This window comes from Lampris incognitus, chromosome 1 (genome assembly GCF_029633865.1).
Source record: "Lampris incognitus isolate fLamInc1 chromosome 1, fLamInc1.hap2, whole genome shotgun sequence".
Taxonomy (NCBI): domain Eukaryota; kingdom Metazoa; phylum Chordata; class Actinopteri; order Lampriformes; family Lampridae; genus Lampris; species Lampris incognitus.
The window spans coordinates 140,761,894-140,903,089 of NC_079211.1; the positions used below are offsets into that span (position 1 = coordinate 140,761,894).

Sequence of the window (141,196 nt, forward strand, 5' to 3'; positions counted from 1 at the left end):
GCTGACACCCAGCCCAAGCAAATCAGTCTCACTGGCGAGGCAGGTCTTCGGCGAGCGTTATAAAGCGTCGTGTCTGCTTCCCTTGATTTCGTTGAATATTCCTGGACGGATTTATCCTCGGCACTTGGAATCGGACAAGTGGTAATGGTTATGAGATTTATTTACAACAACACCTGTCGGAGCGGTACCGAGCCAGCCATTTCCGAGTTTCGAGCCCATTGGCTCGTGGGGTAATTCCTCTAATAGCTGAGTAACGTGACACTGTCTCGGTACGACAGAAATTACTTGTACCCTCCGGTTTATTTAACAAATCGCTCAATTGCTCTGAAGGCCGGTCTCGGTTTTCTTTCCTGGCGTTGGGCGTCCTTGGCTCGGGACGTTTTCGGCTGTGTTTGAAGCGCGGCATTACAAAACAACTATCGTTATTTTGACAAGACTTTGGAAATCTTGATCACAATTTTGCCATTTCTTTCCAAACCGGAAATACTCGCGAGGGCTGAGGCGAGCCGTCTCGCGCCTCGGGCCAGTTTCGCGAGAGGCCGTGCGCTGCAAGTCGACGCGTCAGATTCAGACACAACACGAAGAAGAAGAAGAAGCGGAAGACGGACCCTGACCAGAACGAAAGGCCGCAGTAAATTATACTTGTAAATGCATAGAGGAAGATGGGGGGGGGGCAGCGAGACAAAACCACCAAACCAGGGAAGGTTATAATTCTGTCATCTGCTCAAACAATCCTCTTGTCCTGTGTGTGCTCTCCCACAGCCCCGTAACCCACCATAAGTTTTTCAACATATGGGGGAAAGCTAGCAGGGCAACATCCTAAGGAAAGAATGACAAAGCACCACTCGGTTATATAGACGGCAAGGATCTATTCCCAGCCAAAACAAGTACTGCAGCACACACACACACACACACACAAAAGGAATTTCTGTTCTTTTGCTCCTGATTGTTTTGATTTTGTTGGAATTCCACTCTGGTGATTGGCTGAGTTTGCTATCGTTAGCAAATACACACGCACTTACACACACACATATGCACACAATATGCTTGCACTCTCCCCCATACCCCCTTCTCCTCCCTCCCCCGCATCTCTTCCTCTGGAATTCAGTGTCCTGGGAGTCAGTCCATTCCTGCTGTTTAGCTTGGTCTGAGTGTGTCTGCAGGGTGAAGTTGTGTGTGTGTGTGTGTGCGCGCGGAGGAATTCAACAGGAGCCGAGGGGAGCGCTGAACTGAAGAACCCTCTCCTTTCTGTCTCCCTCTCTCTCCTCGCTCTGTCTCTCTCTCTCTTTTCAAGCGCTTAGTCCGTTCACATCGGAGCCTCACCTGCTTCTGCAGCTACCCTCCCTCTCCCTCCCTCTGTCTCCCTCAGTCGTCTGATCCCTGCACCTGTTCTGACTCGTCAGCCAGGTGAGGGGGAATCCTCTGGTCTGTGGTGTTTTTTCAGGTGACCATAGCTGCAGGAGAATTAGAGACACTGTCTTTTCATTTGGCAGTATTACTGGTTTGCTCTCTCTCTCTGTCTGTCTGTCTGTCTGTCTGTCTGTCTGTCTGTCTCTTACTCTTGCTCTCTCTCTCTCCCACCTCCCTCCCTGTCCATCCCTACCCCCCTCTCACTCTCTGTTTAGCCCCGTCTCTTGCCTGGAGTTTCAGCCCAGCCGTCGCTGTGGCTTAACAGTACTTGTGGAGGTCCAGGAAGTCGCCCGTTGGATTTAAGGTGTGGAACACACGGCAAGGGCACCGGGGAAGGACAGGCGGGAAAGGAAGGGTTAAACCTGAATACTCCTTGCAGGATATTGGTCCAGAGCACCGCCACAGAATACTCAACCGGATTGTATATTGGATAACTAAGCTGCAGCTGATTTAAAGCACCAGAGAAAACCCAAGGTTGGAACGCAGGACAAAAAGAAAAACAAAACAAAAAAACCTGAGGCTGGCACTCTGTGGTTGGAAGAGTAGCGAGTATGAGGGGCCAGACTGTGGTTGTGTCGGTGGCTCTGCTGGCCCTGTGCTGCGTGCTGTTCCCGAGAGGAGGGGATACCGCAGGGGGAATAGTCTCTCTCGGGCACCGTGGAGGAGAGGGAAATGCAGGGGTCCATCCAGGAGAGGGGTCCCTGGATGATCCAGAGAGAGGACTCTTGGTGGACCCCGACACACAGGAGAGCACTAGGAGGGCCAAACGAGACACACAGGAGGCTGCACTAACAGGTAAGAGGAGGCCATGTCAAGGACTAGAAGAACGATACAGTGCGTTATTGATTATATGTAAGTTTCCCTGTTACCTGATAATGAGAAATACTTTTGATTCTAAACTCAAAAAACTTGCAAGTGAAGTAGAAATACACACAGAAACACAATTTGGAATCAAATTACCTTGAGTTACTCATGCTGTGCTCACACACACAGGAATGTATGACACAGAGGAATGAATGTATGTGCGCGCGCACACACACACCCACCCCACAACTTTTTGGCAAGTCCAGCAGGGATGAAAAAATCCAGATGCTCACCTGTCTACTAGTGCTTCCCCACATGTGGGACTAAACAGAAGATATGAGTGTGTTTGGCTTAAATCACAGGACTGGGCAAGTTTCCCTGTCCTAGGGCAGATTCTGTGAGAGGAGCATCCTTTGGCCAGACTTTTATCGTAGTGTTTTTTCCTCCGCTGAATCTATTACTGTTATGGAACAATGGATTATAAGAGTCCTGCTGAAAGAAGGCCGTAGGTTATTGTGACAGCTTGTCGCTGACTTGCAATCGAGGCTGAGATCTAGTAAACACAATTACATCAGGCGAGTGTTCAATAAATCCCAGCAAAGGTTATATCTTTTACTGGCGTTATTTTTTTTTTTTGTGAGGCAATTTAGTCTGTCTGGGACGATGCTCCGTCATTAAAAATTGAAGTGTGGCTAATAGAGGCACTAATGGAAAGAGAGAGGAGTGTTTTCCATATGAACCCATTCATGACACCAGTATTTGAGCTCAGACAACCTCAAAGGAAAATACCGTTGGAGCTCAATCAACCACTAAAGTCTAACTGGCTGCCTGCATTTCCACTGGTCATGCTAACTTTTGACTGAGCGGCACAGAATCGGAAACATAACCCGACATCTCATCACTGCACCGAAACTGAAGGTGCGCCAACCAATCGGGTCGATCACTGGCTGATCGGCATCTTTCTTTTCGAATAATCCAATCATTTCAATATTTGTCGCCATCTGCGGTACTGCTTTTACTACCACCTACAGATACAGGTACACGACCCACATACATTTCAAGCGAGTATTTTTCCAAAATTTTACAATGCATTCACCAACTAAGTCTGTACTTTCTGCAGAACATTGGCTGAATTTCACTGGGAAAACAAAAATACTTGGTTAGAAGAAAAAAAATAACAGCCAGACTACTCGTGCTTCTCTCATTCCCACCCTTTTCAGGCAGGGTTAGGAGAGCGCCAGAGGAGGGCAAAAAGAAGAAGAAGGACAAGAAGAAAAACAAAGAGCCGAAGGACCCCAAAGCGACCAAGAAGCCCAAAAGTGACAAGAAGGGGAAGAAGGGCAAGGACAAGAAAACCACGACCCTACCACCCACCACTACAGGTGATGACTTGAACGTTTACAGACCCGCACCAATGCTGTACCATGTGTGTCTCTGATAACCCTCTAGTTCCCTCTCCAAACCGCAGCCTTTTCTTTGCTTGACTCTCGGTTTGTCTCGTCCTCCTCATGTCTTTAGCGGTCCCCACTGAACCACCAACAGAACCACCCACAGAACCCGAGCCCTACCCAGACTACCCATATACTGACGGGGGTATGTGATGCACAAACACAAATGTGCACAAAATAACAAACAAATGCATGCACAAATATTCATGCACACACACACACACACACACACACACACACACACACACACACACACACACACACACACACACACACACACACACACACACACTACTCAGCAGCTAGTGTCAGGGTGCCTTTGAGCAAGCCTCTTAATTCCTAGTAGCCAACACAAGATGATGGATGTAATACTGGGTAGTTTTCAAGCATGTAAGTGAAACCCTTCCCTGAATGAATAAAGGTAGCAAAGGAACATTGGTTCAGCTTCAGTATGGTATGATGCAGTTTGGTTATCTATGGCAACGTATCAACAGTTGCTAGGTAGCTGGTATATTAACAAGTTCTCACACACAAACATAAATAACACCACACACCACTTGTCCAACTGTATTTCTGATAGAGGATGACTATTGGCTACCGGAGGAAGAGGAGGAGCCAGTGGACCCGGTGGACCAAGTGGACCCAGAGGACTCAGTGGACCAAGTGGATCCAGTGGACGAAGTGGACCCACTGGACTCGGTGACCCTCCCAGAGGCTGACTACTGGGATGAGAACAAGTCCACACCGCCTTCATCACAGCCTGAGACCGCGGTCATAGACTCTCCATACGATGAATACTGGCAGCCAGAGGAGGTCGACCCCGCTGCTCCTGTGACTGATATCTATGACGATTACTGGAAAGGAGAGGACCAGACGCTCCCTACCCCTCAGGTGGATGGGAAGGCTGATACAGATGACGGCGACTACTGGGATGCTACGTGTATGTTTGACTTTGAGTAATTTCCTCTCTGCTTTGTTTGAATAAGGACATTTGTGAGGTTGTAGTTTTGATGTAGGAGTCTGCATTATGCTATGCATATGGTACAGTGTGCTGATATTTGTACACAGCCAACATCCTGCCGCTTTTAAACTTCCATCTACCGGAAGTCTGCGGTGGCTGAACTACTTTTTCCATCCTATCAGATGATGGAAATGTTTTCTCATCCGTGGCCCTGTAACATTCAGTGCAAGCCACCGGCCCATCTGGCTGGACGGCTCGCTAAAGATGACACATTCTCATCACATCGTGTTTCCACGGTACCTTTGCCCCTATCTCATTCCCACTTGCTCGAACCTTGTCCGTCAATTCTACCATTTCTCGGTCTTACCGCTCTGCATTCTCCAATATCTCTTCTCCACCACCCCGGTCTCGGTTTTCAGTTTTTTGTTGTTGTTTTTTTTCCCCCTCAATTCCTGCAGACGAGGTGCCAGAGAACCTCCCATTCCCTGATGGCAAAGAGGTCAGCCCTGAAATACAAGTCGAAATCGTAACAGGTAACAGATGTCACTCTGCAATTCAGCGACCATCCATCAGTCAAACTATCCACCAGCTTCTCAGTCAGCTGGTGTGCGAGTTATTATTCTAAGAGATGCTTGAGGAGAGTATCTGCTTGTGTAGGAGGTTAAATCTCCGTCACATCCCTTTGCCTTTACTGCGGGAGTAGATGAGTTGTCCCGAGTAAGTTAAACACATGGGAATGACTTTACAGTTCATCTGTGAGCTAACCCACTTTTTAAGTGAATGTGGGTGGGTGGCTACGTGCTTGGCTGTATGCAGTCGACAGAAGCCTTCATACTTTCGTTTGCGAGCAAAAGGCCGTCATTCAAATGGAAAGTCTATAATAATCCTTGTAAATGTAAATTAAACATTTAACTGATGTAGAGTTTAACAGCACAGTGGGTGTTGCAGCAGGCATTTGTGTACCTCCGAACGGAGAACATTTGTTGTGGTCCACAGAATGCTTAACTTGCTGGTGTGTTGGAGTATTAGTGTGCAATTTAAAAATCCAAAACTGTATAATTCGGTAAAATGTCTGTATAAATTCTAACGTGTCTCCTAACAGCACTGTTGAGGGCGTGCATGAGTCATCGGCATGGTCAATGGCTGCTTTCTTTCTCTTTTCTGCAGACGAGCCAACAGCCCCACCTCCCTATGAAGGAACCTGGTATGATGAGTACGACTATGGACCGAGTAAGTTTATGTGCACACGTAAATAGACACCTACCAACACGCACACACACATGCACACACACGCATGCACACACACATAAACACAAGTAATGTCATTTTACAGGTATGAAAACCATTGAATAATAATTGAATAATACCCACGTCCAGGTGTTTTAAAGTACACTTGTGTGAGCCTCTCTGTTAACAAAGCTGAAAAGCAAGAGTGGATGAACAACGCTCGGCTCAGCGACTCTCCAGATCTGCAGCTTATCCTCTGTGTAAAATTCTGCGAGCTTTTCGGTGTTTATAACTTTGGAAGGTTTATAAAACACTCAGACGGGACATTCAGATCCAACCACACAATGGCTTTGATGAATCGACGGGACATCTCAACAACAAAATTACCTTTGGTTTGCTCGCACAGGGAGGAAAGAAGACGAGGACGGCGACTGGGAAGAGAAAGAGAGGGAGCGGGCAGCAAAGGAGAGAGAGCAGGAAGAGAGAGGTAAGGCTATCCAGATGTTTCCTAGATCTCTTCCTTACACCATGTAATCATACCTCCACGACAGAATGCATATAAGCCAGAGCACCATAACCTGTGATTGCACAGCACTAATTGCTAACAGCATTGTGCTCACATGATGTTGCATGGCTCACATTTCCAATGCAAAAAAAAAGTGAGGTTGTGATCCCTCACCAAGAAGAGATCATGCAATGGGGCCTTTGGTGCAAATATGCTTGTTTAAACTTGCACAGCAGGGACAAACGTTTAACTTCCTGAGTCAGAACACATCCGAGTGTTGAGATACGGCCATGTAAAAACAATCACTAAGTTCTGAAATCTCTTGAGTGAGCTGTGCTGGAGCAAGGGGAGGGAAATGAGGAGGTCAGCTGAGAACATTGTACATTAATTGAGGGTGTTGAAGGAAGAGGAAGAAAGGAAAGCTGGATGGCGTGGGGCGGGCGGAGGGGGACATGATACTATAGGAGAGACTCTGAGTTCAGACCTTAACTATTCAGATTACACCTTCCAGTTCTTGTCATGTTTTCTGCACTGTGAGCTGTTGTAGCAAGTTTAGCTGGTGACTTTAAGCCAGGCCAGACCCGATGATAGACAACATTGTCAGGTCTAGTGTCAATAGGGCACATCCTGTGTATATGGTTCACCAATTGCTGGGTTTAAGGCAAGCAGCTTTCTTTCTTTTTTTTTTTTTGTATCCGGCCAATTACCCCACTCTTCTGAGCCGTCCTGGTCACGGCTCCACCCCCTCTGCCGATCCGGGGACGGCTGAAGACTACCACATGCCTCCTCTGATACATGTGGAGTCGCCAGCTGCTTCTTTTCACCTGACAGTGAGGAGCTTCGCCAGGGGGACGTAGCGCGTGGGAGGATCATTCCCCCCAGTTCTCCCTCCCTGCTGAACAGGTTCCCCAACCTACCAGAGGAGGCACTAGTGCAGCAACCAGGACACATACCCACATCCGGCTTCCCACCCGCAGACACAGCCAATTGTGTCTGTAGGGACACACAACCAAGCCGGAGGTAACATGGGGATTCAAACCGCCAATCTCCATGTTGGTAAGCAACAGAATAGACCGTCATGCCACCCGGACGCCCCCCGGCAGGCAGCATTTTAAGCTGCCAAGGTTACATACATTATAATGTTAACTCTCCACAAGCACTCAACTGTGGCACTACAATACCAAAAAAAACAAAAAAACAAAAAAAACATGTTTTTGCATGTGTGCATGCTGCAAATATGAGCATGTTTCAATTTATGCATGTATGTGTGTGAGGAGGTTATACATTTAACATGTTTTACATTCCATGTGTCAGCGAGACACTTTCTGCTTCAGGCAGCTTCACTTTTACCAGGGGACAACGTGTCAGACAGTTTGGATATAACCGTAAACTAGCCCCAAATGGAATTTCATATAGCCTGTCTTACATTTAACTGCTCTAAAACAATCTGAGTTTCATTATCGCATACTTGAACCGAGAGACAAAACCCATCTCGACTCTTTTGAAGTCCGTACTCCTGGGTCCCCCTCAGGCATTTTGGCCTGTAGTCTGTACATATGTAGATATCGGGTTAGAATTCCCATGCATGTTTTGTTTTCTACATAGAAAAGGATAGATAGTGCAGCCACTCCAAAACAACTGGTTTAGCCCTAAGATGTGTGGTTTTTTTGGTCTCACAGAGAGAGCACAGAAACTGAAGGAGGCAGAGGAGCGTGCTAGGAACAGACCGCGTATCTTCAAAGAGCCGAAGAGTAAGCCAACCTCTCTTTATACCAAAGAAGGTTGAACCAGTTCCTCTGGATACAATGTTTATTGAAACGTATCTGTCAATAAACATTGTATCCAGATGAACTGATTCAACCTTCTTTGATGTTCTTACCTGGATTATTGAGCATGCATCACGACAACCTCTCTGTATATTTAATAGAAACTTGCTGGGACGGTTAATGAAATATGTATGTCATGTAATTTTTTTTCTGTGTGTGTGTGTGTGTGTACGTGTACACGTGGCAGAATGTCCTCCCCTGGGGATGGAGTCCCATAAGATTGAGCCGGACCAGCTCCTGGCCTCCTCCATAGCCCAGTATCATTTTGCTCCTCAGAGAGCGCGCCTCAACATGCAGGTAAACAAAAAAACCTACAGCAAGTCACTCCTGCCCCTACATACCTGACATACACCACAGCCATCACGTCCATATTGTACAGGACTGAAATCAGTGCTAGCTATCACCCAAGGCCTGGAAAAAATAATTGCTTTAACGGCTCTGTCTGTCACTTCCTTTTTGCCACTTTGGCATCTTGCCTTTTGTCAGTCATTAACAATCACGCCAAAATTAATTCAGAAGTGAGATATTAAACGAGCAGATGAAATTTCTGGACCCGCTGCAGAGCTAGTTTCCCACCCTGCACAACTTACTTCGAGACACATGCAGCTAGCTATTTATTTATAACAAAATCTTCAAATAAACCATAGGTTGATGGCCTTTACTTGATGATGGAGCTGGGATTTGGCTGGAAACTGTTGATGCTGATCAAGCTCATAGAAAACCCTGATCAACAGGCATCACATCAAGAGTTCAAACACAGGCTCAGGTTTGGTGGCTCGGTGGCCCAGTGGTTAACGCTGTCGCCTCAAAGCAAGCAGGTCCTGGGTTCGAACCCCAGGGTTGTCATACCTTGGGGGTCATCCCAGGTCCTTCCTGTGTGAAGTCTGCATGTTTTCCCCATGTCTGCGGTGGGTTTTCTCCGGGTGCTCCAGTTTCCCCCACCATCAAAAAGACATGCATGTTAGGGTTAATACTCTGTCTGTGCCCCTGAGCAAGGCAATGGAAAGACAAACTGGAGTTGCTCCCCGGGTGCTGCACGGCGGCTTCCCACTGCCCCTGGCTACATAGCTAGGATGGGTTAAATGCTGAAAAATCAACCATATTTATTTTTGCTCAAACTGGGGTAGAGGTGCTGACACAACAGTATTGATGACTGTTTTATTTCATATTAATCCCTGAGATTTGGAGAGCTCATACACCACTGCAATTGCCAGTATTACCACGGTTAATTCAAAACATACATTTTCAGGAGTTAGTCACTTTAAGCAAACTTCTGCAGGGCTGATCTCACACTGCTGTCTCTAAACTGTCGCTTGTGCCGTTACTCGTGCAAACGGCCCAACATAATGCATTCTGGTTTCCTTGGTTCACAGGGCTCTGATGATGAGGAGAGTACGAGAGGTGGGGCATGGTGTGCCAACGTCGAAGACAAGATTCATTGGTTTGAGGTAGACCTACGTAAGGCGGTAGAGTTCACCGGCATTATCACCCAGGGACGAGACTCTCAGAATGTGTAAGACCGTGATAATACTCTGTCTCTCTCTCTCTTTCTTTCTCATTCATAGACACACAAATTCAGTCGTCAATACCTCGAGGTTACTTATGCGCCACGGTTTTCCTCTTTTTCAGGAGTGATTATGTGATGTCCTACTTCCTGGCTTTCAGCAATGACAGCAGGGAGTGGAACACCATTCATGATGGATACTCAGACTGGGTGAGTTTATCGACTACTGTGCTTCCTCAAAGGCCGGGTTAAATAATATGACAAATTAGTAGAGAAAACATTGTTGTTGTTGTTGTTTTGTATCCAGTGACTTCATACATGTTAAGCATTTCTGGCTGATGAACATTATGCCTGCTACCTCTTCTCACGCTGTTCTTTATTTCCATCAACGCTTCTTTTCGTTCTCTGACTTATTTCCCCTACACCTTCTCTGCCCAGCTGTTCTTTGGCAACAGTGATAAGGACACTCCAGTGATGAACCAGTTGGCTGAACCTGTGGTTGCACGCTACATAAGGATCATCCCTCAGAGCTGGAATGGCAGCTTGTGTATGAGGCTAGAGTTGTTAGGCTGCCCCCTGCCTGGTAAGTCTGACACTCGTTCTTGTCTTTTTCTCGCATGTACAATACACACATGCATACACAGTCAACTTTTTCCATGTTCTCCTTGCCAGATCCAGACAACGTTCAACACAGGCAAAATGAAGTGACTCCAGTGGACTACCTGGAATTCAAACATCACAGCTACTCCGAGATGGTTGCAGTAAGGATCCCTGCAATACAGACCCCCAGTACTCACGCTGGTCTATTGCAGATAAAATACCCCCCCCCCTTTTTTTTAACCACTTACAAATACAGAATAATAATAACCATGTACAGAAATTTAGAAAGTAATACGTCATACTTTACTTTATAATGTAGTGCAAACTGGTCTTTTTCATCTTTAGCTTATCAGTATCTCCATTAATTCCCATACAGCTGATGAAGTCTGTGAATGACGAATGCCCCAACATCACAAGCATCTACAGCCTGGGTCGCAGCTACAACGGACTGGATATCATGGCCATGGTCATCTCAAGCGACCCCACAAACCATGAAATAGGTGGGAATATGCTCATTTGACCAGGACACAGGCTATCACTCACTTTTGTTAGTCAGGTTGTTGTCGCATTGCTCAGGTAAATTTCAATACCAGAGGAAAATCAAATGTGATGGCTCCATGTCAAGCATTCACTATAATATCAATCTTGCATGCCTTTTCCTTCAGGCGAGCCAGAGTTTCGCTTCACGGCAGGCCTCCATGGAAATGAGGCGGTGGGTCGTGAGATGCTTCTGCTTCTTATGCAGTACCTGTGTAAAGAGTACAAAGACAGAAACCCTAGAGCCCAACGGCTGGTGGAAGGAATACGCATCCACCTGGTTCCCTCACTCAACCCCGATGGACATGAAAAAGCTTTTGAAGTGGTCAGTAAACTGTGAAACCAGTAAAAACCCATTTCTCCTATGTTGAGGATATATTCATGACACTGCAAAAGAGGAATGATGAATGTTTGTAAATTGTTGATGTAATAAAGTGAATTGGGATCATTTGGTGTTGTTACTTGAAGTTGATTTTCTTCTTTTCTATGGCCGTTTTTGGGGCTCGTTACCAATCTCCTCCCTGTAGGGGTCGGAGCTGAGCGGATGGACTACTGGCCACTTTACCGAGAATGGCTACGACATATTCCAGAATTTCCCAGACCTGAACGACATCTTGTGGGATGCTGAAGATAGGGGCTTGGTACCTAAACTCACTCCAAACCACCACATACCCCTTCCCGAGAACTTTGAGGCCAACAGCTCGGTAAAGTGTGTTTTTGTCTCACAAACCAACCAGCCGTTAACATGTGTGAAACGTGTGGCCATCCTGATCCTGGCTTGTTTTCTGTTTCCTTCCAGATTGCTGTGGAAACCAGAGCTATTATCTCCTGGATGGAGAGCCATCCATTTGTGCTGGGTGCAAACCTCCAGGGTGGAGAGAGGATTGTGGCCTACCCTTACGACAGCTTACGCCTCAACAAGGCCGCCGACAGCGAGAGGCCCCACAGCCGCAAGAAGAGACAGTACAAATTTCTCTCTCCATCTCCAAATTTTCTGTGACCACCTCCCTACTTCATACTCACTTTCTGTGGTGAAAATATTCCTCTTCAGAAGTTGTTTAGAATGGAAAAATTAACACATTTTGTGTGAAATCTTTAAACCAAACCCACCCCTTCTCACAGGTATGAAGGGGAAGGTTTTGATATAGTGGAATGGGGGAGAGGCTACATCGAGGAGCCAGAGGAGGACTGGAGGAACAGGGGATATGCTGAGCCGGAGGAGGAGTGGCGAGGACACGGTTATGAACACGGCTACCAGCATGGTTACGAGCAAGAGCACGAACACGAGCATGGCTACGACCACGGCTATAGACAGGGAGGGGAGGAGGAGGATGAGGATCACAGAGGGAGAGAAGGTGGCTACCAGCACTCTGAGCCTGAGGATGAGGCAAGGGTGACACCAGATGAGTCCCTGTTCAGGTGGCTAGCTATCTCCTACGCCTCCACACACCTGAGCTTGACACATAACTACCACGGCTCCTGCCATGGAGACGATGCTGCAGGAGGGCTGGGAATCATCAACCGCGCCAAATGGAAGCCAGTCAAAGGCAGTAAGTAGTGTCCTGTGACACCATAAAACGTACAAAGATTATATTCGCCTCTATGGAGATATTTACAGCACACCCTAGTGGATCATTGTATGCAGTGCAAGCTATGAGGTCTTTTTCTTTTTTTCCCCCTAGGTATGAATGATTTCAGCTACTTGCACACTAATTGCCTAGAGTTGTCCATGTTCCTGGGCTGTGACAAGTTTCCTCACCAGAGTGAGCTTGCATACGAGTGGGAAAAGAACAGAGAAGCATTGCTCACTTTCATGGAGCAGGTCAGTCACACACAGGCGCAGCACATGATCCACATGTGAACTGCTGTTCATAGGTCAAGGCCCTAAACTTTTTTCCCAACCTATACAGGTGAATCGTGGCATTCGAGGCATTGTGAAAGACCAAGAGGGGAACCCCATTAGAAATGCCACCATATCAGTAGAGGGGGTCAACCATGATGTCACCACAGGTAAGTGTGGCCTTACTGGTTGTGACAAGACAATGGGAGAGTAATCGCAGACCATGATTTCCTTCTTTGGAGTGGTGGCTCACTGGCATAGAGGCTAGTTTTCGTCACTTAAGTTTATCCATTCCTTTTTTCCCCACGTGTAGCTGCGACAGGGGACTACTGGCGTCTGCTGAACCCGGGGGAATACCGTGTAACAGCGCGAGCAGAGGGCTTCTCCTCCATGACCAAGCTTTGTGTGGTGGGTTACGAGGCAGGAGCTACTGCCTGCAGCTTCAACCTGGCCAAGTCCAACTGGGATCGCATCAAACAGGTTAGTCAGCTACTGTTTTCTCTCTCCGTCCTCCTTAAACACAGTTCCTTAAATCGTCATAATCACAACATACCCAATTTGCTGGAATTTATTTATCCAAACTACCTTTGAAAAGTAGGAGCGCAGAAATTCCTGGCAGGGATGACTGCAGAAGGAATCAAACCTCATTCCAGCTGTGTAACCTGAACCACAACTTCATCTTGTTTTTCCTCTGCCTTTCTGGTCCTTTGCTCCTAGATTATCAATAGTTTTTTTTTGTTTTTTTGTCAACCAATTCACTCAGATCATGGCCCTGCATGGCAACAAACCAATCCGCCTGATCAGCCACGGGAACAGCAGAATACGTTACACCTCAGTGGCCAATGGCAACAGTCGTGTGGTCGCTGGCAACAGTGTCAATTCTGTAGATCCACAAGTCCGCCGTCAGCGGCTGAGAAGGCTGAGGATAGCCCGTCTCCGTCGCCTAAGGCAACAGAGACTGATGAGGTCGACGACCACATTACCACCACCACCGACGACCACAACAGTTCCTACAACAACCACGTCCTGGTATGACTCATGGTTTATAGGCGAGGGACAGTCTTCAACACCTGGTGGCTTCACAGACTCCATCCTGGACTATAATTATGAGTACAAGATTGATGACTATTAAACCACACACATGCACACAACTCAGTCTGATTCAGCACACTACGTGCATCCACCCCCTCTTGTTGTTCTTACTATTTTCCACCAGATGAGAAACCCTGTCCTTGTACAAAGGACGTAGGCAATTAACAGTTCTCCCCAACTTGACTATAATCAAGTTAAGCTCTCACACATACATGAAAATACCTCTTCAAAGAAATGTTACCATTCAAAAACATGGCACCATTTTCATTTGACAGTCCCTGCTGCATTCTTCTGACTTCTGTGTATCTGTACTTGAATAAGAGGTGTACGCTGGTTGCATACTACAAAACAATCAGTCATCTATTTCTTACTTCACAAATCAAGAACAAGCACCACTGTTCTTATAAGAGTTATTATTTACATTATTATCATCCGTGACAGCAAAGCTTTTTTACGGTGTAAACAAAGTCATTACAAAGGTTTAGAGAGCCTTTTCCTTATGTTGATAAGAGCCAATCCAGAGAGAGATCTTGTCGTGTCCCTCAGAACTAGCAGGGATAGAAGAAAACTATATTGAACTTAATAAAGGCTTGTTAATATAGAATGTGTCCTTTCTTCTTTATCAACAGGTTCCATAACCGATAATAAAAATCTTGGATTAGGCTGCATGGTGGTGCAGTGGTTAGCGCGGTTGCCTCACAGCAAGAAGGTCCCCCGGGGTATTCCAACCTTGGGTCATCCCGGGTCGTCCTCTGTGTGGAGTTTGCATGTTCTCCCCGTGTCTGCGTGGGTTTCCTCCCACAGTCCAAAGACATGTAGGTCAGGTGAATCGGCCATATTAAATTGTCCCTAGGTATGAATGTGTGTCGGCCCTGTGATGGCCAGGTGGCCTGTCCAGTGTCTCCCCGCCTGCCGCCCAAAGACTGCTGGGATAGGCGCAAGCATCCCTGCGACCCTGACAGCAGGATAAGCGGTTCAGATAATGGATGGATGGATTTTTATTATCAGTTATGGAATATACCTCTATGTTGGTATACCTCTTCAGATTGTAAAAAAAAAAAAACATTCAGAAAAATATGTGGAAAAATAACTATAGTGGCAATAAAATAAATTTTCATACACTTAGAATAGGTGATATAGCCAGTGCAGCAAATGTTTTAAGATTCTTAGCAGTGTTCACTTCATGACTCCACTTCAGGCTTTAGAAAAACAACAACTCTGGATATGTAGGATTACAGGCAGATGTGATGTTGAGCTTGAAAACAAGGTCTCAGTGGCTGATGTTCATCTCACTGTCATCGTCATCGGTGGTGGAGAATGCAGAGAAGCTGACTGGCTCACAGTCAAGTGTGCGCAAGTTAACCAGACATGCTGTTTGGGTGCTGCTGAACTCCGGGATAGTTACCAAGCGCACTTCCTGACCGTTGGGACCTAGGAAAGGGAACAAAGAATAGAAGAAAGGAAACATACACCTAAGTAGCACAATTAGATGTCATTACACAAAGAAAAAAAAATCTGAGGAGTACAGGAGATGACAGGAACTCAAAGGCACAAGTCAAATTTGGCTTAAAATACTTTGTAGATATTGCTAATCAGATAGATGTCTGCCAGCTGTTTTCTGACTCAAAGGAATAAAAATTCTGAATCAGAAGAATAAAAAAACAAAGACTAGGTTGGATATATTACCTTTGTGTAGCCTCCAATCCTCTTAGGTGTCAAGAAATTGTATCAAGAGGAAATTCTAATCTATTAATTTCCCATTTGGCTTTTGTCTCCAGCATTCAGTTTAGTTCTAACTTGTATTGTGAATTACAGTAGAAGAACAGCCAGTTTTAGCATAGACACTTAGCTGCAGCATATCCCCATGGCTGACAGTAAAGGTAGACAATATACATTCATTTATGCTTGGTGTTAAACTAAGACCAGATGTCCACTTTAAACAGACATTGTTTATGAAATGCTCACATAGTACACCTTCAATTGATCATGCAGTCAGTAGTAGATTACAAAGAAGCAGACTGACCTGTGATGAGCTTGGACTCAAAGGAAGGTGCATTGCCGCTGAAGTAGACATGGGGACACTCTTCCAGGATGAAAGGGTCTCTTTGGTAAAACGGGTAGCAACCTGATGGGAAGTGACAAACAATTTTATTATACGGTTTAGTCGGTGAGGGTTAACAGATGAAGCTGTCTCACTTACCCAATGTATCAGGTGCTGTAGGTGCCAAGTGTCTCAGGCGAAGTGTGCTCTCCAAAATATCCAGGTGAGAGTTCATGCTACTGTACTTCTGGATGTCAGAAATATTCTGGCCCGATGTGCCAAGGAACCTTTAAAAAATATAAATTGAAAAAAAACTGCACAATAGGAAAGCATCTACACGGTAGTGAGAGTAGTATCACTTACCTTACACCATCATGGTTAGCCTGGTATGGATTGGTGGTCAGTTGCAAGGTGGGATAAACTGAGGACAGGGGGAACATACAGCGGTGGAGGGGCTGCTGTGGAATGGTGTAATTGGTGGGATCATACTGGCCTGGCATAACATCCACTGGCACAGAGGCCTAGAGGAGAAACATGCTGCATTAAAATATGTCTGGTGATCAACTATCATTGAGTCACTAAAGTTTCTGCTTTTGACTGGAAACTCATCTCTTGACAAAATCCATTTTCCTCTACTCACTTTTGCCTCTGAAGCCATTATTGCCTCTCCTTGCCATTCTCTTACAAACATGTACTTTTACCTGAAAACGGTAATAATGTCTGTCTGTGAATGTTCTCATTCATCCAGGTCATGGTTATCCAAAGGAGTTGAATCAAGTGCAACAGGTAATAATGTCAATTTCATATACTTGTACTCCTTGCTATTGCTTCTTTTAGGAATGCAGATTTAAGACCAAACTGGACAGCCTCTGTATTACCAGGGGAAGTCTGGAGATTTGAGATTATTACCTCAGATCACAAACAGTTTGTTTGGGTCAACACACAAGTGTCAGAGAAAGGTGCATCAGTTCATGTTGACACAACGTTCATAGAGAAATGTTTCATCACTCAGATCTAAGTGACCTCTTCAGTCTCAACTGACTGCAGGTATCCCCACCCTTTTAAAAAATAGTGGCATAATGACCGAAAACAATGATCGGTTTCATATGCAAACTGCCGTGAGCATTAACCAGAGTTTCAATGGCAATGTGTACTATTCACAGAGGATTTGAGAGTGGCTGCAACCACAGCGTTATAACATGGCGACAGATGTACTTTCAGCTCCGCCTCCTTCGGTTCAGGGATGGTTGTTTCCCCTTCGCATAGATGGCCTTTGACTTACCGTTCAAACCAGCGTTCCTCCTTATCAAGGATGTGCACAACCTCATCCTTGAAAGAGTGGGCACTGGCCTGTAGGTGGGTGTAGACTGCGGAATCCCAGCCTTACGTGTTAGTTCTTCTGTGTTGTGCCATCCTCTTGGCCAGCGTCTGTTTGGTTTCCCCGATGTACAAGTCACAGCAATCCTCCCAGCACTTAACAGGGTACACTATATTACTCTGTTTTTGCCAGGGGACCCGATCCTTGAAGCGTATTTTCCAAACATCGCATCTCAGTTGCTTTCAAACCCCAAAACACACTGCGCCAGAAATTGGTCCACCCCAAGCATCGGGTCCCCCAGCACAAACAGAGCAATACAGTGTACCCTGTTAAGTGCCGGGAGGATTGCTGTGACTTGTACGTTGGGGAAACCAAACAGACGCTGGCCAAGAGGATGGCACAACACAGAAGAGCTAACACATGAGGCCAGGACTCCGCATTCTAGGAATGCTAGTTTGAACAGGGAGTCAAAGTGACCATCTATGTGAAGAGGGAACGACCATCCCTGAACCGGAGGGGGGGGTGCCTTAGAGTACATCTATTGCCATCTTACAATGCTGTGATTGCAACCATTCCCAAATCTTCTGTGAATAGTACACATGGCCATTGAAACTCTAGTTAATGCTCACAGAAATTTGCATATGAAACTGATCATTGTTTTCGGTCGTTATGCCACTGTATTGTTTATTCTGATTCTGATACCTGCAGTCAGTTGAGACTGAAGAGGTCACTTAGATGAGTGATGACACATTTCTTTCTATAAACGTTGTGTCCAGATGAACTGATTCAACATTCTTTGATTTTCTAGCCTGAATTATTGAGCATGCATAAAAACACACATAACAGTGGTGTTGGGGACATAGACTCACCACCAGCTGAAGGAGCAGCTCATCAAGCAGACGAATGGCCTCCACACTACCAGCCTGAGTCTTCTTTGTAAGATACTTTGCCTGGAGACCATGGTTAAAACATCATTGTAGTTATTTGTTGGATGAACAAGTACATTGTGTTCCGTATTCTTGCCCTTATGTTAGGGGCTAAAGCATGTGCAAGAATAAGCCCTTACCCTTACTTTAGGGGCTGTGCACTAGGGGTGGGACGATACTGGAACGAATTCTGAATCATTCGATACAGTCTTCACGGCTCGAGACGCTCATTTCGTGAGATTGTGTTATTAAAGAACGACCGGGATTTCACTCCTACCTAAAATGGCCATGGGCGACCGCCAGTTTTTAAACTCTATATTCTGTCAAGATAAATAACCAATTGAGATATTGATACATTGCATATGCTAGTATGGTTAGTTAGGAAACGACTGACACCAAAATTAACATTCTAACAACTTTAATACTGTAGTGAATTCAGGGGGCAGCCGGGAACCGCCGCAGCCGGGACGCAAACCCAAGGCTCCCTCACCATGGGCGACTACGTTAAGTAGTCAACTAAAGGGTCCAACCTGTTCGCCAACAGGGTAGTGAGTCCACACATTGTTACAATATTATTTTTCAGACAATTTAAATCGCCGCTGTCCAACGCCTGTAAATACTGCAATGCCTTGGTAGTAGTGATGGTACATCTGAAACGGCAGTGGTACCCAGACATGTTGGAAATAATACCTGAAAAACAAAATCGAAAACACATATTGCTAATCTAACAAACATATCAAGGCCTATAAAACGTGAAATGTAAAAGAACTGAATGTTGCAAAGGAAACGACGCAAACAACACACATCATAAATAGTGACATGACACGCATGATGACGCAGAAATTACACACGGTCATTGTGACCACTCATGGTCATTTTAGGTAGATCTTACAATTTTTTCTTTGCAATTGATCTAAAACTCATTTTAATGCAAATACATGCAATTTTAGGAGCATTCAGGCAGGAGCAGGTCTGTATCTCTTTTTTTTTTCCAGAAAGTTATTAAACTTTGATAATCCAAAATGGTCAAAATGACCACCTTGGTCATTCTAGTAGTTTTTAAAGTTTTAAAGTAAAGCAGTTGTGTTAACACAACAAGAAAAGATGGCACAAAATTTTGTTAGAACTTCTGCACTTGCGTTACATTTGAATACATGCCTTGATAATGCCAAAATGTTGGGCCTAATTCTTAAAATAAATGAAAAATAGAGAACTGCAATGGTGTTTTGTCTCTTGCTTACCAAGGCATCCACTGTATCGTACCGAATCGAAATCATGAGCCCTGAATCGTGAGACGTATCGAATGGTGAGATTTGTGAATCGTCCCACCCCTACTGTGCACAGACTGACCATTTTTAATCATCCGCCATAGTTAAGGTCAGAATCAGAATCGTGTTTATTGGCCATGTGGGTTTGCACTACATGTAATTTGACTCTGGTTTCGTGGCTCCCAGTGTACTTAACATAAAATAACACTACAACACAAAAATCTTTAGATATATACACAAGGATTGACTTATGCAGGTGAAATAAGAGGTGATAAAGTGCAATGGTGCAGAGAATATATCAGAGATGTTGAAATCGATGTTAGCAGGTTACTTACATATATGCCTGAGGCAGATGGACATGACAGAGCATACCAGTATACGTACAGTACAGTATATACAAAATGGCTGGATTTATTTGACAATATTAAGTGTTCATTTGAATGACAGCCCACAGGAAGAAACTGTCTGGTTGTTTTGGGGTACAGTGCTCTGTAGCGCCTGCCAGAGGGGAGGAGTTGGAACAAGTTGTGACCAGGGTGTGATGGCTCTGCAGTGATGTTGCGTGTGTCTTTTTTTTTTTCTAAATTTATTTCTGATTTTTCCCTTTTTCTCCCAACTTAGTGTCCAATCGCTCCCTATTTTAGTTCAAACACCCACCCTCGTACTGCATGCGTTCGCCAACTGCATCTCTTCGGCCGGCAGTCTCGAAGGAGACGCCTCGCCGCTTTTGTGACAAGGTGAATCCACGCGAACCACTGCTTTTTCCGACACACCCAGAGACGCATTCATGTGACGAACACAAGCCGACTCCACCCCCCTCCTGAAGACAGCGTTGCCAATTATTGCTACTTCATCGAATCCGGTCTAAGACCGCTACACCACCGCGGACCCAGCGTGTGTCTTCTAAACTAGTATTTCTTGTAGTAAATGTGTGTGTCAGAGAGATTAATATGCTAATCACCTTAGTGGATGCTTCTTTGTCCTGGGTGCTGTGGCTCAAGAGATTTCCAGCTAGCAGGACCCTGGAGATACTTGCCGCCCCACTCTGCTCCCCTTGGTCACCTAACTGTCCGGTTACCATGTCAACTAACAGCTGCAGACCAAGCATGCTGTCAGCATGACTACTTCCAAGACCAAATCCTGAGGCCAGGAGCACAAACCTATTAAAACAAAACAGATGGACAACACACATCCAGTTCAATATCAGAACCAAAGAAGCTGAAGAAAACTGTGTGTGTGTGTGTGTGTGTGTATATACACCTGTCGGAGCTAAGAGGAATTCTTGGTGTCTGCAAAGGAAGATCAGCAGTGCAGTAGTCCTCCACTGTGAACTTCCCAGCATTCTTCTCTGCCCCATAAATAGCAATCACACTACCTGACACATGTAAAAAAAAAAAAAAGAAGAGGACTTGAGAAATAAAATGAGCAAGAGCAGGTTCAAAGCTGTATTTAAGTGAATGAAAGCCTCACACGATTACAGACATGAGGGGGCAGACTGACCTGTGACACATTTATCTTTGTCAATTTTCCCCTCCAACTTGATCCTCTGTAGCTCATCCTCCATGATAAGCTCATCTGTTTCACTGATGTATTTGGCACGTGCTGGCTGGGGCAAGAGGTTATGCTGAACAATAGAGGACAAAAGACACAAAAAAGAAAGAGTGAATATCAGTGGGGGATGTATATCATCATAACTCAGAAGTGAAGGTAAGTGTTGAAGGTTGATTTCATTCTACTTGGAGTGTAGGTGGAAAAGTGGTGGCAGAGCATCACTGCTGACCTCCTCACTGATCTCCTTCAGAATGGATGGCTGTAACTCCATGTGCTTGAAGAGGGTTCCTACGATGCAACACTGCTCCCCTGCCTCGAGATCGCATAGTTTCCTAATCTGTAAATCTGCCCCTGTGAGTCACAGAATGAAAGACTCATGCTGGGATATGGGACAGATTAATAAAATGATAAATAAATAAAAAAAATCTAAACTATCAGTGTGGTTGGAAAGCGTCTTCTGCACTTGTCCAAAACTCACCCCATTTCTGCTGGGCTTTTTCTGTTAAAATGGGTCTCATCTGCATAAGTCTTATCGAATAAATATGAGCATACTGGCGATTGAAGCTTCGCTCGCCCAGTCTGAAACGTTCAATGCTGGGAGTGTAGGTGGGCAGCATCCTTTCAAAAACTGGCCCTTGGTCCTCTGAGCCTGGCCGACACAACAGAGTCGAACCATCCTTCTGCGCACTCAAGTCAGAAAACATGGCTGGACGGAGGAAAAATACCATTAGTGGATACGTTATATTATTAACACATCACTTATATGTTATACGCTCTCTGGCTACCATAAGGGTTTGCGTAGAGGTTACATTTGCTGGTATAAGACCAAGGAGGTAACTAGTTTTCACGTAGCTAGCCAAACTAATGACATTCTTCGCAAGCAAATCGCAATTGTAAAACTGCTTCTCAGCATGACGGCTGCCGAATAAAACCCTCGGACACAGATTTGACCAGTTTACCTTAAAATGCAGTGCTCGCGTTTCAATCCTGCAAAGAATCCTGCTTGATAAACTATAATATATATTATCAATCCAACCTCTTACGTCCGAGGCAGGAAATTGTAACAACATCGAGAAATCCCGCGAAATCAACTGAGCAGCCTCGTCCTGTCGCACAATGATTGCGTCATATGCTTGACGGGTCGCCATTGATTTGTCGTAACAACCTGCGCTACGCCCCTACTCTGCCTCTGATTGGCCAATCCTAACCGTACCAACGAAAGCAACGAGTACTAGCCAATCAGATGCAGACAAGAGCGGGTCTTTGCGAAGTCCTGGTGGGGGGGAAAAAACAAGGCTAACAATAGCGCTACAACACGAGCTGCGGCCATTTTTTAGCTCTTTGTGTGTAGCTCGTCGTCCGTCGTGGAACTGAATTATTTTTAATCCAGTGACCTATCGACGCCGCGAATTCACCTTTTTTGCAAAAATGCAAGGAAATAGAGGCCCCCAGCAGAACCACGGCCCTCCCCGACATCCCGGGCCGGGTGATGAGAAGAAGGCCGGAGGAAGCAACGCCAACGGCCAGCACCCGGCGCACGGCGAGCAGTTAAACCCTAACGAGGCCTTAACCATAGATCTGCAGAACTTCAGGAAACCAGGCGAGAAAGCGTACTCCCAGCGCAGCAGGCTCTTCGTTGGAAACCTACCGACCGGGGTCACCGAGCAGGAGGTGGAGAAGCTGTTCTCTAAATACGGCAAGCCATCGGAGATTTTCATCAACAAGGACAGGGGTTTCGGATTCATTCGTCTGGAGACGAGGATCCTTGCAGAAATTGCCCGAGCCGAACTCGACGACACCTCATTTCGGGGCAGGCAAATACGGGTGCGCTTTGCAACACACGGTGCGGCTTTATCTGTGAAGAATTTGCCAGAGTTTGTTTCCAACGAGCTCCTGGAAGAGGCCTTCTCCAGCTTCGGTCAGATAGAAAGGGCCATAGTCATAGTGGATGATAGAGGACGCCCCACGGGCAAAGGAATTGTGGAGTACACGTCAAAGCCAGCTGCAAGGAAGGCTTTGGACAAATGTGGTGATGGTGCATTTCTCCTCACCGCGTTCCCTAGACCCATAACAGTTGAGCCTATGGAGCAGTTTGACGACGATGAAGGACTCCCAGAAAAGATTATCAGTAAAAATCAGCAGTTTCACAAAGAGCGTGAGCAGCCACCACGATTTGCTCAGCCAGGGTCGTTTGAGTACGAATATGCCATGCGCTGGAAGGCCCTGATGGAGATGGAGAAGCAGCAGTATGAAATGGTTGACAGGAACATGAAGGATGCTCAAGAAAAGCTAGAAGCAGAGATGGAGGCAGCGAGACATGAGCATCAGGTGATGCTAATGAGGCAGGATCTACTGAGGCGTCAAGAAGAGCTGCGCAGGATGGAGGAGCTCCATAGCCAAGAGGTACAGAAGAGGAAGCAAGCAGAACTCCGTCAGGAGGAGGAACGTCGTCGGAGAGAAGAAGACATGAGGATGCGCAATGAAGAAATGATGAAGAGGCAGCAGGAGGGATTTCGGAGTAATTTCTCGGAAAATAGGGAGCAAGATATGAGGATGCATATGGGAGGGCATGGCATGCCCATGAACAGAAACTCAATGGGTGGGAATCCGGGGGCTGGTGGAGCTCCAGGTATGTCCACTGAGAATGCACCCCTGATGCCAGGGCCGGGGAACAACAACATGCCTGGTGGTGGAGGCCAGGGAAATTTCGCCAGAGGTCTTCCAGGTGCTGGTGATTATGGGCCCAATAAGCAACGCAGATTTTAATGATGGATCCAGTTTTCTTTCCTGTATTTTAAAGTTCAGATAGTGAACCTAACTCCTCAACTTTGATAAATGATGCATGTTTTTTTTTTCTTTTTGTTTTGTACTTTTGAGCAAGATTTGTGTAGTATAACTTCAAAATCACAAAAAATAACCATGTCTACTTAATTTCTTAAATTGATGTACTTTTCATAGGAATAAGTCTTTGTCATGCATATGTCAGCTTTCCTGAATAAATTGTTGATGCTCAAAAAAGCTATTTCATTCTGAGTAAAATGCACCTTAACTCGTACATAAAACCACTGAGTGGTGTGATGCACCAGTTTATGAGGCTGTGTATTAAGGATAAACATAAAAGCCAACCAGGTATTTATTTAAACAACCAGGTATTTATGAAAACTTATGTAAGCGAGTGTGATTTTGATCTGTAGTGTAGTCTGAATCTTTAAGGGCTGCAAAAGAATTGTTAGGAGATGGTGTTCTCAGTGAAAATTGATAAATCAGTGCAGTCATTCATGTATTCACAGATTTGCTTAAGGGACATCGGGGACAATGACACACCTGCATAGCTGCAGAGTGACTAAAGAAATGATTCAGTATGAATAGATCCATCCTAACTAACTCACAGGGCGGAAGCAGACTAGATGGCAAAGGAGGAGATGACGGCAAACTGTGATTGATTTCACTAAGGAAATGGGCCGTCTTATTCTAAAGTCTTTACCTCTTGAAAAAAGCTTTAAGATGAACAATGGTATTGTTGTAATGTACAACATTTGCAGCGATCTGATCATTGCAGTTTACCTTAAGCTAGTCATTTTGTAAGGGTTTCTGCCGTAGTGGTATTGTAACCAGATCTTTGACAAACGTGTGTTTCAACCTGGTTGATACACAACATCAAGACAATTTAAGTAGTGTTGAGTGAATTAATCACAGAAAAAAAAATCAATGTACTGAACTGAGTACAGGCCTCCTATTGTTTAAACTGCCCTGCTCTTATTTTCTTAGGCATTCGAACACCCTCTCACGGAAACCTCGGCAGTGTCCATCATCATAAGTATAAAATGTATTTGCAACTCCATTTTACCCAGATGTCATCAACAGTCCATGCCAGGGGTTTGTCGTGTACTCAACTATGATAGTTTCACAAAGAAACTTCATCTAGTGTCCTGTCAGGGTTCAGATTGCTATATTGCACAGTAAGTCCTGTTTCTAATTAAGGGAATATATAGTAAATATCGGATTTGTTTAATTATTTAAGGTTTTGTTTGTGCATAGGATACATAGGCCCTTGTTTCCTGCAAATGTGGTTGTCAGTGTGCCCTGCAAAAAGCTAAGCTGCATTTTCAAAATTTGTGGAAGCACAGGACAAGTGCAAGTATTCAGTTTCAAAATTTGAGCGATAAAAATTAATCGCTCAAATTTGATTTGTGTGTTAGAACAGGGATACTTTGAGATTAGGTTTAATCGGAAAGAACATTGCAGTGGTCTATAGAGCATTTACAACCAGCTAACATGGCTATAGTGCAGCACTAATGAAAAAAATGCATACAGAGAAACAGGGTGCGTGTGCACACTGATTTATGTACGTATAAGTTAACCAAAAAGATCATCCATCTGCTAAGGATCCAGGTTGGTGAACTGAAACACTGATCTTGGTAATGTGTTAATAAAAACCCCTCTAGGAGCAGAGCACACAAGTGTGTGTGGACTGTTTTTCTTTTGTGATGCGAGAAACGGCCTGAAGGACATGTTTTGTCTCTCTTGCCAAATCAACATCACTGTTTTAACTTCATAAATATGGATAAGGCCACCCGATATCATGTTGGGTCATTTTTACCCTTGCCAACACCAGCAAGACCTCGGTGGTCTTTGAAGATAGTCAAGGTACCCTCCTATCTTCATAACAGGTAGATTTGATATCTGATCAGACAGTTTTTCCCAGGCAGGCCCTTCCCATGCCATGCTGTCCATGTGGCCCGTGGAGATTATCACCTGCTCGGGCAGATTGCCGAGTAAGGGATCCATAAATAAGGATAGATAAGGGCTCGATCAGAAGATGGGGGCCCGAAGTGGATCGCTGTCTGGATTTCAGATCAGAAGTGTGGTGTGGTATGGTGTCTGCCGTGGGCCAAACTCGGTGTTTTGAACGGCAGGTACTGGTTTAAGGAAATCGGCTGTAACGTTGCGCAGAATGATGCAGCAGTTTTAGCGACCGGTTGTGTCTTTGTTTTTTTCCCCCACATCATTTTATGTGGGTATTATTAGGACGTTTCATTTTTTATCAATAACAGCTGTGTGTGCGTGCGTGTGTGTGTGTGTGTGTGTGTGACCTGAAATATTAATGGCGAGGTCGCGGTATTGGTTCTGAAAACACACGTTTTATCATCTAAAATATGTTAGAAATATGTTAAGACCACACAAACTAAAACACTGACCTGGTATAGGACAGTAGCGTTGTTCAATCAGTGCGGCTAATTTCTATTTGGAGGGCATCTGCGTGGCGCTTGTTAGTCGCACGGGGCGAAACGTGTGTTCGGCAGGGCCTCATTACTGTGCAGTGTTGGCACGCTTGCATAATATAATGGCTGCTCTCCCTTTGATGACGGTCAACTTGTTGAAATGTGCTTAGAAAGACCTTTCCCCCTTTATGTTTATTTAGAGAGAGAGAGGGTGCTTTTTAACTGTTTACACGGGGATTGGCAATCGTTTTAGGAGCGAGTACGATTACAATTTCATTTAGCAGACGAACACCTGAGACGTGCGTTTGCTTGCATAGCATTAGCAGTCTGAACCACACAGTATGGAGACTCGACCCAACCGGGGCCCGAGTCGAGCCCCCCCCCCCCCACGGACCTCCGGGGTGACGGGGGGGGGCGTTCTTATTCTTTTTTTCTCCTACCGACTTCTTCTTCGGTTCTTACCTACTGAGCTACCCAGCTGTGTGAGGCGGCGTTTGATTATTCGTGTTTTAATATTGGCACCGTTTGACCATTTATTCTTGGTCAATTGATACAACGTCTTAAAAGAAAGGACACCTGTTCTCAAGTAGAAACCACGAGGATGCGCAGAGGGAGGTTTGTGAGAGTATCTGGCCGGCGCTAGGATGTCTTGACGCATGCGCGGTAGTGCAGGTAAGAGAGAACCGTGAATCACTCATCTGAGTTGACCTCCTCAGTCTCAGCTGACTGCAGGGATCCCCACCCTTACAAACGATACCGTTGCATAACGACCGAAAACAACTATCAGTTTCATATGGAAATGACCGTGGCCATTAACCAGAGTTCCCATGGCCATGTGTGCTATTCACAGAGGATCTGGGAATGTTTGCACGTGAAACTGTGGCTTTCATTTCCTTTCTTTCATTTCTTTTTTGGGAATACTTTTCGTGTGTGATTTGATTCGTGCAGACACGAGGCCGGGCTATTACAGCTCCAAGGCTATAAACCTACCTACCCCCCCCCCCCACCCAACAGCGATATCCAACTCTACACTGCTGTTTTTTTTTTTTGTTTTTTTTAAGTTTGTGTATCCATTAATCCTTTTTTTAAATTAGCACGTAATTCCAAACGTCCCCCTGACATCAAGGCTCAGGAAGAAAGAAAACTCATATAACTCAGTGAATGCCAGATCTCAAATTGCCTTAAAATATGAACGAACAAGTAAGAAGATAACGTCTAAACGAAATTAAAGACAAATATTACAGTGTGAAAAATCAGTTAAGGTAAATAAGGTTGGTCATAACTCATTTGAACAATGCTCTTCAGAGTAACGTTTTTTTGTTCGTTTGTTTGTATGTCTTTATATCGTGTTTGTCAATAAATATATGAAATAAAATGAATGGGCGCAGTATCAAGCATGTGTGACGACATGCCCCCATAAAACCATGAACGCCAGCCACGGTGCACCATGCCCAGCTCAAGGTCCTATTGCAGATTAAACCGTGAAAACAGTTAAATGATACATGAATAAACAGAATATCAGTAAATACGTTGTTTCTCTAAAGACTGACGGGGTAAAATAAAATAAAAAATGTTGAGGCAATTTTGCATCAAAATTGTGTGAATGGTGTCAATTCCGTCCCCACATAATTTGTCACGTCACACGTTTAAATGATCAATTTTCCGTGCTATCGATGGATCGATATCATGGTATCGATATCATCGATGGTACAATGATATCCATGATTTTACATTTTAAATCTGCAGGCTGTGCTCCAGCATGTGCCACTTCCGGTACGAGGTGCACTTTATGGCAAACTGTGTCTGCTTTACCGCCACTCTTAATGTGGTGGGGTGAACTGTTATCCCCTGTAACTCTGCAGGAAGCATGACCCGATCTGGGGGATCCCTTCTACCTGTCTTCTTGACCATCTGTGGTTATTACACACACACACACACACACACACACACACACACACACACACACACACACACACACACACTATACTTAAGTAACTTGGCCTTGATGCTTGCGAGATCGCCATGACACAACAACAGAACTTCGGTTGTCTGTTCACCTCGGGAACGACCTTGAAGAAGCGATAACAGATTTGGGCAATAGTAATCAAACCGTTAATCTCATATTGAAGGATGCCATCAAGGAAATAACCACTCTTTTCATACAGACCATGACTTAACAACTGCTACTGTCCTAAAGCCACTATCTGGGTTTAATTTGTGTACGTAGACTTTTCGTGCCAAAAGCATTATTAAGATATACAAACACTGCCATTTACCATTCAAACAGGAAGATATGTCATAACTTATAACTTGAACCTATAGCAAACACTTTTGTGCTACATCATTTGCACACCTTGGAGTAATGAGTAATAAGTGAATTTCCCTTATCAGAAAATTATTATGTGTAAATGAATGTGTAACTTGAGTTGTGTCTGATCATGAACTGCTTGCTTCTGTCTGGAGCTGTGCATTACCCTGAGTGGAAAAAATAATAATGAAATGAAATTATAATCAAATGTCAATAGAGTTTTATTTCACTCCAAATGATGTGCCTGCAAGATGTGAGGGGTCCTGAGATGGATGTCTCTGCTTATGCCTTTATCATGACTACATAATTACAATGGGATAAAATAATCAGGGTTAAGTATGTCAAGGACTTGAACGTTCACGCCACGGGTTTCTGATCCAAAGGGCTAGCCATTCTCCCCTATCTTCAACCAGCATAAAGCAGATGGCCTGCAAACGAGAAAGCGATCCCTCGACTCATTCACACGATTGTGTAAGGTTCATGCAGCCCGAGTTATACGTACACATTCCATATGCTCTGATAAGGTTCTTGAAGAATGGCCTATGCTTTGCTCATAGGCAATGAGCCCCTGGGCACGGACGTGTAAAAGCCCGCCCACCCGGCAGGGCGGGAACACCTAACCCTGACTTGCAGTCAACAGCACAATAACTAAGTTCACCTGTACCTCAACAGGATTTACAGCACACGTACACACAGTTAACGCCAACAGCATATTAACTAAGACATACATTCACCTGCGGTTTCCCTCAGTTTTGCCGTAGGGCTTTTGGGGCTCTGTTATTGACATGAATGACTACGCTCTCTGACTATGCAACAAGAAATTCAAAGATTCACGCAGAGGCTCTGGCTTAGGGGCCCCCTGAGCCCTTGGGCCCCTGGGGCCTGGGCCTAGTAGGCCCATTCGGTAATCCACCCATGGCTTAGCAGTGCACATTTGGTATGCATTTGATTAACCAATACTGCGGCAAGAATTGCTGGCTGTCGGCTGTGAGCGGTTTTACAAATGCGTGGGGTAGCACACGGAGGAGCACCTGCTAGAGGCGCTAACCGAGAAACTGAACCACAAAAAACAATGTGCCAAACCTGTCACCCCTCTCAAAGATGTGTTTACATTGAATGACGAGAGCACATCAACACTGTAATGCCATGTACTGCCGAAGGTGAAGTCAATCAGATTAACATGGATAGAAAAAAAATGGAAATTGGCGCTGCCGTTATAAATATTCCCGAGGGTCTACGGCGATGAGGTGTTAAGCCGGAGAATGGAATGAGGGCTGGAGTTTGTTATTTTGAAATCTCCTTTAGCCCAGTTTCTTTGTCTCTCCCTCGCAACGCCATCATCACCACTCTGCACTGTTAATGATCAGACAGAGGAATTGATTGTAGGGAGTTTTGATTGGTAAACGCAACATCAGGCCAGATAAGACAGGTGTGATGTCACAGGAGCGGGGGTGCCAGCCGTGTCGTGATGCCTACCCCTACGCCTCAAAGCTGGGACAGACAGCAGGGGAGAGAGCAGAGCCAACGTCTCTCTTTGTGTGTTCTGGTAACAGGGCCGCAGTAACTTCTATACACTCCGCCATTTTATACTTGAGAGTCCTGACTGTTTCGTGGCTGGGACACACTCGTAGATTGGGATCATGGCTCGCACCGCTGCCCTGGGGTTTCTCCTGGCGTGTCTGGTAAGATCGGCCAGCTCATCCAACAGTGTTCGCCTCTGTTACAGAGGCGGCACCTGACGTATTTGTTGTGGGTTTTTCTCCGAAATCAACGCTAACGGAGTAAACCACACCTGTAACCCTGTGGTTTCGCCTGTACACTCTTTGTAAAGAGGGATGGCAAAGTTTATTCACCGGTCAGAGTTCATTTAACTTTTTCTCTGTTTATGGTTCTTGCCAAGGCCCTGAAAAACAGAGACACAAGGTAACTGAAAGTAAAATTTGTTTATTAGAACTGGTCAGTTGACAAAACACCTCTCGGCAAAGCCTGTTCACATTTGACCATTTAATTGGCTTACAATTTCAACCAGTGGTTATGACCATTTGATTTACAGACCCTTTTTTTACTCATTGTTTCACTGATATAATCATTTTCAACCATTTGTTCACCACAAAACGTGAAAATATAGGCACTTTGGAAAATTGTTATCTGTGATTGTAAAGCAACCTTGAACAGAAAGTAGCAATCTCCTCCCTTTTATTGTTGCTGCAAAGGTGACTCTCCCTCGCTGACATGGCAAAACTCATTGCTCAGCGCCAAACTCGTAATGAGTCTGATAAGACACACATGATTAATGTTGTCAAAGAAAATTAAAATGTGTTGAATACGGCGAGACATTTTTTTGCTGTAAAAGATTGCGGGCTCGAATGTGACATTGAACTATGCGATACCGAGAAGAAGGGGAATTTCACAAATGTCAGGGTGTTGTTGTCATATTCCACATATTTTAATGTTAAATCTGTTGTAAAGCAAATTCTGTGAAATATAAGATGATCTAAGATGTACAACAATATACGCATTGCTGGGACAAAAAAAATCCATGAGAGCCTATTAAGATGCTGACATACGTCCATAGCAGCTCAGGTGCGGAGACAAAATATCACATTGCTTTAAGTGTCTTTGGGACGTACACCGAAACTGTAGGTGGGAAAGACACAAGTCTGTCTTATCACCTGGATTTCTCCCTTTACTTCCTGTACCCATAATTAAGTGTTTATTTTCCTCCATCTGTATTTCCGTCGTTGATACCGTCTGCTCGTTTTTAATTCCGTGGCTGTTGTATATGTCTGTGTCCTACCCAGGCCCTGTCGGTTGCCCAACATGAGCCAGGATACTGTGCCTTCTATGAAGAGTGCGGCCGCAACCCCTCCCTCGGGGACACCCTCATCCCTCCTATTGTCCCCTGTCTCAACTACAGCCCTGCACGAGCAATGAGGGGAGAACACTACCAGAAGCTCAGACAGGTTAGTGCGCCTCGCTTTGTCTTGTCGAGGAAGTAGAGGGGGGGAAAAAAAGGAGGAAATGGGACAGAAGGAAGGGTGAGGATCGATAGAAAGCCCCCAGAACAACAGAAAGAAAAGCAATAATGAAGTTTAGGTCAAGTTTCCAATCAAAAATTTTTCAGGCCAAGACCCACCTTGTAAAAAAGACACTTCTTGGCCCAGGATCCACCAAGTATTTAGTACAGTAAAAGAAGTAATAAATTCTCATTGTCTGGCAAAAAGTGAAATAATTAATATTTCCTGTGTCGTTCATCAACGCAGTATTCCCATTCTCAGTCTTGCTAACGATCAAATGAAACAGACTTATCGACCTCAAACAGTTTTTTCAGTGTTATTATGGAATACAATTAATTCTCTGCATTGTTTTCTTTGAATCAAAAAGTATGATAAAATAAATGTTTCCCCTTCTTTTTCATCCGAGGGAAAACACAGATTTGATCCCCCCAAAAAAAGAAAATAAATGTGCATATTATTTTTTTTTTGTCTCTGTCCAGAACATTTAGCTAAAAATACAACTTGTAAAACCGAGATAACTGCTGAACAACCTCTTAAACCAACACTCAGCTGTTGTGAGTCAGCCGAGTCATGGCATAAAACATGTTCTTCTCGCTGCAGGTGTGTCCCATGTTGGACCAGGGAGCGAACAACACTTACGCCTGCTGCTCCATAAAGCAGCTGAGGTCCCTGGAAAAGAGCCTCAGCCTGTCTAAGGCTGTGCTGGTCCGCTGCCCGTCTTGCGCTGAAAACTTTGCCCACCTGCACTGCATCAACACCTGCAGTCCAAACCAGAGCCAGACAGTCAGTGTCACAAGGACCATGAACGTCACTCACTTGGGTGTAAAGAAGGAGGTTGTGGTGGGCTACCAGGCATTCCTCTCCGCCACCTTTGCAGACGCCTCATTCCAGTCCTGTCAAAATGTCAGGATCCCGGCCACTGGAGGCTTTGCTATTTCCACCATGTGTGGGCGCTACGGAGCCAAATTGTGCACCCCTCAGCGCTGGTACGACTTCCAGGGAGACTCCAGCAACGGCTTGGCCCCACTGGACATCGACTTCATGCTGATACCCGAGGGTGTGACCGAGGGTTTGCCCGAAGGTGTAATCCCTTACAGTGGGCGGGCTTTGAGGTGCAATGAGACCACACCGTCTGGAGGGGAGGTCTGCTCTTGCCAGGACTGCCAGGATTCATGCCCGGTGATGCCGCCTCCACCCCTCCCCGCCAAACCCTTCAGACTGATGGGCACAGACGGTTTCCTGGTGCTCTCCATCCTCTTCCTCTGCCTCCTCCTCCTCACTTTCCTGCTCTACCTCTCTGTCTCTTGCTGGGTTAAGGTGCAGGAAAGAAAAGAGGTAGAGAAAGGAAAAAGAAAGAGAAAGGGCAAGGGCAAGGGCAAGGACCAGAATGGGAATGACTTGAATCAGCTGCTGGTTGATCCTTCTGAGGTGACATATATGGAGGAGAACATCCTGGCTGCTCAAGAGTATTTGAGCTCTGTATTTTGTATCTGGGGAACCCTGATGGCTTCACACCCCCTCAAGGTTGGTTCCCTTGGTATTTATAGTTTGCTATTGAGAAATATGCTACCACAGATTAATGTGTGAATAGAGAAATCACATGTTCCCCTCTTCAAGGTAAGTGCAGTAATTTGAAATATATTGTCAGTCACTGAGATACAACCCTGATGAGTATCAGTGTGTTTCTTGCATGTGGTCTTTCATTATTTGGTGCATTTGTTCATTTATTCGTTTTAATTCAAGGTGCTCTTGGTATCTGCCATTGTTGTGGCTGCCTTTGCCACAGGCCTCATGAACATTGAGCTCACCACTGACCCAGTCCAACTGTGGTCCGCTCCCAGTAGCCGGGCCCGCAGGGAGAAAGACTTCCACGACAAATACTTTGATCCGTTCTTCAGAACTAACCAGCTGATCTTGACGGCGCCAAACAGGAAAGGTCAAGTCTATGACTCTTTGCTGTTCGGAAAGCAGAACTTTAGTGGCATCGTCTCCAAAGATCTCATCACTGAGCTGTTGGAGCTCCAAACACGGATACAGGTAAAGTCCATAGGACCAGAGTCATGTCTTTATGTTATCTACCTGTATTGTATGCTTTGTAAGAGTTACAGCTATGTCAACTGAAAATGTTAGGAAATAAAAAACTGGCCAAAGTTTATATGAAAGTGCTGACATATTGTTATTCAAGAGACACATCCATATTATCAACATTGTCTTGTCTGTTTATAGAATATAGAGTTCTGGTCTGAGGATTTGAACCGCAGCGCAAGTTTGAAAGATGTGTGTTTTGCTCCTCTGAACCCATCCAACCCCTCTTTGACGGACTGTGCCGTCAACAGCTTGCCCCAGTACTTCCAGAACAGTCTGGACAACCTCAATGCTAAGGTCAACATGACAGAGTTGGGGGTTACCAAAGAGGTTGATTGGAGGGACCACTTCATTTACTGTGTCAAGTAAGGGTTGAGGGAATTAAATAAAAGTGGAGCACTTCACAAATTGATTTCATCAAAATGAACTTTTTCTGCAATTTTCAAAATGACCTTAAAATAAATAAGTGGTTAACTTTAACGCTCTTCTCTCTGCTTCCATCCCTCCCCAGCTCTCCTTTGTCTTTCAAGGACATTACTGATTTAGGAATGAGCTGCATGGCTGACTATGGAGCGCCAGTATTTCCCTTTCTCGCTGTGGGAGGCTATGTTGGTGAGGGACTCTATACCTACACATCACTACATACATGATATGCCACATGCTAACCACTGGGCGGCGTGGTCAGTGGCCCAGTGGTTAGCACTGTGGCCTCACTGCAAGAAGGTCCTGGGTTTGAACCCCAGGGTTGTCCAACCTTGGAGGTCATCCCAGGTCGTCCTCTGTGTGGAGTTTGCATGTTCTCCCCGTGTCTGCGGTGGGGTTTCCCCGGGTGCTCCGGTTTCCCCCACCATCAAAAAGAAGCATACATGTTAGGGTTAATACTCCTGTCTGTGCCCCTGAGCAAGGCAATGGGAAAAGAACTGGAGTTGGTCCCCTGGAGTTGGTCCACTTCTCCTAGCTACACAGATCACAGCTAGCATGGGTTAATTTGCAGTAATTGAATTTCCTCAAGGGGATTAATAAAGGAAGCGTAACTTAACATCAGACCACACTACTTGAAGTACACTAACTGAGGTTGACAGATCTTGCTTTGGTGCTCACCTCTTTCAGATGAGGCATACACCAACGCAGAGGCTCTCATCATGACCTTCTCCCTGAACAACTATGCTCGAGACGATGTGAAGTTCAACGTGGCCCTGCAGTGGGAGAAGAAGTTTCTGGATATTGTCCAAGAGTACCAGAGAAACCCCAAAACCAATTTCACCTTTGCATACATGGCAGAGGTACTGAAACAGATTACATGTCCTGATTGCAGAGACAAATTATCTTTCGTTAAAGATGGACAAAGGAGCGTCCGGGTAGCATAGTGGCCTATTCCATTGCCTACCAACACGGGGATCGCCGGTTGGAATCCCCGTGTTACCGCCGGCTTGGTCGGGCATCCCTACAGACACAATTGGCCGTGTCTGCGGGTGGGAAGCCGGATGTGGGTATGTGTCCTGATCACAGCACTAGCACCTCCTCTGGTCGGTTGGGGCGACTGTTCAGGGGGGAAGGGGGAACTGGGGGGAATAGCAGCATCCTCCCACGTGCTACGTCCCCCTGGTGAAACTCCTCACTGTAAGGTGAGAAGAAGAGGCTGGTGACTCCACATGTATTGGGGGAAGCATGTGGTAGTCTGTGGAGAAGGAACCGGGATGGCTCAGAGAGCGGGGTGATTAGCCAAGTACAACTGGGGGGGGGGGGGGATGCACAGAATTCAAATGTCATCTGGAAAGAAGTTCCTAATGAAGTGAGGATGAGTAAAATTTAGCGGGTCTCAACAGACACATTTACACCCTGTCCCATTGAATCAGTGCTTGTGCTGATAAAGAGCTGCTGCTTCGGCTTTTCCAAAGACGTTTTAAGTATCAGCGCTACACAGTCTCCCTCCCCTCTTCACTTTCGTTACTAATTCTGCCTCATCTTCTTTGTTTTCCCGTCGCCTCGCTGACCTTCTGACTCCCCACCCCCTGCCTTCGTTTTCTGTCTGTGTCCTCAGAGGTCTCTGGAAGATGAGATCAACAGGACAACAACAGAAGACATCCCCATCTTCATGATCAGCTACGCTGTCATCTTCCTCTACATCGCTGTTGCTCTGGGCGAGTACTCTTCTTGCAAACGCATACTGGTAAGACCCTCCCAAGATCACGCCCTGATAACGCAACCACTGTCTGATTTCACAGTGCTCAGCAGTCATTTCATAGCAGCACTGTCATTTGAACGGTACATATTTGATGTCGGAGAGGGGCGCACCTATAGACCCATACAGTACGGCATGTACAGTAAATTCACAAGTGTTATGTGTACACATATCTCGGTGAAGATAACCCCCAGCCCAGAAAGTCAAACTGGCGAGATAATGCTTATGACATATGATAAGAGGAAGCAATCAGATGACACTGCCGATAGCACGTCTACGCCAGCAGGGCAGCCGGAGCTCAGTACTTACCTTGTCACTTTAATGCATCTTGGTTTGCAGCCCTTATAGCGACTGTACATTACACAAGATATGATCATGTTAAAATGTCAAGCAAAAATTAAAGGCTTTATATATGTGTGTGTGTGTGTGTGTGTGTGTGTGTGTGTATGTGTGTATGTGTGTATGTATGTATGTATGTATATATACACATACACATATATACATATATACATACATATATACATACATATATATACACACACATATATATATATACATACACACACACACACACACACACACACACACACACACACACACACACACACACATATACACTCACCGGCCACTTTATTAGGCACACCTGTCCAACTGCTCGGTAACGCAAATTTCTAATCAGCCAATCACATGACAGCAACTCAATGCATTTAGGCATGTAGACATGGTCAAGACGATCTGCTGCAGTTCAAACCGAGCATCAGAATGGGGAAGAAAGGTGATTTAAGTGACTTTGAACGTGGCATGGTTGTTGGTGCTAGACGGGCTGGTCTGAGTATTTCAGAAACTGCTGATCTACTGGGATTTTCACACACAACCATCTCTAGGGTTTACAGAGAATGGTCCAAAAAAGAGAAAATATCCAGTGAGCAGCAGTTCTGTGGGCGAAAATGCCTTGTTGATGCCAGAGGTCAGAGGAGAATGGCCAGACTGGTTCGAGCTGACAGAAAGGCAACAGTAACTCAAATAACCACTCATTACAACCGAGGTATGCAGAAGAGCATCTCTGAACGCACAACACGTCGAACCTTGAGGCAGATGGGCTACAGCAGCAGAAGACCACACCGGGTGCCACTCCTGTCAGCTAAGAACAGGAAACTGAGGCTACAATTCGCACAGGCTCACCAAAATTGGACAATAGAAGATTGGAAAAACGTTGCCTGGTCTGATGAGTCTCGATTTCTGCTGCGACATTCGGATGGTAGGGTCAGAATTTGGCGTCAACAACATGAAAGCATGGATCCATCCTGCCTTGTATCAACGGTTCAGGCTGGTGGTGGTGGTGTAATGGTGTGGCGGATATTTTCTTGGCACACTTTGGGCCCCTTAGTACCAATTGAACATCGTGTCAACGCCACAGCCTACCTGAGTATTGTTGCTGACCATGTCCATCCCTTTATGACCACAGTGTTCCCATCTTCTGATGGCTACTTCCAGCAGGATAACGCGCCATGTCATAAAGCTCGAATCATCTCAGACTGGTTTCTTGAACATGACAATGAGTTCACTGTACTCAAATGGCCTCCACAGTCACCAGATCTCAATCCAATAGAGCACCTTTGGGATGTGGTGGACCGGGAGATTCGCATCATGGATGTGCAGCCGACAAATCTGCAGCAACTGCGTGATGCTATCATGTCAATATGGACCAAACTCTCTGAGGAATGTTTCCAGTACCTTGTTGAATCTATGCCATGAAGGATTAAGGCAGTTCTGAAGGCAAAAGGGGGTCCAACCCGGTACTAGCAAGGTGTACCTAATAAAGTGGCCAGTGAGTGTATATATATATACACACACATATATATATATATGCATATGAGTCCCACCCTTATATGGAAGGCAACTTTCATAGACTTCAGTTTCAATGATTTACCTCCTTCCGTTCCTTATGTGTAGAAACTGTTGTGTCTTGCAGGTAGACTCCAAGTTCCTGGTTGGTCTGGGTGGTATTCTGGTGGTTGGATGCTCAGTCCTGTCTTCCATGGGCTTCTATGCCTGGATAGGAATTCCCTCCTCCCTGGTCATTCTCCAGGTTGTCCCCTTCCTGGTGCTGGCTGTCGGCGCAGACAACATCTTCATCTTTGTGCTAGAGTACCAGGTGTGTGTTTGTATGTTGTGTCGATTTGTCCCCATATGGAAATTTGTTCTCTGGATTTGAACCCTCCCTGTGACTTAAGAGCAGTGACGCCATTGTGTGTGTGTGTGTATATGTTTGTGTGTTTGTGTGTGTGTGAGAGAGAGAAAGCGAGAGAGAGACAGACAGACAGACAGACAGACAGACAGACAGACAGACAGACAGACAGACAGACAGACAGACAGACAGACAGACAGACAGACAGACAGACAGAGTTGTCATCAGGTAACAGTGTTGTGTGTCCCCTTAAACACAGAGAGACATGCGTAGATCGGGTGAGAAGAGAGAAGAACATATTGGTCGTGTACTTGGAAACGTCGCTCCCAGCATGCTCCTCTGCAGTCTTTCAGAGTCTGTTTGCTTCTTCCTTGGTAAGAATGTTGTTTACTTGAACTTGAATGTTTTACGTCTTGTGAATTTCGAAATTTTATTAAATCTTCCTGATAACAACGGTCGATGGGTGCATCACTGATATGCCTATTTCGCTGGCAAACGTAGTTGCCAATTCACTGACATCATTCTAGTCAGCTTGCTCAAAATATATCTGCACATGGGCCATCCGGGTAGCGTGGCGGTCTATTCCGTTGCCTACCGACACGGGGATTGCTGGTTCAAACCCCCGTGTTACCTCCGTTTTGGTCAGGTGTCCCTACAGACACAATTGGCCATGTCTGCGGGTGGGGAGCCGGATGTGGGTTTGTGTCTTGGTCGATGCACTAGCGCCTCCTCTGGTCGGTCGAGGCGCCTGTTCGGGGGGGAAGGGGAACTGGGGGGGAATAGCGTGATCCTCCCATGCTCTATGTCCCCCTGGTGCAACTCCTCACTGTCAGGTGAAAAGAAGCGGCTGGTGACTCCACGTGTATCGGAGGAGGCATGGGGTAGTCTGCAGCCCTCCCCGGATTGGCAGAGGGGGTGGAGCAGCGACCGGGACAGCTTGGAAAATAGGGTAATTGGCCAAGTACAATTGGGGAGAAAAAAGGGGACAAAAAAATTCTGCACACACCCCAGCCATACCAAAGGGCCAGGGTTCTCTTTTATTATTCATTTATTTATTTTATTTTGTCATTATTATTATGGTTATTAACTGATATCTAACCATGTCTATCTTCCGCCATCCCAGGGGCCCTGTCCACCATGCCGGCAGTGAGGTCCTTTGCTCTGTATGCCGCTCTGGCAATACTCATGGACTTTATCCTCCAGATGACTGCCTTTGTGGCATTGTTTTCTCTGGATGCCCGGCGGCAAGACAACAACCGCTGTGAGCTGGTCTGTTGTGTAACTGTCTCAAAGCAGCATCCCACCACGTCGAATGAAGGTTTCCTGCTGCCCTTAATGAGGAAATACTACGCCCCTGCCCTCCTCCATCCAGTCTCCAGGATCATAGTGGTAAAGCCACAGCTTTTCACACACAAAAATCCTTCCCTGGCATATAACCTGAGCGGATTAGGTTATAATGAATAGATTCATGATGCTTTTCCATCAGTGCCCAGGCCTTTTGGTTTGGAACAACCTCGATTACACCTTGACATCATGCTCATGTGTTATGTAATTCAAATGATGGGTAAATATGCTATGCTAACATCATGATGAGAGGGTAAAGAGCTTTTTTAGACCCATTGGGGTAGAGGATGCTCCCGGTTAAATCTATTCTGGAGAAGATCGATCTCTGCCAGGTGACGAATATCCTGCAATTTTTGTGTCATATATTCTCTGTCCAGATGGTGGTGTTCATCTTCATGTTCTGCGGTTCCATATTCCTGATGTTCCATGTGACAGTGGGCCTCGATCAGGAGCTGGCTATGCCTACGGTGAGTTCTTACTGCTGTATGGTTCAGACAGTTCATAAGTTGTCTGACTGTATGTTAGGGTTAATACTCCTGTCTGTGCCCCTGACTGAGGCATGGCAAGACAAACAAGTCGGTCCCCAGGTGCTGCACGACGGCTGCCCGCTACTCCTAGCTACACAGTTAGGATGAGTTAAATGCAGAGTGTAATTTCCCTTCGGGGATCAATAATGTATATTAACATCATGTATGCATGCATACATACATGTGAACAAATGGTTACCCATTCCTCTGGTCTTGTCATAATCCTGAGATGCTCTTTTTTTGTGCAGGATTCCTACATGCTGGAATATTTCAAATACCTGTACAAGTATTTTGAAGTGGGCGTGCCAACGTACTTTGTGACAACAAAGGGCTTCAACTTCTCCACTACTGCCGGCATGAACGCAGTTTGCTCCAGTGTGGGTTGTGATCAGTTCTCGCTCACACAGAAGATCCAGTATGCCACGGACTACCCTGAACTGTAAGTGAAGTCATATTGACGGTGTGGTATAAGGTGAAATGTAGGGGCCTGAGTGGAATGGGTTGTATAAGTCATATCACATCTTGCTATAAAATTGCCATCTGAAGTAGCTTGTTTGCACGGTCCTGTAAAGCAAAGTGCATTTCCATATATCATGGGAACAGCAGCTTATTCATTTTCATTTATAGCAAGGCCAAGGCTTTCAGGGGGGCTCAATAGTGCAAATTTAGGTGTTTAGTGCTATAGCATCACTTCCAGAGATAAAAGTGCACAGTCCTAAGTAGGGTGTAGTAAAGATAAGCGTCAACAATTCCCATATAGAAATCACATTGTATACACTGCAGTGGATGTAAACAGTGCATAAGACGAGCAAAGTGCAGTGCAAAAAAACAAAACAAAAACGAGACATGCAAATTACCACATACACTATACAACGGAAAAGTGAAGTCAGTAATAGCCTAATAACTGCAAAAAAAAAAAGTTACAAGCCTAGTGCTTTCGGAGGTTTATATTAACCAATGATAATGCTATCAGGGCTTAAAAACAAAACCTGGTCCTGGTGCAGAATTCTGGGAACTATCGATTGTTAGAGCTGACTCTGACCTGCAATGTAAACGGAGAACAAGTCAACTTCTCACGGGCGCTGGTGCAATATCTAGCGATTATAAGTCAGTTATAGCAGTGTTATAGAGGAGAGGGGATAAGAAGAGGTGTTCTTCTTGCATATGAAGGCCACTGAGACATGTATGGAGACATGCCACTGACTACAGACGATAAGGAGGAATAGTGTCCAGGGCTGCTCGCTCAATCACTGGCTCATTACGTTCATGTAATGCCTTGCTTATCATCACTATCAGCCACTGAAAGGCCAAGGGCAGAGCAATGCTGACAAGCGGGAATTTAGGAGAGGTATAAAATGGAAGTAAGATGACATTGCAGAAAAAAATAAGGCTTAATTAATATAAAGCCACAGTAATTAATCTGAATCTAAATAGAATAATAACTACATGCTTGCTCTGTAATATTTCAAATGGTCACTCGGGACAATTCAATAATGTATTGATGAGTTCTTCAGTAATCTTAGGGAGATGATTTTAGTTGGCACAGATTTATGGTACATGTTCAAGGTTTTTGATCATCAGCCATTGTTAACATGAAGAGCCTGTTTTGAATGTGTGTTGCATTCTGTTTTCAACCCACTTACAATGTGACTCATGTGTAGCTCCTACATGGCTATTCCTGCTAACTCCTGGGTGGACGATTTCATCGACTGGCTGAACCCGGGATCGAGATGCTGTCGCCTGTACAGCTTTGGTCCTAATGCTGGGGAGTTCTGCCCTGCTAGTGAATGTAAGCATTAGTTTTTAGCACAAAAAAAAAAAATCCTACATGGGGGCATCCGGCTGGCATGGTGGTCTATTCTGTTGCCTACCAACACGGGGCTCGCTGGTTCAAATCCCTGTGTTACCTCCGGCTTGACCGGGCGTCCCTACAGACACAATTGGCTGTGTCTGAAGCCGGACGTGGGGTATGTGTCCTGGTCGCTGCACTAACGCCTCATCTGGTCAGTCAGGGCGCCTGTTCGGAGGGGAGGGGGAACTGGGGGGAATAATGTGATCCTCCCACGTGCTACGTCCCCCTGGCAAAACTCCTCACTGTCAGGTGAAAAGAAGTGGCTGGCAACTCCATATGTATTGGAGGAGGCATGTGGTAGTCTGTGGCCCTCCCCGGATCGGCAGAGGGGGTGGAGCAGTGACCGGGATGGCTCGGAAGAATGAGATAATTGGCTGGCTGGGTACAATTGGGGAGAAAAGGGGGGGGGGGTCCCACATGAAGTCAAAAATACCTCCATGACACGCCACCTAAGCAGTAAAATGCTTCCCAGACATGATGTAATTCTTCATGTGAACGAAGACACTGACTCTCCCAGGTTATCACTAACCATTTCTCCATGTCTGCAGCTCCTCTACTCTGTCTAAAAAAGTGTATGTCAACTCCTCCTAACGGGGTCCTCAGGCCCAGTGTTGAAAAATTCAACCGTTTCCTCCCGGACTTCCTGGGCAATAGACCAGACCTACAGTGTCCTAAAGGGTGAGTATCACCGTGACAGACGGTTTACCCATAACACAAACGCAAAAATGTTCACGCAAGTAAATATGACCCCTGACCTCTTACTATGCCTTTTAAAACAGTGGTCTAGGAGCTTATGACAAGGCTGTGGTGAGAGATGAAAACGGAGAAATAATAGGTAAGGAATCACTGCATGAATACAGTCAAAGATGACGTAGAGACAGACACTCTGGGAGTAACTGAACACCAACTCAGCCCCTGTCTGCCTCTGCTCCCAGCGTCCCGCTTCATGGCTTACCATACGCCGCTGACCAACTCGCGGGAGTTCACTGCTGCCCTGCAGAAGGTCAGAGAGCTGGCACACAACATCACCATGGGCATGAGACAGATACCGGGCACCTCACCGGACTTCGAGGTCTTCCCTTACACGTACGTTAAACTCCTCCTTCCGATGGCAGTCTCTTTTATTCTCTGTCGTCTTCAAAACTCTCCACAACTTGTCCCGCTTCTACAGCTCGGTGAACGAGTGCTCTCTCGCCTCTGTTTCTACTGAGTTCTCTATCAATCGGCAAAAAATTAATAAAATAAAACAAGTTATCGGGCATCTGGGTAGCGTAGTGGTCTATTCCGTTGCCTACCAACACAGGGATCGCTGGTTCAAATCCCCGTGTTACCTCTGGCTTGGTCGGGCGTCCCTACAGACACAATTGTCCGTGTCTGCGGGTGGGAAGCCAGATGTGGGTATGTGTCCTGGTCGCTGCACTAGCGCCTCCTCTGGTCGGTCGGGGCACCTGTTTGGGGGGAGGGGGAACTGGGGGGAATAGCGTGATCCTCCCATGTGCTACGTCCCCCTGGCGAAACTCCTCACTGTCAGGTGAAAAGAAGCGGCTGGTTACTCCACATGTATCGGAGGAGGCATGTGGTAGTCTGTGGCCCTCCCTTGATTGGCAAAGGGGGTGGAGAAGCGACCAGGATGGCTCGGAAGAGTGGGGTAATTGGCCAAGTACAACTGGGGAGAAAAAGGCCAAAAATGCCCCAAAAAAAAAGTTATACAACTGTTCTTGTCTGACAAATTGTAATTTCTGAACATCTCTGGCGTCTCATGCTCATCCTCTTCCTCTCCCTCTTCCCATTTAGGGTGACTTATGTTTTCTATGAGCAGTACCTAACCATTGTGCCAGAAGGGCTGTTTAATATCTCGCTGTGCCTGCTGCCAACCTTTGTTGTGTGCTGTCTGCTGCTGGGTATGGACCTGTGCTCCGGCCTGCTCAACCTCCTCACAATAGTCATGATCGTTGTGGATACCCTGGGTGTCATGACACTGTGGGGCATAGACTACAACGCGGTGGCCCTCATCAATCTAGTCACGGTAAGAGCAGTTCAGCTATGTTGTGAGATTTTAATCTGGATTCTAAATTCAGATTGGTGGTAGGATTTACTAATATTGCTGGATGATGTAAGATGATATTGGGCAGCACGCTGGTCCAGTGGTTAGCACTGTGGCCTCACAGCAAGATGGTCCTGGGTTCGAACCCCAGGTCGTCCTCTGTGTGGAGTTTGCATGTTCTCCCCATGTCTGCGTGGGTTTCCTCCGGGCACTCCGGTTTCCTCCCACCATCAAAAAGACATGCATGTTAGGGTGAATACTCCTGTCTGTGCCCCTGAGCAAGGCAATGGAAAGAAGGACTGGAGCTGGTCCCTGGGCAACTGCAGTGCCCAGGAGCTGGTCCCCCATCCTACAGTATAGGAGACCAGCTCCTGGGCATTGCAGTGCCCAGGAGCTGGTCTCCTATACTGTAGGATGGGTTAAATGCAGGGAACAAATATAATTTGTATGTATGTACAAAATGACTAATAAAGAGTATTCTATTCTATTCTATTCTGTTCTGTTCTATTCTATAATATGATAGGATACACTGGTTAATCTTGAAAAACAACACAGTGACAGATATAAATCCATTTTTAGGGTACTGTAGTATGCCAAGTTTGTAAAACATTATTTACTTCCACACCTTTCTCACTGTGCCTTACGTTCTTACACAGAAATGCACGCCGCCACTCCCACATGGCTGTCTCATCATAACACGAGAACGTTTACAACACGCACAAGTCGGTTTTGTTCATGGCAACTGCAAATGTTCAAGTCAGGTTTTGGAGAAAAAAAAAACGAGGATGTTTGTGGTTTGGTCTCATTCTTCACCTCAGTGAGAATTATACTCCGGAGGACGTCAGAGAATAAAATAAACCCACTAACGAACCTATTCTTGTCTCGTCGTCTTCAGGCGGTGGGAATCTCTGTGGAGTTTGTGTCCCACCTGACGAGATCCTTCGCTCTCAGCGTCAAGCCCACACACGTGGAAAGGGCAATGGAGGCCACCACCAACATGGGTAGCGCGGTCAGTAGATCTGCTCTGTCTTACAGCAAAGTCAATGAGTAATGATTACATTATTATTCGTTTATGCAAACCCGCCACAAATATTTCACAGGAAACGGCGCGTATGGCGATCATTAGAGATGTTTGTGCTTAGTGCGGTGTTTTTTCTCTGTCTTGAAAAAGGTGTTTGCCGGCGTGGCCATGACCAACCTCCCAGGTATCATCGTGCTTGCTTTCGCTAAAGCCCAGCTCATCCAGATCTTCTTCTTCCGTTTGAATCTGGTCATTACACTGCTAGGGATGGTTCATGGACTCATCTTCCTCCCTGTACTGCTCAGCTTCTTTGGTATGTGTGTGTGTGTGTGTGTGTGTGTGTGTGTGTGTGTGTGTGTGTGTGTGTGTGTGTGTGTGTGTGTGTGTGTGTGTGTGTGTGTGTGTGTGTGTGTGTGAGCATATGGATATGTGAGTAACAGACAGAACAAAGAAAAGAAATACAGAGATGGGTCGTCCGGGTGGCGTGGTGGTCTATTCCGTTGCCTACCAACACGGCGATCGCCGGATCAAATCCCCATATTACCTCTGGCTTGGTCGGGCGTCCCTACAGACACAATTGGCCGTGTCTGCGGGTGGGAAGCCGGATGTGTGTGTGTGTCCTGGTCCCTGCACTAGCGCCTCCTCTGGTCAGTCTGGGTACCTGTTCGGGGGGGGGACTGGGGGGAATAGCGTGATCCTCCCACGCGCTACGTCCCCCTGGCGAAACTCCTCACTGTCAGGTGAAAAGAAGCAGCTGGCGACCCCACATGTATCGGAGGATGCATGTGGTAGTCTGCAGCCCTCCCCTGAATCAGCAGAGGGGGTGGAGCAGCAACCGGGACAGCTCAGAAGAGTAGGGTAATTGGCCGGATACAATTGACCTTTCGCAAAGTACCGCCCCAGAACGGTGCTTGTCCAATCCTACCTTAGCAACGGTCCGTCAAGCTTTCAAACACACAGCAAAATGCTGAAACGGTGTGCCTATGGGATCTGCAAATCGGATACTAGATATGTGAAAAGTTTGGAGGGGGTGTAATTTTCTTTCCCTTCCCGAAACCCAGAACGCAAGAAGCGCAATGTCGGCAATAGATTTGGCAGTATAGCAGACCCCATGGCCAGCTTAATCTATCTAAAATCAACAAAAATACCCGTCTGCTCCAAGCTAATGCTACTAGCTATTATTGATAGCTAATGCAGCTAACGTATTATTACTGTTACTTTTACCCACACAATGCGCTGATTTCTTCCTTCATGTTTTGGTGTTTTCCGGCTACTTCCTGGATAGTTCTGAAATGCTTGACGGGCATAGCAACAGTAACTAAGGGGGCGGGACTTTGCGAAAGGTCAATTGGGGAGAAAAAAAGTGTTGTAGAGATGATAGCTATGGAGAGAGAGAAGAAAAATAAACAAAGAAAGGATATGCGGCAATCAAAAAATGTCTTTAAGGTGGAGTCTTTTCTCACTGTTGAATTTTCTCTTTCCTCAGGTCCTAGTGTGAATAAAGCAGCGCTGCTGAAGGTGCAGCAGGCGGAGGCAAAGGCCAAACAGGAAATGGAACTGAGCAGCAACATCAGTCAGATCTACGACAACCTGAGCTACGAAGACCACGAGAAAACTCAGGAACTGGGCCCGCGCGCCTCCCGGCTCACCTCAGATGCCAGCAAATCTTCATCAGCTAGAGCAGAAGTACAAGAAGAGGAAGGGTGCAGAATTAACTATTTCTGAGCGGCAACGACGGGGGCGGTGTTATTCTGTTTTCAAACCCTTGACAAATACGTCCATGACGAAAGAAACAAGGATGGACAAAGGAAGGACAGATATGGTGAACCCAGGGCCATATGACATTTGCTATGTACCTCAATCTGGAATGGATTGGTGGGCATGTGGCCCACCACACACAGCTGTGCAATATTTCTGAACATGTCGAGAGTGTATTTGAGTGGGGACAACGAAATGCGTAAAGGTCTGTTTTGCTCTATATGTAGGAAACAGTCAGCCAAGACGTAATAAAGTTCAGCTCCGAGTGTTTTGACAATGACATTACTCGCTTCACTTGACAGCGAGCCCCGCTAGGCAGGAAATATCTAATCGTAGGATTGTAAGAAAGGATAGAAAGGGGTCTATTTATAGATGAAACAAAAATATGTCAGAATGAGTCATTTTGTCTTTTTTTAATGGGTGGATGTGTAAGTTAAAGATGTTTATTTAATGTAATTTTATCTTATGTTCACATTATTCATATTAGCACTGTGTTTAAGGCGTTATAAATGAACGGAAACACTCCAGCAGTTCACATTTTTACTTCTTTTTTTTTTTTAGTAGCGGTATTGTGAGTGTCCTTCTTGTGTTTTCAACAAAAAATATTAAATGTTTTGAGTATTTGCCTGGAATCGTTATTTGTAACATACTGGCGTGATTGGTTTCGCTACTTGTTACCTCACATGGGTGGCAGTCCTACTGCAGAAGGGTCTCCTTAAGTACAGAAGGTGACTTCAGGTCCCAGGGGGAGAGAGTAGATTCCTCATTTGGGAGCCCTTTTTTCTTTTTTTCATGAAGGGAACATGATTATCACGGAGGGAAAAACGGCAGTGAAGACAACTGGCTCAAACTAGTTAAATAGCCTTAATGAAAAAGGTAGTTTTCAGATGCCTTTGTACACCTTTTGGCAGGTGTGGAGGAGGAATAAAGTGATGAAGAAGAGACCGTCACTGCACATTACCAGATAGGAACTGGCCGGCACAAATCACGGCACCATGATTGTAGTTCTTCAGTGGCTTCCCTTGGGGGAAAAAAAAGAATTTTACATAAGTGCACTTTTTAATGTACCTCTTTTAAACTAAGAGAAAGGGAACTTTTACTTTTGTGGTACTTTCAACAAGTAAACTTCAGAATTGCATAATCAAACTTTACTTGCCCGTTTAGACTTGTTGAAATCTTTGCTGAATACACTTTTAGTATTTGGGTAAGTCCACTTTCAGTCCCAACAGCATATACAAGGGTACTTTTACTTAGCTTTAAGTACACACAATACACAACTACACAAACTACCTCTTTAAACAAGAAAGGTGGGTCAATATAGTCCCAAAGAGTTAACAGTATATTTATACAGATACAGGTTAGTTCCCCAAACATGGTATAATTTTTATACTTGAATAACAGGGAGTGCAGAAGAGAGGTGAAGAAGAGAGTGCAGGCAGGGTGGAGAAGAGTGTCAGTGATTTGTGACAGAAGGGTACCAGCAAGAGTTAAAGGGAAGGTTTACAAGATGGTTGTGAGACCAGCTATGTTATATGGTCTGGAGACGGTGGCACTGATGAAAAGACAGGAGGCAGAGCTGGAGGTGGCAGAGATGAAGATGATAAGATTTTCACTGGGAGTGACGAAGAAGGACAGGATTAGGAACCAGTATATTAGAGGGACCGCTCAGGTTGGACGGTTTGGAGACAAAGCAAGAGAGACAAGATTGAGATGGCTTGGACATGTGTGGAGGAGAGATGCTGGGTATATTGGGAGAAGGATGCTGAATACGGAGCTGCCAGGGAAGAGGAGAAGAGGAAGGCCAAAGAGGAGGTTTATGGATGTGGTGAGGGAAGACATGCTGGTGACTGATGTGACAGAAGAAGATGCAGAGGACCAGTATACCGGTTTTTGGCAAAGGTAGAGATAAATTGTGGTGCACTATTATGTTTTTGCATGTGGTTATTGTAATGACATTCACAGTACATATGGTGAAGTGTGCATAGTCAAGGTTTAAAAAGTTCATCGAAAATGTTTAACGCCTATGGGTAAAATGAACGGAGACGTCGTTTTCCGTGAAGGCAACCAGCAGGTGGCGTAGGTTGACGTTTGTTGGAGGGGCTGCGAAATGATGCAGGTGTCCATTACAACTTGGGTGGCACGTCCAAAGTCCAACAGAACCTGACAAAATCCGCCCTGCTGCCCTGTGGTGAATGGACTCTTAGTTAAGTGAAACGAAATTATTACATTAAAAGGATATCAACTTATTGATATCTTTAAAGGTTTTCCAATCTTTATAAATAAACATCCATTCCGAATGAGTCCCCGTCTCGACACCCGCTTCAGGTGTTGCGTCGAACTCTGTTTCCCCGCCAAAATCTGTTTCCCGCTGGCCAGGCGAAAGCGTTCGCATGGAAACAGGTTAGCTAGGTTAAGGTAAACGGTAGGGTTGGGTTGAGGCTGACGTTAGGTTGAGGTTGAGGTTAAGGTTAGGGTACATTTGAGGTTAGGTTGAGGTTAATCAAGCGTCCCGGTGTTGCGTCGAACTCTGGCTTAGGGGGAAACAGATCTCGACGGGGAAACAGAGTTGCATGCAACACGGAAATACAGCTCGTTGAAAGTCCACTTTGGGTGTCAGTCGAACAGAGCCGCAGCAAATTACCGCTTCAGACGATGTATTCGCCCGCGTTTTCGGCATACAACTCTGTCGTGGAGACCATGGCTTCTCTTGACTTGAGTGTTCTTGTGCTTTTTATTTTAGCTTTCTTTGTAATTGCTGATATTTGTAAGAACGCAAACCCGCGCAACTACCCGCCCGGGCCGGTGGCGCTTCCTTTCGTTGGGAACCTGTTTAGTCTCGACTTCAGCAGGCCGCATAGTTACCTGACCAAGGTAAGGCATAGCCTGCCTTTTAATCTGCTCACCCCCCCCCCATTTGTTTTACCATGAAGTGACTTATTACTGGACATGAATCTTGATTCCTATGTTACTCTGTTTGGCCTTATTTACATTATTAAGGACTGTATTATCTGCCCTTGGTGGGGTGGGGGTGGGGTGGGGGGGTGCATTTTAAGAAAATGTTGCCAAGTTGACGTTTCTTGTTGAGAGTGGCCTTGAGGATATCAGGTGTATAATTAAACTTTGTGTTTAATTGTGTTAAACTTTGTGTTTTCAGACTTGGTGTATATTTTTTGAGTATACTTTTGACATTTGTGTCAGTCAGCTAAGAGCATACGTTTCAGTTCCAGGAATACTTTTAGTTAACTTTGAGTACAGAGTAACATATTAGTAGGATTATGAACACACCCAAAGTATACTTTAAAAATATATGTAAAGTATACCTCTTTTGTTTGTTCATGAGGGTGTGCCCACCCACACCTGGCACAAAGCTTTTTCCACACAGCCTACTTGACGACCTATCGGATTCCCTGTTAAAACGAAAAGGTTTCGTCCTCGCAATCTGCACCTGCAGTGGTTCTGAAACAAAGAAACACTCTCTTCACCTCTGTGTTGTGTCCACAGCTGTCGGAGGTGTATGGGGACGTGTTCAGTTTCAGAATCGGCAGAGACAAAACAGTTTATGTGAATGGCTTTAGGATGGTCAAGGAAGCTCTTGTGGCCCAGGGGGAGAACTTTGTCGATCGGCCAGCCAGTCCTATGGTTCACAAAATCTACAAAGGGAACAGTGAGTTGCGAAGAAAAACGCAAAACATGACCTCACTTGACATTGCATCTGATTTGAGTGTATTAATTTCCACATGCTATGGCGATTGATGCTAAAGGTGTCCATTCTACTGTGTTCTATTCTTTACCCTCTTCTGCCTGTCCTTAACAGATGGCATCTTCTTCAGCAATGGTCAAATGTGGAAACAACAGCGGCGTTTTGCCTTGACCACCCTCCGCAACTTGGGTTTGGGGAAAAGCACTTTAGAGAAGGCCATCGTTCAGGAAAGTAGCTACCTTCAGGAGGAGATAGGGAAAGAGAGAGGTACGCTACTGCAAGATGGGATGGATGACAAGTCTATGGCGGCACGGTGGCCCAGTGGTTAGCGCTGTTGCCTCACAGCAAGAAGGTCCTGGGTTTGAACTCTGGGGTTGTCCAACCTTGGGGGGGGGGGGGGTCATCCTCTGTGTGGAGTTTGCATGTTCTCCCTGTGTCTGCAGTGGGTTTTCTCTGGGTGGTCTGGTTTCTCCCACCGTTAAAAAGACATGCATGTTAGGGTTAATACTCTTGTCTATGCCCCTGATCGAAGCATGGCAAGATGAACTGGAGTTGATCCCCGGGTGCTGCACGGCAGCTGCCTACTGCTCCAAGCTACACAGCTAGGATGGGTTAAATGCAGAGAAAGAATTGCCCCATGGGGATTATTAATAAAAGTAGTAAAAAATAGATTGGAGTCATGTGTCACGGGATGGATTGATGGACTAGAGAAAGCCAGAATGGAAAACTTGGACAGCTAGGGGAGATGAGGATTGACAAGGGAAAGTGTGGAATAATGAAATACAATTGATAGAACAGAGCAGAATCGTTTGATTAACAAATCGTTAAATCTATAGTTGAAAATTGCCAAAATTTACAAAGTTGTCTCACCTTCCTTGTTAATGTTCCCAAGGTGAGCCCTTTGACCCTGCTGTGATTCTGAACAACGCTGTGTCCAACATCATCTGCCAGCTGGTGTTTGGTAGGCGGTTTGTCTACACTGACCAGAGTTTCCAAACGCTGCTGCAAGCCCTGTCTGAGGCAATGAAGCTAGAAGGCTCGATGTGGGCTCAGGTTAGGATTGTAAATGATACGTTATAATATTTTAGACTCCTACAAATGATAATCTTGATTTGAGTGGGTGATTAAGTCCACTTACACCTAAATTTTCAGTTTGTAGTTAAGTACATTTCAGTTATGTTGAATTTGTTTTTTGTTTTTCTATTTCAGCAAGAAGGAAGTCTATTGTGAAAAATTAAAACGCACCTAAGCAAGGCATAAGTACTGAAATGCATAGCTGTGTTTTTCCATATTACTGCAGCGAATTCGGGGGCAACCGCAGGAACCGCCGCAGCCGGGACGCGAACCCGTGTCTTCTGCACCGCGGGTGACATTGCCAACCACTCGACTAAAGGGTCCAACCCGTTGGCCAAGAGCTAACGTGTCTACTTATCCATGCACGTCACACTACCCCCGTCCTTCAGGAAGCACGTTTGCGCGCATCCCACTTCTGACACCAATGTAGTGTCTGACAACAGTGTAACGTGCATGGATAAGTAGGCACGGTAGCCCTTAGCTAACGGGTCGAACCCTTTAGTCGACTGGTTAACGTTGTCACCCGTGGTGCGGGAGATACGGGTTCGCATCCCGGCTGTGGCGGTTCCTGCGGTTGCCCCCCGTATGCTATAGCCAGATAAATTGGCTTTTTAATTTCACGAGAGCACTTTGGATTCTTTCTTGTTGAAACTATGAAATACTGGAGCCCCATATCTAATGAGCACCTCTTCTGATATAGACATGATCAGCCAACACAGTGACCTCACCCAAGCACCAGTTTGTTGATTTTTTTTGGGGGTTTTTTTCCCCCTCCATCCTGTAGCTCTATGAGGCATTTCCTGCCGTGATGAAACATCTCCCAGGGCCTCACAATGTTCTGTTCCGCCACTACCAAGCCTTTGAGGCCTTCATCAGAGCAGAGGTGGAGAAGCACAAGCAAAACCTAGACCATGGATCTCCTGGAGACTACATCAATGCCTTCCTAATAGAGATGGAAAATGTAAGACTGAATTTTCTAATTCATTTGTAATTTATCCACTGTAATTTCATTTGCTGCTTTATTCTTCACTAGAAATTGAGTCATTTATGCAAAGTGCTTTAGTTTTAGGCAGTGTTCTGACTTAAAGTACTTGTCAGGTCATAATATGAAACCCGTAGATCTTTTGTATTTGAACCTTGGCTAGCCCAAACAGTTACAACATGAATTCACCAGCTGCCAACCCCCTCCCTTCCTCTTGATAGCACAAATACGACCCTGTTTTAGGGTTTGACGAGCTCAATATGGTGATGTGCTCTCTGGACCTGTTCTTGGCTGGGACAGAGACAACCTCGACCAGCCTGCACTGGGGCCTGCTTTACATGATCATACACACCGACATCCAGGGTGAGTAGAGAAACATGGAAGAGGTCAATCAGTTTGGCTCAATCAAGCACTGGTGACTTGGTTAAAGAAAAGGGTTATTTCTTGTTGTTTGGTTTCATTCACCTCCATTTTACCTCATCCTCAATGATGGCCCCCAGAGAAGGTCCAGGCTGAGATAGATGATGTGATTGGACACGGCCGTCAGCCCAGTATGGCCGACAGACCAAATATGCCCTACACTGATGCTGTTATCCATGAGATCCAGCGGATGGGCAACATCGTCCCTCTCAATCCTCCTAGGATGGCCAACAAAGATACAACACTTGGAGGATTCCTCATACCAAAGGTATGTATCAGATGTCATGCATGGTATAGAATGGGATGAAACTAGTAATGTCGCTTGCTCTTTCTTGTTTTGTAGGGCACCACTTTGATGGCAAACCTTAATTCCGTGCTTTTTGATATCACCGAGTGGGAAACCCCATACACATTTAACCCCGCACACTTCCTTGATAGGGATGGCAAGTTTGTGAGGCGTGAGGCATTCATGCCCTTTTCTGCAGGTAATCCTAATAGTGGAACATGACCAAATGAGTGCGTGCAAGAGTGTTTTTTAACCTCTGAATAAAAACAGTTGCTTGTCTGCAAATGGGTATTTGTCTTTTCCCCAGGTAAGCGTTTGTGCCCGGGGGAGGGTTTAGCCAGGATGGAGTTGTTTCTCTTTTTTGTCAGCTTACTCCAGAAGTTCAGTTTCTCTTCATCGGAAGGACCAGAACTTGATCTGGATGGCCAGTATGGTGTCACACGCATGCCACACCCATTCAAGATTCATGCCAGACCAAGGTAGCATGGCATCTCTCCCAACTTTCTCCATGACGGAGCTGTGTTATAATGTAATTGCTCTACCACAATAAACAGTTGGGCCCTGAACACAAGTCTCAGACCATGTCCTGACTCTCATGTATGTTTAGGAGGTGCTTCACTCTTGCTTGTGCTCTGCTTTTGCTGAATGTTAAGAAAATGAGGTGGAAAGAGAAGACAGATAGTGTATACACTGATGAGCCAAAACATTACTATGACCACTCTCGGGTGAACTGAATAACGTTGATCATCTCCAAACAAGGGCACATGTCAAGGTCTGGGTAGATAAGATGGTAAGCAAACAATTCGTTCTCATAGTCAGCATGTTGGATGCAGGAGAAATGGGCAGCGGCTTTGGCAAGGGTCAAATTGTTATGGTCAGACGACTGGTCAGAGCATCTCTGAAACGGCAAGCCCTGTGGGTACTCCCTGTCAGCAATGGTGAGTACCTACCTACAGTGGTCCGAGGAGGGACAAACCAGCAACAGAGTGTTGGGAACCCAAGGCTCATTGGTGCGCGAGGGCAACGAAGGCTGTCCCATTTGGTCTGATCCTACATAAAATCTACGGTAGCACAAGTCACAGAAAAAAGAAAAAAAAAGTCCCCCCTTTTCCTCCCCAATTGTATCCGGCCAATTACCCCACTCTTCTGAGCCATCCGAATTGGGATGGCCCGATTGGGATGGGCTGCTCCACCCCCTCTGCCAATCCGGGGAGGGCTGCAGACAACCACACGCCTCCGATACATGTGGCGTCGCCAGCCGCTTCTTTTCACCTGACAGTGAAGAGTTTTGCCAGGGGGACGTGTAACCAATAGGATTGTTATTCCTAGTTTGTGGTTCCGGGGAGCAATTAGAGTGTGACACAGACCGCGAGTGACGCTGGCTACATATGAAGGTAACTGAACTGTATGACTTAAGGGTTTCTGTTGATAAAGTGATAAGTAAGCAAGTAAAGCTTTAACCGTCCACTCCGCAGGGTTGAGTCAAGAACGGAACAGAATGAAACATGGCGGCAGCGGTGTCAAGCGGTTTAGTTGCCGTTTGATGTGGACGAGTGTAGCAGTGCCGCTAGCTAGCTAGTGTAACCGGTTATTTTCTTGCTCGGTGCGGGATTCGATACGTGGTGTACTGTACCACAAGGCGACATCGCTAACCGCTCGGCTAAAGGGTCAGACCCGTTACCTAGGGACTAACGTGTCTTATTAGTAGTTTGCACTAGTTAGCTTCGAGGAGTCGACTGGCTAGCCACCCGACGCAACGGCGGAACGACAAAAAAGGGAGAAAAAGAAACAGCTGGCGTCGCGATGGACGGACTGAAACCTCCAGCAACGCTGGCTTTGGACTCCAACAACCTAGCGAAGGCGTGGAAGAGTTGGAAGGAGGAGTTTACATTGTACACGGACCCTCGCCCTGCCCGATGCCGAGGAAAGTACAAGAGTCAAGCTACTCTACCATCTCACAGGAGAGCGCGGGAGAGCGCTGGTGAACACGCTGGCGGGTGGCAGGGCGTCCGCGAGGGGAACAGTGAGCCCAATGGTGGCGCTGTTTGGCGGACACTGTAACCCAAAGGTAAACGAGACTGTTGAGAGATACAGGTTTTGTTTTTTATTTATGAGAAACCAAGGATTAACAGAAAACGTTGACAAATACGCCACAGACTCGAGAATGCTAGCCAGTAGTTGTAATTTTGGAGACATTAAAGACTCGCTAATAAGAGACCGGATTGTGTGAGGCACAAATAGCTCTGCAATGAGGGAGAGGTTACTCAGGGAAGAGAATCTGACGCTTGAAAAATGTCTGCAAATATGCAGAGCTACAGAGCTGTCAAAAGGGAACAGCAAAACACTACAAGGACAGATAGTTGAGGGAGTGCATGCCCCCGAAACAGACAGCCATGAAAAGCAAAGAAAACGAGATCTGCTGTAAGTTTTGTGGTAAAACGCATGAGAGAAGCAAAAACAAATGCCCAGCTTTTGGAAAAAAAAGTGCAAGAAGTGTGGGAAAGAAAATCACTTTGCTTTACAATGCAAACCAAGAGCAGAGAACAGCAGGAAATATAAGCCAATGCATGTTGTCTCAGAGCAGGACAGTGACACATATGAGGACATTATGACCATAACAGAGGAGACTTTAAACCAAGTAGAACGGAGTCACAGCAAAGGCCAACAACTCTATGCAGGAATGATGGTAGGCAACAAACTAGTTAACTTCCAGATAGACTGTGGTGCTACCTGCAATGTGATTCCAGTACATCTCCTAAACACAGACACACAGCTGGAGCACACAGAGAAAGTGCTTGTGATGTATAATAAAACCAAGCTTAGTCCACTGGGTAAATGTAAGATCAAGGCCAGAAACCCCAGAAACAATAAATTGTACAGACTGGAGTTTCAAGTGGTGGACCAGAAAGGCAGAATTCCTTTACTGGGCAGGAAGGCCAGTGAAGCCATTAAGTTAATAAAGGTACAGTACGAAAATATCCTGGCCATTGACAGCATAGTGAAAAAGGAACTTAGTCATGTAACATGTGAGGAGAGATGTGGCAGACACATGACGATGGAGAAAATCAAAACAGAGTTCAAAGATGTGTTCACTGGGGATGGCTGTTTGGAGGGTGAATATCGCATTGAAATAGACAACAGTGTACCACCAGTGAAACTGCCAAAACGCAGAGTGCCAGTTGCTATCATGGCACCTCTTAAAGAGGAACTCAAGGATCTGGAGAAAAGAGGGCTCATCACACCAGTAGAATGGAGCACAGACTGGATAAGTAGTATGGTCTCAGTGACAAAACTGAATGGGAAGACAAGAATCTGTATAGACCCAAAGCCACTGAATAGAGCACTTAAAAGGAGCCATTTTCCCCTACCTACGATAGAGGACATCCTCCCAGAGATGTCAAAGGCAAGAGTATTCACAGTTTGTGATGTAAAGCACGGCTTCTGGCACGTCAAATTAGAGGAAGAGTCAAGCTACCTAACCACATTCTCCACCCCATTTGGCTGGTACCATTGGCTGAGAATGCCGATGGGTATAAGTCCAGCACCAGAAGTCTTCCAAAGGAAGCTCATGCAGGTGCTTGAGGGCTTACCTGGAGTATACATCATAGCGGATGATGTGTTGATCACAGGTGAAGGGGCGACACAGGAGGAGGCAAACCAGAACCACAATGAGAAACTCAGATGCTTTCTGACCAGGTGCAGGGAGCGAAACATCAAACTGAACATAGACAAATTCAAGCTACGACGACCGGAAGTACTCTACATTGGACACCTGCTGATGACTGAGGGACTGCGGATTGACCCAGGAAAAGTACGTGCAGTCAGGGAGATGCCGAGGTTGACAGATGTAAGGGGGCTACAGAGACTGGTGGGTATGGTAAACTACCTGTCAAAATTCTATGATCACCTGTCAGATGACTGTGAGATTTTGAGACATCTCACACACAAAGTGAACATGTGGAAATGGACAGATGTACAGGAAGAAGCATTTCAGAGGCTGAAAGACAAAATAGCCAATGCACCAGTTCTGAAATACTACAACCAGGACAACGAGTTGACGCTACAGTGTGATGCATCAGAAACAGGACTGGGAGCAGCCCTGACACAGAGAGGTAACCCAGTAGCATACGGTAGTAGGGCACTCACACCTACTGAGAGGGGATATGCCAAATCGAGAATGAATGCTTGGCAATAGGGTTTGGGATGGAAAAGTTTCACCAATATACCTATGGCAGACAGGTGACTGTACAGCGTGACCATAAGCCGCTGGAGAATATTCACAGTAAGCCACTTCTCAGTGCACCAAAGAGACTGCAGCAGATGCTACTGAGGCTGCAAAAGTATGACATCAGAGTGATCTACGTACCAGGCCGAGATATGTTGCTGGCAGATACGCTGAGTAGGGCATACTTACCAGAAAGCACTAAGGGAGAAATTGAGACAGAGTTCAAGACTGTGAACATGGTTAACTACCTTCCCATCTCTACAGAGAGACTGAGCTCAATTAGATCTGCTACAAAAGAGGACACAAAGTTACAGAGGGTGACAAACATGATTCTGACAGGGTGGCCACAGAACAAAAATGACATCCCAGCAGACATCCAGCACTACCACTCATTCCAGGATGAACTGAGTTTTCAGGATGGCATAGTAGTCAGGGGAAAGAGAGCAGTGATACCTGATGCACTCAGGGCTGATATCACTCATTGTATCCACTCCTCCCATCTTGGAGTAGAAGGATGTCTCAGGAGAGCGAGGGAAAGTGTATACTGGCAAGGAATGAATGAGCACATAAAGACTTTCATCTCCAAATGTGACATATGCAGGTCAGTAGACCCTAAGCAACAAAGAGAGACACTACACCCTCATGATATGGCATCCAGACCTTGGGCCAAGGTAGGGACAGACCTGTTTTCATTTAATAACAAAGACTACTTGATAACTGTAGACTACTACTCCAACTTTTGGGAGATGGATTATCTACCAGACACTAAGAGTAGCACAGTGATCAGAAAGCTAAAGGCCCACTTTGCACGACAGGGGATACCAGATGTTGTCATTTCGGACAACGGACCGCAATATGTGTGTCAGGAGTTTCAGCGATTCAGCCAAATGTGGGAGTTTGAACACAGGACATCCTCACCTGGATACGCCCAGAGCAACGGTAAAGCTGAGTCAGCTGTAAAAACAGCCAAGCGTCTCATGCTGAAAGCTATGGCTGCAAGACAAAATCCATACTTGGCTATACTGACAACACACAAGGACTGATGCACAACAGACAGACAGGAGAAGTACTACAACCGCACAGCAAAGGACTTGGATCCTCTTAAAAAAGGTGACAGTGTGAGAGTTCAACCTTTTGAACCACATAAGGTCTGGAGAGTGGCAAAAGTGATAAGCAGTGGGCCACGGATCGTATGAGGTGGAGCTGGAGTCAGGAGGTGTTCTGAGAAGGAATCGTCATCATCTCAGACGCAACCACTGCACATCTGCCATGTCTACACAGATTGGGACTGAGAGACACACACCAAGAGTGGAAGAGGTAGATCGGAGTCAAGTAGGGGACCAACACACTATCACTACAAGGTCGGATCATTAGATTATCAGACCTCGCTACCTGAAAGACTTTACTCGGTGATTGGAATATGGGTTTGGGACTCTTGCAAAGACTGAGAAAGGTTTGGTGGAGAGAAAAAAAGGAAAAAGAAAAGAAGGAAAGAGACGTGGAAGTGGAATGTTTATACAGTTTAAAATGTTTGATTATGGATATTTGAATACTGTCGTTAATAATTATAAGAATACAGTGTATAATGTTAGAGTATGAATTTAGTTATTTACAAGTGATATGTTGATTGATTTATTCACTGATGTGTTGATAACACAATTCTTTTGTTTATTGATAATATGGACCACTTAAAGTAAACGATGTGTTGACTAAGGGACTTTACTTCAAAGAAAAAAAAGAAAAGATGTAACAAATAGGATTGTTATTCCTAGTTTGTGGTTCCAGGGAGCAATTAGAGTGTGACACAGACCGCGAGTGACGCTGGCTAGAGAGGAAAGTAACTGAACTGTATGACTTAAGGATTTCTGTTAATAAAGTGATAAGTAAACAAGTAAAGCTTTAACCGTCCATTCTGTAGGGTTAAGTAAAGAACGGAACAGAATGAAACAGGACGTAGCATGTGAGAGGATCGGGCTATTTCCCCCAGTTCCCCCCAGTTCCCCCTACCCCCCTGAACAGGCGCCCAGACCAACCAGAGGAGGCGCCAGTGCAGCGACCAGGACACATACGTAACATAGGAATTCGATCCGGCGATCCCTGTGTTGGTAGGCAACGGAATAGCCCGCCACGCCACCCGGATGCCTGTCACAGAGAAGTTTAATGATGGTTACGGGAGGAATGTTTCACAACACACGGTGCATCCCACTCTGCTGTGTATGGGGATGCGTAGCCGCAGACCGTCAGAGTGCCCATGATGACCCCTCCACCATCAAAAGTGCCTACAATGGGCACGAGCGTTGGAATTGAACTTTGGAGCAGTGGAAGAAGGTTGCCTGGTCCGATGAGTCCCGTTTTCTTTTAGATCACGTGGCTGGCCGTTCACGTGCACGCCATTTACCTGGTGGTGATGGTACCATGATGCACTTTGGGAAGACGACAAGCCGGTGGAGGGAGTGTGATGCTCTGGGCAATGTTCTGCCGGGAAACCCTGGGTCCGGTCGTTCATGTGGCTATCAGTTTGACATGTGCCACCTACCTAAACATCGTTGCAGACCAGGTACACCCCTTCATGGTAATGGTATTCCCTGATGGCAGTGGCCTCTTTCAGCAGGATAATACACCTTACACACATTGTTCGGGAATGGTTTGAGGAACATGATGGTGTTCAAGGTGTTGCCCTGGCCTCCAAATTCTCCAGATCTCAATCTGAGCATCTGTGGGATGTGCTGGACCGACAAGTCCTATCTAAGGCGGCTCCACCTTCTAAGGATCTGCTGCTAATATTTTAGTGCCCTACACCACAGGACACCTTCAGAGGTCTGGTACAGTCCACGCCTCTGCGGGTCGGCACTATTTTGGCGGCACACGGAGGACCAACAGTATATTAGGCAGGTGGTCATAATGTTCTGGCTCATTAGTGTAATTCCAGAAACAGGACACAATGTCAGAAAGTTTGGGTATTTCAAAATTTTGTTTTATTAACAACGTATCCCTTTGAAAGGATTGTATGCTTCTTTAGGTCATCAATGCCCCCAAAACATACTGTACACATTATACAAGGGAAACCACGATTCAGGCAAGGGGAAAAAAAATCTTTTTAAATTATAATACAGTCTTGAGGAAAAAATATAAATAACTTTTTTCTTCTCTGGTTGAGATCACTCTATGATACAGACATATAATAAATAGATCGGATCTGATATCACTCAGTTGATCTATGAATCATCTCTCTACGAGTCCATTTGTGTAGCAGCATTATAGCAAAAACAAGCTAATGGAAACAGAGATCCCCCGTTTCCCATTTTAACAAATCCTTAAATCATTGCATTTCAACCCCCTCCATCTCAGCCAATGATAGACAGTGCTATTGCATTGTGAAAACATTTACGAGATAAGTATTTTTCTGCAATGTAATGGCAAAATGTAATGGCAACCAATCTACTAAGCCAAAAATGTATAACAAGCAATTAAATGACATTGTTAAGGTGACATTACAGCTTTGCCATGCTATTTGCACATGCAATGAAAGTGAAGCACAGAGGTAAGAAGGCATAGAATAGGTAGCTGCTGGGCCTATGCAAAAAAGATGTCTGACATTTCAATGAGCAAGGTAAATGGTGGTACTGTATCTGTAATGAAGCAGGATTTAAATCTTTAGAATAGACTGAAGGTAGTTTTTTCACCTATACCAAGGTTTAACCAACCTCCTGAGAATTTATAAACAGATGAGCTTACTCTTAATTGCAAGAGATGAAGGAAAAATATTGAAGGACCTCCAGCAAGTAAAGGATGGCATAGACTAGCTAAAACGAAGTGCTGAGAAATATATATATATATATATATATATATATATATATATATATATATATGGGACGGTGTGAATAGTACTTCAGAAGATACAACACAAGTGACGTTTGATTGTCTGAGATATAAGAGTAGAAAAGTGACTGGTTGACAGTGCTGATAGGAGGCCACAGGAAGTAAGAAGCAGTGATGCGAGAGAAAATCACAGCACAAACTTGGCTATAACAGACTGAAGGATGGGGTAGGGTATGATCCAGGAGACTCAGGAAATAGTGTAAAAACAGTAAGACCCTCTTGTAGTGTTTTGTTTCATTAGGGGAGAAGAATATAAGGTCCAGGGAATTACTGGGTAGACACAACAACATGCCTTATTCATTTCATTACAGAAAACACCACCTCTAGAAAGAGGTAAATTGTAGATTCAAAAAAAAACAAAAAAAACAAAAAAAAAACAAAACAGTGTGAGTCTTTGTCTTAATGATCCAGCGTGTCCTTCAGCAAACAATGTATTATTGAGTGTTGCTTGAGATTGCCAATCCATCGAAACAGTATTTGGTTAAACCGCCCCCCCCCTCTTCTTTTGTAAAATAAGTTTAAAACAGCATTAGATGTGTTGGGTAAAATTTTGTTAATAAACGTGAGGTCCTTTGTTTCCAGCTGTCATTTGCTAGAAAAAAGGGTGAGTCGTGGCCACCTCCAATCATGCTTGGCCACAATGCATCTGTTTTGGAGCGAAAGAAATATACCAAATGTCTCCCCTTTCGTTATAGCTTCATTTTTCTCAGTCTCACATACTCTGTTGTGTTGGTGGGGCAGAGGGACTAGGGCTGTGCAGAGAGGGTGGGGGGGCGGGGGGTGATCAGGATTCTGCAGGAAGGTCCACATCCTCTTCAACGTGTTTAGGTGGCTTGGCTAAGATCGCCTCTGCTTCCTCATACATCTAAGAAAAAAATACACACACACACAAAAAAAAGGATGTGACATAATGTATGGTACACCAGGCACAAAGACAGTCAAAACAGATAAAAGTAATCCCCATACTGGCATGAAGTGCACATCCTGGAAGAGTTCCTGTATGAAGCGTCTTGAGGCCAGGCGAAACATACAGTGGGCCAGGAGGTGAGAAACCTCTGAGTACAGGCAGATGTCATCAAACGCATAGGGGAACTTTTCCTTTATCCTGAAGGCACAGAAGGGAGAAACCAAAGTTACAATCTCTAAAGATCTACAATTTAGACTGAATATTTGTTTACTTGTCCTAAATTCCCAGATGCAACTTTCAGAAAACTGATACAGAATATGCAGGCTTGAATGTGAACACATATTGCACTCGAGTCTTTAGCTTGAAATGAGAGTTGAATGAAATGTACAAATTCAGATTCAATCTTGTTATATTCAGTTACAATTTGTGAAATATAAATTCAAATAACGTGGTTAAATTCAGTTTTTGAATACAATAATTCAATTTCAGCGTAAAAAAAACAAACAAACCCCAGACTATTGCAAATTAGGTCACATTGCTGATGCCACTCTATTCTTACTATATTTTACCAACACTACCACTACCAACAATACAACATCCACAGCTAAGACTCAGATTCAAATATGTTTTAAGGGGCTGACATAAAAGCCCTGGTGATCTGGTTTCATTCTGACTGAATCTCCCGGCATTTGGATTGCTCAAACACCACTGCACTTACCAAATAACACGCTAGGCGTTGGTAATTTACACAAATATGACAATCTTTGGGATCATGAATTTATTGGGTCTGTATATCTATTTGTAATGATTTTAATCACCTTAGCTATCGTGGATGTGTACGTATGGCTTCAAAGTATATGTGCGCTTACAAGAGACAGAGACTGACAAAGAGAGAGAACGAGAGAAACTTACGTCAATAGTCCTGTCTCATGGCCTTTGGTTCCTACAGAGGAGCTGAGGTTGACGATTAGGCGTAGCACCTCCTTCCTCAGCAGGACCCGGCATGCGGGGGCATCATCGGATATTGACTTGCTACCTAAAGAACACACCATGTTCAATGACTAAAGAAATCCCTTGACAATGAATGCTCACGTCCCAGAACAATTTTCCAACGGCCACATACAGGCACACACAAGTCTTACCTATAACAATGTCACTGGGGGTGGGCGTACAGCAGACGGAGCCCTGTGACACAGCAGCGTCACTGCAGCCTGACACCCCAGAAAACTTTGACTGAGGCATCACCTCCAGACGATGGCCGCCTTGGCCTCCCCACGATGCGAAGTCGACGTAGTCTGGCAGAGCAGAAGGTTGTTACTCTCTGTGAGGACACTGTCTTAATGTCTGCGAATGTAGTTGGGTGTGTCCACTCACCTGCGCGAGTGTGTGTGCTGTTGATCTGAAGCTGTGTAGGGTGTCCTAGTACAACTGCTCCCACACAGTAGAGGCAGTTCTCATCGGAGTGGTCCTGGAGGCCAGTCTCCTCCGAGCCCAGGATGTGGTTCTGGTTTTCTCCTCGCATGGCAATTAGTTCCGAGATGCTGAACTGCTGCCTTAGCACTGGGATAGGGGGCCGATCACCTACAAGGTCCACACACAAAGTGTGCAGTCAGTTTTCAGAGTCTCATTTACTCTCACACATACATAATAATCTGCACAACTTCTCTTTACTGCACTTTTTACTTAAAAAAAAATCTCCCCCTAAAACAGAAGACAGATCACCTCCCCCCCCCAGATATCTACATGTTATTTGGATGTAAAGAAACTTTTACCATCGCCATCACCAAAGAGGAAGTGTTTCCTCTCATCTGAGGGTGGACTAATCCTCTGCTGAAAATAGGGGGAGTCCCGAATATGAAACATCTCGTTTATATCCATTGGAAGTGCCAGGCCAATATAGTCATCGTTGCACCCATAGGTGGCGCTAGAGACCATGGATCGCACTGAGGAGCAGCGTTGCAAGGTGCTCTGGTTAATGGGACTGAGCAACTCTTCCTTATCCAGAGAGGCGAAGCTCAGCGCCTTCAGAAACCTTGGGAGGGCAAGAGGAGAGGTGTGTGAGAGGATCTGGGGGGACAGGCTGGAAATGGAACAGGGAATAAGGGAAAAAAATGGGTTGGGCAAAGGACAGAGATAGAGAGACTTGTTGAGAAGAGAAAGGGAAACAGGAAACGGAAAGAAAACAAACAGAAAGGCAAAAGCCTCTAAAACCATAGGAATCTCAAGTTCTACAGAGCAAACTATCATAGCACCGGCTGAAATTCACAAACTCTTCTAAAGTTTGATTGCCACTGCCTGGTAACAAAGTCTACCAAACCCATATAGAGCTACAGGGAGAACAATTCTGTCTGCACCAAGTCAAACAGCAGCAGAAGTTCATGTACAGGAACATTATCTGTGCATCTGCGAGTGGGTTGGCTACAGCTCTAAGAAGGAGAAACAACCAACAACAGGTCTTGTATATGAGGATGGGTCTACTAATATTAAGGGTCAACATGAGTCAAAGCAATACCACCACCACTACAGGCATTACAACTACAGCTGGTACCAAATAAAAAGCGTTAGGTATTCCGAGTCTGAAAGGAACCAGTGCTAGTGACTAGATCTGTATTGAGGTACAGGAGGACACTATGCTGGTCCACCCACCGTGGAACCAGTGTTCTGGACAGCCTGCGGTAGGGACTTAAGGTGCTTGGATCTGATGTGACGACCCTCCTATCAGATAACCTGAGAGACAACATATGCACAAAACACGAAACCCTGTCACTGCAGATGAAGACACAAATCAAAATCGTCACTGGGTAACCGTCTGGTAAAGCAGCACAACAACAACCACCTTGAGGGAATCACTATGATGATGGAGGCCCTCCTCCCCATCTTTGTGTCTGCAGCAGTCACAAAAGCAGGGGTTGAAATTTCATCTGTGGCAATTTCACACAGTTGGGATGCCAACAATTGGAGAGGAGTAGCAGAGAAAGTGAACAGCATGAATTGGCTAAAACTGGAATGAGACATCGAGTTATGTTTTGTCAGCGATGTCTACTCAATGTATTTACCTGCGCGGTGTCAGTCTAGAGTCTAGGCTGCCGGTCTTCATGGTGATGGTGTCAGTGAAGAGCACATCTTTAGCAGGTGACGCTAATGCTTCACTGTGGGACAGAGATGGGTGGATCCTCTGCTGCTGTAGCCGCTTAAGCGTAGCGTAGCCGAGCGCATCTCGGGGACTGGTGTACATAAAGCTACAGTCCGCTAAGCTCTTGATGGTAGTCACTGAGGGAGACTTGAGAGACTGAGCTCGGCGGGGGAGAGTGTGAGACGAGCCTGGGGGAACTAGCGAGACAGAGTTGGTCTTGGAGGTGGGCGTGTGGTTGGCCGGAGCCTGCGGGCTGAGAGAGGAGAGGGTTTTGACAGTCTTGGCTGACACCACAGTGTTGAGGCTCACGCAGTCAGAGGAGTCTGGCTCAGGGTCAGGATGCTCAGGGTTTCCTACCGTCTCCCTGGATGGGCTGGAGCTCATTGAACTGATGCCACTGGTCGTGGTGTCCGTATTAAAGCTCTGGCTGCGGCTCTTAAATTGAGTACCTCCACCACCGCCTCCACCTCCTCCGCCTCCTCCACCAGACGAGGAGCCCCCATCCCCTGCTAATCGCTCCCGGCTGCTCTGCTCCCTCTCCCGGCTCGGGGCCTCCACAACCCCGTGTCCGCTGAGTCCCAGTCCACCAGATCCTCCTGACACCAGTCCTAGCCCCGAGCCTCCACCCCGGGGCAGCCTACCCTCCACCAGCTGCTCCTCTGAGCCACCCCTGGTGCCCACAAAAGATGTCTCCAGGCTGACAGTGGGGCTCTTTGGTAGGCCGGTGCCATTGAGCACATGTGTGAAAACGTCCCCTTGGGTTGGGCAGACAAGAGACGGCTCAGTCACTGTCCTGTTCCGCCTCATTCCCCCCATCTTGAGTTCAGTAGGGGTGCGGGAGCCCGACGGAGCTTTGGGGTCACTGGTGGAGCGCAGTTTCTTACTGGGGAGGGACAAGGAGTTTAGCAGGCGGTTCCGTACAAAGCGGGTGGAGGCCAGGATGGTGAAGGGACTACGGTCCTTGATGGGTTTAGAGCGCAGATAATGGGGAGGGTCGCATGGCGAATCCAGCAGCTCACACTTGTCATCATCTAGGATGTACATGCCTAAGAATGCAGGGAGTGTGTCTGTTATAAAATATGCATTACTCAATACAGAAACAATTTCTTCTACTAGTTACCGATTTCAAAACACAAAAACAAGATTGGCCTTAAGGCAGGGTTTTTCCTTGCAATGTGAGAGCTTTCCTCAACATTTCCTCAATTTGTGCTACTCACTGGGTTGGGACTCGCTCTCGCTGTTGTGTCGGGAGCTAGTGGATTCAGAGTTTAGACTGAGTGTGCTTGGTACTGAGGACAATTCAGAGGTCGGCTGTGTTTCAACCTCATCAGGAGTGACAGGCCACAGCGTCCTGCGACTGTGTCTGACCGCATCCCACCCATTCTGCTTCAGCACCTCACAGCCTTGCCTGGTCTTGGAAATCACACCTAATACATACACACATGTCCTAAGGAGGGGAGAGTGGAGTGAGTGACACACTGAATACACAGAAAAGTATTGATGTGTTTTATAGGGCAAAATCCGCGATTCCTCTCTGATTAATCCACAACATAGATTTTGTCAAAGTCCCCTTTTTTTGGTATAGCTTGTTGAAATATTACAGTTCTTGATTTATCTCACTCAAATGATCACTTGAACACAAGTATGGGTTTGATTAGTAATAAATGGATCTACCAGACGACTAAGCTGACAAAGAGCTCTTGTTAGAATAGAAACCAATTTCAGTGACCTCAAGGCCCACAAAACACATTTTCTATGATGTCTTAGTCATCACAGGAGCCCTGACAGAAAGATACCATTCAGTCCACTGATAGGCTGAACTACAAGAAATCAGAAATGTCGAATTTTATTACATGTTGTCTGGAAGAATGCTGATAAAAGACTTGCATCTAGATCCAGTAGCTTAATCAAGGGTCCCCAATCTTTATTTGATAATAATACAGAGAAACCTGGCCACTTCCATATCAGATGTGAAAAATCTTCTGTCCTCACATCATTTTTACAGCACAGTGATATTCCAAAGTTTACTGGGGCAGCACTCGCATGCACGCACATACACAGAAAATTTGCAAGAGTATTTGTGAATTTACACCCATCGAGTTCATGGTCAGCATTTTGGAGTAAGGTGTTGTTGATGTTCCTGTGTATGGGGGAGAGTGCTTACCCTCGTACAGAAAGCACGTCACAGTGCTGGGCCAATTCAAGAATGTCAGGGATGACATTCTCTTCTTGCAGGAGATTCAAACCCCAGTTTGAAGAGCCAATGTTACCCTGTTTGGACATAAAGCGATATCATTGGATTATTCTAGAAACAAACTCAATGACAATGACTGATGTGACACTGAATGCAGCTGACAGCTAATGTTTCTGACCAGGGCCCAGAGCGCAGCTTTAAGCTGTTTAATGCCCTCCCACGTGTCCAGCATCGGGGAGCGAACTGTGTAGCTTAGGTCAGGTACCACACTCTGAAATACACAAGAGAGGACAGTAGGCCCAGTTAAGAACAGGGTAAAACAGCTATTTCTTGGTTGTTAGTCCAGCTTGTAGTATATACCCATGCGTCTCAGAGAAAAGATATGGAGATCAAATCCAAACGAAGAAAGAATCCTCTGCGCTGTAGCACATACTGTGGAATAAAGTCAAACAGTTACCTGGGTCTCCAGCAGATGGCAGCCTGTTTTGTCATGGACCAGCTGACCATACAAGTGCACAGGTAGATAGACATTTGGTCTTTGTAACCTGGACGTGGGACAAGGGGAGAAGTCAGAGAAACATTGTGCAGCATGTCCTGAAGCACATCAGTTAATGACAAACAATTTAACCTCACTATGTGACCAGAATCCTCTCACCTTTGGTTGCTGCGTCTGACATAGTTGTCTCCATCTACAGGTTTACGATAAGTTGTTAGTGCTTCGTTGAGCTGTTCCTCTATCAGGTCCACATACTTCAGGTTGTATTCCTGAAATCAAACTCACATTTAGAGCATGGTCTTCCTAGAAACAGGTCATTAAGATCATTATACAACAACCAGCAAGTTGAACATGAATTAGGGTAAATCTTGCTGGCTGCAAATGTGCTGTACCTTTTGCCATTTATCCAGCTGCTTGCTGACGTAGCCCCTCTCATTGAGGTAGGAGAAACCCTTAGGAATGGACAGGAACCTGAACAGAACAGACAAGAATTACAGTGGTACCAGCATGTTAAGGGTAATTACAGAAGGAATGTCAACATTAACACGACAGCTTTGTGATATACTGAAGGACTCCGTTGATTCCATACAAACGTTGAGGGAATTTTAAGTTATTCAGTCCTTTGTTAAAAAAAAAAAATTAATTGTGTTAATTTTCCATGAGCTGGTTTCAAGCGATTAAACAATCTCCATGTGTGCAAGATATCATCAAAAACATCGAAGATAAATCCAATAGCTGTACTTCTATTTCTATTGCCCCACAAAAAATAAGCTCCTTATCAGCACATCAGTCTTTCCACCTCAAACGAGCACACAAACTATTTTTGAGATATTTCAAAAGGGTTTTTCTTTCTATTTTGGTGTTCCCATTTGGCTTTTTTTAATCCCAACTTCAAATTCACTTAAAAGAAGATTGATGGAAGTGCCACTATTGTGCCATGTTCAGCAAACAATGTTGACAAAGACGTGGTGCAAACTGACCTAAGGAGCAACAGGAGGCCCTTGTCTCCAAGGTGGGACAGAGCTGGTTTGAGCTGGATCAGAGCGTGAAGGTTGGCCTGTGGAGCAAGACAACAAACCACGACAGAGATTGGGGAGACAAGAGACAAAACACCACCATCAACACAAAGCAAACCATGCTCTGGGCTCAATGAACCCACTGACTTGCATATCCTTCAACAAAGAGTTGGTTGTCCAGGTTGGCATGATTTGTATCCCCCTCAGTCTAATAAAATTGATTCACATCACTTCAATTTATTACAAAAAGTATTTTCTCCATTGTGAATGACAGTGAAAATTATGACATTTGCTGTGTGTTCAGATGTTAAGTGCCATGTATGTATATTCCTGTTCAAAGAGAAACCGGTCATCTCTTATGGCTTTCAGCAATAATTGAGTAATTGGGCTTTTTTTCTCCAGCAATCACCTTGTCTTCACAGGCCTCGTCCAATATGTCCAGAGCCTCCATAGAAACAGCCTTGCTGTGGTCATGAAGCTGAGTGGCCAGCAGCTCCATGCCCCAACTGCTGAAGAACTCAACACCGGCACGCAGCAAAACACGCAGGTGCTTCGTGGCGTAGAGCCTGCATATCTGCACAGCAACACATATAGAATGGACAAAGAAAGAGGATATGGTTACTATTAGAGAATGCCAGTAACTGAATGAATGAGGCAAACAGAAGATATATGGGTATGTATATGTGGATGTATGGTTAAGGTATTCCAGTCAGAGAGGCAGACTGACATCAGTAGCTGCAGTGAGGATCTTGGAGAGTATGACTCTGGCCAGGCCGTCCCTGCTGTAGTCCAGGGTAGACACAGCCAGCTTCAGCACTGCATCCTGGTTCTTGACTGAACACAGGTTCAGCAGGCTGCATAGACAGGAATAAAGAGTTAAACTCAGTTGTTATCGGGGGGGGGGGGGTGCAAGAAACCCCTACTGGTCACAAAGACATTTGTGTTCAGTCATTCTTTCAATAGGATTGTTCACTCTTACATCAACTAAGATAAATACCTCTGTGACAGTCTCATCCTGTAGCTGAAGCCTTGAAATGCTTTGAGGCTTTCCTATACCATTTTTCTAAACTCACCACTGAAACAGGCCACATTTCTCCAGCAGTTTAACTCCATGTGGGTGGGCGGAGAGTGTCCCCAAGAATAGGAAATAGTGTTGGCTGAGTGTGGTGAGAAGGCCGTTGCTCTGCAGGCAGCGCTCGGGCTTCAGCCCTGAGGAAGAGGACAGCCATGCCACCATGTCCCTCACCAAGTCCTCTAGGTAACCCTGGCCATCCTGCTGACGGGCGGAGAAAAGCAACCGCAGAGAGAGAGAATTAAAAAGGCAAAGAAAAGAAGGATTAGAACAAGTAGAAAGGTAACAGGATCTCTGAAATATGAGTGTGAGGGCATTTCCAAGTACAGACTGTTCTAACCTCGTCAGACTCCATCAAGAATTCAACAAATTGACAGCCAACCACAGTGAGCTGTCTGGCCTTGGGGTGGTCCAGGTCAAGCCCAGCATAGAGCTTACTGCTTGGCTTGTAGAAGTACAACAGCCTCCGCACAAACCTGCATTACATGCACAAACACAACAGGGTTAGTTGGGGAGGAACTTGACAATTCCTCAGATGTAGGCAAAGTGTTTCAAACAGTTTTGGGTTTAGATGAAACGAAGGCGCCTTACTTGTGCATGTGTTCATCTTTGTTGTTCCTGAGGTTAACATTGGGCCACTGAGAGAAAGACAACATTGAAACAAAAGAACCAAAAAATTATAGAGTATGTAGATCAAGCTGTGGTTGTAGCAAAAAAGGCCACAATATATGGCACACATCAGTGTGTGTCACATACGAAAGTTCAAGTTCATTTTGAAGTCTTCAGTCTTATCTGTGAATAAATCTCACCTTGAGAATAGTGGCAATGAGAAGCCAATTCCATTCCAGATTCTGCTTGTGGTTGAGAATATGACTGTCTCTAAGGTTCAACATCAATGCTTCCTCAGTGTCCTATACAACCCAAACACACACACACACACACACACACACACACATAAATCATGTAAACCGACGACAAAAAGTGCAGGTATTTACGCTGCCCTTCAACACCATTAAATTACAGTGTGCTTTAGTGTAAACTTAGAAAAGCACATTTCCAGTGTACCTTGATGGCGTAGATGTCCTTGTGACTGCGTGTGTGTGACTCTCGGCGGTTGTGTCCTGGCACAGATTTTCGGATGATGTGGTCTAGGTAGAGGCTGTGTGGTTTCAATCCTCGCTTCTTCTTCTCATGGAACCGCTTAAGGTTATTGACAGCTGCACTCGCACGACTGCAACATACAGTTTATGTAACAGTTTATGCATACAGTAGCCCTGAATGAATTTAGCGGTCGGTGTGTCGTTGGGTGAGGGAGGGAGTGTTATAGAATTCTACTCAGAAAACATGTTAGGCTCAGTTATAGGAATGCTACCTTTCTTTTTTTTCATCAAAGGGCCACAGCCCATTTGAGAAGGAAAACAAAAGGTTTTGCAGGAAAAACTGAATATACCAGGAAAGTGCACAAGTAAATGCAATATAGTTTTCGATGAGAACACACACACATACATATCTTTTCTAGTTTTCTCATTTGTATGTGTGTGTGTGTGTGTGTGTGTGTGTGTGTGTGTGTGTGTGCGTGTTGTACTCACAGTCGTTTCTCCTGGGGGATGTCGAAGGAGGCTGCCATGTTGATGAGTGTGGGAAGGCAGTGCAGGTGGTGACTGTGGGAATGAGGAAGGATGGTGTTTGCCTGAAAAGAAAAAGAGGAAGGTGGTAAAAGGAAAAGGCAAAGAGACACTCAAACATACACATACACATTCACATACACACACACACACACACACACACACACACACACAAACACACTTATGTCTGTGTTACCATGTGTAGTAATTCCCCCAAGAGAATGGTGGCTCTGATGGCAAGCTGGTCATCACTGCTGGTCACTACTTCAACAAGACCCTATAGTGGTAGGTTAACAGAGGGAGGAAAAAAACGACTTAATGGCAACATCCATAGCCTAAAGTCCAATGCAGTGTGGATACACTGTACAAAATATGTAAGATGAGAGAAGTGGCATAGACAGAACAATAGCTCCAACTCATAAAAAAAAAACAAAAAAGAAAACAAAAACAAATAAAAATCCAAATTCAAGCGATTTCTTTTGACACTCACTTGTGGACTACAAAATCTAGGCACAGAACAGGTACACAAAGCTATTGCTCGTCAGCTCACCTCTAAAAGCCCACTGGTGATGAAGGCAGACAGAACTAAAGCCAGATAGTTGTCCATCAAATCGGGTCTGATAAAAAAAAAAAGTGGATATTCCATTTACCCCAGCGTGTAAAAATATAAGAGCAATTTATGATGGGCAGCCACATTTAACTGTTATTGTTGTTTAATTTTCTCATCATCAAAGCCCGACACAGTCAATTACTAAGGTTGCATATCATCTCTCTTACCTTGATCGTGCCCGGTGGGGGAGGATGACTTTGGCCTCAGTAGCAACAAACCCGTCAGATAGTCTCCAGCTGTCCTGGAACCTACTGGGGTCTGAGGGAGGCAAGAGGGTGCAATTTATCAACTATTTCGATTCATTAGGACCAACAGAATTGGGGGGGGGGGTTGAGAGGGCTTTTTTTAATCTTGAAAAGCCAAGGAGGCAAATTGCAAGAAGCGACTGTTTTTTCGGTACAAATGTGCAAGTTACATGCGAAAATATTTCCGTAATATGGCACCCAAGTTCTCAAAATAAAGCAGTTGTTTTTTTTCTTACCAACACTAAGAAGAGCTTCGGTGAAGTCTTGAGTAACAATAGGCAGAGGAAGCCGGAATATTTCGTAAAGCACCTCCAACAAACCTTTCTGTAGGGGGAAATTTTAATATGATTATCAAATAACATGAGACAGAAAGCAAATTACACATTCTAAACCCTAAACACCTCATATCAACTGATTCGGGTAATAATTTCCCCAATGTGTGCGTTCATGAACCGTCCCTTTAAAAAAAAATACTACGTCGTGTTCAGTCACGTGCCTCCGCCCCATCCAACTAACGTTAGTCCGAGTTCACTCAAAGCGAGCTGCCGGCATGGACAACCCGAGCGCCAAGACAGAGCCAACAAATAGGCCTCAACCCGAGCAGCTTGTACCTGAAAAGAACGCCGTGTCCCTCGTTTGGACACGTTTCGGCTTCAGTGAAGACGACACAGAATAAAAAGAAGTCAAACCTAAACACTGCGGACAAACAATTTCAGTGAACCAAAGATAATGCCACCAACTTGTTGAATCACTTGGAACACAATCACATTACCGAATATGAAGAGTGCACGGTTCAAAAAAAGAGAGACAACAAATGCCAAAGTGCTTCCACAAAGCAGCTGTCGCTAACACAAGCGTTTACAAATGCCACACAATATGCAAAGGATTCAAGAAGACGGAAAGAAATAACTGATGCCATTGCATATTACATGTTGAAGGATATGGCTCCCATAGCTGCTGTGGATCATAGTGGGTTTAAACATGTCGCCAAAACCCTTGACAAAAGAAGCGCTGTGCCATCGCAAAAATGTTTTTCCCAAACAGCAGTGCCCAACATGTACAAAATATGTGGTGAGAAGGTAGCTGCTGAACTAAAATCTGTTCGGTACGCTGCAGCCACGTCTGATCTCTGGTCAGGTGGAACGATGGAGCCATACTCGAGCCTTATGTTGCACCACACTGATGATGAATGGAAGCTGCGGTTTCAACTGATTTTGTTCTGTTTGAAATATTCAACAAATAGCCATAAATACTTCATCCGTGTGTGTTTCCTTAAATTATTTAAAAATCACAAATATAAGATATGCTTCATGAGAAAAAAATATCCCAGCAGTTCAGCATAATTACAGTACAGACCTTGTCAGAGAACTATGAGGGCAGTGTAAAAAAAAAAACGTATAAAATAAATAACCGTTCATTAATCGTAATCGAGGTAAAAGTTTGAAATAATTGTGATATTAATTGGAAGTCATATCACCCAGCCCTAGTGTGTGTGTGTGTGTGTGTGTGTGTGTGTGTGTGTCTCTCTCTCTCTCTCTCTCTCTCTCACTCTCAATCACTTTCCCTGTCTGGATTGTCCCAGCTGCTCCTGGGATTCAAGGGGTGACCTAGCTCGCTTCTCTAAACATGACACTATGGCTACTCATCTACTATGGAGCACAACACAACACAACACAACACAACACAACACAACACTACACTACTGGTGTCATGAAGAAGCACTGGGACAAGCAAGACACCATAGAAAACAGTGGGAAAGATCTCACCAACACTTCTGCCATGCAATACCTGCCTTGAAATACCCCCACACACATACTGTGGCCTTAACTTTGCTCAAGAGAGTCTGCTTAGCAAGTGTTATGGTTACATGTGTCCTTTTGACATCATTTATGAAGTTATAAACTGGAATTTATATACAAGTGATGGCTGTATGTCCACACTTGGCTGTCACTCGTGACTGTATTTAATTCAATCTTTGCCTGCAATGCCCCGTGTTACTTTATTCCATGCATCTGCTCTATCTCTTAACATGGACTATAAGTATGCTGTAACTTGACTGCATCCACACTACTCCATAAATTATAATGCCAATAATAATAATAATAAACTTTATTTATATAACACTTTTCTTAACAATGTTACAAAGTGCTTTACAAAAGAAATAAAACCATCCATACATCCATCCATTATCATCATACATTTCCATGCAATTTCATATCTGGGTTTAAAAATGTGTTTCCACTCTGAGTAAAATAAATTTTTTTGTGAATCCTGACATGGCCTTGTTTGGTTGCAATATAAAAGTTGAACAGAAACATCCTCGTGAGTGTTCCTGTAGTCTTGGTTGCAGCTACTTTAAACACTGCATATGAATTAAGGAAATGGGTTAATTTTTTAATATATATATATATATATATATATATATATTGCTTATCTATATCATGGCCCATGCTGAGTATAGCAGACACCAAATGCCCCTGTCTGGATTCAAATGTTTCACCACATAGTCACAAGTCCAACTTTAAAAAGAACCGACAGTAACCCAGACTACAAGCAATGTCTTCCCCGCTAAGTTAAAATAACACCCATAACGTTATACAACACTTTTTGACTACTCACCCTTACTTCCATATTTGGTATGCAGAGTAAGCCAATTAAAGATTGGATTCCAGAATTTCCAGCCTTGCATAGGTTGATAATCCCTGGATACACAAAGAAGAAGAGGGGGTACATTTAGCTCATGATGTAATGTGTGTATCGAGCATCCATAATTGCATTGTCCAAATCAGCAAATACCGCTAAGCCTATGTGGAAATTGAGAGTGCTGGACACCCTTACCAGACCAGGAGCGAAAGGCTGCTACAATGGCCATCCTGCTGGACAAGAAACGGGCCTCTCGGTCCTCCCTGAGAAAACAAGAAAGCAGAAACACATCAACACATAGACATAAACCGTTTTGTTTCATACACACCGAAACAGCAATAATCTTTCCATAGCCATTTTCAAAATACAACAGCAAAGAATTTTACAGCCAACCGAAGTATGAAGAAGAGTTCAAAAAAAGAAGAAAAAAAGCATAACAGCAAAGCAAGAAGTGAAAAATAAAAACATTTATAAATAAAAATAAAGTAAAGGAAAAAAATTCAAAACTCTCTACCAAAGCTATTCTTTAAAAGGACGTTTTACAATTACACGATTTTAAAAGAGGATACTATATAAGCCGGCCTAAGCTCTTCAGGCTGATCATTCCAAAGTCTAGAAGCCCTGATGGCAAAGGGGCTATCACATAAACACAATACAAACTCTCAACTTGCTCGACACATGATGTGATTAAAATAGCGCACCACAGAAGAGTGAACAGATGGAAATGTCACAATGCTAACTGGCTGTTTGCTGTAAAACTGCCTACATTTTACATGAGCACGTTCGGTTTACAGGTGAGGGGCAGTCATTTTGCGGACATTCAAATGTCTAGCAGAGCAGTATGAGATACACAACCAACTGCATATGTGCAACTCAATCACACTCAGAAATGTGATCAATGTTTGTACATGTCCTGACTGGTCTCTATTAAATGGAAGTAAAATTGTAGTATTCCAGATATGTTACTACAATCATGCTTACTTCAATGAAGAGTGTGTTCACACTAACAGTTGGAGTAATGCAGGTTACACAAGCTCCTGCCATACTTCCATTATTATCCTAATTGCACGACAATCGTGTTTTTGTGCACTGTAAACATGGTCTTCACACACTCACTTGAGTTGCCCTTCAGCTATGTCTGCATTATGCCGGTAGTGAAAATCTGTGAAGGGCGCAAGGATTTGCTGGAAGACAGAATGTAGGCACGCGCGCGCACACACACACACACACACACACACACACACACACACACACACACACACACACACACACACACACACATGAATTGCTGAGGAATAGTAAATTACATTTCTTTAAAGTTTCATAATTATCAGTTATTCAAAAACAAGTTGCCAGATCTCTCAATCTCCCACACAGACACCTTAAAACAAATAATAAACCTGCTATGCATATCATATAACACCCGTGTGGCTATTACGATGGTGTGTTGAAATGGTTTGAGGTGCAGACCAGATACCTCCTGGCTATCTGTTTACAGGCACAATGTATTAGAGAGCGGGGTCCTTAGAGCGCTGATGTAACTGATCTCTGTAAGCTCCATGGGAAAGGGACAGCCAACCCAATACTGTTAATCCTGACTGGAAAAACTCCCAGTCCGCTGGCTCGATTACGAACAGGAGCTTCCTTTGAGTTCATATCGAGGTGTGTTTGTGTGTGTGTGTGTGTGTGTGTGTGCATGTGTGTCTTTACCTCCAGTTCAACATCAGTACGCACATACTGGCGGGTACGTGGGTGGTTAAGGAGATGGAGGATGGTGGTGATCAGAGCCTCATTAATGCGGCTCAGCTGACAGTCAATCACACTCTTCAGGATGGTGCTGAGACCGCCTCTTTTGGCCACCACCTCTGGGTTTTTCAGGGCTACACAGATGGAAGACGACATGTTAAAACTGATGACAGATTGTGACATTGATGACATAGCCGTGTTCTGTTGTCGTTTAGATTCTGTTATCCATCCAAGTTGAGTCTTCACTCACCATCTTGATTTAATTTCTGCTGTACTTTTTCTTTTGAGATATGTTTTGATGTTTTCATATGCCCACTGGAATTATTTTACAGTCACCAGCACCAATTTGTAATTTCCTTATGTACTCCTTGTGTTTTCTGATCGTCACCTAACCCAGGGGTCAGCAACCTTTTGGATGTCCCGTGCCACTTTACAGAGTAAAAAAAAAAAAAAAAAAAAAAAAAAAATCACAGACCCGAGCGCCAGCTATCTGTTTATTTATTTACTGTTGCTGCTTGTCTCTCTGTCTAGATTCTGCATTCCAGAAGATCTGTGCTCTACACGCACGCACGCATGCACGCACACACACACACTTTACTATTTGTACAACTAAACGCAGAATGCCGTTTACATCCACACTGGTCAAGAGCTACGCTGAATACCGATGCATCATTCAATGCAAGAGTTTACCGGTGCCTTACGTTTTCGGCCACGCGCCTTTTTACAGTTCTCCCAGAAACACGGATTTCTTTGACCCTGTTGATGATCTGTGTCTTTGTTTGGTAACCCATCAAATATGACCTCTGAACTGCTGAGGAAAGCCTCCTTTATATACTCTCCATCGGAGAATGGCTTCCCGTGTTAAGCAATGCGCTGCACGCCTTTATAGCTGCCCTCTGTAGCTTGGTATTTGGCAGCACATCGGGTTGTAAACATGCTGCTTTGCTTCCCGTACTGGGTCGCTGCCCTCTGGATTGATTCAGCTTTATCTTTAAAGTTTTTGTCCCGTCCTGTTTCAAAATGACATTTTACACTTGAAGTTCAACACACAACATTTTCGCAGCAGAGAGTGCACACGGCTCGGTTCTTTCGTGAAATAAATCTGAATTTGTCCACGATGGCTGAAAGAAGCAAATATTAGACAACCTACTTTCTTTTTTGCTTCTGCCATCGTCAGTTGTTCTTGACATGAAGCTAAAAAGAAAGCTAGCTAGCTAACCTACATCTTCACTATCACTGTAATACTGCGCTCGTCAGCAGATCAGATGGAGGGGGAGGAAGGGGTATGATAGACCACGTCAATTGTGTGCACTCTCTTGCTGTCAAAAACAATAGTGTAATTTCAGACTGATTTCAGTATTATTTTAAACCGAATTGTTAGTTTAGTGCACCATTAAGCTACATTTTATATTAAAATTCATTTTTTTAATCAAAAAATTATATTAAAAATATTTTTTATTGAATTGTTCCGCGTGCCCATGTTAATGGCCTTGCGTGCCACCGTGGGCACGCATGCCATAGGTTGCAGACCCCTGATTTAACCTGTTGAATAAACAATGGCTTCTCGACTCCACGCAGTTCACATTCTTTAAGTGTCACTTAGCCGATCGACTCCACTCAAATAATTAACCCCACATCTGCGTCACTTAAGCCAAGGCCCAGACATTCACCTAGCTCACAGATGATGGCGATGGCAGCGCGAACCATGCGGTCCCTCTCCTGTAGCCCATCCATTCCCACAGCAATGAGAGAATTGGTGATGGAGGTGGGGAAAAGCATTGCGTTGACTGTGATAATCTATAGAGAAGAGGGGAAAGGGGGTTTAGACAAACCATATCATCAAACCAGTCTGACCGATCTGGATAACGGCAGCAAAACATCAGGTCCCAACTGAGTTATGAATTACCTTTTCAAACATTCTGTTAAAAAAAAAAAACAAGGACACACACTGTCATAGATGCAAACCTGTAATGTTATTAAGCCCAAGCAATTAAGGGCCTCAGGATACTTTTGTATTCAATAAACTCATTCTAAATGTCCACCAGAGACTTGTTAAGAAAAAAAATTATAAAATAAATCACATCCTGTATTTTTCTATTGTTTTCCAAGGAAAGGTTATGCTTCCAAAATTGAAACAATTTCAACTTTTGCTGAATCGCAAAGATCAATGTCACTTCTAGAACCCCCAACCAATAAGAATGAAGGAGGGCTGGGTCAGGTGAGGAAATGAAAGTTAATTCTATTCTATCGAAGCAGATAGGAGCAAGTGAAAGAAAAAAATGAATCAATAGTGTTGATTACAGAAAACCTGTCTGAGTTGGTACATGTGTATTATTACAATATGAGCTGAGAGCAGGGGAATATTGCTTTTGTCGTGAGACACAATTTACATAACTAGTGAGCAGCTCCTGCCAGAACTCCGTAACGGGTTTTCGCACAGCACTATCCAAGCGCTCACCTCCAGTGTTAGTGCTAGAGATGCTTATTTGAAAGAGTTCTCCAGTGGACAGTTTTATTCTGTATGTAGTCAGAACACATATTTCACTTACGAGCTGCCAAGCAACTCATAGTAGCAGGAGAAATGGTATGAGCCATCTGAGCTGGACTTAACAACGAATTGTTCATTTTTACGTTGTATTTGAAATTGTTTTTCCAAATCTCTCGAAGCGGGGAGCACACATTTTAACTTTAGAGCCTTGCTATTATTTCTTTGTCCCCCCATAGAGATGGGATTAGCTCACCGTGAGTATGTGAAAGAGCGAGCAAGTGAACTCCTTTCAAGATCTGTGAGTTTTTCACAGCTAAAATGATGAATGCAAATAAAGTATTTGACAAACAGGATGAAATTTACACAGCTAAATTTAACTTTTAAAGAAATCTAACGCTGATTATAATCTAATGCTTATAAATAATACAAGGAACATACTTTTAATCCTAGTAGCTACGCTATATGACATATAAAATGGGGTAATATTACTTCATGTATGGCCAATGGTTATTTCCCTGAAATGAGAGCCCACCTCTGTGTATGCGTGTTAGTATTTGTGTTTGTGTGTGTGAGTGAGAGAGGGAGAAACTGAGGAATATTTACAGTAAACTACAGAGGGCTATAAATACCCTAGCCCGTAGCCTCATGCAAGCCACCCACACACTGACACTAACGCTGCTAAACTAGTGAACATACAGTGACACTATACTAGTATATGGCTGAACCGTCTTGACAGAAAGCAACTTCCTTTTGTGAGATGTCAGGGGTTTCTTTTTCAGATCAGTATAACCAGGATCCCCACCCTTTTGTCTATACATGCAATCCAGCCAACATGAAAAATAGGAAAAGGAGTAGGGCGAGTTTTCTTTTACCTACCTTTCTGACAAGTCTCAGAGCCTGAGTCCTCTCCCCCTCATTGCTCTGCTGGATGTCAATGCACCTGAAGAATACACAGGGGAACAATCAATTACATCAAGGGATGGAAAGTCAAATTGCCTCCTCACCACTCATGATTAAATCTTGTCTCAGGCAGGCTGAATTTTTGTTTTATGAGTCCTGGTAGCTGCCGAGTGTAACAATGTCATTTAGAGGTACTTAATGGATGAAAAAAAAAAGCTCTCTTTGGTTGTGTTGTGTATTGGAATTTTGACCTATAGTTTATGAGAACAGACTGTTGCATGTGTTAATAGGTGTGCATAATGCTTCATACAAACAGCTCAGAATGTCTTTGTTCTTACTAAAGAGTGACTGACTAATTTGAAAATGGAAAATACTACTACTTAGTGTCATGCTGCAGCAGGTAAATGAATTTCTCTCAAAGTTTACAACAAGTAGCGAGTGAGGGAGAAAAATCTTAATCTTGGCTAGTTTTGTTTATTAATCTGTTATCAATCTCTTCTCAAATTTGGATTGATTGTCAGTAGGGTGCCCTGTGATGGCCTGGTGGCCAGTACAGGGTGTCCCCTGCCTGCCGCCCAATGACCGCTGGAATAGGTTCCAGCATCCCCATGACCATGAGAGCAGGATAAGCGGTCAAGATAATGGATTGATGGATGGATTTTGGCAGGGTTTGTATGCCTAGCCATGTGTTCCCCTGTCTACTTCATGTATTTCAGTTTCATATACTGACAATCTATCAATCATTAACAGGTAGCAGGGTTAACAAATACTACTGAAACTTCCCAATGGAACAGACAAATGCGTGAATAAACAGTTAATTTGATAGTACATGCCCTGGACCATCAACTAATCAAATAGTGAGTCAGTACCTCTGACAAAGGTATCTTTTTTTTTGGATTTTTCCCCCCTTTTTCTTCCCAACTGTATCTGGCCAATTACCCCACCCTTCCAAGCCGTCCCGGTCGCTGCTCCACCCACTCTGCCGATCCAGGGAGGGCTGTAGACTACCACATGCTTCTTCAAATACACGTGGAGTCGCCAGCCGTGTCTTTTCCCCTGACAGTGAGGAGTTTCGCCAGAGGGATGCAGCGTGTGAGGATCACGATCCTCCCCCCAGTCCCCCCCCCCCGAACAGGCGCCCCGACCGACTAGAGGAGGTGCTAGTGCAGCAACCAGGACACACACCCACAACCGACTTCCCACCCACAGACATGGCCAATTGTGTCTGTGGGGATGCCCGACCAAGCCGGAGGTAACACGGGGATTCAAACCGGGATCCCCGTGTTGGTAGGCAACGGAACAGACTGCTACGCTACCCGGATGCCTCTGACGAAGCTATCTTACCTGGCTATTAGGTAGTCCACCTGTAGTCGGAGGACCTTCTGCAGCACGCTGGTGTCCCTGATGAGGTAGCGCAGCGCCCTTAAACCTGCAGCACGCACCTCCTTGGCCTCATTCAGCAGTGCTAGCCGCAGGCTAGGGAATACAAATAAGGCATAGATCAGTCAAGAAAAGGCCAGGATTTACAGCTTCACCTTGTGTTATATCAACGGAGACAATGAGTAGTCTCAGCCAAGTAATCTGATTAGTCAAAGACACATTCAAACCATGCTGATTTCTATTTCCATGAAGCACAGCTAGCAGTTTTCTACATCCTTCTAGCTAACTATTGCGGTAACTAAGGAGTTTGCGATTTTTCTTGTTTTGTCATTTTTTTTATATTAATCTCATGTTTTCCTATTCCTTTAAAAAAAACATTTCAGAGACAACATAATGACTGGTAACTATTATTTTAAAGTCATGATACCCTTTAGTATGTTCCCGTGATTAAAGGTACTTCAGCAATGCGGTTCTGTGCTCCAAGTTGTACAAATGTGATGGAGATTGCTACCATCTTGGAAACCACTGCAATTTCCTGGCTACTTCCCTTTCATCTGCGTTCTCTAATTTTTGTTCTCTTATAAGACTCAAATTAATGTTCTAATTGTTCAATGTCTATAGGCATATAGACAATTATGTGCCATGGAGTGCTAAGAGTATACAGGTTTTCCTTCCACAATCACAAGGTTTCCATAATAAAGTTTGTTGTCTTTGGTTTATAGTACGTCAATGAGTGAAATCACATGGCGTAGTGATTTAGATGGAAGGAAAACCTGCATTCTCTTGGAAGTCCATGGCACATAGTTGCCTATGTCTGGTCTACATGTTAAACAACTGAATTAATTTGACTAAAAGAGGTCTTAGCTGACCACTAGCATTATAACCATTTGAACATAACACATATTTCAATACACAAAGATTGGTATAATATCGCCTATGGTCAGTTGCTGAAACCACAGAACTTACCAAATGATAATTTCTTCGTATGTAAACCCAAACTTCTCCTCATGGTGGCCAATGCTGCATAGCAGCTGCAACACAGGGACAAGTCAACATGGAAAGTAAATCTGGGATACTTGCAATGCAGAACGATCACGCTGATACAGCATAAATCCCAAGTCAAAGATCCATGAGGATTTTTTCCTAAGATTCATTATGACGACAATGAGACCGTGTAAACAGTACATTTGGTCATGTGAAACATTAAGAAGAACCATCCTTTACAAAGTACAACATTATGAATGGGCCTTTATTGCTTTGATAACATAAAAAAGAGTGAATCTCAATATTTGGCTCTAGGGCTGAAATCATATCGCATCTCTTCTCTACTCTAAACCACAGAGTAATGTGGATGGGAGAGTAGAGCAGGATGAGTTAGGTCAGCGGTCGGGAACCTATGGCTCGCGAGCCATATATGGCTCTTCCGGTGACTGCATATGGCTCCCAGACAATTTTGAGTTGAAAAAAAATCAGTTTGGAACTGATTTTAAAATACTTGTGATATTTCTTAATAATACTGTGTCATTTAAAGTAAACAGAAATTAGTTTTGAAGATAAATTTCACGGGTCACGGGTCACCCGTGGGTCGGGTCGGGAACCAATGGCTCGCGAGCATGTCCGGGTCATTGTAAAGGTGAAAAAATCAATTTGATCAGATAGCCAACTAGTTTATCCGCTTCAACCCTTGTAACGGAAAAGATGGCGAAAAGAAAAAAAGACGATGATTACCGTGTATTCCAGGCTGCGTGGACAGAGGAATTTGCATTCGTGGAGAGAGCAGGATTTGCGGTATGTCTAATATGCAATGATAAAATTGCATCGATGAAACGGTCAAATATAAGCACATTTGCATGGAAATCTCCAGGGGGGGCCAGCAGGAAAAGGGCATGCGAGGAGCTACAGACGAGTCAGCAGTAACTACGTGTGTGGACCAAGCCAGGTGACAGGAATTCCGCTAGCTTTGCGGCTGCTTTGGCAATAGTAAGGAATGGAAAGCCATTCACAGATGGCGAGTATGCCAAAACATTCATGCTTGATGTGGCCAATGAACTGTTTGATGACTTCCCAAATAAAGACAAGCTAATCAAACGAATAAAAGACATGCCCCTGTCAGCAAGAACTGTGCACGATCGTAGCATCATGATGGCAAATCAAGTCGAGGAAACACAAATTAAGGACATAAACGCCGGGACATACTTTTCTCTCGCGTTAGATGAGTCAGCAGACGTTAACCATCTATCTCAGTGCAGTATCATTGCCAGGTATGCTGCAGGTGACACACTGCGTGAGGAAAGCTTGGCTGTTTTGCCAATGAAAGGGACAACAAGAGGAGAGGACTTATTCACGTCTTTCATGGAGTTTGCAAAAGAAAAAAAACTAGCGATGGATAAACTTATTTCTGTCTGTACTGATGGTGCACTCTGTATGTTGGGGAAGAACAAATGATTTGTAGCGCTTCTCCGTGAACATGAAAAGAGAGCCATCCTAAGTTTTCATTGCATCCTGCACCAGGAGGCGCTTTGCGCTCAGACGTGTGGCCAGGAGCTTGGTGAGGTGATGTCGCTGGTCATTCGAGTGGTCAACTGTATTGTTGCCCGAGCTTTAAATGATCGCCAGTTTAAAGCTCTGTTAGAAGAAGTTGGGGATCATTATCCCGGTCTGCTTTTACACAGCAACGTGCGTTGGTTGTCAAGGGGGAAGGTGCTCAGCCGTTTTGCAGCTTGCCTGAGTGAAATCCGGACTTTTCTTGAAATGAAAGGCGTCAAGCATCCTGAGCTAGACAACACTGACTGGCTCCTGCAGTTTCACTATCTCGTGGACATAACTGGCCATCTGAACCAGCTCAATGTGAAAATGCAAGGTATTGGAAATACAATCTCATCCCTTCAACAAGCAGTGTTTGCATTTGAAAGCAAGCTGGAAGTCTTTCTCAGGGACATTGAAACAGGTCGTCTTCTGCACTTTGAAAGACTGCAACAATTTAGAGATGCATGCTTAGCAAGTGACTCCACTCAACATCTGGATCTCCAGCAGCTAGCTGGCTTTACGTCCAATCTCCTGCAGTCATTCAAAGCACGTTTTGGAGAATTGCGTGCGCGCACTGGTCTTATCAAGTTCATCACTCATCCACATGAGTGTGCAGTGGACAAAATCGACCTGACATGCATCCCCGGGGTCTCTATCGGAGACTTTGAGCTGGAAGTTGCTGACCTGAAGGCATCAGACATGTGGATGAGTAAGTTCAAGTCACTTAATGGAGAGTTGGAAAGTCTTGCGCGACAGCGAGCAGAGCTGGCGAGGGAACGAACACAAGTGGACAGAAATGAAAAATCTTCAACCTGAAGACCAGCTGATTCTTAAAACTTGGAACGAGCTTCCTGTGACATACCACACAATGCAGCGTGTGAGTATTGCCGTATTGACCATGTTTGGCTCTACATATGCATGTGAGCAGTCATTCTCGCATATGAGGAACATTAAGACCAACCTACGCTCACGTTTAACTGATGGAAGCCTCAACGCCTGCATGAAGCTCAACCTCACCACGTATGAACCAGACTACAAGACCATCAGCAAAACCATGCAGCACCAGAAGTCGCATTAAAAGTAAGACATATTTAATTTATTATACGTTAAAAATACTATATGGCTCTCAATGAAATATATTTAGAAATATTTGGCTTTTATGGCTCTCCCAGTCAAAAAGGTTCCTGACCCCTGAGTTAGGTGGACAGAGGCAGGGTGAGGAAGGGGTTGTTTGGGACCAGCAGTGATGTCAGGGCCCAGGCAGGCAGGGGGGTGGGGGGTAGGGGTGGGGGCATGTGACACTCTTCAGGGGGATTAGGTCACACTCTCTGTCCTGGAATCCTTATAAGGTATCAGCAGGCTGGTGTTCTTACTCTCTTCCTCTATCAGTCAGTCAGTCAGTCAGTCAGTCAGTCAGTCAGTTACCCACACAAACACCCCACTCCGATGCAAACAAGAGGTGCACAAGCTAGAGGCATAAAACTACAACTTGGACTCGGCCTTAGGCCTGTTACACTGCCAGCTGCCTAGTTTTCTAAAGCCAACACATACTGGCAAGACTGACACCAATAACTATTCATAATTGTCAGCATCCAACAGTCAAAATAGGTTTGAAGCAGTCGACTTCAATTGGTCCCTCAGTGGAAGTCAGTGAGCTGATGCATGGTGTGCTATACCCACAGCGGACCGATCATCAAGATGTTTTTGATATTTCTAAATGGAATGTGAAATGCAGCAAAACTGATGTGGCCAGAGGGCTGCACAAATTACTGCAAATAATATCAGATAACAGAATTTTATGTTTTTGTAAGTAATAATCATATAATTCTGCAATACTGAAGTTTTTAAATTAGATCTTCAATCACTTCCATGATGCCTGACCAATCACAAACTTCGAGTGCACAATGTACACCGATCGGACCAAAGGAAAAGAAGTCAACAGTAACAGGTGAGATAGTAAGAAGCCGAACATAAGCATTTTTGGGAAAAGGTGGTAAAGAGTAAAGTGAATATGAATGATGCAGTGCCATGTTTTCATAAACTGGAAATGCAATGACATGATTGTCTTTAATGACAACCAAGAATAATTATTTGGATTAATAGTTGCGATCACAGTATTTAGCAAAATATTCAGGATTATCATTTCTGCCATAATCCTGCAGCCTTAGGGTCTACGTGCGGGGGATAGAAAGCCATTTCCCTTCATACACACCTACACATTCGCAATTTTCTTTTAAAAGTAGAATCTGTAATGTAGGGAATTAGCAACCTCTATGCAATTCCGCCCACCCTTTTGTTTTGGTTTGGTTTGTTGTGTGGGTTGGATTTGAGATGGGAGAAGGGAGGGCTAATGATAGTATGTGAAGGAGTGTGAGCTGTGAGGGACAAAGTTTGTTATGGTGGAGTCATGAAAGCACGAGTTCGCATGTTTGCTGTGTTCACATCAGACGTAACAACAAAATTCTGAAAAGTGCAAATCAGTGAAGAAAGAGGCGATATGGCGCAATAAAAAGTTTTGTATTGATCTGTTCTATTCTTGTAGTTGGCAAAACAACAGCAAGCCGACATCCTCAAAGTGAGCATATGGAGCTTAACAGGAACTCCAGCAGAGTCTCTCAGTCCCCAACTGACTTTGAGAGAGAGCTATGTTGATTGGTGCACTACAACCAAAATAGTCACTCAAGCTGAACATTTTTCGACTCGAGCGAACAAACATTCCCCTCAATTCGTGTATCTTGGGCCAAAACAATCAAGTGACTTTTTATTGATTCTTGCTGTGTCAAATTAGGTCCAAGTGAGCCCAAGGCCACTCACACCAACCAAGTAATATAGGCAATGCTTTTGAAAGATGGAGCGCTCTAAAATTGTAAAAATGATTTAGCAGTGACGCAGACCTTGCAAACTTTGTACTTGCAGGTATCAGTAGGTGGCAAATTGGGGATAGGAGGGGTATCGCCACCCCACAGCTAACCCGACAACATAATAACAACAGCAACATACAGTAAAACTCCAAAAATAGCATAAAGGTCACCAATTCCTGATGTTTACAGATCCTACTTTTAAGCTGCCTCTGATTTCATTTGAGATACATGAATGTGAGTGGCATTTTAAATATGATAAGCTTTGTTGTTTCATGTATTTGATCAGCTAGCAAGTTATTAGCTTTATTGATTTTTGCAACTGCCAAAATGCCATCACAGATTCAGGGCTTTGGGGGGAAAAAAGCTAGTGGCTAAATGTGATTGATACAAGACCATCACACCTTAAGAGAGATTTTGACCAACTGTTTTGAGCAATCCAATCAGACGAATAACCGCAAGTAGCCAGCCTAAATCTCTCAAGCTCAACTCAGTTCACTGCAAAATATTATTCCAATAATCAATTGAACCCAGCAGCTGGAAATTGGACCAATAAACAAACTATGAGAAAGGCTTAGATGACGATGACCAGTGAGCAGTGCAGAAACTGCTGATTTCCAAATATAGCACTGCTCACTGGTCATCATCATCTAAACCCTCCCTATAGTTTGCTGATTGAGGCCGCCCTTAACCCAACAAGTTCCTGTTGAATCCTGCCAGACCACAATGAGTGAAGCAAAATTTGTGGACTGGCTGTGTGCAACTTTCAGACTAATAGAACAACTTAAATTTACTGCAAGAAGAGAAAGCATAATCAAACTTCAAAAAAAGGCAAGGACATCACTTGTCAGCAAAAAACAAACAAACAAAAAAACAAAACACGGCCTTTCCTATCAGCACACTAACCATTTATTGTAACCTGTGGTGGGGACTAAAGAGTTGATGTGGGCCTGTTTACAGTGTGAACTATAAAAGATAATATAATTACATAGCATCTCTAGCAATAAAAAAAGCAATTTGAAAATCTGAGGTTTCAAAGTAAGAGTGGTGCTCTTGACACACATTAGGTCAGAGCACTTTCCCATCCCTAGAGCTCCCATTACACTCACTGTCAGCATCACAGTGACAGGCACAGCAAGACCTGCTGGCAGTAGCACCCAAGAGGAAAGGGCCAAGGAGAGGTCAGCAGCGATGCCACAGAGGAAGGGTATCGTAACAAGGCAGTCTCTACAGATCTCTGAACAGTGAGTCAGTCTTTCTATGGTAAGTTGTATCTGTGTAGTCAGTTTACTGCCCCAACTCCCCTATTCACTTACAGTGATCCAAAAAAACTGAAAAAAAGCAAGGTAAAGGAAATGTGAATTTAAAGCATTACCTTTATAAAGTTGTTCAGGTGGCCCAGTTTTCGCATATTACTGACTCCATGGGGTTTGGCCACATTTTGTAGTATTTCTCGGAAGTTGTCAGATGGCTCTGCACAAGAAAAAAAGAAAAAAGAAACACATTGTAACTAAGACATATTCAGCTATATTGCCATAATATCAATCAGTCAGTGAACCATAACTGATGTGTTTCAGGAAGGAAGCTGGTTAAGCCGGTTAAACAAATAACAATAACCTTAAGGTTTTGGTTTTTTAGTACTTCTACATTTTTAATCGCCATTTTTTATCTAAGTATCTTATCTGTGTTTCCTGGCACCTAGGATGTATGGTTTGTGTCTTTGCTGGGCTATATTGTAAATGAGGTCTCTACCTCAATATATTTCCGAGTCTAAATAAAGGTTGAATGAATAACGTGTACAGTAAAAACAAGGTCTGGACAGTAATGTTTATCAAAGCTGAAAGGAGGAAGTGTTTTACCGTTTTACATGCCTCTCAAAGTAATATGTAATTCCCGTGATGTCAAATGCTCTCGATTATGGCGGCAGAGATGGATTTTAAGAGAGTAAAGCAAGAACCTTACCAAGAATTAGCCTTTTTATTTCTACATTTAAAATAAATTCCACAACAGAGATGGCAACAAAACAAGTGAATGCTGTGGGAAACATTACAATAGCTTCAAGGATTTCATATGCTAATTTCTCCTCATTAAAAAAAAGAATCTCCCAATCATTGTGGATAAGCAGAGCTTAGTGTCAAAAGTGATACCTAGCATAGAATTAAATGAAATGAGAAGTCATTAAAAAGTATTACTATGATGCATATACCAAATTTAAAGAGATAAAACTAGCACTGTATTGGAAATTTCCAGCCGTAGCCATAGCTATTTATTTATAGGACCTTGAGGTCTGTTAACAGATCTGGGAAATGATGGAACTGTGGCTTTTCGACAATCTGTAGCAAATGAGTGTTCGGGCTTGGTTTGGGTTGTGTCTCAGAGAGAGAGAGAGAGAGAGAGAGAGAGAGAGAGAGAGAGAGAGAGAGAGAGAGAGAGACAGAGAGACAGAGAGAGAGAGACAGAGAGACAGAGCGAGACAGACAGACAGACAGAGCAAGAGACAGACAGACAGACAGACAGACAGAGGCAGACAGACAGACAATGGCAAACATGATTTTTATTTTTGTAATTTGAATGAGTAAAAATTAACTACAGACTGGGTACGCAGTCGGGGGAGCAGATTTAGCAGATGTGGGGCTCAGTTCAGGTAGGGTTTAACCACCTCAAGCACAGAGAGGTCTCAATTCCGACTGTTTTCAATTGAGGACTGGACCGTCCTGATGTAATGTATGTAAACCTATGGCCAATCATTGCTACGAATCGTGAATTTTGAACTACAATGTCCTTCGAACGATTTCTGAAAATCGTGAGTAAACAAAGCCTTGTCCCTCATTCCAGCAGCTGCTGCAAAGACGTTTGTAGGAATCATCCTATCTCTCATTAACCGATATGCACCCATATCGCTGGCTGTGATGGAGCAAATACTCCCGGATTGTGCAGCTACATGTCACTGTTATTTAAGGGAAACCAAAAGACAGCATAGCGCACACCAACCATCTTGACGTTATTCGGCTAATAGGCGTACAACATTATGTCTTATATAACCTGCAGTGACCATCGTGCAACTACAGCATCTATGACAGGTTGGCTAAATAACAGGCTATCGTGCCCTCTCGCCAAAGAAAACAACAGAGCGTCATCACGGCTGGTTAGCTGTGGCAACTAGCTAACGCTAACTTAGCTAACCACCGCAGTTAGTTAGCTTGCTAAAGCCTGGTATTATGAGATCACACGCGATGTTATTGAAAAGAACACTGAATGCATTTGGCAAGGCGCAATGACAACAGCCCCACCAGCGCACCGGCTAGGCGGATTTTCACTTCCCAGGGCCACTATTAGTAGAAATGATACTCATCCATTTTGAACAATAATCGCTTTCACTCTGATGTGATGAAGCGTCTGCTTACCTCTGGTCAGATCGAGCGGTACGTTCTCCTCCCCGCTGTCATTCCGACCTGTGAAAAAAGACACCACGGCGCAAAGCACCGACATCACCATGCGCCCTAAAACAACGGCTTTAACAACAACACAATAATTCAGATAACATCGACGCGAGTTTTTCATGCTTGCCTCGCATCCGAAGACTTCGGATAGGACGGCCGCGGAAGCTGGCCGCCATGTTTCCAGGAACATACACAACACCGGAAACTTCGTATCTTCTCGCGACAAAACGGGCATTGTCGCTGCAGCCGGCGTCTCAACGTAAAGATGCGGGCTCGCGACTGGAGGGGCCGAGCCGCCATCCCGTCCGCTCTACATGCATACATACATGCATACATACATACATGCATACATGCATGCATGTTATTTAGGAGTGTTGACCACTCTCTGCCCTTGCCAGGGTCGCCCCCTGACCCAATTCAGTCTCCATTAGGGAAAGTTTGTTTTTCTTTTAATAGAGATGTGGACTCCAGAATAAGGGCTTTGTTTCAGCACAGCGTGGTTTTCTAGTCCCGCAGCAGCATTTTATTGGAGCAACTTTGCTCGTGTGCTTGACTGGGGAAAAACAGGGTTGGTCCTCACCGCAAAGTTCCTTCTAACAAATAAGGTAAAGGAAGTTCAATCTAAGCTGATCCCTAGATGCTATCCGGTAAAGCATGTCTTACAAAAGTCAGAGAGTGGCATAGGTTGCTTTTTTTCTCTGACTCACATCCTGAAACTTGCTCCCATTTATTTTGGCCTTGAAATTGTGCATAATGTTCTGCGGCCTGTGGGAAGATGTTAATAATTATATAGTTGACAACATTTTCTCAGATTTTGCTTTTTACTCTAGAAATGTATTTGGCTGCAACGGTAATGCATTTTCCACATTATTCTAATTGTACTTCTCGCCAAATTCCGCATCGTTCACAAATGTAAATTCACAAACACACAATAAACTCGATTCTTTGTGTTTATGAAAGAAATGTAGCAATATGTGTGTAAACGATTTCCTCCTCACAAAACAAAAAAAGCTATCAAATCATGAATGATTGCAATATGTTTAATGATTTTAATTCATTTATTTGTTAGATTTGTTTCATTTTGGGGTTTTTTCTGTTTGACACTACTTTTCTTTTTGTTTTCTCAATGATTCATCTGTATGATTCTGATGTTTTGTTTTCTTTTGATACTATGTATTGTGTTTGAAATAAAGTTAATTTAAAAAAAACATTTGAAGGGGTCAAGGCCATGAGAAGAGAGGACATGTAAAGGTGACTTGCCGGGGACAGTTCAGAAAAACAGGGACAGGACAGCTATGAGTCAGTTTCAATGCATATAATTAGGGAAAAAAATTGGCCACATTAGATTTTTTTCTAACTGGTGATCACCTTTATTGGTCTTTTACAAGAATAATTCTGCTGACAACACTTTATTTTAACTTTTCTGCTTGTTTCAGATGCAAGGTGCTCAATAAGAAAAGATGGTAACACTATGGGGAACATATTCTAAGTAAAAAAAACTTAATTACTAGTGAATTAGTAATGATCAAGATGTCACTTTAGTATGGGGAACATATTCTAAGTAACAAAAACTTAATTTAGAGTAATTTAACACTATTAACACTTGTACTTCTGTGTTTTGTTATGTAAGAACAGACCATATTCATTACGTGTTAGTAAGGGAGAATAACTCTTCTTGTGGTACTACCACCTTATTAAGTCCATACTAAGCAAAGCATATTGAGATGGTACTACTGATAAGCAATAATTCTGAGGTTATAGAGGGAAAACTCATAGTTAATGGCTTACTGGTTGTATAATAAGGCCATGCAGAATACGGCATTAATAAGTGCTTAATAAAGACCAATGAAGAGCCAATATGTTGCTAATTTGCATGCTAATACGCACCTAATTAATGGTGTATATGTTCCCCATACTAAAGTGTTACCGAAAAGATTATTCATTATTTTTATTGTCATTATTACTATTATTTCCTGATTCTGCATTGAGTCATGAGGTCAATGAGTTATGACCTCTGAACTCCTCTTTGAATTGGAATTACTGTCAAATTTCAACTTACTTATTACTGTGCTGTGTTAGTGTTTTTTATTTTATAATTCAGGCGTGTTTCTAATACAACGAAGAATACATGCGAGAATGAGTGCGGTTTCACAGAATGGAGAAATTGTACAGGTGTAGTGGAAAAAAGTCTCAATAAAGTTGAAGTCTGACATGCGTCTGCAGAAAACGTGTGGTCATAAAGCCCAGTGAGCCTCTGGAGAGAAAGGGAAGGGAGTGGGTACGTGTGATAAGGATCAGAATCAGAATCGCTTTATTTGCTTAATGTGCAATACACAGGAATTTGACTTGGTGATACAGCGTAGTGAGACAAAAGAAAAAAAAGCAGAATAAGAATTAAGTAAAAGTGAGAGTAGAATGAGAAACACAATAGAATAAAATCACCATACATAAGAATATATGTACAAGTCAAGTCAAGTCAATTTTATTTGTATAGCCCATTGTCACAAATTACAAATTAAGTACAAATATATACACTAATGTATGCTGCATATTGTGCAGTCCTGACATGACGGTTGGGTCCATAATAGGGGTTGTACTGTCCCTACAGGGTTGGGTGGGTGGGTGGGTGGGTGGGTGTGTGTGGGGAGGGTGGTCGGGGGATGAAGTGGGAGCTAAGATGGGTTATTGAGGAGAGTGATGGCCTTAGGGAGACAACTGTTCAAGTGTCTGGTGGTCCTGGTCCTGATGGAGCAAAACCTGCGGCTGGATGGAAGTTTTCTGATGAGGCAGTGAGGTGGTTGTGATGGGTCCGCCACTATCCTATACTGGCCCGCTTCCTGGCTCTGTCATCGTGCAGAGCACTCACAGGCACGTGTTCCTGACCTGTGAGCCGCCTGGCTGTTTGCACGACACGTTCCAGTCTGTGTTTGATGTGGGTAGAGGATGCGGGGGTACCGCACACTGATGGAGGAGGTGAGGACACTCTCCATGGTGGCTCTGTAGAACTGGGTGTGAACTTTCCAGGAGATGATCATCTTCCGGAGCAGTCTGAGGAAGAATATCCTCTGGCGAGCTCGCTTGATGACATCAGTTGAGTGTGTCTCCCATTCCAGGTCGCTGGTGATGGGAGTACACAACTATCATATGAATAACAAAGTCTCACTCATCACTACTTGACCTTTGCAAATTCACTTTTTTTACCCCCCCCCCTTTTTCCCTCCCCAATTGTATCCAGCCAATTACCCCACTCTTCCGAGCCGTCCCAGTTGCTGCTCCACCCCCTCTGCCAATCCAGGGAGGGCTGCAGACTACCACATGCCTCCCCCGATACATGTGGAGTCGCCAGCCGCTTCTTTTCACCTGACAGTGAGGAGTTTCGCCACGGGGGACGTAACGCATGGGAGGTCCTTCCCCCTTTTTTCCCCCCACTACGACGCCGACCAAGCTGGAGGTAACACAGGGATTCGAACCGGCGATCCCCGTGTTGGTAGGCAACGGAATAGATCGCTACATTTGCCCGTAACTGAATTAGAGAGGAAGTATGATCAGTTAGATCAGTTATACAATCAAAAGCTATTCCCTGTCTCTTTAAATACGGCAAACAGAGGGAGTGACGACAGATATAAGCGTGAACAGCTGGGATGATGATTATATAGGGCACTTATTAAAGTTACAGTCCTGGAGTTGTTTTGTTGCTGACACCTATGCACACCATGGCAATTGCAGTGGTGTTTGAGGCCTAGAAATCCCAAAGGAAAAACCCCATTTGAAATGAAACGGTCAGTAGTGTTGTTGTGTCAACACCTTCCCCAGGGCTGAACTAAAAAAGTGTTGTTGACCCAGGGTTTTAGCTGTTGATGTTGTAGCGTGTGTTGGTAAAGGTCGTCCGTGAGTTTCATCTGCCATATCGGCTTGTTAGCCACGACATCACTTTTTCTGCAAACATGCTGCTATACTACTACCTGCCTGATTTATGTTCATTTATTTATTTATTTTGCATTTGGCTGCCGTATTGAAGGCAGTTATTTTCCCAAGAAAGTCCAACATGACAGCAACCATTAAAATGAGCAATTACAAAGCATTTAGGATTTGCATAATCATGGTCAACAAGGGCGATGTGCAGAACTGTAGCAACTACAGAGGTATAAAGTTGATCAGCCACAGCATGAAGTCATGGGAAAGAGTAATAGAAACTAGGTTAAGAGGAGAGGTGACGATTAGCGAGCAGCAGTATGGTTTCATGCCACGAAAGAGCACTACAGATGTGATGTTTGCTTTGAGAATGTTGATTGAGAAGTATAGAGAAGGTCAGAAGGAGTTACATTGTGTCTTTGTAGATTTAGAGAAAGCATATGACAGGGTGCCGAGAGAGGTGTGGTATTGTATGAGGAAGTCGGGAGTGGCAGAGAAGTATGTAGGAGTGGTGCAGGATAAGTATGAGGGAAGTGTGACAGTGGTGAGGTGCGTGGTTGGAATGACAGATGGGTTCAAGGTGGAGGTGGGAATACATCAAGGATCGGCTCTGAGCCCTTTCTTCTTTGCAATGGTGATGGACAGGTTGACGAATTAGATCAGGCAGGAATCTCCATGGACGATGATGTTCGTGGATGACATTGTGATCTGTAGCGAGAGTAGGCTGCAGGTTGAGGAGAGCCTGGGGAGTTGGAGGTATGCACTGGAGAGAAGAGGAATGAAAGTCAGTAGGAGCAAGACGGAATACCTATGTATGAATGAGAGGGAGGACAGTGGAATGGTGAGGATGCAAGGAGTGGAGGTGACGAAGGCGTATAAGTTTAAATACTTGGGGTCAACTGTCCAAAGTAACGGGGAGTGCAGTAGAGAGGTGAAGAAGAGAGTGCAGGCAGGGTGGAGTGGGTGGAGAAGAGTGTCAGGAGTGATTTGCGACAGAAGGGTACCAGCAAGAGTTAAAGGGAAGGTTTACAAGATGGTTGTGAGACCAGCTATGTTATATGGTTTGGAGAAAGTGGCACTGACGAAAAGACAGGAGGAAATAAGTTGTATCCTCAGATGGCATCTTTACAGTTTAAGATAAGAATGAGAGCAACACATACAATGTGATCACTAAACAAATAAGAACATATAAGGTATATACGGACCTTTTGTGTCATATGATGGATTAGACAGATTATCACGGAGCAGAGGTTCAGCGGTGCTTCTATTTCAAAGGCCACAAAACGATGATATTCTGCCCTAAAACGGGTGCAAGATAATGTCTTGTCGGGGGCATACGGGTAGCGGAGCGGTCTATTCTGTTTCCTAGCAACACGGGGATCGCTGGTTCGAATCCCCGTGTTACCTCCGGCTTGGACGGGCGTCCCTACAGACACAATTGGCCGTGTCTGCGGGTTGGAACTGGGAAGCCGGACGTGGGTATGTGTCCTGGTCGCTGTGTTAGCGCCTCCTCTGGTCGGTCGGGGCGCCTGTTCGGGGGGGAGGGGGAACTGGGGGGAATAGCGTGAGCCTCCCACGCGCTACATCTCCCTGGTAAAACTCCTCACTGTCAGGGGAAAAGAAGCGGCTGGCCACTCCACATGTATCGGAGGAGACATGTGGTACTAGCAGCCCTCCCCGGATCCGCATAGGGGGTGGAGTAGCGACCGGGAAAGCTCGAAAGAGAGGGATAATTGGCCGGATGAGAAAAACAGGGGAAAAAAATGCAGGCTCTTCCCCAAACTCTGTCTTAAAGTCACATAAGATTAAACATTATCATGTAATTATAAGTATCACCCATATCTCTATGCATAGCATTAAGAACATCCATAAGACATTATCAGCCAGACGTAGACACTACTTTGACTACATCCTACATTTATTTCTGTGTGTGTGTGTATGTGTGTGTGAGAGAAAGAATGTCCATTCATCCATTATCCAAGCCACTTATCCTGCTCACAGGGTCACAGGGATGTTGGAGCCTATCCCAGCAGCCATTGGGCGGCAGGCAGCGAGACACCCTGGACAGGCTGCCAGGCCATCACAGGGCCTGCCCCCCCACACACAATTTAGTAAGGCCGATTAACCTGACCTACATGTCTTTGGACTGTGGGAGGAAACCGGAGCCCCCGGAGGAAACCCACGCAGACACAGGGAGAACATGCAAACTCCACACAGAGGACGACCCAGGATGACCCCCAAGGTTGGACAAGCCCGGGGCTCGAACCCAGGACCTTCTTGCTGTGAGGCGACCGCGCTAACCTCTGCGCCACCGTGCCGCCCCTGAGAGAGATGTCATGAAAAATAAATTGATTTACAAACAAAATCAAAGGATTTTACTTCCTGGTTAACTGCCAACAATTTAGTGACAGTCGGTTTGACAATAGCATCAATCACTTGTCTTGGCTGTGGCTGATCATCTCTGTTCCCCACTATATGACTGGGAAAGGTGGTGTCAAGCCTACCGTGTTTGATACGGAAATATCATGCAGCACTTGAATATATTCAAACTTCAGTAAGGACAGCTGTTGAACCATCTTAGGGGAACAAAAACAAAACAAAACATAAGAACATTATCACGGTGGGCATATAGATACAGTATATCCAAGTGTCAATATCAAAATGGAGTCATTCAGTCATACAGGAAGCCCTAATATCAGATTTTGTCCAACACACACACACACATGCACACACCCTCCCCAAAGAAATGATGGGGTTATTTCTTATTTTGATAAACTGTGTGGTAGAAGAGAGACCACAGTTACTGTGGACACCTTATTTATATATTAAATTTATTCTCCCCAACATGGTACAGCCAATACATCCACCGGTCTCACACTTTGACCCTTGACCCCGCAGAAAAAGTTGGCTAGAATAAGACCTGGAAATGTTAAACGGCGTTTTGTAAGATGAACTGGATGTATGAAAAAGTTGTAGCGACCTCTATGACCTTTCCTCCAGCTTCAGCAGCACATTTTGTTGCCGCCTACCTACCTGGCAGGCATCATCAGCATCCTCATAAACCTCTGGCTCTGCCCCAGACCGGTTAGACAAAAGCCCTGGCTGTCATCTGTTATTTTAAACCACCGTTGTCTGGGTCAGCAGACGTGGTTCTCACACAGCCGTCTAAAATAGCATCTAAAGTACATTATATAACTCCAAACACAAGCACGGAGACATTCCGCGTCTAAATGAAACGCCTTTGTTAAGCCGGCTCCGTTCTCCGTACGAGCTAATCAGATGCCTCTGTGAGACGTAAGCGACACGCTTTCATCGGCGAGGGTGGCACTCCTGCAGCTTCATAAGATATTTCTGGAAAAGGGCATGTTTTTCAGATTATATTGGGAAAATAGCGTTAAACAAAGAACCCTTTCTCATCACCGCTTGGATGTTTTATCATTTGTATCGCAGTAGCACTCTTTCTTTATATATTCTTGTGTCTTTATTTACACATATATATATATTAAAAAAAGATACAATATCCATCCATCCATCCATCCATTGTCTGAGCCTCTTATCCTGCTCTCAGGGTCGCGGGGATGCTGGAGCCTATCCCAGCAGTCACTGGGCGGCAGGCGGGGAGACATGCTGGACAGGCCGCCAGGCCATCACAGGGCACACACACGCACACGCAAACGCACACCTAGGGACACTTTAGTATGGCTGATTCACCTGACCTACATGTCTTTGGACTGTGGGAGGAAACCCACGCAGCCACGAGGAGAACATGCAAACGCCACACAGACGACGACCCGGGATGACCCACTCAAGGTTGGACCACCCCGGGGTTCGAACCCAGGACCTTCTTGCTGTGAGGTGACCGCGCTAACCACTGCGCCACCGTGCCGCCTAAGATACGCTATATAATTGGAAAGAGAGTGTGAAGGAGAATTCCCTAAAAAGCCTAAAGGGGCTTGAAAAGTGGCATCCTCCAGGCAGCATACTACAGGAAACAATCACAGCAGTGCCATATGCACACGTTGTATGTGTCTATCAATAATTTTAGACATAGCAAGAGACGGAGACACAGTTCAGCACAGCACAGCACCGACAACATATTGTATACATATTGTTACATATTATAAGTTTCATAAATGTTTAACTGCCTGTTTGCTGTGTAAGATGGAAAAAGACAGATAAAGTGAGCATTACTGACACATTTACCTGCACATCCACACAGTACAAAATGCATGTGTACGGTTTCTTGTGAGGGAACTTTGTCCATATCATGCTACTACATGACAAATACTTCATCGGATGACGGAGTAGTTATGGATGGAGTCTCTTGCTGCTACGGAGGCAGGCCTGTCTTTCCTCCTACTCTGCATTGTTTAATTGGACTGGATTCATATATTATAAGAATCCCCCCCCTCCCTTCCTCTCCTCTCCTTTTCTCCCCAGTTGTACTTGGCCAATTACCCCACTCTTCCGAGCCGTCCCGGTCGCTGCTCCACCCCCCTCTGCCGATCCGGGGAGGGCTGCAGACTACCACATGCCTCCTCCGATACATGTGGAGTTAGTTGCCAGCTGCTTTTCACCTGACAGTGAGGAGTTTTGCCAGGGGGACGTAGCCCGTGGGAGGATCACGCTATTCCCTCCAGTTGCCCCTCCCACCCGAACAGGCACCTCAACCGACTGGAGGAGGCACTAATGCAGCGACCAGGACACATACCCACATCCGGCTTCCCACCCGCAGACATGGCCAATTGTGTCTGTAGGGACGCCCGACCAAGCCGGAGGTAATATGAGGATTCGAACCGGCGATCCCCGTGTTGGCAGGCAACGGAATAAAACGCCTGGCCACCCGGACGCCCGGCAAATACACTTTTGATTAAGAGGTCTGCTTTCGATCTGGTGTCCAACTCCCTACGATGTACACCACTATATAAAGCTATGGACAAATATCGGTTAACAAAAGGCACATATTTATTATTCACTTACACATAGTATCCAAAATAAGTACAACTCATACGTTCACAGGAACTTGACAACCTTTTAAACAGTTGTCTTCCTCTTAAGTCTCTCTCCAAAACAGAGGCACTTCACGTGATTTTGATCGCTGATATCAGATTGTCGATGTCCTGTATAGCTTTGGATGTTTTCTGGAGGGCTTCGGTGACACAGCTGTCACTCAAAGGATCAGTAACGGGCTCCTGTTGTGCAGAACTGCATCCTAGCTTTGGAGCATTTTCCTCCTTCCTAAGCAGACTCTTGCCGTCCAGCAGAACTGGATAAAGCATGTTAAGGAATACGTTCTCTCAGAAAGATTACCTACTGTAGTTGATCATTAGTCACCCGAGCGCCAGTTGGTATAGTGCTTTAAACGTGGCGAAAAAGTGGAACATTCAGTATCTGTGTCAACAGTCCAGTGTACTGTCCATAATAGTTTAGAAGTTCAAGGATACGACTGAATTGTCTTATCTTCTCCAGCTCTGCAGCAACAACGTTCGGCCTGGAACGAGAGAGAAAGTCAGCCAATATCACGAGTGTTAGATAAAAGATGTTCATCCACAGTTCGAATTCAAAATGAACAAAAAGTGACCACTGGTCAGTAAATGATAACTCACGAGATGTGTACCGTCTGTGTCACCATATTTTGATGGTCTTTAAGTGCTGAATCTGGTACTTGCTCTTCACAGGTGACTGACTCAGAGAAAAGGATGCCCTGTTCCAAGAAAGAAATTGTTCAAAAACTCCTACTTTATGTGAACAGATATAACCTTTAACAAGTGTGTGGACTGATTTTTTTTTTAACCTGTTCCAAACAGCTGGGTGTAACGGGCAGCTTTAATGAATGCCTGGCATTGTTGTAACAAGTAAGGAGCCTGTAAAACAATTATAATATAACAATCACCAAAATGAAGGTGCACCACTATTAAAGTCTTCAAAGAGTGTTATCACGTCTACCTGCTTGCACGACTCAGGACAGAACCCACAGACATGACCTGCCCGGGTACATCAGGTGGAAGGCTTTTCAGATGGTATGTGACCTCTTTCACCTGCGAGACAGTTCACCTTACACACATCATCAAACTTATTCCAATACCAATATCTAGCGTTTCCTATGTTAGCCTTTTGTCAGAATAGCCATCTCCAAAGTGCGGTAACAGGAAAAGACTTAAAAAAACAGACGAGTCTATATGCCATACAGTATACAGCAGGCTTAAGCTTACCTCCCCTAAACGGGGCTCATTTCTGTGGTGGGTGAAATAACTGTTCAGGGTACCATTTGACCGAATGACAGATCCATCTCCTGGGGACACCTCTACGACTGGCATGGCTCCATTGAGTATCCTACACAAGAGAGAGACAGACACATGCATACAAATACACAGATGCACACGCTTACACAGCATAGCTGCATGCTTTATGTATTGCTTCAAAGAGATGTAGTTTCAGTCATGAGGGTATCTTGCACAAACTTGAACGTAGGACAATATTTAATTTAAAAATGTAATTTAATTCCATTACTTCAAGTTTATTCTTTTACTAATTTTAGGATTAATTTACCTGACCTTGACCAAGCATATGTATGCTAATAGGTATCACTTAAATCGCTTTTACATTGTGTTATCTGAAATGCATATGATATCAAATCTATAGTAAAGGATAAGGTCATATAGCACTTGACAAATAAGAGCCATTAGCTTCAGAAAATCTTATTCAGCTGCCAACCTGTAAATGACTCCATCGCACCACATCACTTTTACCAGCTCTCTTGGAAGGTCTTGGTCTATATATTGTTCACCTTGGACCAGGGGGGTCACTGTCCTCCACCTTACACAGGAACAGATTCAACTGTTAAGTATTACATAAGTAAATCACTTCTGAATTTGAGTATCATTTGTGCTCAATTTATGACAATCGGTCATTCAGTGAACCTGTGGCGGTGAGGGGAGGTACATGTGAGAGGCAGCGCTTCGGGAAGACGAGACCTTCTTTCTTCACTGGATACCTCTGTTGTGTTTATCCCCCCATATGCATGACTAGGGTCTCTGGCTCCCTCTGCCTCGGTATCTCCAGGAGGCTTGGAGTGACGAATGGTCCAGTGGTGACGAGCCAGGGAGAGAGGATAAAGCCACATAGGGTCCACACAGGAGCACGAGTGATGCTGAACTACAATGGTGGACTGGTAGATTAAGTCGAACAATAATAAAGAAAAAGGAGGAAACAGGACTATTATGTGAACATTGTGACATAATACAATAGACACAAGATATATACCATGAGATACAAATAAGAAATATACATACGAGATATACTTTGGACTGGGCAGTGCTGGGGTTGTTATTTTGAGGAGAGCAAGATTGTGATCTGCTCAGGCCTCTCCTTCCTTTTCCTCTTACCACAGTCTGTTTACGTTCATCATCAGTTGTTTGCGGGCAGCCAGCCACGCTTCTTTGACGGGTTGCATTGCTCAACTGTTCACCAGTATCTCCGCTCAGACTATGTGCTCTTTGGTACCTATTCTGAGCTTGACTAAGGTCGCAGTTGAACTCTACCAAGAACTCTGCCCCAGAGGATGACAGCAATAGAGCGGCTTTTCCCTTTACTGACCTAATGATGGTCTCACCACTGGGCCCGAGTTCAGCATCAGAGGATGATAATTTGGGCCACTCCACCTGTGAGTCATTACTGTAAAAAGGCTGCAAGGGGACAAAAGATTTGATGGTGAAATAGTGGTGGTGGTGGTGGTGGGGTTATTTTGGCACAGCAAACACTGATATAACCAATACAACGTAGTCTAGGCATAATAGACCCTGTTACCTTTTTATGATCAGCAGCGATAATTTCCTCAGGCAGGTATGGGCGAGTGGCATACTTATTTCTGAATATCAGTGCATCCACCATCAATTCCTACAAAATCAAATCATCACCATAAACAGGTGTCTTATCAAGCAGTAGCTGAAGCAGGCAAGTCCTCTTTGTCTAACAAACCAATTTTTTTTCAGTCATGTTTTTCTTACAGTGTAGCCCAATAATGTGTCATGGAGGGCCGTGTCTATGCAGGTATGCAAGTTTTCATTCCAACCCAACACTACACCACCTGATTTTCCCATAACACACCTTCACTCAAAGAGGGGAGGACTAAACAGTGAAACCAACTGGTGTGGCGTTGGACTGGAATGAACACCTTCATACACACGACTCTCCATGGCACATGATGGGGCCCCAATATTCTACCATTTCACTCATCCAATGCAAACTACAGCTTTCAAGACAGCGCACTTTTTGCATCGGTGTGTGTGTGTGTGTGCATACACACATACACTTGCTCTATGTCGCAGGTCTGTGCCTCAGAAACAAATACGAAAACAACCATCACCTATGATGCAACGCGGCCAAATGAAAAGGAAAAGCTTTGTTATAGCGCCACCGCGTTTGGAAGGTCATTTTGGGAATAGCACGGCTGGACCTCATAATGAATAGTGATAGTGATAACGAGCAAGTGATGACTTACCGCCATTAAACTCACGAGTTTTTAATTCAAGAATGCATGTGCTACATAATTTAGTGCTGTAGGAAAGAATATAAAAAAGGACACGACGAAACTGTGGAGAAAATGAATTGATAATTCATATTTTAAAGACCGCCCCCCTCCAAAAATCAAAAACCATCTAGTTCGCACCCCGGACTCCTACCAAGCGTTATTGCGCATGCGTACGTCGGGGTCGGGAATATGGTCACAATACATTTTCGGTAATGTAGAACATTTAAACAAGGTAGAACAAATCGTTATAATACCCTTTTTCCCCCCTTCATTTATTCGTGCTTAGCGTTAGTACCTTGTAGGCGCTGACGGTGAATCTTGTCCTCTGTCGAACTCTCTCACAGGGCTGGAGAGGATGTGCGGAGGGGTCAGGGGGTTTCACCAGCACAAACTCGGACCCGCAAGGCGACAGAAATAACCGGGATCCATCTCCGTAACGTACATCCACCGACTCGTCCTCGTACATGATCATTAAACCGACATTAGCGTAGGCTGCCATATTAGAGCTCCAGAACGTTTGGACCTCGTTGCAGTTAACTTTGCGAATGTTTTGGAAAACATCAAAACCTTAGTGGGACCAGAGGCGCCCGATCGACGTCATCAACAGGAGACAACATCAGTTTACGGGTGGGGAACGCGACTCCGAGCAATATTGCGCTAAAAGGTGCGTTTAATCTCTATGTACTTCCTGATATACTGTGTAGAAATGTTTACATACTGTTCTCTTTGGCACTTTGGGTATATCTATGTATTTTTTGGATGGAATGTATATTTGCCATGTTTGTTTTATAATGAACTTTCTTCAGGAACCTGTACATGAATGTGAACAATGTTCAATAAAAATATTGTAAAAAATAAATAAATAAAAGGTGCGTTTAAATTTATTCACGGCTGGAACCGAAAACGATCGAAAATAGCCGACTGCAGTCTGAGGCGTGAAAGTCTTCTGCTCCGTTGCCGGCTTCGTCTTCTTCGTTAGTGTTGTTTTACGGTGGCTGGCAAACATCGACAGGGTGCCTTACTTACCGCCACCCACTGCTCTGCAGCATGAACTGAGGCGACAGACCACTTGAAACAAAAACAAACAAACAAACAAAGAAACAAACAACACAAATTCTATTTATTGGCCCTGTTGATCTTAAGCACTGTAATAAAACAAACCTGATACTCCTGTTTACTGATGATTTATTCAGAATCTTGGTTACATCAATTTCTTCCCCAATCTCTTGTAGCCTGTTCTTCTTATTTATCCATCACAATCATATTTTCTTCCATTTTTAATGAAATGATTTACAGTGTCCTCATTACCACAACTATCACACCTACAAGATTCATATTTATGAATGAGAAATAAAGTGCTATTTAGTCCTGTGTCAATAAGTCAAGCCCTCTATGGCTGGCATTAAACATAGGCATGGATGCACATCAATAGACGTAATGCATGTTTTAGTATAATTTTGAAGAGAAAAAATATATATATATACGTGTGTGTTACATCTATTACAAATAAAATTAAAACATGACAATATCTTTCAATATAACATTAGAATTATATGATATATGCCACATATACGATAAGCCTTGGTCAACTGGAGAAAGCAACATACGACAGGGGCATAGATGTACACACTCTTTAGTCAAAGACAGATTATATACAGTTTTGTGATATGTCAGTGATCGAAGAATGAGTTTTGAACCCCCACACAAGAGGGCAAATAAAAGACTGTCAAGATGGGTGTGTGTGTGTGTGGGTAGATATGGGTTACGGTTGTTATGAGGTCTGACAGTGTGTGATAACTTATTAAATAATCCAACACCAAGAGATTCACAGCATGCTCAATTGATAAGTTTCTTTCTCAGGGAAACACTTTTTGGAAAATAACAGGAAAAATTGGAAACTTTGTAGTTATAAAAGAAAATGGTATACAGGTATGAAATGGACAGCTATGTAAATGTGTGCAATGATGAGTATGAAGCCAGGTATCGCTGAAACATGCACACTCAGTCAGCTTTTTCTGGACACTTAAAGGCTGAAAAATGTCTCAGCTCTTTGAATTAAGAGGTGACTTACGAAGCGGTTATGTGCTTATAATCTTGCTGACATACAAGACATTTGGACAGAATGTTGCCATCCAATAAGCAAACAAAAATAACTTTGGACACAGTTTTGTATAATTTTTCTGAGAGTGACATTTAAACAACCAAGTTTTAGCACAATGAATGTTTTATGATTATGATGAATTGTTGATTCAGGCAGGGAAAAAACCCTACCATATGAGTATAATATGACATCTTCAAGACTGCATATTCACACCCACATTATCACAAAAACATATTTTCCACTGTTTACTTCTGAGGAACTAGGACATCCATGGTATATGATTTTCAGTATAGAGTGCCTCTTGAATCTAGTGCAGGGGAAGGTTTTTTCTACGACACCCACCCATTAGCATATCACCATTAAGGGAACAAGACTGGCCAATCCATTACATGATACATGATGATATGATTATGAGTAGCATTGATATCATTCTTTTGGACGTTAGTCCAAAGAAGGCCTTCTTTAATAACCTCGTGTATGTTGAAGAGCTCCAAGTTGGACAACTGTAGCTGATTATTTTTGTGACGGTCTGCAGCGTGCTCCTGTTTTCTTACTTTGCTACCATGAAATATGTGGTCCATCGAGCTAAGAGCAAAGCCCCAAACAACACCGTGTAGCTGAAAAGCATGAATTTCAGAACTTCCTTGAATGTCCGAAGAAAGCGGATTAACAATGGCTCCATGTCCACAGGCCTGTGCTGCTTCTGGTTGCGATCTGTGTGCTGGGTCAAGGTACCCATATTTCCTCCTCGTCCCATTGTCCTGTGTTCAAATACAAATAACCTATTTGTTCCTATACACCGGACCAACTCACTATATATACTGGCAGTTATTTTATGCATTAACCCAAATGCACATTTTCATAGACTACTATTTTGTTAAATTTTACTTTTTTTTCCCTCAAAAAGTTAATTGAAATTAAAATTGTGTAAAAACTAAAACATCAGGCGTGGGCTCCTCTAAATGGCTGGCCTTTTATATTACAGACTGACACCGAGGCTTTTTATCACGGAACCATTATTAATTATTTATTTGTAAATTGCACAAAATGGGTTCTGTATTGATCCGCTCCCCATTGGTTTACGCCCAGAAATAAAACGTAATAACAGTTGGGTGAAGAAGTTATTGGTATTTATATTTTCCCCTGCAAAGAGCAAGCAGTAATCGCATATTAGATGTCTTAAGCCAAGCTAGGTTTGCATCTTATTTTGAGTCTTTTTGAAGACATCTTTAAAATGCATGCTTGAAGACACCCAGTCACGTTATAAGATATGCCATATCCGTAATTACAACGCGCTATATTAGGGTAAAACTAAAATGAAGAAACAAACAAGTCTTGGCATGTTATCCTACAGCGGTTACTTGTATTATCTGCAGGGAAATTCTTTAATTTGACCTTTGACAGGCAAGTAAAACATTTGGTAAAAGTGATGACAATTTTTTACACGTTGTATGTGTGTCTGTCTAATAATAATAGTTCTCCTCCAAACCATTCAAACCAATATTTACAATTAGTTTATTAAATTGCTGCTTGTAAATAGATTATCTATGCATTTTACAATCTGAAGTTCCAACATATCGGTAAAAAAAAAACCCTCAAGGAATAAATAATCTATAAATGATACATTAAGCCTTTGTCATAATTTTGATAGTGTGGTAAATAAAACAAGCTTACCTTTTGGTTGTTGATGCAGAACAAGACCCGGTAAGTAAATGGGCTTCTGTTCTGTCAGTCCACAAATACAAGTTGGTGTCCGTGCCTTTGCCCGTTTCCAGTCCTTTTGGCAGAGGAGGAGCCAAAAACAATTAAACTGATTACAAGGGTCGGAAACCCTTGGGTTTTTCTTAATGGAAATTTAAGCCATACAGTGCACCTGCTCCTCAAAACAGGAAATTCAGAGAAAGCTTTTAAAGCAAGAATTTTTTTCCTAAGATAACTGGCAAGTGTATTCTCCTTAAGGAGAATTGTTTTCAAGCCTGTTGGTAATTAAAAAAAAAAAATTAAATAAGTCCCCCAATTATACTTAAATATCTGCCTGCTGTCACTGCGTGTTGCTCGGGAGCATCCCTGTTCATAGTGCGAGGTATGGACAAGCTATCGATCGGAGCAGAGATCAAACTCCGTCTTCCAGCGCAGTTATCCCCTACCGGAACACGGAGCAAATGGCTTCCTAATTCAATCAGTGTCCTGCACTGTCAAATCATGGGCTGCTACGGGGTAAGATCTCCAGACGGCAGAGGGCCATTATCGGCTGATCAGGAGGCCTGTTACTGGGCTAATTGCTCCTTCAGAGAGCCGGGCCACTACTGATGGATACACTCCCCGCCTCTCCTTTCATCCCCTCCTAGTTGTCCTACAAGTGGAAAAAAAAAAAGAAGCAACCCGGTAAACAAACTAATTTCAGTTAGCTGGGACCATTTTATTTACACATTTTCATCGTTCAGAGGCCTCACGCAAAACAGAAAACTGTTCCAAGAACAATAGACAGTACTTAAAAAAAAGTGTGAAAATTCAAATCAAAAGCATTAAACATATATTTCACATACTGCTATTATGTTCCTATACATGGAAAACATCACACAAAGCTTTAAATCCTTTATACATACACTTTCTGTAGAGGATTGTGGGACCAAGCCAGATGACAATTAACGTAGATAAGTATTTATGTACAATAAAAGGTAGTATTATGGCAACAGTGCATTATATTGTCAGGCAAAGAGAAAAGAGGTTGGAGACAGCTTACTCCTGCTTCACCACTGCAGACGTCAATGAGACACCTGCTGAACACTGATGTGGACATAAAAATAGCCGGCAAGGTCTTTTGGTCGATACAGTATTTGATGTCCCCAGGTGTGCTAGCGCCTCCCAACAGCTGGTGGTGACTCAAGGGTGCTTGGATTCGGGGCGTTCCATTAGGGATTTGATCCAGCTGGTACCATTTATGAGTTTTGTGGTGGCAATAATATATTCCATCCCACTGTCTTCCATTTGAGAGAGGAAGCGCAGAGCGGCAATCTCTGCATATGTCACCCCTCCGAGGAAAAACACCAGCGTCGTCCTGTTCTCCCCCTGCTGGCCTGTGTGGGGAGAAGAGGACAGCTGTTTAAACGCAGGACCTCTGAGCCGAACAGTTGACTTGAAACCATCGAGGCCATACCTCACACAAGACTAAGCATAATTTCCGAATAAAAAAGCCAAATCTGACCTGTTCAAGCACATTCTTCATAATCTGGAAACACACTTTTAACCATCCCCTTCAATCAGACAGTCTTCAATTAACGCCTTTGACTATCCAATATAGGCAAGACATGCAGAAACAAGCCTACTGTCTAATACCCAGACTCACAGTTCTGATTAGCACATTTCGCAGGGACTGTATAATCAAATCCATTACTCACGTCAGTGCAACACCTACTGCTGCAATGACCGACCGACATGAAAAGACTAGGGAGGTAAAAGGGAACCATGGTCACTGACAAATTCACGGCAGCACCTTTCATCCATCCTTCTCTTTAGCAAAGACACAAAACCCAATACAAACAGTCCTTTTGTCAAGTCCGTGCCATAAATCAGCTGTTGCTTTAAGGCTTGGCCATAACAGGAACAAAGCCATGTCTTATCTACATGCAACACACAGGAGGTCATTTGTTCATGTGAGCAGCAGGGCAAACTGTGCCCCATTTTCTTTTTCTCACCCCCCCCCCTTTTTCCCTAATTGTATTCAGCCAATCACCCCACTCTAATAATAATATTATAATAAATAATAAAGGAGAACCGTGGCCTTTTGGTATGGCTGGGGTGTGTGCAGATTTTTTTTTTCTCTCCCCTTTTTCTCCCCAATTGTATCCGGCCAATTACCACACTCCTCTGAGCCATCCCGGTCTCTGTTCCACTCCCTCTGCTGATCCAGGGAGGGCTGCAGACTACCACATGCCTCCTCTGATACATGTGGAGTCGCCAGCCACTTCTTTTCACCTGACAGTGAGGAGTTTCGGACGTCGCGCGTGGGAGGATCACGCTATTCCCCTTCAGTTCCCTCTTCACCCCCCCCCCAAACAGGTGCCCCCGACCGACCAGAGGAGGCGCTAGTGCAGCGACCAGGACACATACCTACATTCGGCTTCGCACCCGCAGACACGCTCGATTGTGTCTGTAGGGACTCCCGACCAACCCGGAGGCAACACAGGGATTCGAACTGCGATCCCCTTGTTTGTAGGCAATGGAATAGACTGCTACACCGTCCGGACGCCCTTCTTTAAAAAAAAGAAAAAGAAAATTGGTTCTTACGTTTCTTATGAAGCCCAGCGGGAAGCTGTTGTCTTTCCTCAAAATGTGGACCAGGGAGCATCTTCAGGACCTCCTCAATGCTACGCCATCCGGGTCTGGCCAAGACCTGGGTTAGCCGGATACTCAGGGGGGCATAGCCGCTGTACACGTACGAGATGTCATTGGGGTTCTGAAATGATCAGAGCACCATCAGTCAAGTGCACAGTCTGAGATCAGACACCCTTATCCACTTTACACGCTCTTTTCTGTAGCGGCTTAGACACCAAGCTAACAGGCTTTACCTGTTCATTTGCGTCCTCCATCCATAGTTTAAGCGTCTTCCTAATGGTTGGGTAGTTATTCCTGGAGGTTGTCTGTGGTTTCAAAAGGCCTGTTTTCTCTAGGTTGTTCAGGGTCAGTATGTGCTCATAACCGTAGGTCTTAACAAAACACAAAAGGCAGATTTTGGGTATGTAACATTAATGTCGCAGTATCAGTCACCAGCCACTTTCAACTACTCAGTCAAAGGAAAAGACACTTATAAGATACTAAAACAAGTTGTCTGCCCGTCTCTGCCTAAAACACATTTGAAAAAATAGGGTGTAGTGGGATATAGAGTGAGCGGGTAAGATGGGGGCTTTCTCTGATAGACAGACTCCTGTCCCGTTCTTGGTTGCTGACCCCACTTGTTTAGCCTATGCTGAGGAGAATGACACCGAGTCTCGTGGCATTTTTGTCACAGAGGGGTTCAGATTCTTGTCACTTTGAGCTGTTACTCCATCAGTGTAAACTCAAACCGAGGCAAGGCTAGGAATGTTCAAATGAGAATGGGACACGGGCGACAGAGCTACTACGTTTTGGCTTTATTATGGTCTTTGCAATGTCTAACTGCTGTTCAAACTAATCATGAAGCTATTTATTTGCCCACAGTTTGAATCATGACCACCTCATTTATATCAAGGCTGACACAATCCCAATCTGTGTTTTGGACCATGACTTGGTGAGTAACAGCACATGTTTTGCCAATTACATTATTATAAACACCCACGGAAAAGCCAGAGGTCTTGTGACAGGTGTAGGTGTGGGCATTACGGTACACTTTCCCCAATAGAAAATGTGTGCTGCAGGGTGAGATGGCCAGGGCATGTTGTCCATTACAAAGTTGCAGCCGCACTATTCTGTTCTTTTTTCTTTTTTTCAATTTCTCCTCAATTGTACCCAGCCAATTACACCACTCTTCCGAGGAGTCCCAGTCGCTGCTCCACCCCCCTCTGCCGATCCGGGGAGGGCTGCAGACTACCACATACTACATGTGGCGTCGCCAGCCGCTTCTTTTCACCTGACAGTGAGGAGTTTTGCCAGGGGGACGTAGCGCTGGGAGGATCACACTATTCCCCCCAGTTCCCCCTCCACCCCGAACAGGTGCCCCGACCAACCAGAGGAGGCGCTAGTGCAGCGACCAGGACATATACCCACATCCGGCTTCCCACCCGCAGACACGGCCAATTGTGTCGGTAGGGATGCCCGACCCAAGCCGGAGATAACACGGGGATTCGAACCAGCAGATTCGAACCGTGTTGATAGGCAACGGAATAGACCGCTATGCTACCTGGACGCCCCTGCACTATTCTATTCTAAACTATAAACCATCACCAAAATAGCAGTTGTAGCAGTTTTCTACTTGATGTAGTATTGCATTAAGTGTATTGAAATGTATTTCAAGATCTTATATATTAAATCATCAATCATCAAACAAAGAGGGTGTTTACTTTTAAATAAGGGACAGGAAAACGACGAATTTCTGTTTTTGACATGGCTATATGATATAATCTTAGAAATGTATGAACTCGTGCAGGACCGGTGAGTATTACCACATATAATGTATAGAACTAATTTCACAGCCCAACATGTGTTTAAAGATTTAATTTCAACTGAAATGAGACGAGGGACAGGGACATTATCACTTCACAGACAACAGATGTCCTGAAACAGTAACTGTGCAGGGAAATATATTGAATTCTACCTGTAAAATCTCCCTCTTGTAGTAGTCCAGCACCTTCTGCTTGAGGCCATTGTTGCAGACTGACTGCATGCACATCAGACGCAAAACCTTGATCAAGGGATCTTTCTGGGCGATGCAGTCTTCTATGTATGTGTTCAACTGGAAAATGGTGAAACACAAGTTTAACAATTCCCCTAAAAACAGTGTATCCATTCAGTTCAAAGATATATTCAACCTAATGGCTGATACGAACTATTGCTCTTTAGTCAGAGTTGCAGAGATCTTCACAACTGTCAATAAAATAATTGATTCCCTCATATCCCTTATAAGCCAGATTTTGCTTCATGTAAATGAGAATTTATAAACTGGGTCAACTTCTTTCATTTACCCAAGAGAGGTTCCTTGTTTTTATCTAGCCTTTAACTAAAATTTCACTTTTTGAATTCCCCAATTCAATCTGATTTTTCTACATTCCCATTAAGACTCCATCTTAAGAAGCTAACAAGGGTAATAGTGGATCACTTTACCATGACTTACTTACATAGAGGAACTGTGGGTTATCATGTGTTAATTGTGAGAGTATCTCCGTTGACATTTAGGAAAGAAATCATCTTATTATTTATAATGGACCAGATCAGATTTTTTCAGGTCCTTCATAAACACTGATTTAATGTATTTTTAACAAATACAGGTGTGAGTATATGGTATGAGTGCTAACTAAAGCTTGTGATGCATCCTCCAACATGCAAAATTTGAAATACGCTGGGGTTTAGGGAGGGCTGTACCTTGTCTGTGTCAACTCCTGTCATAAACTCCTGCTCCACTGTTAGGTTATCAAAGAAGGCCTCTGAAGCTGAAACAAGACACCCATTCAATGGCATTACGACAGTGTAACAAAGCATTATGTCACGCTAAAGCACATTATCATGAGTCAAGAGGTAGGGATTTATGAATGTAAAAACACGTCCTTTGGCAAACTGAGGCATGTAAAATGACATTCAGTCACAAAAAGGCAAATTTTAAGGAAAAGCTTTCCATCTTGCTGATTAACATCCATTTCACAAGACAATCTTCTGCATCTCAGTTACGATGGTGATTGGTGGATAACGGCTTCTATTTTTAGTTGTTTCAATTAGCCACTGATACTCTCCTATCACAGCATTCTACATATGAAATATAACGAAAGAGATATATAATATATATTGACTCCCCGTCTGCCGCCCAATGACTGCTGGGATAGGCTCCAGCATCCCCGCGACCCTGAGAACAGGATAAGCGGTTTGGATAATGGATGGATGGATATATAATATAATGAAATATATTATTATCATATAATGAAATAAGATTAGAATGAAAAGGGCTTTCTACGCACTGGTGATTTCCTTGATGAGCTCAGCTATAGACGTGTGGTTGGCCAAAGAGCTCCGTGCCGCCTGCATGTGAGGCAACTGGGACACAAACTGCTTTATTTCCCCCACTGTTTTGGCATTGTGGCGCTCCTGCAAGACAAGCAAAATATCATCTCCAGTGAAAAATATAATCTAAAAATATCATCTCCAGTATAAAAAAAAAAGAAGAAAAAAAAAGAAAGTTGGATGAAGAGCAAGTCTGTACAAGGCAGACAATTAATAAGTTGTCAATGCCTAAAAAGCTGAGGTTTGGAATTCAGAGGCACTTTTCTCTAATTATATCGGTAAACCAAAAGCGTAACCTCATCCTTAATAACTTCCACTAAATATCACAACACCTTTTTTCACTCTGCTGCAAAGCCAAACAAATCCCCCCCTTACTCAACAATGAGGAAACAAACACACGGCTATCTATTTAAAGAAGTATTCCTGAAAACAACTGTAATGGATAATTTGATTTCTTACACAATCGGGTTTAGAAAGCTTGCTGATGTCCGTTGCTTATCAGGGGCTAATGCCACAGATGATGTCAAAGATGCTTTGTTTACCGACAGCAACACGGGTTTTTACAAATGGTTTTATTATAATCAACATGTTCTGAGCTAATGAAACATTTAGAATTAGCAATTTGGAGAATAACTGCTAGAAATGAGGACACGAAAAAACGGTTTACCTAAAAACAAAATAGCAATCTAAATATCATAGCCTTGTTAAGTGTACAGATTAGGACTATCACATCTTCGGTGGGCTGTCATCAATTCCCATGTCTATTGATTTCTTGTGGTGACCTTTGTCATGGCTAACTGCCACAGGGATTAAGATAAAATCAGATAATGTGATGTGTCGCAGTGGCTAAGTGGTCTCGAGGGCTCGATGTAACAGAATGGGGGGGTTTATCACTAATGTTATAAAACACTGACACAAAAAAGCTTTAAACAGTTTGTAAATAGGGAGTGAGTTGAGATGAGTCCAACCTCAAAGGCGGCAGAAATTATTTTGGCCTTCTTGCTGAGTGCTGCTCCAACAGCGTTGAAATTCTTGTCTCGGATCTCTGCGTACAATTCCTCTGCTGAGTTCAGCTGCAGCTTCTTAGGCTCTGTGGGTAAATCTTTACCCCCCTCCCCTTGCTTCTTCTGAGCAAACTTCTCAGGAGGCAACTTGACATAACCTGTGTTTCAGAGAATGCATAAAAGCAGAAGAAAAATGGAGGTAAAAGTTAGCATTACATACCCTGGTACAGAGAAAGCAGAAAATATGCTACATTAAATAGGTTATATCTTTTAATTTGCATAATAAATGATGGCTTTAGATGAAACCTAAGGGTTCGTACTGACCATTGTTGATTCCATAGATCTCGTCAATTAGACCCTCATAGGTGAGTTGTGTTGCCAGAGGGGTGAGGAGATCAACATTGCGGTCTAGGAGAAGTAGAGTATCAAACACTGGAAGAATCTGACTCTGACTGCCAGCAAACTCCCTCTTCATCCTCAGCATCATATTAGCTACATGCTGCAAATCAAGAGAGAATGTGGTCTTTCAAAAACAACTCAAATATTTAACTTAAGTCTAGTTACATTTGGGAAGTTTCAATGTATAGGCCTACTTTGATGATATTTTTTTGCCTTGGGCAAAACTGTTCCATCTTGATCCAAACTCACCCTTGCACACTCTCCTTTCCCATAGATCTGTGGTATAGTACCATACAGTGCCTGCAAAGTCATGAGGCCTTTGGCAGTATGGTAAAGGCTTGTTTGGTCATTTTCCAAGTAGCATTCCTATAATAGATAGGAGGGAGTGAGATAAGTCATGAAAACACACAAAACCTATAAATCTTGATGGGAGGTGTAGAGTTTTAAGGTTTCTTTGGACAGAAATTTGGGTAACTGTGACACCCCAGCTTTTTACTCAACAAAATAAACAACTGTTTGAAGATCATTTTACCACCCTGATGAAAGTAACGTTGTTAAAGAGGTTTACTCTATATCAACTGATAGGACACACATGTTGCGTTTCTGTTGATATTAAAGCTAAACCCAATTAAAAGATCATGCAGTTTGCCATTGAGGAGCTGCTTGGTGGTGGATGTCTTTAATAGAGGTTAAACACACCCTGAAAGCGCTTTCACATTCCATCGAGAGCAAGTCCCCATCATAGGGAATCAGGTCCAGGATATACTCATCAATGTTGGTGAAGGCCCCCAGCACACTCTGCTCCTTCAGCCGCTGCTCACAAAGCATGCTTCGTCGTGGCACAAACAGGATATGGAAGTCGCGTGGTGAATGCATCTTGTCCTCGCTATGGGTGCATAATTTAGGGCAAGAGTATTATAATATTATAAACAGGTGATTGTTGTGTGTTGTATGGTTTGGAGACAGTGGCACTGACAAAAAGACAGGAGGCAGAGCTGGAGGTGGCAGAGTTGAAAATGCTACGATTTTCATTGGGAGTGACGAAGATGGACAGGATTAGGAACGAGTATATTAGAGGGACAGCTCAGGCTGGATGGTTTGGCAACAAAGCAAGAGAGGCAAGATTGAGATGGTTTGGACATATGCGCAGAAGGGCTGCTGGGAGAAGGATGCTGAATATGGAGCTGCAAAGGAAGAGGAAAACAGGAAAGCCAAAGAGGAGATTTATGGATGTGGTGAGGGAGGACATGCAGGTGGGCTGGCGCGACAGAGGAAGCTGCAGAAGACAGGAAGAGATGGAAACGGGTGATCCGCTGTGGTGACCCCTGATGGGAGCAGCCGAAAATAGTAGTATTATAAACAGGTGACTTTGTTAAGTAACAGGCAACACTTTCAAGTTTGTTTCTAATATGGATAAAATAGTTTGTCATGTTTAAGTTTAAACTTGGAAGTGAAATAAATGCAAACAAACCTAATGACATTCTCAACAATGATGTCCATCAGCTCCAGTTTGGGTCGGACAAAGAAGATAATATTTTTGACATCTGCAGCTGGCAGACGTCCCGCCTTGAGGGTGAACATCTTCTCAACTTCATGTTCCTGAAATACATGGCTATTGTGTGTTACACTGTTTATCTGTATAATATAGCTAGAGTGCGTTCAGATACCTGGAATAACTCTTCAGCTAACTTAAAGTCTGCTTCATGAGCATACATTACCTGTCTCTAAGACCACTCTTATCTAAAAAACAATGTTAACATGCAGTACATACCTTCAATAAGGAATATTGTGCTATCAGTCCAAAAGGACCTGTGAGATATTCATCCCAAACTATGGCCTAAGGAAACAAAGAGCAATAGCAAATGAGGTTAGGTTAAGCAGTTCATTCACAACAGCAGCAATAATATCAGTTCGGAAACACGAGGTCTGCAACCTCTTTTCAGCAACAAAATTGTGGTTTAGGTCAAAATTGAGAACGGCTGACAGCTGTCGCCTGTCGGCCGCAGTTAGCTCTATAACGGAGATACTGAGGGCTAAAGAACCGACAAAAGCGAACGCGTTTCGCCATGATTTGTAATTATCTTTTTTTAAACTTAACAAATGAACTACCTTGGTTCCCGCACATTTGTCTAAAAATTCTCGAAGATCCTTTCGGGCTGCCTCTCTCAGAATGTTTAGGTTCACTCTTCCGTAAGATAAGTGCGCAGCCATTTTTGGTCGAGTAGCCACAGAAATCAGGTGACTTCAGCGTGGGTGGGGGAAATCACGTGACCGAAGAACACAAAGGATGGGTCCAGCTGCAGTGTTGCAGAACTACGCGACACACCCGCTTTACTACACGACACCACCCACTTCACGACCCCTCCAACGCTGTTACCCTAAAGCCATGTTACACGACCCCCCCCCGACCTCTAACCCCAACCGTCTCACTCCACATGCCGAAACCTAGATGAGTGGGTGTGTCATGTAGTAAAGTAGGCGTGTCGTGCAGATCGCGCCGCTAGTATCCCTGACTGCAGCCCGCAGAATGAGGCGGGGTTTAACGGCAAGCGTTTAATCCCACCCACTTTTTTGTTTGATTGGGTTAACTGTCAAATTTGGGCGGAGTTAAATGTCGATTTCGTTGGTTTGGATTTGGGTTGGGCGGGGTTGAACAGAGTGAGGGATGGGGAGGGTGGGATTAAACGTTCGCCGTTGAACCACGCCCCATCCTACAGGCTGCTGCCGCGTTATTATGAAACCCACTGCTTTTCTGGGCACTCTGTATCTGATTGGCCAGTACTCGTACCCGTTTTCCGCGAACTCTGCCTCTGATTGGCTAGTATTCGTCGCCTCCGTTGGTTAAGGTTAAGGTTAGGGTGGGGTTAGGGATAGGGTTAGCCAATCACAGATAGAGTAGGGGCGGGTCTTCCTAGTCTTGCCCAGAAAAGCAGTGGGATCCATAATAACGCGCTGCTGCCAGGTACTCCTCTTTACGGCTGTATTACGCTGAAGTGCTACGGGAACGACTCTGTGGACGTTCTGTCGGAAACCATGTGATGAGACGGCGCTAGCGTAACCATTACTTACCCTTAATCATTAACTGCAGTTGCCGTCGCTAAACTGCGGGATGTGGGTTCCCAAGGAACAAGTTAAAGAATCGACTAAAATTGTATGGATTGCAGTGCTACACTTTCACGCCATTTGTACGCCGCGAAGCAGAAATGTAAATCGTGGGTCCTCGCTGGTCACACGGTTTTCGAGAGAATGTCTATAGAGAATCTCTCATAACGCCCTGCACATCCGTGGCTCTGTGTATATCACATCCACTGTTAGTATTTGCGTTGGAGTATCATGGTCAAAACTATGTATGTGCAAGAAATACGTTGAATAAAAATGAGCTTAACGTGAAATATTAAGGTTTTGGTGACGATTTTATCGTTTTTTTTTTTTGCAAGGGAAAACTGATCATGTTCACGCCAGTCTTTTAGGTGCAATAAATACTATATCCGGTAGATGGTGTCCTGCTTTCAAGATACGAAGAAAGAAGGGCCACGCAAAGCCCATTATCAATAAACTGCGACATTGACTGGGCCCGAAACTTAACGTTTAAACGTTAACCCATTTTGCAACAGCACAAATCGTCAAATGGAGAAAAGGAAAAATAAAAGTACCACCTCAGCTATTGCAAAAGCCAAACTGACTTGTCAGCGGCGTCCCCCGCCCATAAAATTTGTGTTTACGGTCTCAGTAACAACGTGGTGGTTGGAGAATGGCATTTAGAAGTAAGGCTGACTTAATAACGCCTAGAAAACGTTTCAAAGTGACTGTGGATGACAAGCTGATTATTTTACAAACATGCAAGTGCAACACAAATGATCCGTGGCAGCTGGAGCGAATGACGAGGGTCCACTTGTGCGTGGTGTCAATGATACAGGGGTTTCCTTCCCAGGGCACCAAGGGCTTGGCATTCTCTCCACGGGAGGAGAGGACCAGATCCCACGCAGAGTAGACAGTGTAGGGAGATCAGCTGTGCCTCTAGCGACAGCGCCGGGATACGTTTTACGGAGGTAAATCTGTAGGCAAAAAAAAAAAAAAAAAAAGCAAGATTCGATGACTGGCACCATGCGCAATGAATGACTTTGTGGCTGGATTCAAGTGCAGCACAAAAAATAGTCCGCATCATTCCCTGACAGCTTCCTGAGAGAAAGAGCGAGAGGGCGCTGGATTCTCAGGTAAGGTATCCGACTGCCTTCGAAGGGCTGATGAACATCGCATCTTCAGCCTGTAGGTCATTGTCTTTGGTGAGTGGCTCAATAGATAACCATTGTTCATTTACAATTGGAATTATTTTAACATTTCATTCACAAGAGGCAGGAGTCTAGCAAAGAAACACTGTGTAGCCTGCATATATGCTGGGAAAACATTCATGAAGTCTATTTGGGGGAAAAAGACAAAAGCATTTCTGAATATATCCATGACAATGGATTTGCTTGAAGCTGCACCTTGTCAACCTACGTGAAGTGTTGATCACGTAAATGAACATATTATAGATTTCTTTGTCATTTCTATGCTTTCTCCATCAAAGACATCTCATGTGCAATAGGATATTGTTGTCATTCATCTTCAGCCTTTGAAAAAAGCTGGTATTGCTCCAATATTTTGAAATAATTAGTTGTAATATGGCTTTGTTTTTACGATTATGTCATTGATTATTCAGTTTATTCGTGAATGATGATGATGATAAAAGTGTCTGATGTTGTGTGATAATACGCTACCGTCTTCGTTCCTGCACCCTTAAGCATAATTAAAATGTGACTGGTGGCTGGCTGCACGCCTGCAACGAGGGTGCTTCCTCGTTGCAGATCTGTTGTAAGAAAATAGACCTGGTAAGTCAGTTGGGGGATTCTTTGATTGCAGTCCCTGGGCGTTGCTGCAGGATTTTAAATGTACACACCGGGTCTAGATGTGCCTGCAGACTAAGAGGAGAACACCAAGGATGTCTGCTTCCTCAAATACATTTCTGGGCAGGGCTACTGAACTCCAGTTGTGCCATGGGACAGGCAATACTAGCCTACTTGTGATGTGATGTGATGATATGTCATTTCTGACCAACGGTTCATTGCACCTACTTGGTCAGAGAGGGCTGTATTTTGTGAATGGAGATGATGACCAAAGACCTATATTACCAAGCCAGTGCTTTGCTACTCGCCTTAGTATGGAAGGAGGATGGGAAAATGCAAGCAAGGAATCCGCCCCCTCTTCCACCATCTCCAACTCCTCACATAGACCTGAAGCATGGGGATTAAATGGGGGAGGGGAGGCAAGACTGAATGAATGGTTTGAGATATCTGCAGCTGCCTCCTCTCTCAGCCACCACAGTGTTTGGACGATACCCTTATGCTGCTACCTCTCTCTGTCTTTCTTTATCCCTCCCCCTTCTCTCTCTCTCTCTCTCTCTCTCTCTCTCTCTCTCTCTCTCTCTCTCTCTCTCTCTCTCTCTCTCTGTTATTTCTCTGTCTTAACCTATTACAGCACCCTTTACACAGAGAGTGAAAGGAATCTAGTAAGAAAGAGGGTAAGATATTTATGAAAAGAGAGATGGACACACAAAAGGAAGGAAATGATATAGTAAATGTATAGACATACAGGGGGATTGGAAGAGAGAGAGAGAGAGAGAAATAAAGAGAGACAATGGAAAAAGGAAAGATGGGTCTTTAGGGAAGAGTTAAAACAAGAGAGGTGGAGAAGGAACGAAGCAAAAGCCCTGCACACCAGCTGCATAATTTAAACCTTGAGGATTCAAGGCAGCTGTACCTAAAAACCCAGTGTCCCCGGCTTGTTTCGGGTTCTTTCCCCATGCTGTCTGCAAGGAAAGGCTCTCTGATATTTAATTGATACGATTTCTGGGACTAGCGAAAATCAATCAAGAAAGGTGCATCATTTGCGATTTTGCTGCAGCCGTACGATCCACTCACCTTGAACCCTGAAACACTGACTTTACGTGCATGGGCTCAGAGAAGTAAGGCACAAACATGTCTTTGTGCGAACACATGATAGTATAGTATACACAGGTATGTGCACGGGCACATGCATGCACACACACGTACACACACACACACACACACACACACACATATACAGTATTAAATCATTCTGATTCTCTCACTCTGATCTTACAGTTACCATGGCCACAGTTGGTAAAGGTACATGACTCCTCCATGTCCCTCTGTTTTTCAGAATCCACATTTGGAGCTGCAGGCCTGAATCCTATATCATGATATCTCCCCTAACAACACTCCATGCACATGCTTACATGTCCTTTTGATATGACTATAAATGTGAAGGTGTGCATGACAAAAAAAGCAAAAAGAAAAAAGGAGTCTGTTATTTGTGGCTCGGTTTCAAGTGGGAGCGGCTGTGCTCTCCCCCAGAATCTCATCAGCGGCTGAGAATCGATTCATTAGCAGAAATCCTAGCCTCTCTGACACTTTCGATTAGATCTACCTAAATGTCCTGCGCTATATATCGCAGGAGACGGGAGTAATTAATGCGGCCTTTAAGCCACACTCCCCCCAATAGAGAAAAGAGGTTCAAATGAAAAAAAAAATAGCCCGTCCACTATCTTGTCGCAGTTCTCGGGAGGTGGTTGAAGCTCTTTCAGTTTTATAAGATCACAGCGTGTCTATAAAGCACATCTTTTTATTCCCCCCCCCATTTTAAGCCATTTAATCGTTTAACCCCCCCTTTCCAGCAAGTACGTGTTATCATTTTCTCTGTGCATGATGCTCCCATCCGGGGGGGGGGGGGAGTCAGATGGTATTAAGAAATAATTCACCTTAAGTTGCACGGCCCAGCTGATCAGCATCCGCCACCCTGCGAGAGTGATTTCACACCGGAAAAGTCTCTTTGTTTGCAAACAGAGAGCTGGTAAAAACACTCAGGGGCAATGTACCGACTAGTTTACCGGTGCGACAAGAGGGTGGGTCGGATATCCAGTAGCTGAGCTGTGCCAGGTCCTCAAAGCAGGCTTCTTTTTTTCCCCTTTTTGTTGCAGCAGCACACCAAAGGGCAGAGTCATGGCCATCTTGCCGAGGGATTTAAAAACCATGGGAACGTGTTCCTTCTTCTTTCTATAACATGAGGCATGTACATGATGTGAACGGAGCACACGAGAGTTGCAAATGAATACATTACACGTCTGCAACAGACATTTAGCATGTTGATTTGATGGCCCCCTGCTTAATAATGCTGAAATGAGTGGCGGATGGAGGAGGGGGCTGCAAACCAGTGCATCAATCGCTAATTCTCAAAGTCCCATGCCTTACCCCGGGGGTATGGCGAGTATGAATCACCATAAGCCAAGGAAATTGGAAATTGACTCCGGGCTCGGGTCTCAGATGCAGTCAGGAGGAAGCTTCACATTCGACGGGTGGCGTTGTGAAATGCTTTTGAGCAGATTTGCAAGAATAAAGACGTGTCAAACATAAGACATTTGCACCACGGTGTTGCAGAAAATTCACTGCAGGGGCAGCAAATCTCTTTTTGCAGCGTTTGAGGATCGTATGATTAATGCGTCCCAGTGGTCTGATGATACAGTATATGTAATGTTTTGACATTTTTTTCAACATTTCAACGGAATCTTTCTTAAGTGCCCCCCACCCCCCACCCCCCACTCGGCACTGTTGGACCAGACAGCCCAGGAGCTTGTAGGTCAGTAGCTGGTCTTTCCTGTTTGTTGTTAAGCGATGCGGGACCTGGAACGGTGCCCGCCATAAGGATGTCGTTTGTGTGGCTTTGAGAGGGCGCAGCTCTCACACATTTTGGAGGTGAAGTGTCCTCACAGATGGCTTCGCAGATGGTCCCAGTCAACCAAGTCCACCCCCCCCAGCCCCCCCCCCCCAAAAAAATAGGATGATTTTTTTTCCTGATCTTGATTTTGATATACTCTATTAATCCCCATAGGGAAGTTGTGCTCTGCATTTAACCCATCCTAGCTGTGTCGCTAGGAGCAGTGGGCAGCCGCCGTGCAGCGCCCGGGGACCACCTCCAGTTCCTCTTGCCCTGCCTCCGTCAAGGGCACAGACAGGCGTACTAACCCTAACATGTATGCCTCTTCTTTTTTTTTTTGGTCCAGTCTCATAAGAATTTGACATTTCTTAGCCTACTCAGTCCAACACCAGAACAGTCTCCATTCTAGGCTTTCCTTTTTTGTTGTTGTCTGAGTTTCTATACGGTCCCTTTCTTCCACCTCGCGCCGCGAAGCCCACTGTGCGTGCCCCGACTCCAAATCTTGGAGATAAGAGTGCGAATGGCTCAGGAACACGCTAATGCTATAAAGACTGAACTTATAGCCAAAAAATGGGTTATATAGGAGTGAAGAGGAACGAGGGTGGGAGTTGTAAATAATTGAGTAATGCTGAGTGCAGTGGAGGTCTACTTGGTGCAGTGCTTTACAGCCCTGTCCACGTCCAAGCCTCGGTGTCTCTCCATCTTGGCAGATCACCTCCCTCTGCTGAAGAATGGAAAGGTGCCATGCAACTGGCAAGTGCCTGCCAATGTGTATATTCAGTCCTTTTGCACTCTGTCTCCCCACTTGGCCCTTCAGTCTATAGCACAGCAATATCTTCTGAAATTAGTGAGGTGGATAATTAGACCATTGGTCAAATGGAATAGGACGTGATTGATGGCAATATGATTCATCGGCCATTTGCGGAAGTAAGAAAATGGAGACGGTTTAATTAGTAACTGAATCAATCTGTGAGTCTAATGAAGAACGGTGGCACGGTGGCGCAGTGGTTAGTGTGGTTCCCTCACAGCAAAAAGGTCCTGGGTTCAAGTCCTGGGGTAGTCTAACCTTTGGGGGGGGTCGTCCTCTATGTGGAGTTCACATGTTCTCCCCGTGTCTGTGTGGGTTTCCTCCGGGGGCTCCAATTTCCTACCACAATCCAAAGACATGTAGGTCAGGTGAATCGGCCGTACTAAATTGTCCTTAGGTGTGTGTGTGTGTGTGTGTGTGTGTGTGTGTGTGTGTGTGTGTGTGTGTGTGTGTGTGTGTGTGTGTGTGTGTGTGTGTGTGTGTGTGTGTGTGTGTGTGTGTGTGTGTGTTTGTTGTCTCCCAACCTGCCACCCAATGACTGCTGGGATAGGCTCCAGCATCCCCATGACCCTGAGTAAGGATAATCGGTGTGGATGATGGATGGATGAATGAATGAATGAATGAGTCTGTCCTGATTCTGGAGTGGTCCCCATATTACTGTTAGTTTATAAATTCACAGTATGCCCAACATGTAGACTTGATCTGACGGCATACTGGTGCTCGCTGTAGTCGACAGAAATGGGATCTAAAGTAGTTTATCAAATCTTTTGTACCAACAACAACTTCAACAAGAAGGTTGAGTGTTTTGTTCACAGGACTTGACATGAAGGTGCGTTTGGGTTTGGCGCATGTCCCAGTTTTGTCTGGGAGGGTTTTCCCTGAAGGAGGGGAAACAAACGGGAGGAATTCCCAGCCTGTTGAGTGCAGTCTCATGAATCAGGAGGGAAACTTTGGGTACCGAGGCTCACCTTGGTCTCAGCTAATGGAGACATATTGCTTCTAATCGGGCCGTTGCTTAAAAAAAGTTTCCCTTGGCTGCTTCCCAGCATGTCTCCAAACAGACATATCATCGTGCACAACAGGGGGGACAACCTGAACATGCGCAATGAGACGGGTGAACCCAAAATAGACACTTTAAGATCATATATTTTGGACACCAAAAACAGCGAGTTCTCTTTTTCTTCTCCTAAGAAGGCAAATGTGTTGACCCCACCTTGGAAATGTCGCCTTAATTCATGTCCCCTTAACGAAATCCAAAATGTGAGCGGAGCCGGCGCTCCATCAGAACTGGTAGACATCACGTCATCTCGCTGGACGAACACGCTGCCCCATTTCTGCCTCCCTGTATAGACCAGTTTCCCTACAGCTTCCCTACATGTACCAGATCTGATGGCGTGTCTTCAAGGCCGAGCATCCTTCCGAGGTTTGGGAATTGCCCTTCTCTCTCATTTCTGGACTTAACGTCCCTTATCTAATTTTCAGTACATAGCTGATGAAGGAATACACCGTGGAAAATGCTCGGTTGAATGAAAGTAATCCTCATCTCTGATTTTGTCAGTCCTCAGTATTGACACAGCAACTGCTGCATTAGTTAGTTATGAAACCACTTCATGTGGACTGTCTACTACCACTACTACTACTAGTACTACCAGTACTACTAGTACTACCAGTACTTTTGGCTGCTCCTGTTAGGGGTCACCACAGCGAATCATCCGTTTCCATCTCTTCCTGTCCTCTGCGTCTTCTTCTGTCTCACAAGCCACCTGCATGTCCTCCCTCACCACATCCATAAACCTCCTCTTTGGCCTTCCTCTTTTCCTCTCCCCTGGCAGCTCCATATTCAGCATCCTTCTCCCAATATAACCAGCATCTCTCCTCCACACATGTCCAAGCCATCTCAATCTTGCCTCTCTTGCTTTGTCTCCAAACCGTCCAACCTGAGCTGTCCCTCTAATATACTCGTTCCTAATCCTGTCCTTCTTCGTCACTCCCAATGGAAATCTTAGCATCTTCAACTCTGCCACCTCCAGCTCCGCCTCCGGTCTTTGGTCAGTGCCACCGTCTCCACTGGTTTGTGCATCGTCGGTGGCCAGGTTTATGTGGATGGGGTATTCACTGTGCACCGCATAAAAGAAGCCACAGATCTATTAGTGTAAAGAAATGTTCTGTGGTAGAAGTTGAACCCTCTGTAATAACCAAAAGACAAAGAAACAACAGATCGGATTTTTATTTATTTAATTTGGGATGTTCCCGGCCAATGCAGGGGGGCCGTTGTTTGAGCGGCACAGTGGCCCAGTGGTTAGCACTGTTGTTTCACAGCAAGAAGGTCCTGGGTTCGAACCCCAGGCCGTCCCAAGTCCTTTCTGGATGGAATTTATATGTTCTCCCCGTGTCTGTGTGAGTTTCCTCAGGGTGCTCCGGTTTCCTCCCACCATCAAAAAGACATGCACGTCAGGGTTAATACTCCTGCCTGTGCCCCCGAGCAAGGCAATGGAAAGAAGAGCTGGAGTTGGCCCCCGGGCGCTGCAGCTGCCCACTGCTCCGATACCATAGGATGGGTTAAATGCAGAGAACACATTTCATTATAAGAATACAACGACAAAATAAAGTGGCTTTCGCTTTGCAAGGACCCCCCCCCATGACCCCCCACAGGTCAAATCACTGCTAACCTCACCTTCACAATGGCCAGGACGGCCTTCCAGGAAAATATAACAATAAATGCGGCTCACTTGTGGACAGTGGTCCATCAAAGGTTTATGCATCTTGATCATTGGCTAACAATACCCAGGGAAGCCCACATCATTATAGATAGGATTTCAAACAAGAGTCAAAATAGACCAGTCCTCTTCAGCTCTCTGAAAGCTCAGCAGGTTTATATGGTTGGCTTCTCTATAACCGTTATGACTAAGACATACCCTCAAAACAAGGGGTCGCTGTAATTCTCCCAGGGGCAGGCTAATGGAGATAAACAGCATGTAAACAACTTGACAGGAAAAAGAACAGACTGAATTACTCACATGCACAGCCACAGACGACCGTGTCCACCTCGGAAATGCTTGACAAAGTCCAAATTGTCAGTGCCCATTTGTCCATGTTGTCTGAGACAAAAGGTTTATTGTTGCACTATTGCTGTTGAGGTAGATAATAGATATTAGGTAATAGATAATAGATAATATGTAATAGGCAATAAATATTAGATAATAGGTGATAGGTAATAGGTAGTAGTTAATAGGTAATAGACAATGAGTAATATGTAAAAGGTAATAGATAATAGGTAATAGGAAATAGATAATAGGTAATGGGTAATAGATAATAGATAATGGGTAATGGGTAATAGGCAATACATAATAGGTAATAGATAATAGGCAATACATAATAGCTAATAGGTGATAGGTACTAGATAACAGATAATAGGTAATAAGTAGTAGGTACTGGGTAATGAGTAACAGGTAATAGATAATAGGAAATAGATAATAGATAACAGATAATAGATAATAGGTAATAGGTCATGAGTAACAGGTAATATGTAATAGATAATAGGTAATAGGAAATAGATAATAAATAATAGGTAATAGGTAATAGATAACAGATAATAGGTAATATGTAATAGGAAATAGATAATAGATAATATATAATAGGAAATAGATAATAGATAATAGGTAATAGATAATATATAATAGGAAATAGATAATAGATAATATATAATAGGAAATAGATAATAGGTAATAGATAATAAATAATAGGTAATAGGTAATAGATAACAGATAATAGGTAATAGGAAATAGATAATAGATAATAGATAATAGGTAATAGATAATATATAATAGGAAATAGATAATAGATAATAGGTAATATGTAACAGGTAATAGACAATAGGTAATAGGTAATGAATAATAGGTCATAGGTAATAGATTATTGGTAATAGGTAATAGGTCATAGGTAATGGGTAATAGGTAAAGGTAATGAGTAGGTAATTGACTGTAGTTAAAGTGGCAATCTCAGCCTTTGCAACACTTGGGCGTTTTGGACACGTGTTTGTATTTCTCCATATTACTGCAATTCCAAGCGGCCTACTAGCTGGACTGTCATTGTGTCACCTCATTCGGCGAAGGACTGTAACTTAATAAACATTACTTCTAGTGGGACTCTTCGAGACCGTTGCTTCGAGGAACCGAGGACAGTAACAGCACTGAAAAAAAACAAGTATTGCTTATTGGGGGACGATGGGCGGTGGCTGCACCAAGGCCCCAGAGACAGGCAAGGGCTCGAAGTCAACCTCTATACCAATACACCCTAATCCTAGGTATCGCGACGAGAACGATGGCGTTGATGAATGATTAATTAAAGTGAAACCAATTGTGAGGCTTTGCATTGATCTCGGAATCTCATTAACCCACTTTAGAAACGTCCTTCTCGGGGAGCAGCGAGGGAATTCATGCCCTGGAACTCCGAATGCAGCAACGCGAGGTTTCATTGCCAATATACTCAGAGGGGCTTACGAACAGGACTGCATATAACTACCTACCTTCAGAATGTCTAAAGAGTAGCCTCGCTATTACGGACCTAACGGGTCGCGAAGGCCAATTTGCTGCCCTTGTTGGGGATTCTAGGCTGGGAAGCACAAGTGAATGGCCCTTGTAGAGAACGCAGCAGGTAATATAATCATTCACCTGTCTTTAAAAGCTTCCCTCGAGGCGCCCGGGCGGCGTGGCGGTCTATTCCGTCGCCTACCAACACGGGATCACCGGTTCGAGTCTCCGTGTTACCTCCGACTTAGCCGGGCGTCCCTGCGGGTGGGAAGCCGGATGTGGGTATGTTTCTGGTCGCGTTATTATGCATCCTACGGCACTTCTAGGCAAGACACGCCCCGCGAAGCGTCCAGGCGCTAGGATTCTAGGAAGACCCGCCCCTACTCTGCCTCTGATTAGCTAACCTTAACCCTAACCCCGCCCTAACCGTAACCAACCCAACCAACGGAGGCAACGACTACTGGCCAATCTGGCCAATCCTAGCGCTCGAATGCTACGCGGGGCGTGTCTTGCCTAGAAACGCCGTGGGATTCATAATAACGCGTCTTGGTCGCCGCACTAGCGCCTCCTCTGGTCGGTCGGGGCGCCTGTTCAGAGGAGAGGGGGAACTGGGGGAATAGCGTTATGATGCTGGTCGCGTGGCTTGGGTCCTGGACGCATTATTATGGATCCCACTGCTTTTCTGGCCACTCTGTCTCTGATTGGCCAGTACTCGTTGCCTCCGTTGGTTGAGTTGGTTAAGGTTAGGGTTAGGGCGGGGTTAGGGTTAAGGTTAGCTAATCAGAGGCAGAGTGGGAGCGGGTCTCCCTAGAATCCTACCGCCTGGATGCTAGTGTAACGTGCATGGATAAGTAGACACGTTGGTCCTTGACTAACGGGTCTGACCCTTTAGTCTAGCGGTTAGCGATGCCTCCTGCGGTGCGGACGATACGGGTTCGCTTCCCGGCCGCGGCAGTTCCTGTGGTTGCGTTGTCCCCCGAATTCGCTACACTATGCAGGGCGTGTCTTGCCCAGAAAAGCAGTGGGATCCATAATAGCGCTGTTCCGGTGGCGTCTGGACACTGCTTGGGATCCTACGCGTCATATTCTTCGTGCATTTTATAAGTCAATTATAATTCTGTTTATCCTCTTTCGGTGTTGTATTCTGTAGGTTGTGTAACCGCAACATCCATTGCACACTGTCTGTCTGGGGAGAGAGCGCTTTGAGCGGCTGTCGCAGCTAGAAAAGCGCTATATAAAAAAAAGCAATTTGATTGATTGATTGATCCTCCCACGCGCTACGTTCCCCTGGCGAAACTCTTGACTGTCAGGTGAAAAGAAGCTGCTGGCGACTCCACATGTATCGGAGGAGGCATGTGGCGGTCTGCAGCCCTCCCCGGACCCGCAGAGGGGGTGGAGCAGAGATCGGGACGGCTCGGAGGAGTTGGGTAATGGGAATCTCTCACTTTTTCCCTCTGTCAGTCGAAAATCAGCTTGCCATCTGCATCCCATTGTCAGGAAAACAGAGATGACTCTCTTGTTGTTACCCCCCAACCCCTAGACCCCGGCGTGCTGTACCCTTAATGACCCGTAGTGGATCAATCCCCCAGAGCCTTTGCTCCACTGTCAATCCAAGCCTGAAAAATATTCGGGATTCACAGCTATCAAAAGACGGTCTCGTGTCAGACCGCCGCTATTCCAGTCATCCATCGTCGAGCTGTTGTTGAAAATTGTATTTCACTTCAAATGTGTCAACACAAATCATCACACACACACAAAAAGGACTAATAACCGCCTCGCTGTTTTCTAGCGGCGAGCGATGGTCTCGGGTATCCGAGGAGAACGCGTGGCTGCAAAATGGGAGGAAAATGTTTTTGTTTGGGGCTTCCGGCGGGAGTTGCTTCTGTTGTCCCTGAAGGTGCACCGCTGCAGATTTGCATCGACTGTGATCTGAGGCCCCTGAGTGAGCTGCAGGTTTCTAAACTGGTCTACTCCACCCCCGTATGAAACGCATAGGAAAGACACGTGGAAGAGACACCGCTGCGTGGAAGCGTTATGCCGATAGGAAGGTTGATAATTATTTTTAATCAATGCTCATCGTGCTGCTTCCAAAATCCCGCCGGTCCCCACCATTTCCTCCCACACGTAGCCTGTTACTATACGGTTATTTATATCAAACATAGCACGGCTGATTTGCCAGCTTGGAAAACGCATCGCCTAATTGAGTAATCTTCTTTATTTCCGAGCAAAGAAAGATGGTCAAGATCCCTGCCCCACCGGAGTCATGGATGATGCAGGGTAGTTATGTGTGCAAGTCAAACGGCATAGTCAGCATCGGGGAGAATCTTGCCCGGGACTCATAATGATGAGGTTTATACCCTCTAATTACTAAGCTGTGTGTCATTTTAGCCAAGGTATGTCCTTCCTTACCTCTGGCTGAACTTCAATGATCTTTAAAATGCTGATTCCTCCCCCCCCACCCCCCAATTGTATCCGGCCAATTAGCCCACTCTTCCGAGCTGTCGCGGTCGCTGCTCCACCCCCTCTGCCGATCCGGGGAGGGCTGCAGACTACCACATGCCTCCCCCGATACATGTGGAGTCGCCAGCCGCTTCTTTCCACCTGACAGTGAGGAGTTTCACCAGGGGGACGTAGCGCGTGGGAGGATCACGCTATTCCCCCCCAGTTCCCGCCCCGAATAGGCACCCCCGACCGACCAGAGGAGGCGTTAGTGCAGCGACCAGGACACATACCCACATCCGGCTTCCCACCCGCAGACATGGCCAATTGCGTCTGTAGGGACGCCTGACCAAGCCGGAGGTAACACGGGGATTCGAACCGGCGATCCCCGTGTTGGTAGGCAACGGGATAGACCGCTACGCCACACGGACGCCCCCTAAAATGCAGATTTTTAGAAACTATTAAAATGTCAAAACACTATTCAACACTTCAGGATGACCCTGAACGGAAACCAAACCTGACAGCTCCGAGCTGCGGGCGCTCTGGGCGTGAGAGAGGTGCGTGAGATCCCCCGTCAGTCCATCTTTTGAATGCCACTACTGATTAGATTCACACCCAGACAAAGATGTGATGCTGTGATGCAGCGTCGCATCTCTCCACGGCGTCAGAGAGCTGTTGACTGCTACAGATGAGAGATTTTCCTCTCTGTTTCTCCTTCAACCTCCCCGGGACAATCATTTCCAACAAAAGAGGGATAACTCATTTTGTGGGGCGAGGGCGAGCCGTGTTTGTGAGACCCCGTGAATGGGATATACGTATATATACAGTGAGAAGAATGTCGCCCTAGGGAGTTGCTGGAAAAGGAGAACAAGACAAATGCGGTCCTAAGACTGTCTTGACACTGTTGAGAAGATGCAGCAGCATTAGCGAGTGATGCCCACACCCAGGAGGTCTATTTATAGCGCTCTAAATTTCTTGTTGTTTTGTGAATCCTGCAGGCAATGCCACAGCATATGCAGCTCAAGGAGCTCGTAGGTTGGCATGTTACAATGCACGCCTCTGTACGGTTGAGTGTCTTGGTCATTGCTGGTGCTAGTTTATATACACTAAGATCCACGGAGGTGCAACAGCCCTCCTCTCTCGTCTTCTTCTATCCACTCTCTGGTGTCCTGCTACCGTTATGAACGCTGTGGATTGATTGCTTGGAAGAAATTGAAAGCAAATTAGACTTATTGATTTTCCTTTTTTCTGTTATTGTCGTTCACCCTCCCCTTCGACTCCTGCGCTCTCCTCCAGTCGTGCTCTTCCTCCACACACAAGTCCCAACTTGTGTTTACTACTCCGGATGGAAGCAACACGGACATTAATCCTCCCTGAGAGGGACCGTTCTTGCTCTTCTGTGGTCCCTTGCGGCCTTTTCTGCCTCCAGGTCCGTCCACTTAGGACATTTCCCACGTCCTGTGGCGGGTGCTTTGTCAGTCCTTATATTGTTTGGTCAAGACAAAAAGCAGCACCAAGTCAATTAAATGGGTGTGTGCACACACACACACACACACACACACACACACACACACACACACACACACACACACACACACACACACACACACACACACACACACACACACACAGAGCTGACGTGGAGCAGACACAGCACAAGGCACTCAACCTTACTGGTTTCTCTTTTAGCACCTTTTTTTTGTAATTTTTGCCTCTTTTTCCAGTATAAATATTCAGTAATTGTAATAAATGGACAAAGAGCCTTATAGGAATACACTGATATGGAACGTGGGGGTTTTAGAAATAGGAACGTCAAGGCCATCCATGTTTTAGGTATACAGTGTATTGCCGTCAATAAAATGAATTGTGTTTGCCGGCAGCGTTCATGCTTGCATTGCCATGCTCTTACATGCAGTTACTGTGTTGCATCGTTTCTGTATCAGTCTTGGTAATTAGTGTAAGCACATCTGGTGACCAGCCAACGTGAGCTAAGCACTATCCTGGCTCACGGTTTGGAGCAAATGTCATCACCGATGAGAAAGCAACCTATAAGTGCTTCAGTCAGTGCCGCATAAGCATTACAGATCAGGGCAGGGGTTTGCTAGCCATGCTTTCCTGCAGGAATTCAATACATTACGGTTTAGCACCGAAGACGTGAGGTGAGAGATGTTTAAGTGATTAGATCGCTGCATAAAATGGATAGTTGCCTAATGCCAGCCTGGAATAGTACGAGAGGCGGCATTCAAAATAAAGATCCTTTCAACATTACGCTGGCATTTTTTTTACATGCCACTAGGCAAAAACTGTTCTGTTTAACCGCCTCATACCGTATTCCTCTGTCTGCCTGCCTGTCTGCCTGTCTGTCTGTCCGTCTGTCTCTCTCTACCTTTGAACCGTGTTAGTGCAGCAGCCATGACCGACACAGTGATGGGCGGCAGCTCGGATCGCTGGGTGTCCAACGACAGACAGAAGAGCATGCACGCCAAGTAAGCTCGGGTGGCAGAACAGCACGGCACACCAGGCACATAGCGAGCACCGTGCTGTAATTGCTGGGAACAGCTGCTGTTGTGGTGTTATTAACCCTTTCAATGCCTCCGCCGGCACTAAACTATTTTCTTCTTCTTTTTCGCCCCCCTGCCTTGTGATGTTTGGCTTGTGACACAGCGATAAGGAGCAGTAAGTAGAAAGGCCCGGACGCCATATTCGTTCTCTCTTTCCCTCCCTGAATTGTGAAGATCCGGTCTGTGACCGACAGGATAGAAAGCGCTTAAATCTGAAGATGATCGTGTAAAATGCATGTTCGTTCTCGAATGACGTGTGCATGTTTAGAACACATTTACTGAGGGGCATCTGGGTAGCGTAGCGGTCTATTCCATCGCCCACCAACACAGGTATTTCCAGTTTGAATCCCCGCGTTACCTCCGGCTTGGTTGGGCGTCCCTACAGACACAATTGGCCGTGTCTGCGGGTGGGAAGCCGCCCTGGTCGCTGCGCTGGCGCCTCCTCTGGTCGGTCGAAGCGCCTGTTTTGGGGGGGGGGGGCTGGGGGGGAATAGCGTGATCCTCCCACGCGTTATGTCCCCCAGGAGAAACTCTTCACTGTCAGGTGAAAAGAAGCGGCTGGTGACTCCACACCCAGATAGTATCCAGATGTGGGCCACTTCAGGCAATGATGTGCCACCGATGGCCTTCTTCTGGCCCTGACAAAATGGACGTGAGCCTGAAGTGGCCCACATGTATAACAGCAAATATGGCCCAAATCAAATGTGGGCCTTTTTGGGCAAAGATGTGGTGCTCCTGGCAACATACCTGGATGTGATCCCGAAGTGGCCCGTGTGGTAAATGGTGAATATGGCCCACATATCACAAAACAAATATGGGCCACCTTTGGCCAATATGTGGCACATGTGGCATTGCTCTGGCTTGGTTCTGGCCCAGATCTGGCAAACAGGAGCGGACCCCCCAAGTGCCATCATTCCACACGGTATGTGGTCCAGATGAAGTGTCGGGGTGTGGGACGGGTCCGGGCCACAGCAATTTTGCTATCTGGGCATGTATCGGAGAAGGCATGTGGTAGTTGGCAGCCCTCCCGGGGTCGGCAGAGGGGGTGGATGCCTCGGAAGAGTGGGGTAATTGGCCATGTGGGGAGAAAAAGAACACATTTACTGCACTACAGTGTTTGGCCAATGGGCATTTGTCTGTGCTGCATCCATTCCATGTTTGACATGTTCCACACTGCTGTCCAAAGTGTTTATGCTTGTTATGGTTTCCATGTTAGGCCGCTTAATTTCCAGTACGGTATTCATGCAGATATATGACTAGTAGTCAGTAAAAGGATGAAGTTAATATCACCTTAATGCATGAAGTCAATTAAATGCAGCATATGTATGGCTGACAGGGGCACCTGGACCATGCAGGCGGGCCCCGGCCCTGGTCCTGACCTGACAAATGAAGAGAAGGAGATAATAAACAATGTGATTGCCCGGGCTGAGAAAATGGAGGCCATGGAGCAGGAGAGAATTGGGTGAGACAGCGCACGCCGATATTACACGCCCCTGTATTTATTCCAATCTTGTCCCATGAGCGAAAATGGCAGAGCGACCTAATGCGATGTCTCGTCATAGTAACGAAGACGAAATCGCACGTCGTGACTGATGAGATGTGTGAATAGTTGTGATGGTCTGAGTCAGTTTCCATCCCGCCCTGCTGCAGGCGCCTGGTGAACCGATTGGACGACATGAAGAAGACAGTGTGCGGGGATGGAGTGTCTCGCTGCTTGCTGTGCGGGGAGCAGCTGGGCTCACCTGGGGTCAGCTCAGTGGTGTGTGAGGACTGCAAAAAGGTAGGCGGTAATGGCCATTTACTAAAAGAGCAACAACGGAGCCCACTCACCCGTGGCGGTTCCTGCCTTGATAGGGACTACCGTATATCTGTGAGATATAGCATAGCATGTACGTGCATCTGTGAGACAGTAAACTGCTATTTCTTTTTGCTTGCATGCAGAGCATGTGCTCTAAGTGTGGAATACAGACTAACAGTCGACCACGGTCTGTGTGGCTTTGCAAGATCTGCAAAGAGCAGCGAGAGGTCAGTGGTTTTTGTTCTTCCCTGGTGAGAATGCGGAGTAAAATACACGACAGTTGGGAGGCCGAAGACATTTCTGTTTTATCGTCTTTCTCCCAGGTGTGGAAGAGGTCTGGCGCCTGGTTCTTCAAAGGCTTTCCCAAGCACTTCCTGCCTGCACCGATGCCAATATCTAAAGCCAAAGAGGCGGGCAGCCAGCAGGCTGCAGACCCCAAGGGGCAACCGGCCTCCGGGCCCCGGGAGGCGGCCGCCCAGCCACAACCACAAGGTAGATGTCCACTTTTCACTCTCTCATCTTCAGAGAAGTAAAATAGAAGGGCGGATTTCTTTCTTTTTTTGGGGGGGGGGGGTTTGTCCTCCTTTTCCCCCCCAAATGTATCCGGCCAATTACCCCACTCTTCCGAGCCATCCTGGTCACTGCTCCACGCCCTCTGCCGATCCGGGGAGGGCTGCAGACTACCACATGCCTCCTCTAATACATGTGGAGTCGCCAGCCGCTTCTTTTCACCTGACAGTGAGGAGTTTCGCCAGGGGGACGTAGCGCGTGGCAGGGTCACGCTATATTCCCGCCAGTTCCCCCTCTCCCCTGACCATGCGCCCCGGTCGGCCAGAGGAGGCGCTAGTGCAGCGACCAGGACACATACCCACATCCGGCTTCCCAGCCGCAGACACGGCCAATTGTGTCTGTAGGGACTCCCGACCAAGCCGGAGGTAACATAGGGATTTGAACCGGCGAGCCCAGTGTTGCTAGGCAACGGAATAGACCGCCACGCTACCCGGGCTGGTTTCATTTTGAAATTATAATTGACGTTATACACAGAGAATCAGACAGTATCCTTGTATTTCTCAAGCCGTCGCTTCGTTTGCTCGTGTTTGACTTTTTCTCTTTACGTCTCTCTGTTTCTCCGTCTCCCCCAGGTCAGAGTCTGGCTCGCACCTCTGAGCAGCAAACCAGAGGCAAGTCATCTCGTCAATGTCTGAGAAACCTTATAAAACAAAAAGCATGCCTCCCCCCCCCTTACTCGACCTTTGTACGAATACCCATCCCTCAGCACTGCCAGTTTCCTTTTTAAAGACTATCTCGAAGCACCATCTCGTCAGTCCCAGCAGACCCGCATCTGTACACAGCCCCTCCCGCCATTACTCCTTTTCCCCTTCCGTCAAACCCCTTCATCTGTGGCGCGAGTTCGGCAGCACCACCCACCGGTGCAGAGGAGGGGATGAAGAGCTCAATTAGGCCTGTTGAGAAGCGCATGCTGTGACACGGAAGGTGCTTCCAGGTAGTGCCGACATGTAAAGTCACACAGAAGCGGCTCAGCTTTTCAGCACAATTACCGGTGCCGTATGAAGGAGGGGAGTTAACTGGCAGCTAGAGGAGAAAGGCGAACGATAGAGCCACAACTTGGTTGGCTAGCGCAGCTTGTGGTGCTGTATGTAGGTCAACGCCTATGAAACAAAGAAGCTGCAACATCAAAAGTATCCAGAGAGACACCAGAGTATCGCAGATCCTCCTGCAGCCGAGGCTGATAGGGATTATAATTGTATTTGTGTGTGTGTGTGTGTGTGTGTGTGTGTGTGTGTGTGTGTGTGTGTCTGTGTGTGTGTTTGGGGTGGGGGGGGGGGGTCCATGCATATTTCTTTAGGGTCAGAGACACAGGGTCGTGCTGGCTACCCACAAGTGGCCCCTAAACCAGCCGAGGTGCGTATGGCTGCGGGCGGGGCCGGTCCTGGCTACGCTGACGGTGTTGCTGAGGGCAGCTCGGTGGTGATGAAGAAGGCGACGCTCGTGCAGAGCTCCCGCCCACAGCCAGTTACATCCGCTGCCACCGCCCAGCAAGGTGAGGGACCACCATGAGACAATCACCGAAGACTCTCCTGTGGTGCCCATTGGTCACATACAAAAAAATGTGAGTCAGGGCGTCCGGGTGGCGTGGCGGCCTATTCAGTTGCCTGCCAACACGGGGATCGCCGGTTCGAATCCCCGTGTTACCTCCGGTTTGGTCGGACGTCCCTACAGACACAATTGGCCGTGTCTGCGGGTGGGAAGCCGGATGTGGGTGTGTGTCCCGGTCGCTTCACTAGCGCCTCCTCTGGTCAGTCGGGGCACCTGTTCAGGGGGGAGGGGGAACTGGGGGGGAATAGCGTGATCTTCCCACGCGCTATGTCCCCCTGGAGAAACTCCTCGCTGTCAGGTGAAAAGAAGCGGCTGGTGACTCGACATGTATTAGAGGAGGCATGTGGTAGTCTGCGGCCCTCCCCGGATCGTCAGAGGAGGTGGAGCAGCGAGCGGGACGCCTCGGAAAAGTGGGGTAATTGGCCGGATTCAGTTGGGGAGACAAAAAAAGGGGGGGGTTGAGTCAAAACGAGTCTTAATGCACAGTCTGATAGGCTTTTTTTTGTGGTTGAAGGTCTAGCGATGGTAGATGGTGCTGCAGCTCCTCCTGCGATCCGCGAGGAGAGGAGGCAGCCTTCCCTTTCCAGCGCTCCCCCCGCCCGACAGCAACCTCCCCCAGCTGAGGAGGCGGAGGACATAAATGACTATGACTCAGACGAAGCCAGTGAGTTCCCCATCTGTTCACTTTGTGCATTCAGTTAGGTGACCAATGTCCACATGTGATATCTGGCGTAGTTACGCCTTGCACGCGCTGTGACCTCGGGGACTTTTCATTTGTTTACACACAAAGGAACCAGATGGGGTCTTTGTAATGGATGAATAGTTACGCAACATATACAGTGTTCTCCGCTGACATGCAATACCTCGCTTGTCGTGAACCATCTAGAGGTCTTATTTGTGCCAAACCCGGTGACGACACGGAATACCTGGAAATGTAGAAATTCATCGAGCTTAAATTTGCAGTTTTTTTTTTTACTGCAGTATTTTGTGGCGTCTTGTAATCCTGTAAAGGACTGATCTCTTTTTAAGACGTGACACAATAAATGCCATTTATTCATTCATCTTTCATGGTTTCGCAGCCTTACAGTTTCCTTGTAAGACTGAGTTAGAGTTTTTTTTCCATGCTTGATTTTTCCCTCCTGTTTATTCTGTTGGCTGGGTCCATATTTCATGCCTATAAACTGTCTGAAATTGCTCTCAAATAACGAGTGTCATTCTGGCGAATGCAACTGAGCTTTGTGGAAGATGATAGATGGTGGGCACCCTCGTTTATCCAGGCGCGGGCATCGATGTTCTCAGCTTGAGAAGCGGGCTTGTCGACGGTTCGATCCCCGGACCGGCAGGAAAGTGGGGTGGGGTGGGGGGGGGGGGGGTGAATGAACGGCATTGTCCACTCCCTCAATACTATTGGCAGATGTGCCCTTGAGCAAGGCACTTAACCCCCACCCCCACCCCCAAACCGGCTGCACCGGTGGGGCTGCTCGGTCGGCACCAGTGAAGGCCGTGGTTATGCTTGGCAGCTCCCAGGTGTGAATGTGTCGCAGGGCGCTGCTGAAAAAGAGCACACGTGCTCTGCATACTACCCTGGGTAAATAAAGGTGAGGTGAGGTGAGGTGAGGTGGGGTGGGGGGGTGAAGATGAGAAATGAGAAATGAGTCAATAGTAATGTAATTGTGCACCTTTTCTTTCCGGTGCACGTCCTCTTGAGTGATGAGAATGGTGTCACGCCAGTCATGTTCCGCGCCTCCGGCACCAAATGGCATTTATTCTCTGCCTGGGAGAGTCAGAGTTAATTTACTTTATGGGAGTCCAGGAAAAAGGCGCAGCGCAAATACTTTGAGATAAAACAGGGCTGGCAGGAAAATAGATTCCCGAGTGTTCGAACCATTCCCCTGTGTTACGTGTAAAAATGGCTTTCATATCAGTGGCATTGCGCCTGTTCTCCGGGAGGAGAGCCGGGTCCCGTGGTGCCGGCTGGTCCCAATATCTCAGCTCGTAATAACCGCTCCGGGCTCCCTATTTTCTTACGGATAGTCCAGATAGATGTCCTGGTTGTGCCGGTGAGCTCGTTAAACTTTATAAGGTTCAAGAGGATTTGGGAGTAAAGCAGACTTGTCTTCGCCGGGTGGCCTTGCGTGTGGTAATCGGAGGTAGAGTCAGCGGGCGTGTTTACTCGAGGTCCGGTCCCATGTCAGTGTCAGTGGCGTGGGTTTTTTTTTTTTTGCTGTTTTATCTTATAAGAGTGAAGTAGATGGGCCGGGGAGGCCCGGTTCGAGAAGAGATTCGGAGCACGTGACTTCTTCAGCGTTGGGGTATTTGCTGTCAAATCAGAGAAGATAAAAGCAACAGCGTCCCCCTGTGTAGCTAGAGGTCACTCCCTCGGTCAAACTCGATGTGGGAGGTATTGTCCCCCTGTTTTGAGCAAGGCATCTTCTGAGCGATATGTCGTTCGTTTGTCCCGCTGTCTTTGTCCTTAGATTCCCCGCTATAACGCTTTGAATGCCTCGTGATCTTGGGCCGTGACAAATCCATTCAATTTACAGCACATTGGTGGAAAACGTGGATCCCGTTGGGTTTTCGGTTTCATTTCCATCAAGACTCTGATGTGGGCGTCCGGGTGGCACGGCGGTCTATTCCCTTGCCTACCAACACGGGGATCTTCGGTTCGAATCCCCGTGTTACCTCCGGCTTGGTCGGGCGTCCCTACAGACACTAGCGCCTCATCTGGTCGGTCGGGGCGCCTGTTCGAGGGACTGGGGGGGTGGCTAGCGTGATCCTCCCACGCGCTACGTCCCCCTGGCGAAACCCCTCACTGTCAGGTGAAAAGAAGCGGCTGGCGACTCCACATGTATCGGAGGAGGCATGTGGTTGTCTGCAGCCCTCCCCGGCCATGTGGTAGTCGCCATCGACCGGGACGGCTTGGAAGAGTGGGGTAATTGGCAGGGCACAACTGAGGAGAAAAGGGGGTAAAAAAAGATCCCGATGTGCTCGTCTCTGTCTGTCCGGTGCACGTAGTACTCTCTCTTCCACGCTGTCAGTGTTCTTACAAATAAAATTGACATGACTTGACACTTGACTTGACCTGTATTCATTCTACTACTTGTGCTTCAGCAGATACACACACTCACTCTCTCTCCCTCTCTCCCTCTCTCTCTCCCTCTACTCTGATTGAATGACTGCTCTGGGTCTCTTTCAGCTACTCTCGGTTCTCTAGAGTTCAGCCTGCTTTATGAGCAGGAAAGCAACAGCCTCCACTGTACCATCCTCAAAGCCAAGGTACCACCCATCTTCCTCACGCTGTCACTCATAGGGATAGTTAAACTGAAGTGGCTTATGTGACAAGGATTGTGGATAGCGCTTTCGATTAATAGCTGTCTAGTGTCCTCACGTTGATGCTGATTTCTGCTCCCCAGGGACTGAAGCCCATGGATTCAAACGGACTGGCAGATCCCTATATTAAACTTCATCTGCTACCAGGCGCCAGTAAGGTGAGGGACCTTCCCCAAATTAAACACTGAATTATTTCAACTGTCTCATTTTCTGTGTATCCTGATAAGGATGAGAAAAAGCAGCGTTTAGACGCCTACGGTCAAGTTTATGCAAGCTCAAGCGTGACACCTAGCGGTGTAAATATGCAACAGCTTGTTAATACTACTATAAGCGTGCCAGTGATGCTTTAGGTTTGGTGAGATGTTGGATAAACGGAAGCCTAAATCTAGGCTAGGGGAAGTGTTAGTGTTGCACAAGCACAGTGTCCATCCGATTATTAATGAAAGTAGCTATAGAAAAGTGTGGTTCTGGGCTGCAAGAATTTACTGCTGACTCCTCGATCATTTACCTTTAATTGGTAAATGCCCACTGGATAACCTCACTAACATGCCTACTTTAACCCAGACACCTTTTTTCTCCACCACGCAGTCCAGATTTAAACGTAGCAGCTCACCCAAAATGCATGATGTCTTGAAATACATGAATCTTGAAAATACACAAATCCCTGGGGCGGCATGGCTCAGGAGGTAGAGCGGGTCGTCTAGTAATCGGAACGTCACCGGTTCGACCCCCGGTTCCTCCAGAGAGTCTGTCGAAGTGTCCTCGAGGAAGTCACGGAACCCCCTAACTGGTCCTGCATGGCAGCCTCCGCCATCAGTGTATGAATGTGTGTGAATGGGTGAATATGCAACCCAGTCACACGGACTTTCGTGATGGCATCACGTTAAACCCTAACCCTAACCCTCGAGTCGTGACCACATCACGTAAATCAGGTCATAATCGTGATGGTATCACGATCGAAAGTCCGTGCGACTGGGTAGGAATATGAGGCATACACCATAACGTGCTTTGAGTGGTCGCTAGACTAGAAAAGCGCCGTATAAATGCATTACCATTTGAGTAGTCGTGTAAACGTGCCTCAAGATATCGCCATGTTCTTTACCCTGTGTCCAACAGTCAACAAAGCTGCGCACAAAGACCCTGAGGAACACCCGCAACCCTGTGTGGAATGAAACTCTCACCTACCACGGACTCACGGATGACGACATGCAGCGTAAGACCCTCAGGTGGATACCCCAGGCTGTCATTTATCTGCCCCCTTTACCTTACTCCCACAAACTGGCTCTGGTTATTTGATCTTCAGATATAGTTCGGCTTCAAACAACTTGCTCTCGGTCGTCCTCCTTCGACGACGTAGCGAGTCGACATGATTAATGCTGTCCTTTGATTTGCCCAGGCTTTCTGTTTGTGACGAGGACAAGTTCGGGCATAATGAATTTATCGGGGAAACCCGCGTGGCGCTGAAGAAGCTCAAGACTGACCAGAAGAAAAACTTCAACGTGTGTCTAGAGAGAGCTATCCCTGTAAGTCAAACTCCCTTACAGTCGGGCAAGCACCGCGCACTTGGTCTCCGAATCACCCGCTGACCTGCTGTAATCTCGTTTCCCTCAACAGACGAAAAGAACCGGCACAGCCGGGGGGGCACGAGGCATCGCGCTCTACGAAGATGAGGTAATGTTTGATTCCGGACGTGTTCAAACGTGATGGATTCCTCCATGAGCTCAACACAAATCATGTCCATAATGTGCCCTGAACCATCTTTCCCCACACCCACTCCACCCAGACAGGAAAAGATAATGCCGAGGTCGAGGAACGTGGCCGGATCCTGGTCTCCCTCATGTACAGCTCCCAGCAGAGCCGTCTCATTGTGGGCATCGTGCGCTGTGTTCACCTGGCTGCCATGGATGCAAATGGCTATTCGGACCCATTTGTCAAAATGTACGTTCCTCGACCGTTTGCAATT

General features: G+C 45.1%; 9 protein-coding genes across 10 annotated transcripts in view; 5 read left to right on the top strand and 4 right to left on the bottom strand.

The window, feature by feature from the left end:
- Positions 1–1,187: 1,187 nt before the first annotated feature.
- On the top strand, positions 1,188–13,803 carry aebp1b (AE binding protein 1b). 2 transcript variants are annotated; one of them, XM_056291343.1, is made up of 23 exons: positions 1,188–1,444; positions 1,626–2,205; positions 3,435–3,596; positions 3,733–3,807; positions 4,243–4,602; positions 5,082–5,156; positions 5,791–5,853; positions 6,257–6,337; positions 8,035–8,106; positions 8,369–8,478; positions 9,555–9,694; positions 9,811–9,895; positions 10,124–10,268; positions 10,358–10,446; positions 10,662–10,785; positions 10,951–11,147; positions 11,350–11,526; positions 11,622–11,785; positions 11,945–12,372; positions 12,505–12,644; positions 12,733–12,832; positions 12,976–13,142; positions 13,426–13,803. In XM_056291343.1, the coding sequence occupies exons 2-23, from the start codon at positions 1,962–1,964 to the stop codon at positions 13,792–13,794; spliced, it is 3,567 nt and encodes a 1,188-aa protein (XP_056147318.1). In that variant the 5' UTR covers positions 1,188–1,444; positions 1,626–1,961; the 3' UTR covers positions 13,795–13,803. The 2 variants fall into 2 exon arrangements, with proteins under 2 accessions (XP_056147318.1, XP_056146655.1); XM_056290680.1 differs by having other exon boundaries at positions 1,188–1,407.
- A 1,208-nt stretch (positions 13,804–15,011) lies between these two features.
- On the bottom strand, positions 15,012–21,941 carry pold2 (polymerase (DNA directed), delta 2, regulatory subunit). Its single transcript, XM_056282777.1, has 11 exons — positions 21,818–21,941; positions 21,337–21,564; positions 21,088–21,209; positions 20,808–20,931; positions 20,568–20,682; positions 20,269–20,467; positions 17,983–18,063; positions 16,159–16,316; positions 15,955–16,082; positions 15,778–15,879; positions 15,012–15,185 (listed from the first exon to the last, which is right to left on the bottom strand). Exons 2-11 carry the CDS (start codon positions 21,560–21,562, stop codon positions 15,025–15,027), a joined length of 1,416 nt encoding a protein of 471 aa, XP_056138752.1. The 5' UTR covers positions 21,563–21,564; positions 21,818–21,941; the 3' UTR covers positions 15,012–15,024.
- A 209-nt stretch (positions 21,942–22,150) lies between these two features.
- On the top strand, positions 22,151–23,866 carry nono (non-POU domain containing, octamer-binding). Its single transcript, XM_056281353.1, has one exon. It carries the CDS (start codon positions 22,287–22,289, stop codon positions 23,622–23,624), a length of 1,338 nt encoding a protein of 445 aa, XP_056137328.1. The 5' UTR covers positions 22,151–22,286; the 3' UTR covers positions 23,625–23,866.
- A 6,048-nt stretch (positions 23,867–29,914) lies between these two features.
- npc1l1 (NPC1-like 1) lies at positions 29,915–47,023 on the top strand. The gene is made up of 21 exons (XM_056281329.1): positions 29,915–30,070; positions 31,190–31,351; positions 32,006–32,929; positions 33,149–33,442; positions 33,632–33,855; positions 34,002–34,102; positions 34,601–34,773; positions 35,532–35,660; positions 37,645–37,827; positions 38,120–38,234; positions 38,984–39,249; positions 39,582–39,671; positions 39,980–40,170; positions 41,393–41,520; positions 42,132–42,261; positions 42,363–42,418; positions 42,519–42,669; positions 43,378–43,609; positions 44,523–44,636; positions 44,799–44,961; positions 46,135–47,023. The coding sequence occupies exons 1-21, from the start codon at positions 30,029–30,031 to the stop codon at positions 46,371–46,373; spliced, it is 4,107 nt and encodes a 1,368-aa protein (XP_056137304.1). The 5' UTR covers positions 29,915–30,028; the 3' UTR covers positions 46,374–47,023.
- A 1,955-nt stretch (positions 47,024–48,978) lies between these two features.
- On the top strand, positions 48,979–53,434 carry LOC130113727 (cytochrome P450 2J2-like). The gene is made up of 9 exons (XM_056281342.1): positions 48,979–49,277; positions 49,908–50,070; positions 50,221–50,373; positions 50,999–51,159; positions 51,965–52,141; positions 52,384–52,525; positions 52,663–52,850; positions 52,926–53,067; positions 53,176–53,434. Exons 1-9 carry the CDS (start codon positions 49,059–49,061, stop codon positions 53,349–53,351), a joined length of 1,521 nt encoding a protein of 506 aa, XP_056137317.1. The 5' UTR covers positions 48,979–49,058; the 3' UTR covers positions 53,352–53,434.
- A 7,576-nt stretch (positions 53,435–61,010) lies between these two features.
- LOC130113743 (rapamycin-insensitive companion of mTOR-like) lies at positions 61,011–90,427 on the bottom strand. Its single transcript, XM_056281362.1, has 37 exons — positions 90,379–90,427; positions 90,216–90,263; positions 88,187–88,284; positions 82,394–82,458; positions 81,392–81,523; positions 80,024–80,087; positions 78,330–78,456; positions 76,624–76,793; positions 76,030–76,097; positions 75,109–75,176; positions 74,890–74,972; positions 72,507–72,594; positions 72,193–72,283; positions 71,966–72,032; positions 71,612–71,692; positions 71,380–71,480; positions 70,856–71,021; positions 70,600–70,701; positions 70,382–70,428; positions 70,131–70,266; positions 69,792–69,991; positions 69,446–69,572; positions 69,128–69,292; positions 68,683–68,759; positions 68,095–68,173; positions 67,862–67,971; positions 67,664–67,751; positions 67,385–67,477; positions 67,177–67,283; positions 66,230–66,459; positions 64,936–66,058; positions 63,652–63,911; positions 63,254–63,460; positions 63,022–63,174; positions 62,792–62,915; positions 61,939–62,077; positions 61,011–61,837 (listed from the first exon to the last, which is right to left on the bottom strand). The coding sequence occupies exons 1-37, from the start codon at positions 90,425–90,427 to the stop codon at positions 61,757–61,759; spliced, it is 5,214 nt and encodes a 1,737-aa protein (XP_056137337.1). The 3' UTR covers positions 61,011–61,756.
- An 8,685-nt stretch (positions 90,428–99,112) lies between these two features.
- On the bottom strand, positions 99,113–103,348 carry c1h5orf34 (chromosome 1 C5orf34 homolog). Its single transcript, XM_056282706.1, has 11 exons — positions 102,989–103,348; positions 101,970–102,059; positions 101,456–101,848; positions 101,084–101,331; positions 100,878–100,979; positions 100,376–100,496; positions 100,110–100,201; positions 99,958–100,027; positions 99,770–99,867; positions 99,608–99,654; positions 99,113–99,429 (listed from the first exon to the last, which is right to left on the bottom strand). The coding sequence occupies exons 1-11, from the start codon at positions 103,190–103,192 to the stop codon at positions 99,245–99,247; spliced, it is 1,650 nt and encodes a 549-aa protein (XP_056138681.1). The 5' UTR covers positions 103,193–103,348; the 3' UTR covers positions 99,113–99,244.
- Positions 103,349–107,203: 3,855 nt separating this feature from the next.
- Positions 107,204–116,247, bottom strand: vps33a (VPS33A core subunit of CORVET and HOPS complexes). The gene is made up of 13 exons (XM_056282697.1): positions 115,990–116,247; positions 115,652–115,717; positions 115,352–115,479; positions 114,580–114,766; positions 114,130–114,246; positions 113,806–113,980; positions 113,446–113,639; positions 112,435–112,561; positions 111,848–111,915; positions 111,084–111,221; positions 109,363–109,500; positions 109,082–109,250; positions 107,204–107,871 (listed from the first exon to the last, which is right to left on the bottom strand). Exons 1-13 carry the CDS (start codon positions 116,089–116,091, stop codon positions 107,678–107,680), a joined length of 1,803 nt encoding a protein of 600 aa, XP_056138672.1. The 5' UTR covers positions 116,092–116,247; the 3' UTR covers positions 107,204–107,677.
- A 15,591-nt stretch (positions 116,248–131,838) lies between these two features.
- The window catches only part of LOC130118476 (rabphilin-3A-like), a 10,245-nt gene continuing 887 nt past the window's right edge, over positions 131,839–141,196 (top strand). The window contains 15 exon segments of the mRNA XM_056286932.1: positions 131,839–131,912; positions 132,091–132,102; positions 133,324–133,449; positions 133,638–133,767; positions 133,929–134,012; positions 134,109–134,277; positions 134,928–134,966; positions 135,653–135,928; positions 136,445–136,567; positions 139,100–139,179; positions 139,317–139,391; positions 140,350–140,459; positions 140,630–140,756; positions 140,848–140,904; positions 141,017–141,171. Coding sequence (XP_056142907.1) covers positions 131,839–131,912; positions 132,091–132,102; positions 133,324–133,449; positions 133,638–133,767; positions 133,929–134,012; positions 134,109–134,277; positions 134,928–134,966; positions 135,653–135,928; positions 136,445–136,567; positions 139,100–139,179; positions 139,317–139,391; positions 140,350–140,459; positions 140,630–140,756; positions 140,848–140,904; positions 141,017–141,171 — 1,637 coding nt within the window.

What these genes read in the sequence shown, in the direction of transcription:
- aebp1b (XM_056291343.1), top strand. Translation starts at nt 1,962, where the DNA reads ATGAGGGGCCAGACTGTGGTTGTGTCGGTGGCTCTGCTGGCCCTGTGC. An exon ending in ACAAGTCGAAATCGTAACAG is followed by an intron (nt 5,157 to 5,790) that starts GTAACAGATGTC and finishes TCTTTTCTGCAG; the next exon opens with ACGAGCCAACAGCCCCACCT. An exon ending in CCCCACAAACCATGAAATAG is followed by an intron (nt 10,786 to 10,950) that starts GTGGGAATATGC and finishes CTTTTCCTTCAG; the next exon opens with GCGAGCCAGAGTTTCGCTTC.
- pold2 (XM_056282777.1), bottom strand. Translation starts at nt 21,562, where the DNA reads ATGTTTTCTGACTTGAGTGCGCAGAAGGATGGTTCGACTCTGTTGTGT. An exon ending in AAAAGCCCAGCAGAAATGGG is followed by an intron (nt 21,210 to 21,336) that starts GTGAGTTTTGGA and finishes TGTGACTCACAG; the next exon opens with GGGCAGATTTACAGATTAGG. An exon ending in TACAGCACCTGATACATTGG is followed by an intron (nt 15,880 to 15,954) that starts GTAAGTGAGACA and finishes ACTTCCCATCAG; the next exon opens with GTTGCTACCCGTTTTACCAA.
- nono (XM_056281353.1), top strand. Translation starts at nt 22,287, where the DNA reads ATGCAAGGAAATAGAGGCCCCCAGCAGAACCACGGCCCTCCCCGACAT.
- npc1l1 (XM_056281329.1), top strand. Translation starts at nt 30,029, where the DNA reads ATGGCTCGCACCGCTGCCCTGGGGTTTCTCCTGGCGTGTCTG. An exon ending in AGCTCCAAACACGGATACAG is followed by an intron (nt 33,443 to 33,631) that starts GTAAAGTCCATA and finishes GTCTGTTTATAG; the next exon opens with AATATAGAGTTCTGGTCTGA. An exon ending in CGCTGTGGGAGGCTATGTTG is followed by an intron (nt 34,103 to 34,600) that starts GTGAGGGACTCT and finishes CACCTCTTTCAG; the next exon opens with ATGAGGCATACACCAACGCA.
- LOC130113727 (XM_056281342.1), top strand. Translation starts at nt 49,059, where the DNA reads ATGTATTCGCCCGCGTTTTCGGCATACAACTCTGTCGTGGAGACCATG. An exon ending in CGCATAGTTACCTGACCAAG is followed by an intron (nt 49,278 to 49,907) that starts GTAAGGCATAGC and finishes TTGTGTCCACAG; the next exon opens with CTGTCGGAGGTGTATGGGGA. An exon ending in ATTCATGCCCTTTTCTGCAG is followed by an intron (nt 53,068 to 53,175) that starts GTAATCCTAATA and finishes TCTTTTCCCCAG; the next exon opens with GTAAGCGTTTGTGCCCGGGG.
- LOC130113743 (XM_056281362.1), bottom strand. Translation starts at nt 90,427, where the DNA reads ATGGCGGCCAGCTTCCGCGGCCGTCCTATCCGAAGTCTTCGGATGCGA. An exon ending in TACGAAGAAATTATCATTTG is followed by an intron (nt 81,524 to 82,393) that starts GTAAGTTCTGTG and finishes TGTATTCCCTAG; the next exon opens with CCTGCGGCTAGCACTGCTGA. An exon ending in GACGTGCTTTCTGTACGAGG is followed by an intron (nt 66,460 to 67,176) that starts GTAAGCACTCTC and finishes TCCCCTCCTTAG; the next exon opens with GACATGTGTGTATGTATTAG.
- c1h5orf34 (XM_056282706.1), bottom strand. Translation starts at nt 103,192, where the DNA reads ATGGCAGCCTACGCTAATGTCGGTTTAATGATCATGTACGAGGACGAG. An exon ending in TCACCGTCAGCGCCTACAAG is followed by an intron (nt 102,060 to 102,988) that starts GTACTAACGCTA and finishes TTGATTTTGTAG; the next exon opens with GAATTGATGGTGGATGCACT. An exon ending in TGCGATGGAGTCATTTACAG is followed by an intron (nt 100,497 to 100,877) that starts GTTGGCAGCTGA and finishes TCTCTTGTGTAG; the next exon opens with GATACTCAATGGAGCCATGC.
- vps33a (XM_056282697.1), bottom strand. Translation starts at nt 116,091, where the DNA reads ATGGCTGCGCACTTATCTTACGGAAGAGTGAACCTAAACATTCTGAGA. An exon ending in GATCTATGGAATCAACAATG is followed by an intron (nt 113,640 to 113,805) that starts GTCAGTACGAAC and finishes TCTGAAACACAG; the next exon opens with GTTATGTCAAGTTGCCTCCT. An exon ending in TAATTTCTGCCGCCTTTGAG is followed by an intron (nt 112,562 to 113,445) that starts GTTGGACTCATC and finishes CTTGTCTTGCAG; the next exon opens with GAGCGCCACAATGCCAAAAC.